The sequence below is a fragment of the Mytilus galloprovincialis genome, chromosome 1 (genome assembly GCF_965363235.1).
Source record: "Mytilus galloprovincialis chromosome 1, xbMytGall1.hap1.1, whole genome shotgun sequence".
In the NCBI taxonomy this organism is placed as follows: Eukaryota; Metazoa; Mollusca; class Bivalvia; order Mytilida; family Mytilidae; genus Mytilus; species Mytilus galloprovincialis.
The window spans coordinates 38,232,762-38,376,940 of record NC_134838.1 but is presented as its reverse complement, the minus strand read 5'-3'; the positions used below and the strand labels follow the sequence as shown (position 1 = coordinate 38,376,940).

At 31.8% G+C, this 144,179-nt stretch overlaps 3 protein-coding genes and 2 long non-coding RNA genes across 13 annotated transcripts; 2 read left to right on the top strand and 3 right to left on the bottom strand.

Annotated features, from left to right (window-relative positions):
- Nucleotides 1-11,417: 11,417 nt before the first annotated feature.
- On the bottom strand, nucleotides 11,418-17,079 carry LOC143073642 (small ribosomal subunit protein uS12). The gene is made up of 4 exons (XM_076249333.1): nucleotides 16,980-17,079; nucleotides 14,073-14,229; nucleotides 12,254-12,374; nucleotides 11,418-11,603 (listed from the first exon to the last, which is right to left on the bottom strand). Exons 1-4 carry the CDS (start codon nucleotides 16,981-16,983, stop codon nucleotides 11,457-11,459), a joined length of 429 nt encoding a protein of 142 aa, XP_076105448.1. The 5' UTR covers nucleotides 16,984-17,079; the 3' UTR covers nucleotides 11,418-11,456.
- A 1,459-nt stretch (nucleotides 17,080-18,538) lies between these two features.
- On the top strand, nucleotides 18,539-44,989 carry LOC143073635 (V-type proton ATPase subunit S1-like). Its single transcript, XM_076249321.1, has 9 exons — nucleotides 18,539-18,692; nucleotides 25,808-25,928; nucleotides 26,220-26,297; nucleotides 26,864-27,083; nucleotides 30,059-30,144; nucleotides 40,336-40,562; nucleotides 41,252-41,296; nucleotides 43,101-43,332; nucleotides 43,865-44,989. The coding sequence occupies exons 1-9, from the start codon at nucleotides 18,610-18,612 to the stop codon at nucleotides 44,072-44,074; spliced, it is 1,302 nt and encodes a 433-aa protein (XP_076105436.1). The 5' UTR covers nucleotides 18,539-18,609; the 3' UTR covers nucleotides 44,075-44,989.
- LOC143073629 (uncharacterized) lies at nucleotides 36,303-37,942 on the bottom strand. Its single transcript, XR_012977557.1, has 2 exons — nucleotides 36,993-37,942; nucleotides 36,303-36,456 (listed from the first exon to the last, which is right to left on the bottom strand). It is a non-coding gene; the product is annotated as an uncharacterized LOC143073629 (long non-coding RNA).
- A 15,981-nt stretch (nucleotides 44,990-60,970) lies between the features above and the next one.
- Nucleotides 60,971-136,512, top strand: LOC143073590 (cAMP-dependent protein kinase type II regulatory subunit-like). Of its 9 annotated transcripts, XM_076249293.1 has the most exons (16): nucleotides 60,971-61,374; nucleotides 71,979-72,014; nucleotides 73,865-73,914; nucleotides 89,632-89,715; nucleotides 95,035-95,076; nucleotides 99,854-99,918; nucleotides 102,531-102,672; nucleotides 109,646-109,747; nucleotides 118,627-118,701; nucleotides 124,450-124,515; nucleotides 128,094-128,154; nucleotides 129,078-129,146; nucleotides 130,530-130,621; nucleotides 131,317-131,343; nucleotides 132,085-132,124; nucleotides 133,905-136,512. In XM_076249293.1, the coding sequence occupies exons 1-14, from the start codon at nucleotides 61,140-61,142 to the stop codon at nucleotides 131,335-131,337; spliced, it is 1,140 nt and encodes a 379-aa protein (XP_076105408.1). In that variant the 5' UTR covers nucleotides 60,971-61,139; the 3' UTR covers nucleotides 131,338-131,343; nucleotides 132,085-132,124; nucleotides 133,905-136,512. The 9 variants fall into 9 exon arrangements, 6 of the variants coding, with proteins under 6 accessions (XP_076105408.1, XP_076105382.1, XP_076105391.1 ...); XR_012977550.1 differs by having other exon boundaries at nucleotides 130,530-131,343; XM_076249267.1 differs by lacking the exon at nucleotides 131,317-131,343.
- LOC143073623 (uncharacterized) lies at nucleotides 75,601-78,669 on the bottom strand. Its single transcript, XR_012977556.1, has 2 exons — nucleotides 78,462-78,669; nucleotides 75,601-78,190 (listed from the first exon to the last, which is right to left on the bottom strand). It is a non-coding gene; the product is annotated as an uncharacterized LOC143073623 (long non-coding RNA).
- Nucleotides 136,513-144,179: the final 7,667 nt, after the last annotated feature.

Below are 144,179 nucleotides of genomic sequence, written 5' to 3'. Positions count from 1 at the left end.
ACTATCCACAAAAGACCATAAACGACACAGACATTAACAACTATAGGTCACCGTACGGCCTTCACCAATGAGCAAAGCCCATACCGCATAGTCAGCTATAAAAGGCTTGGCTGTGCAGGTTGCTCGGCCGCCCCTTTCAGTATGAGACAATATTTTGTTTATTACTAGTATATACTAAATCACTGACGCAAGACTAAAGCGGGCCCCTTTTAGGCAGTTAGCGTGAATCAACCATTTAGGTTTCAACCATTACATGCTAAATCGGGGGAGGAGGAAGGTTTTTTCATAATAATAATACATTGAGATTTAACATATACTTTCATATATGTAGTGTTTCTTTCAAAGTATTGCCAACAAAATTCCTCAAATTTGGGATCATAATACTGTTTAAGAAAAACACCTTACCCCCTGTACTTCATAAAAGTGCAAAGTCTTCTTCAATACACGTGCATGGTTAATTCGGATCACATATTTTCTATTCCGATATTATAAGAATTCGAAGGTTCATATCATTTACAATATCAATCAACATTTTTCTGGGATTTTTTTTTACTACCAACGTTTAACCTCGAGGTTACATTGTAGTAAAAAAAAATCCAATAAAAACGTTGAATGCAAATGATATGAACCTTTAAAGTCTTATATTATAGGACTCATATTTTTCAAATATAATGTGTTGTTCAATTATGTTATGATGATTTTAATAAACTTCACATTAGGTTATTTGTCACGTATATTGATTACATTATATCGAGTTGTCCCAACGATACACTTGTCGGTGTGCTCGATCATACGAATTTACCGACATTCATATAGACAAAATGACCCAACTTTGAAAAATTCTTGTGACGAAACTACATTTCGGAACACGTTAAAAATTGGATACTCAGAAAGCGGCATTATTAAGGTTTGATATATATTTTTTTCAAAAAAAAAAGAAAAATATGCAGTCAAATCTGGCAGTTTTTTACACACCCCTATGTTGAACAATAAATTGTTCAATTAACAGTATGTTTGGCAATTAAAAATTCATATATTAACAAATTTAGCTTTAGCATATACTTTATTTATAGTGGTTGTATAAAAGTTATATAATGGTTTTGTGTTTTAAGAGATATTCAACCCTATGCATATCGGTTTTTATGCGTAAATTGTCTCTCCTTTTTTTCTACCTTTTCTATCTCTTTCATAAGAAGAGTGAATTTTCTATTGTTCTAGTGTCACTGGAAATCCCACTGTGTAATTCATTGCAACCAATGTAACAAGCATTAGCCTTTCAAAAAGGGCTAGTCGACTCTTAGCTGATGAAAATGGAAAGTGCTCTCGTTTTGTAGATTAATTCATTTACTAGAATAGCCACGTGCATCAATCAACAAATTTTACCACACACGTGAGGTCACACGTTATGAAGTAGTATATATCGTTTAACGTTTAACGTTGTTGTCTACGAAACTCCAGAAGATTCGACTATTTATAGATAAAAGTTACCTGTGTACCAATATCATGAATATGCATGATTAATGACCAGGCAAAATATAATTGCTAAAATAGAGAGGACAAATCCGATAGTCTACGGGATTGAAGGACATTTACTAGGTTTGGATTGTCCTAACCAATTAATAAACTTTGATTATTCACGTCTCGTAATATCTTCCAATCAGACAGCAAGAAAAATTCACGCACTCACTGTCCATCGTTCAATTATTAATATCGACTCCTAGGAGTCGATAATAAGACGTTTTAATTACATTTAGTACTGAGTAATTCTAATATGACGTGCTTCTTTCGCTTTGTAAACAACAATGTGTGAAAATTCTCGATGTATCTATACTTAGCGCAGACTCAGAGATATAATACATAATAATGGTGTTACAATATACCCCCACGTAAATCCACATGTATGTGAACCTATTTGCAAACGCTTTGCCAATTTAACTGTATCAGAAATTGTAATAAAACAAAAGACAAAAGAACTTTTATTCTTATTAATAAAAAGAATTAATAAACTGCAACTAGTTGTGTTTATTTCCTAAATATAGTAACACAGCTATTTTGTGCAATGTCAATTTCATCATGGAACACTTTCTCCACAATCAGGGGTTCATTAAGGCATGAAAATAAGCTTGATATTGATGTTACTATTCAGTCCGATATGCGGTTTAAATAGAACAAAAGAATTCGACCTCTTGTGTTTAGAAGGTAGAAAAGTGAAATGAACTTTGTATACGGTTGTCAAGATGTCACAAAAGTTACTTTCCGTAAGGTCATTATAAATATTTGCATTCACGTTGTTTAATTTTCATATTGTACAATTGTTGACAATGCAACTTGCAAACAATCGTTTTCAAAACGACCATAAGTCAAGCTGTTACGTCATTTAGGGGGTCTCCTTATAAACTGCTACTTTTTTTTGCTGGACATAGAAAAAATCTGGGAAAAATTACATAAATTGAGAAATGAATTGCCAATCGTTTAAGACCATTCCCAAAGTGGCACACCTAAATTTGACATTTGGACGCAATTTCAAAGTTGGATGTTATATGACGGGGTTTTGTTAATTATTTTTTGAATCGAACACACCCGTCCTATATATGTAACATCACATGACTTTTAAGTGATTAAAACTATTTTTTTTTTAATAATATTTGCATGTTTGACATGTTTTTTTCTTTAACAATTACAATTACACCGACAGTCATAATTTCTGTATTATTTAAAAAAGTTTTGTTACACATTTTGTTACACCTTAGTTATACAGTAACCCGGATTGGTTGACCATTGTGAAGTTGAGTTTTTGGGGTAGCATAAATTTATATCGTTGTACTCCTGTTGTTTGTGTTAACCAATTGTCGTTCGGAATTATTTTTTATACGTCATTTATTTATCTTGCAATTTCTTGTAATTTAGTTTGCGTCTTATTTCGTTGGTGTCATATTCACCGTACGGCCTTCAACAATGAGCAAAGCCCATACCGCATAGTCAGCTATAAAAGGCTCGGATATAACAAAGTAAAACAATTCAAACGAGAAAACTAACGGCCTTATTTATATAAAAAAAAATGAACGAAAAACAAATATGTAACACATAAACAAACAACAACCACTGAATTACAGGCTCCTGACTTGGGACAGGCACATACATAAATAATGTGGCGGGGTTAAACATGTTAGCGGGATCTATGTTAGTGTTCGATCATACAGTATAATAAGTCGGTAGTTGCCCGCGAATGGATTTTTTTTTTATTCTTTGCGTCTTATTTGTTGATTGCAGTTGGATTTTGTTTTGTGTCATATGGAGATAAGATGTGATTTTGTTTTTCTTTTGATGTGTTTGCATCTTAAATTGGGATTGCACCGAGTTATTTCATGATTTCTTTTGTGCTATATTTTCGATACATTTTAAGTCTATTTTATAGCATCTTACAATTGTCCGGCGACATAATGTGATACTTTTTTGTTCGCCAATATTATTCATACGATTTGAATTTACTATTTATATCTTTTTCTTTTCTTATTAGTTTACCTACAGTCGAAAATTTGCAAGACATTAAGAGTCTTTACTTATTTAACCGTTTTACATTAGACTCAATTTTCTCAAACACCTCTCCCTAGTTTTCAAGAATATCAAAGTTCCCTTATATTAATTTTTACCGTATACGGTGGCTCACTCTATTTTTCTCATACTTGCTCACTATAACAAGTCAAGTACTATAGTAGTACACCGGTGTCTTCATATTTCATGTACTGCACATGCGTATATATATTACTCGAGTGTGAAACATGCAGACAATACTCTACTAAAGCAAGCCAGGAAACAATCCATCAACAAGGAAATAAGACTGAGCTATGGGGAGCTCGCTCCAGTATTGCTCCAGTGATTCCCTATGTTTAATCAAACATATTTCCCCGACGAAAGCCACCCCCCCCCCCCCGCCTATATTCTTGAAAACGTTGTTCTTATACATACTTATCTCCATGTTATTGTCTCAAGTCTTCAGTCTCTGCACCGAACTCTTACAATCAACCAAGTCGTTGCTAAGACGGTGCTTAAAAGAGCAGAGGCTTGGGTTAAAATTGTACTTACTAGATAGTCTTTGATAATCTGTTACAGTTTTGTACAAGAGTAATGTTTGGCATGCTTAAACCTTTGGCATATTTTGTAAGTTGAAAAATGAATATACTAAAGACCTTTTTTGGTTGTTAACATTTGCGGTTGACTGGCATATTTTATGAAGAATGTACAACCTGTTTTATTTTAAAAAAAAAATGATTCTGAAAGATAACGAAAATTAAGCATATGCTCTTTTAACTGTTCTTGAACAGGGCTCCAATTTAAAAAAAAAGAAAGAGTTCAGATGATCAAGTTCTTTGAAGAAGGAGAAAGGGGAAACCAATAGCACTGCTACATGTATATCATCTCAGAAATTATATAAATTATTACCATTAGTATTACAAGACTATGAAGGATGCATTCACATCTCTTCTGTTATGGAGACGTTTGACAAATTCTGTATATAAAAAAAAAAACAAGTTCCTTTTGTGACATAACTTTATTCATATATTTCTCCTACATATCTTTATATATTGCTTTCTTTAGTTCAAATTGGAATCTCAGATAAGCATCTGGTACTTTAAAACCTCTACTCTCTTTTCCATGCCTCTGGTCGACATGTGTACTTCAGAATAATTACTGACTGTCAAATGTATAGCAGAACGTACATAACTTCTTGATAAAAACAAACTGCTGTCTATCTCCCTTTTCGACACTGCAAAAAAAAAATCGAACAGGCAATTAAAGAGGGGGTTGCAACCACATGTTCCCCGTACAAACGGATCGGAATTCAATTCTCATTCTGTAAACAAATATTGTAGGATGCGTTAGTGTCGAATCCTGAAATTTGTAAGGTATTTTGGTGTTTTAAAAGCCCCTCCCCCTTTTTTAATATACACCACAAAAAACAACATTTAGTTAGGATAAAGAACTAATAAACAATAGTCCTATAATGTAAGGCTTCAGAGTTTCATATCTTTAAGATTCAACATGTTTATCGGATTGTTTTTTACTATCAATAATGAACCGTTCATTTTTATCGGATTTTTTTAACTACCAATGTTGAACCGTTGAACCGTTGAACATTGATAGTTAATAACAAACATTCGATAAAAAATGTTGAATGTTAATGATATGAACCTCCGGTCTTATAGTAAAGGACAATATATAATACTTCTGAGGTTCATATCATTTACATTCAACGGTTTTATCGGATTTTTTTTTTACTATGAACCGTTCAACATCAATAGTAAAAAAAATCCGATATACAAACGTTGAATATAAGTGATATGAACCTCCGAAGTTTATATAATAGCATTACAGTAAATATAATAATTAAAATTCAGTTAATTTAGTGTGGGAGGCTATTTTAATCCACTTTCTGAGTGTGTATTAAATAATGTTACAATGTAACAAACCTATCAAACACACCGTGAAAAATAACATTATCTCCCCTGGAAATGCTTAACAACAAGACACAAAAAACTGCTACCTTTTTTTGCTCTATATCACATAATTCTGAAAACACATTACATAGATAGGGAATATTGTGCTTGTGTACACGTTTAAATGTGTAGGTGGCACACTCAGAACGATCGTCTCTAGATTTTTTTTTTTAATTCGTCCCGGCCTTTCCGGGTTCACGTAGCAACACGTTTCTTTCCTTTCCAGCTATTCCTGATTATCAATTAATCCAAAACATGCATTTATCACAAAGCAACAACTATTAAACAACTCACTTATACCAATGGTGATCGTCTAATTCCTAGCTGATTCCTTTAATCGTACCTTTCTTGACGACACCCATCGTTGTAGCGTCTACCATTGGAGGTAGCGAAATTACATGATTTGACAGGAGAGCGAAATAAACAAGGGGAGCAATTTTATCGAACCGCATTCCGGACTGTATTTGTTAAAAGCTATCAATATACTAATTTAAGTTGCAATATAAAAACAATATTTAGTCAATGTCACAAAAATATAAACTCTTTTGTAACCATCGACGTTCGTAATATAAATCTTTACATACATGAATTACAATAATATAAAGAACAATTACCAATACATATACAAATATTAATACTTATTCAGTTAAACTAGAATAATATAAATTAAGGCGGGCCACAAAAATTAAATATCCGCCACATAAGTTACCGATGCATAAAATGCAAAAATAAAATAAAATAAATAAACTAGAAATTTGACAAAAATAAAAAAAAGGAGAGGGCGGGTGGGTAAATTTCGATCTGATTACTCTAACGTATTCTAATGTAATGACTAGGAAAAAGAATTCACTTTAAAACTAAAGGTGGAGTGAACACAATTCGAAATCAGTTAAGCGAGAATATCAAATGATCGGCCAAAGGGGGGTAACTAGAACATATTTCGCATCGTAATTACTAGTTTTTTAGAAAAAACAAACCAATTACTTCTTGGCTTCATAAAAGACTGTAATAATAATATAAATTTATTTGGCCGAAAACATAAATCTTTACATACATGAATTACAATAATATAAAGAACAATTACCAATACATATACAAATATTAATACTTATTCAGTTAAACTAGAATAATATAAATTAAGGCGGGCCACAAAAATTAAATATCCGCCAAACTAGCCCGCCAAACAAAACCAAACAAGCTACAGATGTGGTTAAACCCAAGAGATGTAACACTCTCTTGAAAGTTCAACTCCAAGCAGGAAGAATAAAACACTTCTTCAGCTGCTAGATCTACTTAGGAGATACTCACGGAAATCTCTCCTAAAAGTAGAGTACCTTAAAGAGACATATATACACTAATGAATCCAAAGGATGAAACACTCCCTTGAAAATTCAAACACCTAAGGAATGAAACACTCCCTTTAGGCTAGCCTATAAAAACTAAATAATAATAATGACATACATGAAGACAAAATACAAAATACTAAATTATTTACATATGATTAATAGCATGCTGGAAACACTGGCGCAATTCATATTGCCCAGCTTCATTAAGGTGAAGCCCACCATCTTTAAAAGCAAATAATGACCTTACTGGAATGCCTTTATGAAAAAATCTTTTAAAAGACCTAATATAGCTTAAATTACTCTTAGAACACATCCTGCTCAATTCTAAATTAACACTTTTACACTTATTACCTGTATAAGAAAAATCAACAGGCCTTGGCAGAATAGAAGATATAAAAATTTTAATACTGGATGAATAAGATTTGATAGTAACAATAAGTTCCCTAAAATCAGCAATAATTTTGTCAACAGAGTTATTAACTATATCATTCGTACCTAAGTGAATAATAATATGAGAATAGTTAGCTAAACATATATCTCTACCCTTAATCATGTTTCTTAAAGAATGTATCCTGGCTCCTCTGACCGCGACCAAATCCATGCAAATTATGTCATCCAAATATTTCCCTATAGAATCTGTAAAAACCAAAACCTTCTTACTGGTCACAACTTCTGAAAGACAATCAAACAAATTTTGCCATATTTCTAACTACAGAAATTTTATCCTTCATAGAAAATTCTAAATATATTTTATAGGCATCGCTTGCCCAGTCCCCGTGTAATTGAATAAGATCACTAGGTACATGTGAACTAAATGCAAAAGTGGCACCACCTCTCCTAAAACTATGTGATGAATATAGATTAGGATCTCTCCCTGTCTTCAGAATAACAGATTTCAGCTTTCTCTGGAACTGACCATAAGTGACTGGTGTCAACTTCGAATTCTTACTTATAACAAAGGCAGGGGAATCATGAGATGCCGGAACTTTACTACACATATGATTATACGCAGAAACCGGACAAAGGACAGAGCCAGGGATTTTAACCAACGGAATCTTTAATCTTCTTTCTCCATGTTGAATAGTCTTAGTCCATTCAAAAACAACTATAGCAATATCGTTAACAACAAAGACTTTACCTCTGGTCAATTGCTTATTCTTGTCAAATTGAGAACAAGAATCTGGAACTAAGTTAGATCTAAATTTCGATCTGATTACTCTAACGTATTCTAATGTAATGACTAGGAAAAAGAATTCACTTTAAAACTAAAGGTGGAGTGAACACAATTCGAAATCAGTTAAGCGAGAATATCAAATGATCGGCCAAAGGGGGGTAACTAGAACATATTTCGCATCGTAATTACTAGTTTTTTAGAAAAAACAAACCAATTACATGATTTGACAGGAGAGCGAAATAAACAAGGGGAGCAATTTTATCGAACCGCATTCCGGACTGTATTTGTTAAAAGCTATCAATATACTAATTTAAGTTGCAATATAAAAACAATATTTAGTCAATGTCACAAAAATATAAACTCTTTTGTAACCATCGACGTTCGTAATATTGTATTAAAATGGAATTCTGAGGTAGGCTACATTTGTAGGTTTTATTTTGTTTTCTATTCTATTGCATTATTCGCATATTAACTGATTTCAGCGGTCAACATGGCAGCTCCTTCGTTACGAAATGTCAATTTTAATTTGACGGTAGTTTACGAGAAAAGATGTAAATTAAAAATCGCAAATATTGGGTTTGAGAATTAAACATATTTTTTCAAGCGGTTATTAACGAAAAAATCAATGCAAGCTATAGGTTTGTGAGAATGTTTGCGCTTTATCTAACAAGGAGTAAAAAAGAACAGCTACACACACGGCATACCCACCTTTGCTTTAGTATTTAAATGGACTTGGTTGTCCTATTAGAATCGAAATAATTAATGGAAGCCATAGATTTGTAACGCTCAGAATAAAATTCGAATATCACGGCCCAGGCCATGTGTAAATTTCCAACAAATCTATGGCTTCCATGAATTATTTTTTAAATAGAGTAGTTCTGGATATTTGATAAATAGCCTGCTGTTTATGTCTTATCGCGCAACTTTGATGCGCATCCTTTATCACACCCTTACTAAAAAAAATTATTTTATTTTTTTACATTAAAAGCTTCTTCAAAAAAATTTTTCCTCAAAATGAGTCCTAAATGAACGTTCATTCGGGCGTGACGCAATTTATTAAATGGCGTCATTGTTTGGAATGTGACGTCACAAACGTCGAGTTTTCATATTTCTGACACACGAAATGCAACTATTTAAAAAAAGAACTATGAAATACCATAAAAAAACACAAAAAAAAAAAATACAATAAACAAAATATTTTTAAAACAACAGCATCAGAAAGCAGTTCATATATATATATATATTGAAATATATATTAAAGCGTATAAAACATGGCAAAATCCGTATCACCCTCGACCAATATGATCCCTCGGGCCTAAAGGTCTTCTGGCTGATATTGGTACACACTTTAAATCACAACCAGGTGCTCCGCATGGCACAGCTTTATACGACCGCAGAAGTCGAACCCTGAACAGTTTGGGCAAGTATGGACACAGCATTCAAGCTTGATACAGCTCTGAATTTGGATTGTTATTTCTTTATACATAATTTACAAGCAGTGCAAGAGAGATAAATCCAAACATACTCAACATTTTATGTTAAATGTTTTAGAAGTACCTCCCTTACACTGCTTTTAAATTGTCTTGTCCATAGCCCATAAAAACCTAGTTTTCCGCCTTTTTTGCCCCCAATTCCAAAACAGTTTGAGCAATTACCTCCCCCCCCCCCCCATAATTCCTAACAGTTTGCCCAACAATCCTTAAAATAAATCCCAACCTTCTACTTAATGGTATGAACATTGTGGTACAGTTTTAGAGCAATTGAAATACTTATACACAACTTATTGTCCTGAAACTAGATAAATGTAGGTTTTGGGCCCCTGATTCCTAAACCGATGGGACCATAACCCCTAATATCAATCCCAAGCTTCCTTTTGTGGTTATAAACATTGTCTTAAAATTCTATTGATTTCCTTTTACTAATACTAAAGTTATTATCCGGAAACCATCCGTCTTCAGACGACGACGAGGTGATACCAATATACGACTGCAACAATTTTGGGGTCGTATAAAAATTAAGTAAAATTTAAGTACCAAACATGACCTTTCCCCGAATATGACTGTTTTGCTGAATTCATATTTCTACAAGACATGTCACGGTATCTGATAATCCCCAAACTCAATCCAAGCCTTCCTTGTGTGATGTGGAACCTTGTACAATGCAAGAGAGATCCATACACTTACACAATTTATTGTGAAGAAACTACAAAAATGCTAGTTTTTGGCCCTTAATACCTTCACTGTTGGCGTCATAACCTCCAAAATATATCCAAACCTTCTACTTGTGGTATTAAACATTGTGGTACAATTTAAGAGCAATTGAAATACTTATACACATGTTAACATACTGAAAGTGGAAATATGTTTGTTTCAGGACTCTTATTCCAAAATAGTTGGAACTTTAATCCCAACCTTTCTTTTGTGGGATTGAACCTTCTTATTTAATTTTTAAGAGATCCATTCACTTAAACTAAAGTTATTGTTCAGACACCAAATGTGTCTTCGAATGACAACATACAATTATACAATTCCAAAACACAAACTCGAACTATAACTACTGAACCATGAAAATGAGGTGAAAGTCAGATGACACCTGCCAGTTGGACATGTACACCTTAGTCCTTCTACACACCCGAATATACTAGACCTATTGCTTATAGTATCTGAGATATGGACTTGACCACCAAAACTTAACCTTGCTCACTGATCCATAAAATGAGGTTGAGGTCAAGTGAAACTGTCTGAAGGGCATGAGAACCTTGCAAGGTACGCACATACCAAATATAGTTATCCTATTAACTTATAAGAGAGAATTTAACATTACAAAAAATCTTTATTTTCTTTTCAAGTACCGGGTAGTCACTGAACCATGAAAAAGGACATTGGACATGTGACTGACAGAAACTTCATAACATGAGGCATCCATATATACTGTGGATTCATTTATTTTCGTGGGTACCAATTTTCGTGGATTGAGGAAAACTTGCATAATCGTGGATATATAAATTCGTGGTTTTGACAAAGTTTGCATAAATTCCCTTAGAAAATATGTATTTCGTTGTACCCACGAAATCCACGAAAATTAGTATCCAACGAATATTAATGAATCCACAGTAAAGGTTTTAAGAAGCTAGCTAACACTGCCATATCACTTTCCCTATGTTAAGCTTTCTGCAACAAAAGTCACAGGCTCAACAAAAAGCACTTTTACATCAATATTCCAATGGTCTCCAACAGTTGTAATTTTGACACATTCAAATGTAAACCATATGGATCAATATCAGAGTTTAACTCGAGGCCTTTTGTAGCATCAATGGCTCATTATGATTAAATCTGTACCTATAAGCATGTTGGAAATTCTGTAACCTAGCATATGGCAGCAATATTAAACTTTTAAAACATGTATTATAATTATTTTTTATTTCTCTAGCTCATAGTCTTCTTATGTCCTTGGCCTTTCTTTCTTTCCCTTGAAGAGAGCCCAGAGGGAAACATTAGCAACTTTGACGATCTTGAAACGGACACCGGGAATATCTCCAACAGCATGTCCTTTTCTACCAAATCCTGCTACCAAAACTTCGTCATTTTCCTAGGAAAAATACAATTAAACAATGAAGAAATGTAAATGCAATGTTTAATGACGTAAACTCTTAGATCAGTGCTTTGAATGTGAAAATTTTTGTTAAGTTATTAATTTTTTTGTGCTTTGTTTTTCTGGAATAGTAAATTAGTCTAGCCTGTTGACCTTTTTTGAGTGTTTGAGCTTATACACCATGTATGTGCTAGTCTCAAGTCAGTGTATTTGATTGAAATTTGTTGCTGTGTAATATTTTTGTTTTTTATTTTGTATTGTACATGGATCAGGCTGTTAAATTTTTTGTTTTGAATTGCTTAACATTTTTAATGTGGGGGACTTTTATACCTTGCTATGGTGGTCTGTGCCAAAATCTTTTTCATCTACTAGTCTGGAAATTTAACATCAACACTAGTCCCTACAGGACTATAAAATTGTGAAAAATTTTACTAGTCCGAATCAATATTTACTTGACTGGGGCATCAGATAAGAGGCGAACAGTACAGACTACTATGGTGTATGGGTTTTGATCATTGTTGAAGAATGTGCTGTGACTTTCTTGCAGTTGCTTTTTTTTTTAATTCTCTCAGTCTCTGGTGGAAATTTGTCTATTTGCAATCATACCCCATCTTCTTATTTCTATATTATTAGTGTTTCCTACTTACTTCAACGTAATTCAGACAACCATCATTAGGTACGAAGGCTGTGATCTTCTTGCCGTTTTTGATAAGTTGTACTCTGACACATTTTCTGATGGCAGAGTTAGGCTGCTTAGCTTCTACTCCACTGAAAAAGAAAATTGCAATTCATATAAAAACAAGAATGTGTCCATAGTACACAGATGCCCCACTCGCACTATCATTTTACATGTTCACTGGACCGTGAAATTGGGGTCAATACTTTATTTAATTTGGCATTAAAATTAGAAAGATCATATCATAGTTAACATGTATACTAAGTTTCAAGTTAATTGGACTTTCAACTTCATCAAAAACTACCTTGACCAAAAACTTTAACCTGAGCTTCACACTATCTTCTTCTTTGTTCAGTGGACCATGAAATTGGGGTCAATACTTTAATTTGACATTAAAATTAGAAAGATCATATCATAGGGAACATGTGTACTAAGTTTCAAATTGATTGGACTTCAACTTCATCAAAAACTACCTCGACCAAAAACTTTAACCTGAAGCGGGACGAACGAACGGAGGCACAGACCAGAAAACATAATGCCCCTCTACTATCGTAGGTGGGGCATAAAAATCAAAACCTACAAAGAAGCTTTCATTAAAACAAGCATCTATACAGGGACTTAGCTCTTTTTCTCCAGGGGCCAGCTGGGCCTTTGAAATATTTTTTTCCGGGGCCCAGTTGAAATTTAAGGGGCCCAACCGATTTCTAAATTAATAAAATAAAACTCAAATATACTATTCATATACTAATAAAGCAATTTTATGTAATCCTGTATGTAATGTTTGAGTCTGGAAAGGATAATGTATGATAAGTTCATATTTGAATTATTGCCATCAGAAATATATCATATATATAGATATAATATATCATATATATAGATTTGATAGTACTGATTCTTGAATATTTCATGCCAAAATTGTCTCCCTTCAATTAGAACTTCCTGTTGAAAATATGGCTGTTTCCATTAATCATTAAATTTCAATTCAAATCCAAGCCACCCTTTAATAAGTGTTGATCAAAAATATTATTCTATTACTTTTCTTCGAAGATTGGTTCCCATGCTAGATATTATGATATTTATTTATGGGAATTTGCTTTTCGTTTTTTCTTTGGAGAACATGTTGTGTTTGCAAGTTTTTTTGTCAAAAAAGAACTTTAACAACTCCCTAAACAACTGGGATGTATTTTTGAAGCAAATCAGATTCAAAAGCGCAACGAAAAGGAAAAATATGATTACATGTGTCAAATTGTGACTTCTCATCAAAAACTTAAGTTGTCCGACTGGATTTTGGGTGTCAGAATGGCCTAACTGGTTACAAGAATTCCGCCGTTTTATTTCCCTCCTTAATCAGACAATCGGGATTCCATTGGAAACAGTCTTTATACACCAGTTTTTTGTTTATTACATCACGAGGAAAAGGATAGACATGGGATAATTCAATGCAAATCATTATTTGTTGCCAGTTGGGCGATCAGAATGATAAATATATTCACCCAGCCGAAAATCTGCTCGCATTGGGCGACCATTAAGTTTAGTCCCTGCTATATATTCTATTCAACTATGCGGGAAACCATGTACAATAAGGTATGCACTAAAACAAACTTCTCATTCACACAATGCAAATGATAACCTTGGGTAAAACTTGCCTCATTAATTCTTATCAAAAAGAACCATGGTACCTTTGCTAACAGTTTTGCAACATTTTCCAATAAAGAATTTCTGATAATGTTCAAACATTGTATATTAAAATATTAAAACCATTATAACATTTGAATGTCTATTTAACTTACACTTTTTCCAACACAATTCCTTTTGCGTGGGAAGAACCTTGGAAAGGTTTACACCATCTTGAAGGCAAATGAGCCTTCTTGTAGTCTTTGTCATGCCATTTCTGTTCTCTTCTGTGATTTCTCTGCTTCCTAGCAGTTCTCAAACCTCTAGGTTTACCTATTTAAAAATAGCGAGAGTATTAAAAATATAGAAATTTCAATTTTACTAAGTGGCTAAATACATTTTATTAGAGGGTTAATGAATGGTTATGTTCTTATGTATTCAAGTTTGCCAAAAGGTTAGCTCCCCAGTCAATATGAATCGATTGAAATATTTAAGTTGATCATTACTGTTAGTTTCAGTAATTGTAAATGGGGATATATTATTAAAACTATATATCTATTGCATGATTCAGATTATATTAATGAAGAAATGATATTGGTATATGTTTTATATACTTCTTACAATATTAATTATGACTTGTTAAGTGAAGTTCATATTGATTTATTTTATTGCATTCTTATATTTGAGTACAAATGTACATTATAAATAAATGGCTTTTACTTTTTTTTTGTTGAAAATGAAAGATTTTAACTGTAAATTATTTTTTTAAGGCATTAATTTCAAAATCATTTGATATAAAATTATTCATGGAACGAGAAAATAAGGTAAGATTATAAATCAAAAATTCATGTGGATGAATGTGAATTTTGTGTTATTTTCATCTTGAATTTTAAAAGCAGATGTCTTCATTCTTTTTGGGCCAAATAAAAATATAAGTATACCCTACTTTTTAGTCTTAAAAACAGCCTACCCAAAAAAAAAATGTGATTTTTCATTAAACACTGTTAAAGTCAGAATGTTGCTCCCATTGACTCAATGTAAAAAAAATAACATAAAATATAAAAAAAATTTGTAAGGGTTCCGCTGAACCCAGTGTCTCACCTACTTTTGCTGTTAATCACAGCCTCAACAAAAATGAGGAAAAAAATCAATAAAAATATTCCTCTGGATACTAGCTTTTGATCATAAACAAGCTTCTGTCTCAGTTTGGTACAAATCCAAATTAGTATAAGAAAGTTATTAAAATTTTAAAAACTTTAACTACAGAGTGAAAGTGTTGTTTCCTGGCAGAAAATTTAAGTCCATTTAAAAGTAAAATACCGAAAAATGGATTTATTTTTTACAACATTTACTTCTGGATACTATCTTATGATCATAAACAAGCTTCTGTCCAAGTTTGGTATAAACCCAGGATAGTTTAAGAAAGTTATTAAAATTCTAAAAACCTTAACCACAGAGTGAATGTAATGTTTCTGGGCAGAAAAAACTAAGTCCATTTATAAGTAAAATAAGGAAAAAATGGAATTTTATTTTTACAAAATTTACTTTGATCATAAACAAGCTTCTGTCTAAGTTTGGTACAAACCCAGGATAGTTTAAGAAAGATGTTAAAATTTTAAAAACTTAAACCACAGAGTGAATGTTATGTTTCCGGGCAGAAAAACTAAGTCCATTTAAAAGTAAAATTCAGAAAAAATGGAATTTCATTTTTACAAAATTTACTACTGGATACTTTCTTATGATCATAAACAAGCTTCTGTCCAAGTTTGGTAGAAATGAAGTATAGTTAAGAAAGTTATTAAAAGGAGTAGGTCCGGTAAGGACAGATTTTGGCCTCAAATTTCAGGTTCATCTTACGAAAGATTTTGACCACTTTTTAAACACTTAAGTGTCTATTTCATTTGAATCAATTAATTTATGTGAAAGATTTTAACTGATTTAGTCAATAAAAACAACCCGGTTCAAGCTCAAATATGAAAAATCTACCAAATATGCAGAAAAATATCCCTTTTCAGATGATTTTAGTAAAAAATGAAAGTGGCCGCATGAAAAGTACAAGAAGGTTCAAGCAACTGCTATTTGTGAATCTTTTTCCAATCTTGCTTCTTTGTATATGGTTAAGCATGGTGTCCACTTTTCAACAAACGAAAAAGTACTGAACATCAGGTTTGTTTATTCATTTCCTCGACACTTGTCCAATTTATATGGGTCTTATTTGGGGTCTAAGCATGACACATGAAATACAAATTATTGTGCTGTGAAAACGGGAAATGAAGTCTAACTGGACAAGGGAAATTACAAAAATATGAGAATTGCTTACGTACATAGTGTAAGTGGGATACGGGAATCTGACAAAACAGTAAGCGGGATCTGGGATCAGAACTCCCAAATTCAGAGGCGGATTTAGGGCCCCCCCCCCCCTTTTTGGGAAAAAATTTGGTTGCTTATATAGGGAATCATTGAAGCGTGACTGGAGCGTGCCCCTCTTAGGTCAGTCAGTGGGCCCCCACTTATGTAAATTTCTGGATCCGCCACTGAAATTATAATGCCTTTTGTAGACGTATGAAAAAATTAAAAAGGCATTTTAACTGTAAGAGGTTTTCTATCATTTGGACTATTAAAGATATAATTATATGATCTATAATTGTTGGTATTCATATTAAAAAGATAAAGGACACATGGTGACAAGTGGCACTCATCATGTCAACGAGTCATGGTAGAAAATGAACATTGTGTTACTTTAGTCTTTACTGTAAAGTGTATTCATAGATTACTATATTGTTTTTAAAATAATGTGTCTGCAGTCATTTCTTTGACAGCCAGACACATTTTAATTCCATTGTCAAGTGTGTTAAACTAACACAGACTCCGAGTGGCAAGAAAGCATGCTTTTTAGCATGACGTTTTTTTGCACAGTATATATTAAGTATTGTGAGTTTAAAGAAAATAATAAAGCGGCGAAAATTGTTTCCAATAAGAAAATATTTTTTTGATATTTGCTGGGAGGTATTTTATATTGTCAAATTACTTTAATATGAACGCCAAAACCTTTTATTTGTTAACCACGTGCAAGATCAACTAACCCATGATGGCGACAAAATTAGAAAGGATGTTCTCGAGGTGATCTCGCGAGAAAAATAATTTGGATTTTGATCTGCTGCCCGGTCTATTCTGTCGCTTATTCCTCCAGATACGGATCCAGTTTATGAAATTTTAAAAAAGAAAAGCAATCATGAACTCTTAGATGTATTTTAAAAGAGTCATCATTCTCTGTAAGCACCAAAAATGACAAGGAAATGGTATGTCATGAAATCAGACAAAACTTGGCTTAAAATTATTTATACATATATTATATCAAATATTTTTGGATGCCGATTTTATACTGAGTGCCGATTTGACCAGGTGCCGATTTAACCAGGTGCCGATTTGACCTTTTCTATGGGTGCCGATTTGACCAGGTGCCGATTTGACTTGTACCCGGCATGATATAGGCATAAAAGAGGGACGAAAGATACCAAAGGGACAGTCAAACTCATAAATCGAAAAATAAACTGACAACGCCATGGCTAAAAATGAAAAAGACAAACAGTACTACACATGACACAACATAGAAAACTAAAGAATAAACACACCAAAAACTAGGGGTGTTGTTTATAACATTATTTATATAAAAAAATGTTTAAAAAATATGTGTTGCCATATTTAAAAAGACTGGGTTTTTTAATTTAAAAACTGAAAAAAAAACTGTATTTTTAAAACAATCTTAATATAACAAGGAAGTAATTGTCATATATTATTTAAAAATTTAAAAAGGGGCACTAACTACGAGATATCAAATCAGATATATACAAAATATTTTTTTTGTTTGTTCAATCATTAAAGGGAAAATTCGCGATTTTTTACTTATGGTTTAAATATGTTGATTGTCTGTCCGTATTTTATAGCCAGAATGGCAATATAGGTCCAGACATTATTGAAATGTTCAGTACTAACAGACAGACATAATACTAGACTAGTAATGGACGTCTGGTACCAGCTAAATACTGAGTAAAACTTATTTCACACCTACTTTTTGACGCAATTTTACAACCAAAAAATAAGACGAAAGACATTTGATTTTTATTTGATCTTTTGATAGATATATTTAAACAGTTTCAGAAAAGGTCATTCCAAAAGATTGAAATTCTTATTTTGGCTAAATTTGGGTAAAATATGTGAGAAAATGTCTGTACCAAGTCAGGAATATGACACTCAGTGACAGTTGTTGTCAATTCGTCTGATTTTTTTTCTTTCAATTTTTCCATTTGATTAGGGATTTTCCGTTTTGAATTTTCCTCGGAGTTCAGTATTTTTGTGATTTACTTTTTCAAGACCCTCCTATTTTGGCAATATTTTATTCGCGCAATAAATGCAGGTTTTTGCCATGGATACACAAAAAATATATTATATTTAACTATTTTAACTCCTGGATAGCTAGCTATACGATTGTAATAATTAGATCAAAGAATATATTATAGTTGGGAAAATAACGTTGATATCGACGAAGCAAGAGTACCAACTTTTCATCGTAGCTACCAAGATCTTTGATTTTACAAGTTTAAAAATTCCGTAAGAATAAGTCGGATCCGTATCCGATAATATTTTTAAGAAATTACAGTAGTTCCGATCATCATCCTTCAGTCACCTGACATTGATTTTTTAGAAGATTTTAAGATGCTTTACAAATTCTGTTTCTTTGCTGTAGTTGCAACATCCTTAGCATTGAAATCACCCGTATTAATATGGTCTCCATCAAGGTAAGATGTTGGCGTATCTGTGTAAACCATAATTTTAACATGGTGAAACAGGATGGACACATAAAAAAGGAAATTGTTTCTTACAAATGATAGGTACGGAAAGTGATTTTTTTTAAATCAACTGATCTAAGAAAACTTAATCTCATTTTAAGGGCATTGTGAAGACATTTTCAAAACAGTTTCACTTTTATCAATACACATAATAACAACGAAGAAATAGAAAATTTTCAAAATGGAATTTTTTTACTATTCTGGAAAAACTGTTTCCTCTCTTTAAAAAATAATAAAATATATTTTTTTAATCATTTGGGTTATAGTTTTGTTTATATTGCTTCTTTTACATCTTGTTAGTCAATTTCAATCCTCCATATTAAGTTTTTTGGTTAAAGTAGAAGCATAAAGCATGAAAATGTCAACCACTCTCATGAAATTCTATCGTCCAAAGTCACATACAATTGTAACATGACGATAACTTTATATATTCCTTTTTTCAGAGCATCAGTTGTTATATTGAAAATGTAAAGTAAAACTTTATAAACATTTGAATGTAAAGAAACAAAATATGAATATTACTCTTTATATACAAATGTATATGTTTGTGTGTCTGTATAAAAAAGAAGATGTGGTATGATTGCCAATGAGACAACTCTCCACAAGAGACCAAATGACACAGAAATTAATAACTATAGGTCACCATATGGCCTTCAACAATGAGCAAAGCCCATACCGCAAAGTCAGCTATAAAAGGCCCCGAAATGACAAATGTAAAACAATTCAAACGAGAAAACTAACGGCTTAATTTATGTACAAAAAATGAAAGAAAAACAAATATTTAACACATCAACAAACGACAACCACTGAATTACAGGCTCCTGACTTTGGACAGGCACATATATACAGAATATGGTGGGGTTAAACATGTTAGCGGGTGCCCAATTCTTCCCCAGACCTGTCACAGTACAACATAAGAACGAACTATAAAAATCAGTTGTACCATGAGAGACAAGAATTGTTTTGAAATATGTCATCTGTCTTTGTATAGTCATGATAGTTTTAGAATGTTCCCTTTTCATTAACATTCTATTTAATAAAATATTCTTATTTTTATATAGCATGTATAGTAAATGCTTATGAATAAAAATACACAAGCTTTTAACAATTATTCTACAGGACTAAAATACCTGTTGCACTGAAAAACAATGAAAATAATATAACATTATTTTTTATTCGAGAAATTTCAAACAAAATAATTATGTCAGATCACTGTAAATACTTGTACATGTATGTATAAAAGTAAAGTAAATTCATATCTGTATATCAGTTACAATATTTATACAGTGAAATCTGTAAACCAATCTCATTCAGGACTGAAGTTCAAAATGCATTGAATATGAATAGCATTCGAAGTGAACTGCCACTACTGCATGGATTTTATGTATGTTTTTAGTTGAACATGTTGAAAATACATATGTTTTAAACCACATTATTCAGTATCCTTACTATCTCGTGTGCAATGGCAAGTGGTTGAACTATCTTTAAATCGCAATAAACTGACTGTATAATGCAAAAAAAATCACTGCTGATTTCCAATCAAAACTATACCAAAAGTTGTCCATGCAAGGGAAATAACTCTGTATACACGAAAAGGAGGGTTATTTATAAAAATTAATTTTGATATGAACACAGCTATCTAGATTTATTTATTGGACCTAATTATTTAATTAATATATTAAACTTAATAAAAAAATACATTTTATGGCTGTATAAAGTTCCCTTGTATTTTTTTGAAATGAATGTAACTTTCAAACCCTTGTTTGTACGTCAAATATTTCATCATATTCCCGAAAATTATAATATACAAAATCATGTATATTCATATAATATCTATCAAAAGCAATCAGAACCTTCTGAGACTTAACAAGTTAATAAAAGGCTGTAATCAGAGGTCACCCAAAGATTTTATTTTTACACACATCTGGGAACAATTATTTAGGGTAATTTGGAGTTATCTCCCATTGGTTTGCCATACCTACAAATGAATCACAATCACATAATTCCCAAATGCAGTGGTGGATCCAGAACTTTTTGTAAGGGATAAGGGGGCCTACTGACTGAGGGGGTGGCTGCTCCAGTCATGCTTTAGTGATTTCCCATATGATGAACAAAAATTTTACCACAAACATGACAAAAGGAGGGCCCCTTGGATCCACCTATGAAATGCCATGGTCATCATAAATTATTAATGGGCAAACAATTTTTTCTATAAAGTAAAAGGTAACGATGTAAAGACTTTAATCCTTAGCAGTTTGTACTTTTCTATATATGCCATTGTGTTTTATTTAATTGTTGAACCAGTTATTTGTTTTTATAGAGATTTAGATTATAATATATATTTAATACTATGCTGACTGCTGTACCCCAATTTTTGACACTTTACCTATTAAATCTGTTTGTTTTTCTCACACTTTGTTGTAATTATAATGAGGCCCGTCTTCACTCAGTCTCTGACATCCAACTTCTGTTTTGTCAGACAAGCTAGGGCAGTTGGATGCCAGAGCTTCTCCCGGACTCATGAAAATCTGTGGACTCACCATTTTCAAAACTTGTGAGTCCAAAGATGGGTAAAGAATGAAAATATTTGAATAATGAACACAAATCATCATATAGCAAAAGTTTGAAAGTAATGTGATTACATTGCTCTACATTTTTGTATTTGGTCATGGAGATTAATATAATAAAGTATATTGCAATGAAATATCTTCTTCTTACTGTTGCCAGTGTTGGTTTCACCATATAGCCAATTGACTAAAAAATCCATAACGAGAATACTGTTGTCCCATATCAAAAAGTGGATATTTGCCCATTCAAAACAGATGCTGCTTCATTGCTTCTGGAGCCCACTGCTGGCAAAGGATCAATATAAATAAGTCATTATCAAGTCTCAATTTTTCTTTTATCAATTCATCAGGGTTCTCACTAAGGTGAGTCCATGAGTCTTGGACTCATGAAAATCTGTTTTGACTCACCATTGTCAAAACTTTTGAGTCCAAAGATCATCAAGATTGAAATATTTTGTATAAACTGAACACACACATCATCATTTTATAGCAAAAGTTTAAAAGTAATCTGAGTTTAATGTAATTTCATTGCTATATTATATAATTAGATCATAAAGAATAAAATGATAAATTATATTGCGATATTTTTTGTACTGATGGACTCTCCATGGGTGACGATAACGAGTCCCTGGAATCACCTTTAAAACTCCTTATTGAGAACCCTGCTTACTTAATGCAAGTTTCTTCATCATTTTCCTGCCAAGCTTTATTTCCTCATATCTATACAGTTGTTACAGTGAGTCTATGTAATATGACCCTTCGATTCTTGCATTTTAAATTTCACTTTGAAAGATTGTTATCAACTCTGAGGTCCCATAGCCCTAGCTTGTCTGGCAAAACAGTCCTTGGACCTCCGAGTAATCTCAGACTAGTCATGGCAGTGTCCAAGTAATCACACAATCATAAATATGCAATATGATCACATAATCAGAAATTACTTTTTAAACAAGCTAATCAAATTATCAAAAATACAGTCCTGGATTATCAAATAATCACATAAAAAACTGCCAAGTAATTATATAATCACAAAATCAAAAACCTCATGAAGAGGCTCTATAATGGAATTCTTATTTTTATAGTGACTGTCATATAATTAAGTGAGGTTTAGCTACATGAAGCTACAAATGTATAATACAAGGTTTAATCCACCTTTTTCTACATACATGTAGCTTTATAACTTCATGCATGTACATCTTAGGAAATGCCAGCTGTACCAAGTCAAGAATATAACCATGATAACAGTTTTTCAATTCGTTAGATGTGTTTCATCTTTTGATTTTGCCAGTTTATAAAGGACATTCTGATTTGAATTTCCCTTGGAGTTTGGTATTTACAAAAAATTAGGGATGTCAAAAGATCTGAAATTTAATACTCGGATACTCGGTCATGATACTCGAGTACTCGCAAGTACTCGGATGAATCTTAAACGTCTATTGAAAAGTTTAGATTTTAGGTGGGTTTTTGTTATCACCTTTCTTAAACATGTTAACGAAAGACAAACGTATTACAAACATAGCTTGCTCCTCTGGTTTTTGTTGTGTCAACTAAACAATGAATTAACGACCGCCGTTTTAATTATAACCTATCATAATAGCAATTTTTGTTTGTGTACGTGTTCAAGAACAAAATTCCAATTATAAGGCCGTAACTACCCTTGAGGCAAGTGAGGCAATTGCCTCACTAAAATTTCGACACTGAATTTTGTTATGCATATTTATAAATATAAAAGTCATTTGTTGTTCTGTCTCAACCTTAATTTCTATAACTTGTCATAATTCCTTTTAAACCATTCTTCCTGGATATAACTCAGCATCTCAACGGGTGATGTTTCTCGATTACATTTACCTAGTAACGATAATCATCATGGATCTCTAGTTAAAAACAGGCTCTTGCAGAAAAAAGAAAAGCGAAGTTGTTAAAAATTGAGTGTTAGCAAAAGTCTTTAAATATAAAAAAAAAAATATATAAAAAGTGTCCAAATTCAAAACATTATCAAACTAGTCTCTAAAAATGCCTAGAATGCAGGATTTTGCACCGTTCATTTCATACACTCCAAAAAAAATTTTCGCCTCACTTCGCTCGGCTCAATTATTTTGCCTCACTAAAATAAGATGCCTAGTTACGGCCTTGAATTAAATCAAGAATATTTGCATGAAAAGTCAGACAATTTAAAGTAGACAATAGATGTATCATCTGTTCCTGAGGAGTTGGTAATTGTTATGATACGACTTGTCCATAAATTTGTTAACAACAATATTGGACTTCAAATTACTTGTACCTGTACTTTTTCTGTGTTTTTTTTTTTGCACTATAGTTGTCCGATTTTTTAACCATGACGTTAACTGTTTGTCAGTTATTTTCAACTTTTGGGTTTGAATGTCACTCTCGTATTTTCGCCGATATTTAAATTGTAAATTAAACAATAATAGTTGAATTTCAAATACAGAGTAATTAAATTAATTTAAATGTACATCTCATACCAATTACGATTACATAAAAGTCTTGATTAACAAACAAAGGTAAGTTTTTACGGCGTGTGATAAGTTAATTATTAATCCCGGAAAATGTTAATCCGTGTACTAACACCGTTAGAAATGTCTTTAATCAGTTGTGTAGGGTTTACCGCAGGTCACTTTGTTCTTGTTTAGAAATATGATCTGGTCAACAATTTCAGACGAACGACTGTTTGCCTTTCTATTTTTTGTTACAAGTTGTGCACATGAAAACATTCCCATCGTAAGGAAAGGACGTTGCTGGTACTACTAGTCATCTCATGATAAAGTTAAACATATGTTTGTTGTTAATAGATCTTATTTAGTATTACGAAGGGGATATTTCAACAGAACTTAAGTGAGTGGAAATTTGAAGAGAACAACATGTATCTGAAGATGTGTAACAAGCAAACGAGTATCCGACAGGGCTTTCCATTGAAGCCGGTAGCCGGCGGAAATCCGCCGCTTACGGTGGCTTCAAGTGCCGGCTACTTCACTGACAAAAATATAAATTCATAAAGAAAAAAATATCTTTTTCAAATGTTTACAGGCAGCCGAGAGACGTATATTGTCGCAAAGTCGCGGTCACGATAAACAAGGATGAAAAGTCAGTGTTTACCTTGGGCTAAATATAGTTCACATGAATTCAGGTCTATTTAAAGTCAGAATGCATCGTTTCTTTTCAAAGATAACAAGAGAGACGTTCCGGTGGTCATATGACGATAACAATAGAGACGTTCCGATGGTCATTAACTCGTTGGCTTTTTATGGCTTTTAAAACGTGAAGACAATCAGATAGGATGACAATCTTATGTTATGGAATAATATTAGTCAAATTAAAGAAAGTGTAGTAGATCATTTTGTTCAGAATCTGGAAAACAGTATCTTTTGAAGTTCATTTTCAAAGCCCACGTGGTGTTCAGAGAATCAAGGTCAAAAACGAAAGTAGAATATTGTCGACTCGACCTCAAATTCTCAGATCTGCAGTGACATCACAACATGTAACTGACCAATCAATGATTAGCATTTTTGTTATGTAAACAATGTTGATAGGTGATGCGGATAAGATTCCTCTAGATTTTCCATAGACTTATTGCAAATTAATTTAATTGATATATATCATAACCAGTTGAATATAGTAATTTTACTCTTTGAATACTGTTAAAGACACTATATACTATCTCCATTTTGATTTTTAACATACTATAACCTCTGATTAAAAAATAATCGGCAATATAAATAATCAGTTATCCCCTTCAAATAGATGAAAAATCTAGAGGATTCCGGATTTCATCACCTCCTGACAAATGTAAATGCCAGGATGTCCGGATCTGAGAATAAATAACATTTCCAAATGATTTATAATGTATCCGACTTATTGAACAGTTTACAAAAAAAAAAAGAGAAATTCAGAGGATATATCAATTTTTCTGTCAATGCTTGAGAAATAATTGTATGATTTAAATACGCGTAACAGTCTTTAGAGAGAAAAGGGGGGTCATTTGTTTACAAATGCACGTAGTTATGCAAAATAAATCGATCAAGATTTCTAACAAACCGGATGATTATTTAAATAAAACTCTTTTAAAAGTAAATGAATTTTAAGCATAAGGTAATGAAAATAAAAAAATAAAAAAATAACATAAAAAAAAAATGAAATTTCTTTGAGTTTTTTTTTTCTTTCTTTAATTTCATACATAAAAAAATGGTCATTTGAAAGATTAAATAAGGTGCCAGGAGATTGCGAGAATGCAGGATATTGCTCTATTTATGCCAGAGCTTCTGGGGGCCTTGAGCGGCCCCCAGACCCCCTGCCGTAAGGCACCAAGCTTACAGCTTGGTGGGCGTCCGGCTTCGCCGAACGCATGTTATAGCCGCCTATAATTTTAATTGAGCCTTCTACTTCAATTTCAATGGAAAGCCCTGATCCGAGTACTAAAATGCCATCCCTACAAAAAATGTATGTTGTTTTACTTCTTTGAAGTTTATTTCAATTGTTTTGCAGGGGATTAAGTGACCTGCCACAGAGCTACACAGGACAGACTATCAACTCAGATGACTTTCAACAGTCTTATGTGAAACCTTTAACTAAAGATAGCAACTTAGTTGTTTTTCTCCAAGACAGAGTAAGTTACATGTAGATTCTTCTTTATCTGTTAAATACTGTCCAGAATATATATATAGGGGATATATGTATATATATATATATTTTTTAAATAAATGCAATCAAATATGTCAAATGGACTGTAGAAGATTATTTTAAGCCACATTTTCTGAACTAAATTTAATTTCTGTCATGGCATACATTTTCAGCCTGAATTTCTGTAGCTATTTATAAAAACTTCCACTATAAATAGTTCTTTGATTTATTTCTATTTATCTTATGAGTTTACCTTAATAGTTATCATCCATTTCAGTTGAGTCTACAGGATTTGAACCACCATGCAGATGTTTACAATCCATACAGTGATGGAGGGTCTTTTAAAAACATCAAGGTAGGGGATAATACAAAGAGGATTAGTATGATTTAAAGCATATATCAATATGATGAAAATCTGATAATTGGATGATTGGGTTATTTTAAGTGTGTATTTAATGATGGAACCCATTGTTAATTTTTTATACTGCTAAACTAGGCAAGGACTTGATAAGATCAAGTGAAACTTACATTGTATCAACATTGGTTCGAACACTATGAGGTCAGTGATATAATCAGGGTCAAAGTTATGTCAAAGACAGGTCCACATATTTGACATAACAATGCTGTGACATGAAATTTTATAAAATACTAAACATCATGATGCAGACAGAGAGAAGACTTACAATATTTGACGTGCTTATCAACAGAAATGTACTTAGTTTCAAGTAATTTACTTACAATTATATTTGTACATCGACTAATTAAAATACTACCAATGCCAATGTAGCAAACTTTATTGGGATTACCCTGTTATAAGTTTGCACAACCAATGTTCAAGTAGAAAAAAAAATAAAGGAAATTTGTTTAAACTTTTATACATTTGATAATGATTTCCAATTTTTTTATTTTTGTTTGTTTTAGTCCTTCATGGAAGACCAGTTTTCTGCACAGATTTCATCAGTAATGTCTCCATGGTCTGGTCTAGAGAACATAATGAAAGACATTGAGGGCAAGGTTCATAAAGTTATGGAATCTGCTGACCTCCACAAACTTGATCTTGGAGGGCAAGCCAACATAATCATTGTTAACTTGAAACCAGTTCAGGGATCTAGTAATGAAGGGAAAGTCTTTTCAGACAATGGTAAGATTAGCTCAAAAATAGATTACTTGGATAACTTTTATAGAAAAAAAGTATGACCCAAGGCTTAAATCTTCTGGTTAGACAACTTGCAACGTCTGTACATTAAACACTCATGCAGTTTAAGAATTGAGTCTCTTTCTGACCAGAGATTGGTAATCAAATTTTGAAGCCCAACTTTAATAGTGGCATTGTGTTTTCAGTCTGTGTATCCATTCCTTTGTTTGCTTGTCTATCTAACCAGCTTCATGTTAAAGTGCCGTATAGTGGGTTATTTTCACAGGGTGTAAATTTTCCCTTATTTTCGTGGATATATTAAAATCGCCAAAATAAATTCCGGCATCTTAAAAGTGCACATGTATACGTATTGATAACATTTTTGAATACACCAAAATAACAACCCCCAAAATATTTCGTATACCTTATTCAATGAAAATCGAGAAATTTTAAATCTGCGAAATTAACCCGTTATACGGTATAAGGTCATGGTAGTTTTTAAAGCAATTGCTTTTATGCCGTCGCGTATGGCCATCTTTGTGACCCAGATCAGAGACTCCGCCCAGATCAAGCCATAGTATTTTGTTAAACAGGCTCCTGGTCAGTCATTCTTTAACACCTATGTATGTTTTCTAATGCAATACATAGCTTGAAACTTTAAAAAAAAGTTAGTGGATTTAAGAAGTTTCAGAATATGTTCTTGTAGATGTATTTTTGTATTTAAAGGGTCAACCGTTTGACTATCAAATAACATAGAAGTCCGAGTGAAAAAAAGTACATTTTTATAAATGCGATTCCGTTTTCCGCCGTTCGTACGATGTTTCAACAAAATATGGATTCATTTCAGTTGTTGATTTAGTATTGAAAATTTAACTGAATTATCTCCTAATAAATACGGTTTTTTATGTTTAATTTGTGTTTCTTTAAGAGGTCAGGTGCTCTTGTTCATTCATTAAATTATCGTTCATTCATACATTTATCGTAAAATCAAAATCACTACACAGGTTAATGCGTAGTGTCAAATTATTACCTGTAATCTAAAAATAGACAAACTTTATTTGCGCAAATAATTTAGCGGAACGAAACCCTTGTTGAAAACACATAACAATAAGTTCGTTTTCCTTTTCTGTCAAAACTCCGTAATATTTATCGATCACCTTACTAATGAAATGGACCCGTCCAAACGTAGTAGATGCCAAGTCGGTCCAGATGAAGAGATATTTACAATTTGGAATTTTCTAGTTTATTAATACATAGATTGAAAAAAAGTACGTCTTTTTAAATATCATGATCAAAACTGGGTTTGCATAACAAATGTCAGATGAAACCATTATCCTCGTCTTTTCAGTGAACAAGTCTACTACGTTTGTTGACACTCGACGGTCCACCGTGTTAGCAATTTTATTTCACATGTTTTCGAAATATTGAAGATCATGTTTCGCAATGTATAAATATCAAAGCAACGTAGAGCTGTTTGTTCTTGTTCGTATAATAAAATTGAGAATGGAAATGGGGAATTTGTCAGAGACAACAACCCGACCATAGAAAAACATACAACAGCAGAATTAAGGTCACCAACAGGTCTTCAATGCAGCAAAAAATTCCCGCACCCGGAGGCGTCTTTCAGCTGGCCCCTATACAATATATATACTAGTTCAGTGATAACGATTTAATGTCATGTTTGTCTGTGATGACCCCCCTTTTCGGGATTGCATGAGAATTGTAGTTATCTCGTACCCACATGCACTTGTTTCTATCCATAGGAAGGTCGACTATCCATATAAAACTATTTATATGGATAATCGACCTTCCTATGGATAGAAACAAGTGCCTGTGCTCGTACCGCATCAGAAGGACACATATCAACTGAGCAATAATGTTTGGAACTTAGTTTTAACATGAAAATGATGACAAAGTAACATTATGAAAATATTTTTATTAAGCTGAAATATACATTTATTCTTTACATGTTTATGTCTTGTAAGATATTTTATTTCTTTCCCGTTTTTTAACATTTGCGTCTGGAAAGTTGAAATGTTTTAACTTAATCATTTGTGTTAATGGTTAAATATAAATTAATAATGAAAATTGTTAAAATTAAATCAATAAAGGAAATTATTGCCAAGGAAGTTACAAACACTACCAGGGGATAATCCATGATGATTTCTTTTTGAGTTATATGTTTCAGCACATGTATATTTGACCCCAACTTTAGCCTGGTAAACGTGTTGTCTCCTTGTGAAATATAAAACATATTAAAAATGACTTTCTGCTAAAGTCTTTTATTTATATAAAGTTAAAACCTTCTTACTTTTAACTAGACAACACTCATGTCAGGTTTAATTCTTGTATATATGTGGATGAAAAATAAAAGTCCCCAAACATTAACATGGCAGCAATTGCTTTTACAGCCTTTAAGGCTTTGATTGATGAAGTCGATGTCCAATCAACTTGACACTTAGTACACATGTTCCCTATAATATGATCTATCTAATTTTAATGCCAAATTTGAGTTTTGACCCTAATTTCACGTTCCACTGAACATAGAAAATGTTAGTGTGAGTGGGACATCTGTGTACTATGGACACATTTTTGTTTTATAGACACATGGTATACTTGGTATTTTTTATTTCACTATTCCAAATTTTAAATAGGGTAATAATTGATATGTAGCTGTTCCAAATTTTTATTTAGTCCCCCATTAGAGGCACTCAAATTGATTAAATATGGATGGTTGCATTTTCCAATAAAGAATTCTTGTGATAATTTGAAGTAAAATGAAAATTTGCCATTATCTTAATAAAGTGCCCCCTACAAATGTATGTCCCCATTTGTTGAGCTGCAACAGGCTTTACCTGCAATCAAGCTTTGAATTGAGGAAAAAATAGGAAATGTTGATTCATAGTGCTTGATTATCTTTTATTATGATGCTTGAACTTGAATTAATCATGTTAACTATATGAGTTTCTTTCTTCTTACAGATGAGAAAATGGCTGAAATAACTAAACAACTGACAAAACGAGGCATCAAATACACAGCTGTTTATACAGGAAAAACAGCAACAAAGGTATGCATTGAGCTTTATGTGTAGCATTGTGGTTCACAGCTGGCAGATTTAGGGGAGAGCCCCCTTTTGTAAGAAAGATTTGGTTGATTATATAGGGAATCATTGAAGCATGACTGGAGCGCCCCCATTTAAAAAAAATTCTGGATCTGCCACTGCTTCATCAATTACATACATGTTCTTGTAAAAGAGTCGAACTTGACTGTGTATGCTGAATATCACTATATTTTACACATTTGAATAGGACACTAAAGTTGTTTACATTTGAATAGAAAACTAAAGTTAATCATATATTGTGAAAAAGTATGAATTTTATATGGGCTTCAAATTTTATAACATTTCAACATTGTTCACAGGGTCCATCGGACTATCTAAGTATCTCCTGAATTTGTTGGTTTGTTTTGAGAATGATAATATTTATATATGACACATTTAATGAATATAAATATTTGACATGTATTTAAGTTTAAAACTTACTCTGGAGATTATACAAATTTTGTCAATATTAGAAGGCTATTGGTACTTTACGGAACGGAACGGAACGGAACGGAAAAGAATTTCATTTAAGGTATCCAAAGGGGGCATTTATCAAAATTTCGAAAAATCTTTAAAACAAAACAAACTTTAAAATTTCTGTGTTTTACGGTTTTCCATATACAAATAACACAAATGTATACTAAATCTCATCTTCACAGGTGAAATGTGTAATAATGTATAACATCGGGAAATACTCTGTAGATGAATATGTCGGATTGTCCTGATAAATTATCATGAAATTAACGCATTTGCAAGTCATGCATTATGATATCTAGACTGACCTCACGTCGTCCTTGATTAGAGACAGTGATCAAGTTGAATCTGATTTAAACTTATTAATTTATTTTTCCGTTCCGTTCCGTTCCGCAAAGTACCAATTGCTCTGAGGAATTGGTATTTAACGGAAAAAACGGAAACAGACATCTTTAATGTAATTAAAGCTGTATGATAACAAAAATTGTCTGACACCTCTTTTTGCATGAGTGGTATGTGTTTTAGATAGCATTTTCGACTTGATCAATAATAAAAAATTTAACACAAAGGCAGGTTACACAAAAAGTCTTTCGCCTTCCATCGGTAATTATATTTTAAAAAAGAGGCCTTCAACAGCCCGTTCCGACTATGATTAGAGACAGTGATCAAGTTGAATCTTTATTAAATCTTTTAATTTATTTTTCCGTTCCGTTCCGTTCCGCAAAGTACCAATTGCTCTGAGGAATTGGTATTTAACGGAAAAAACGGAAACAGACATCTTTAATGTAATAAAAGCAGTATGATAACAAAAAGTGTCTGACACTCTTTTTGCATGAGTGGTATGTGTTTTAGATAGCATTTTCGACTTGATCAATAATAAAAAATTTAACACAGAGGCAGGTTACACAAAAAGTCTTTCTCCTTCCATCGGTAATTATATTTTAAAAAAGAGGCCTTCAACAGCCCGTTCCGACGATGATTAGAGACAGTGATCAAGTTGAATCTGATTTAAACTTTTTAATTTATTTTTCCGTTCCGTTCCGTTCCGCAAAGTACCAATTGCTCTGAGGAATTGGTATTTAACGGAAAAAACGGAAACAGACATCTTTAATGTAATTAAAGCAGTATGATAACAAAAATTGTCTGACACCTCTTTTTGCATGAGTGGTATGTGTTTTAGATAGCATTTTCGACTTGATCAATAATACAAAATTTAACACAAAGGCAGGTTACACAAAAAGTCTTTCTCCTTCCATCGGTAATTATATTTTAAAAAAGAGGCCTTCAACAGCCCGTTCCGACGATGATTAGAGACAGTGATCAAGTTGAATCTGATTTGAACTTTTTAATTTATTTTTCCGTTCCGTTCCGTTCCGCAAAGTACCAATTGCTCTGAGGAATTGGTATTTAACGGAAAAAACGGAAACAGACATCTTTAATGTAATTAAAGCAGTATGATAAAAAAAAATGTCTGACACCTCTTTTTGCATGAGTGGTATGTGTTTTAGATAGCATTTTCGACTTGATCAATAATACAAAATTTAACACAAAGGCAGGTTACACAAAAAGTCTTTCTCCTTCCATCGGTAATCATATTTTAAAAAAGAGGCCTTCAACAGCCCGTTCCGACGATGATTAGAGACAGTGATCAAGTTGAATCTTTATTAAATCTTTTAATTTATTTTTCCGTTCCGTTCCGTTCCGTTCCGCAAAGTACCAATTGCTCTGAGGAATTGGTATTTAACGGAAAAAACGGAAACAGACATCTTTAATGTAATAAAAGCAGTATGATAACAAAAAGTGTCTGACACTCTTTTTGCATGAGTGGTATGTGTTTTAGATAGCATTTTCGACTTGATCAATAATAAAAAATTTAACACAGAGGCAGATTACACAAAAAGTCTTTCTCCTTCCATCGGTAATTATATTTTAAAAAAGAGGCCTTCAACAGCCCGTTCCGACGATGATTAGAGACAGTGATCAAGTTGAATCTGATTTAAACTTTTTAATTTATTTTTCCGTTCCGTTCCGTTCCGCAAAGTACCAATTGCTCTGAGGAATTGGTATTTAACGGAAAAAACGGAAACAGACATCTTTAATGTAATTAAAGCAGTATGATAACAAAAATTGTCTGACACCTCTTTTTGCATGAGTGGTATGTGTTTTAGATAGCATTTTCGACTTGATCAATAATACAAAATTTAACACAAAGGCAGGTTACACAAAAAGTCTTTCTCCTTCCATCGGTAATTATATTTTAAAAAAGAGGCCTTCAACAGCCCGTTCCGACGATGATTAGAGACAGTGATCAAGTTGAATCTGATTTAAACTTTTTAATTTATTTTTCCGTTCCGTTCCGTTCCGCAAAGTACCAATTGCTCTGAGGTATTGGTATTTAACGGAAAAAACGAAAACAGACATCTTTAATGTAATTAAAGCAGTATGATAAAAAAAAATGTCTGACACCTCTTTTTGCATGAGTGGTATGTGTTTTAGATAGCATTTTCGACTTGATCAATAATACAAAATTTAACACAAAGGCAGGTTACACAAAAAGTCTTTCTCCTTCCATCGGTAATTATATTTTAAAAAAGAGGCCTTCAACAGCCCGTTCCGACGATGATTAGAGACAGTGATCAAGTTGAATCTGATTTGAACTTTTTAATTTATTTTTCCGTTCCGTTCCGTTCCGCAAAGTACCAATTGCTCTGAGGAATTGGTATTTAACGGAAAAAACGGAAACAGACATCTTTAATGTAATTAAAGCAGTATGATAAAAAAAAATGTCTGACACCTCTTTTTGCATGAGTGGTATGTGTTTTAGATAGCATTTTCGACTTGATCAATAATACAAAATTTAACACAAAGGCAGGTTACACAAAAAGTCTTTCTCCTTCCATCGGTAATCATATTTTAAAAAAGAGGCCTTCAACAGCCCGTTCCGACGATGATTAGAGACAGTGATCAAGTTGAATCTTTATTAAATCTTTTAATTTATTTTTCCGTTCCGTTCCGTTCCGTTCCGCAAAGTACCAATTGCTCTGAGGAATTGGTATTTAACGGAAAAAACGGAAACAGACATCTTTAATGTAATTAAAGCAGTATGATAACAAAAATTGTCTGACACCTCTTTTTGCATGAGTGGTATGTGTTTTAGATAGCATTTTCGACTTGATCAATAATAAAAAATTTAACACAGAGGCAGGTTACACAAAAAGTCTTTCTCCTTCCATCGGTAATTATATTTTAAAAAAGAGGCCTTCAACAGCCCGTTCCGACGATGATTAGAGACAGTGATCAAGTTGAATCTGATTTAAACTTTTTAATTTATTTTTCCGTTCCGTTCCGTTCCGCAAAGTACCAATTGCTCTGAGGAATTGGTATTTAACGGAAAAAACGGAAACAGACATCTTTAATGTAATTAAAGCAGTATGATAAAAAAAAAAATGTCTGACACCTCTTTTTGCATGAGTGGTATGTGTTTTAGATAGCATTTTCGACTTGATCAATAATACAAAATTTAACACAAAGGCAGGTTACACAAAAAGTCTTTCTCCTTCCATCGGTAATCATATTTTAAAAAAGAGGCCTTCAACAGCCCGTTCCGACGATGATTAGAGACAGTGATCAAGTTGAATCTGATTTAAACTTTTAAATTTATTTTTCCGTTCCGTTCCGTTCCGCAAAGTACCAATTGCTCTGAGGAATTGGTATTTAACGGAATCAACGGAAACAGACATCTATAATGTAATAAAAGCAGTATGATAAAAACAAGTCAGACCCTTCTTTTTTGAATGAGTGGTAAGTGTTTTAGATAGCATTTCGACTGGATCAATATTTAAATAAACAGCTGCGCCATGAGCGCATGATACGCCCGTCGTCTTGTGAAAAAACATAAATCTTTTTTGAATATCACAGGGTTGTACAGGATGTCATGCTTAGTATATCCTGACTCATTCCTTATTCCCGCTCAATAGGAAGATTGTACAAGATGTATTTGGAAACCCGACGCAACATTAGCCTGTTAAGTTTTAAGCAATAGAGATACAGCGCAACATGTGAAAAAAAACCTCTTTTTTTACAAAATCTCAATAACTCGAAAATATAAAAATGAATCATCACCAAAAAGTATACAGATCTTTAGATTAATATAACAAAGGAGTGTGTAAAGTTTTAAGCAATAATCATAAATCGTTTTTGAGATATGGTGCGACATGTAAACCCCCCCTTTTTTTTTTTTACAAAATACTCAATAACTCAAAAATGACATTTTGAATCATCACCAAAAAGTATACAGATATATTAAGATTAATATAACTAAGAAGCCTTTGAAGTTTTAAGCCATAATCAAGAATCGTTTTTGAGATACGGTGCGACATGTGAAAAAAATTTTTAAACACACCCCTGTTTTAGTTACAAAGTGCCATAACTCAAAAAGTTGTAATCTTATTTTCACAAAAAAGTATACAGATCATTTGACCATCATAAGAAACAACTATGTTAAGTTTCAAAAAATTTGGATAAGTCGTTCTCAAGTTACGGTGCGACATGTTTACACCAGACAGACGGACGGACGGACGGACGGACACTGGACATTTGTATACCATAATACGTCCCGTCAAAATTGACGGACGTATAAAAAATAACACAAAGACAGGTTAGACAAAAGGTCTTTCTACTTCCATTGGTAATTATAAATTAAAAAAGGGGCCTTCCGAAGATGATAAGAAACAGTGATCCCCATTTCCATTCTCAATTTTATATTAGAAAATAGGTCTCATAAATATTAAAACATATGTTTAAAATATATCTTCATAAAAATATGAGCACTAAACACTGGTTTACACTATAATAAAAAAATGTTTGCAAATTGTTAAAACATTTTCGGATTTATCAAAGCACTATAAAAAATGGTAACTCCTTAAAAGTCATAAAACCACAATAATAACTGCTGTTAATCAAAGTATTTATAAAAACTAAAAGTCTGTTCTGTTACAAAACCTATAGGCAAAGGTCTTACTATAATATCAGCGGGAAATTTCGGTTCTAGAGGTGCATTCCGTATTTAATCTGCAGGGGCGGATGCAGGAATTTTCGAAAGAGGGGGTGCTAACCCAGGTAACCCAGGGCAAAGAGGGGGGGGGGGGGGGTGCAAAACATATGTCCCGATACAAATGCATTGATCGACAAAAATAAAGGGGGGGTGCACCCCCCCGGAACCCCCACCCCCCCTGGATCCGCCACTGAATCTGTTTTTTTTTCTTCTATCTCCTGATGACAGCTGGTGTGTCCGTAGATATTGTTTAAATTTTCTATATTTTCACTTTTTAATTAGTTTACCTGCACAATGGCGCAGAAGCAATATTTATTTTTTGGCGCAAATGAAAAACTACAACTTTTAAGAATTGGCGCAAAAGCAATGCGTACTTAAATATCAATCAAATTTGACCGTGCCCACAAAACGATTGTTCAAATTACGAATAGTTTCAGCTTAAAATCCATGGCACTCTAAAATGTAGATTTTTTAAATCACATAAATTCCATATCGATATACGTATATTTGGATCTATGCAATATGTTTATCTGAACATCAGCATGCTAGCTGTAATGACTCCCATCTATTCTTTGCGGGCATTAAATAATGGACTTCATTAAAGATAACCGTTTTATTTATTGTCATATAATCCACTCTATTAACACAATGTAGCATGAATAACAAAGGTATGCTGGTGTTCAATGAATGATTACAAATGATGACAGGTAAGTATAACTCCAAACTGAACGTGAACATCAAACGGTAAAAAGCTGAAAGAACAAATAAAAACTCAATATTAAACCTATCAATCAAAAAGATTTGCCAAAACATACAAAAATACAAAGTTGGCTTATGACACTAATTGTGTTCCATACATTCACATAAAAAATACAAGTATTAACAATATATCAAGTTTGTAACATAACTGTGAGTCAAAACTGGTGTGTTCAGCTTTTAATGTGTTGAAAACTCGACAAGTATCAAACATTATGTATGCAAATTATGACACGAATTGCTTTCCATACTTTAAAAATAACGAAATGAGGGGGGTGCTATGAATCATACAAAAATTACCAAAAAGGGTATTTGAATGTTTATAGAACATTTTTATAGTGTAAATGTTGTATCTGTGTGTTTACAAGTAATAACAAACGGTTGTGAAACAATAAAACAAATAATCTGGTGAAGTGGCATATTTGTCATCATTGTCATTTATCCAACGTTTTATACGTCATCAAAACACAATACATGTTATATATGTTTACAATAAACAGTTCTTCAAATTGTCAATATGCTATAAACGTACACTGTGCCGGAATCTGGCAGATATATCAATAAATGATGCTGAATCATCAACGTGAGCATGTAAATAAGGGGAAATTACAAAAGAGGGGAAAGTAACAAAGAAGATAGTAAATGTAAGTCAACTTTCGGAAACATCATGAAATAATTACGGACGAGTCAGTACACTAGCTTAGTTCCGTCATTTCAATAACATGGATGGCAATATGTTTGATTGATCTAACCATACGTTAACCAGTGTCCTTTGAATACAGTGATCATGCATGATGTGAACATTTTTTTCTATAGACATAGGTAGATTTGATTAATCCAAATAATATAGGTATAAAGCATACCGGTGTCCATGCAATTCATAATGCAATACAACAATATATAGAAATAAATTATGTTTTTTTATGAAATGTATGTGCTTATGCAACATTATCAAACTGCTGTAATGCATTAGTTATAAACTTTGAAAGAACCGATGACTTTTCATTCGTTTTTAAACTCAAATGTACTTAAATAGCACATTTTAAACCGTAAGAAATTGGTTTATCTCTCGAAAAAACCTGAACTGTTCTCGAAAAAACCCGAACTGCTCTCGAAAAAACTTGAACAGATGGAAATGAATATACCCTTAAAATTGCCTTTTAATTACAATAACTAAAACTTTTGTTATAGCATATGTAAATGTAAGGATATAAAGACATCATGTGTGCATGCTCTTTGAAATTTGCATTGGTATGTGTATAGAAATTGCTTTTTTCTATATTTTGGCATAAAAGCATTATTAGGCCAAATCAAACTTTTTTAACTGCAAAGTATGTATGGTTGGCAACATCCTTTCATCACAAATACTTACTTAACTTGTTTGATCTTGTAAATTTAGTTTAAGCATTTATTTTACGTGTTACAGGAAAACATGTCTGTTTGTTTACATTTTTAGTCATAATCTCTCGAAAAAAAACTGGACGCTCTCGAAAAAAAACGATCTCAACCGGACACTATACCTACGGTGGTAATACTGATACGTATTATTACATATCAGTAAAAAAAATCTACAAACAGTATGTTAATAAAGAGTTATGAAGTAAAATGTACATGGGACAAAATCACAAAAAATACATAGAATAATACAAATTATCAATGAACAGGTGTTATATGTCAGTTTGGTATGGTCAAGACGTTTGGTAAAGATAACATCCTTTTAAGAGAGTTATCTCGCCTTAACCAGTTATGGGGTTTTTCGTATTGCGGATTGCATTCCGTATTTGTATGATATGTTAGTTGATTTGTTCTCTTGATTTATTGTTACCATTCCATGTAGATGTGTTTTTGAAGAATAGAATTTATTAACTTGAATATTCGTTTATTATCTATGCCAGAAAGGAGCATTAAACAGGGCTTTACTTGACAGTGGATGTAGAGTCTGCAACAAAAAACGAATCATAGTATATTTTTAGCATTCTTTTAAACACATACAGTAGACGACTTTAGTTTTAATACCGATTTTGCCGCAAATACTAATATTCTCTTAGAAATCAAAGACGGTTACTTCGAAGTCGATAATAGGGCTATCTTAACTAGTTATCGTAAGTGTATACTAAGATAGCCGTTAAATTGTTAAGATAACCCACGAGGGGATTGCAGATACTCTCTTATCACCATCGTAATCAGGTTTTCATGATACAGGGGCCCGCGGTAACAAGAAACTTCTCTTAAAGTCTTCGTAAGTCATAGTTTACGATTACACAAAGAATGCATTAAGGGTCCTTTTAAGAGTGTATCAAAAAGCATTCTATTTTCGTTCTTTTCTTTCCCATAACTTCGTTTGATAAAACCCTTAAAACATTCTTAGTCTAAGCGCACTTTTAATTTTCGGACTTATCCGACAACGTTTTCTTTGAAATTCTTTGATTTACATGTTAGTTTGTCCCGAAAAAATCTAGTGAAATGTTTGTATCGTAGGGCTATCATGACTAGCAGTGACACGGACAGTGAATTAAATGTATGCAATTACTTTTGCAAATAATCTTACATGTTTTCAATTTGTTTCTTAATCCGTTATAAATCAAAAGGACTTGAGCGGCCAAGCAATACACGTACAGTTTCATTCCCTGACATTCCTCATGTGTAAAATAAAGGTCATTTTCATTCTAAGATAGGTTGATGTGTGGGTAGAACCGCACTTACATTAAAATGTTTTTTCACAAGACGACGGGCGTATCATGCGCTCATGGCGCAGCTGTTTATTTAAATATTGATCCAGTCGAAATGCTATCTAAAACACTTACCACTCATTCAAAAAAGAAAGGTCTGACTTGTTTTTATCATACTGCTTTTATTACATTATAGATGTCTGTTTCCGTTGATTCCGTTAAATACCAATTCCTCAGAGCAATTGGTACTTTGCGGAACGGAACGGAACGGAAAAATAAATTTAAAAGTTTAAATCAGATTCAACTTGATCACTGTCTCTAATCATCGTCGGAACGGGCTGTTGAATGCCTCTTTTTTAAAATATAATTACCGATGGAAGGAGAAAGACTTTTTGTGTAACCTGCCTTTGTGTTAATTTTTTTATTATTGATCAAGTCGAAAATGCTATCTAAAACACATACCACTCATGCAAAAAGAGGTGTCAGACATTTTTTTTTATCATACTGCTTTAATTACATTAAAGATGTCTGTTTCCGTTTTTTCCGTTAAATACCAATTCCTCAGAGCAATTGGTACTTTGCGGAACGGAACGGAACGGAAAAATAAATTAATAAGTTTAAATCAGATTCAACTTGATCACTGTCTCTAATCAAGGACGACGTGAGGTCAGTCTAGATATCATAATGCATGACTTGCAAATGCGTTAATTTCATGATAATTTATCAGGACAATCCGACATATTCATCTACAGAGTATTTCCCGATGTTATACATTATTACACATTTCACCTGTGAAGATGAGATTTAGTATACATTTGTGTTATTTGTATATGGAAAACCGTAAAACACAGAAATTTTAAAGTTTGTTTTGTTTTAAAGATTTTTCGAAATTTTGATAAATGCCCCCTTTGGATACCTTAAATGAAATTCTTTTCCGTTCCGTTCCGTTCCGTTCCGTTCCGTAAAGTACCAATAGCCATATTAGAATACACAATTAATAATTTAATTTGCTCTTTCAAAATTCTAAACTAGATGTTTTCCATGTTCAATGTAGGCATTTGCATGCTAGACATGGTGAAGGTAGCACCAATGAAGCCATGAAACATAAACCTGATAGAAGCTACCTGTGGGCTTTTTAATTCTTTTGTGTTAATCTTTATATCTATCATCATTACCATGCCATTCCATTTTATTATCTCTTTTTAGACTTCTAATGTTCAGGGTTCTGGTGTAAGCAGAAGACTTCAAGCCATAGATGATGTTGCTAACCCCAATGCCACGTTTATGAACATTAGCTGTCCTGGTAGGAGCTCACCTTTCTTCTTCTATCTGAGAGGTCTGGAAATAATGGCACAGAGTAATGAGTCGAACTACAATAACAAAAACATCACACTGGAAGATGATGGCACAACTTGTGATAATGATACAGCTCTGTAGGTTTTAGATACTCATTTATTTACATCTTTATGACTTTCTGAGATATAATAGCTAGGGAAAGGGTGGGATGGGTTAACTTACAGGAAAAAACTTGTAAGTACTTTTCTTTTTAATCATTACAGTTTAGTAGATTTTGATCTTCCATGCCATAGCTTGTTAAATTCAGTAGTAACAATTTTTAAAAGAAAAAATTTTGAGCAGGTGGAGTAGGTAGTTTAGATAATATGATTTTGTAATAGAGTTATGAATTAATTGTATTTTATGCCTTGTTTGGTGTATTTAATAATAAAATGTTGCACACAACTAGTATAATTTAAAAGACAACTAAGCTAAGACCCAGTTGTGTTTTTGTCTCTGTAAGTACCAATTATCTTCTAGATTGTGGTAATATATCAGTGTATTTTAAGAACACTTGCTATATCTGTACTAAACATATCAGATATAAACTATTTGTTTTGCTTTCACTTGAAATATAATTTGTCTTTAAAAATTTTGTTGCATTGATTCAATCTGTCGTATAGAAGTCATGATTCAATTTCTATAGGAAAAAAGTTTAAACACAATTGTTACATATGGGCTTTCATGGCAAAATATGGGTCAACTAGTTTTCTGAAGAGGTTTAATTTGTTGTTCCATAACTGGATGAATTACAACATGTAATACTAATAAATTTTCCTCTTTACAGGTTAAAGTTGAAAGCCACAGGAGATGATATGAAATTTAATTTGGAGTAAGTAAAATACACAAATATTGTGCTTTGTCTTTCAGGATTTTTATGATTCCCATGAAGGATAGTTTTGTGTAAAATCTGTGCTTGTAATGTTGAAATAATATAGAAATTAATATTAATTTGTCAGTTTATATGTTAGTAATATGTTATTTTGTCTTTGGACTGACAGTTCAAGTACGCAACATTCTTTTCAGTCAAACAACCAGAAAGGAGAAGAAGGTTCACGAAAGGTTAAAATTGGCCCCAAATTTTTAATGTCTTTTAAATCTGACCAAAATATTACAATTTTCACATATAGACATACTTTTGACAATACTATTAAGACAAAAACACATTTTTTTGACACCTTCCTTTATAACATATGAAGGAAGATATGACCCCTTAAATAAACATTATTAATTTTTTCCATTATTTTAATTGTTTGTGGCATAATTAAACGATACTTTGGAGAATATTATGTACTTTTATGAAAAGAACTGATTTATTTAGAATTAAGACTTTGAAATAACCCATGTACACACCAATTTGTGACAATTTTGGTGTTGTATGATAAAGTTGATATTTTAGGTCGTTTTGTGCCATACGTGAACTTTTATGTCTTTGGTATGACAGAAGTTGGAATGGAATTGTGGACCTTATTCACTTCAGAAATTTTTTTTACTACCATGGAAATTTGTCAATTTCTAGTGACTGCATGTATACACATTTACAGTTAACTCTCGTTGTCTCGAACTCGGTTGACTCGAAATGTCAGATGAGTCGAAGTTTTCACGTGGTCCCGAACTTTTTTCCATACAAAAGTATGTACATTGTAATTTGACTCCTGATGAGTCGAAATTGGATAAGTCAAAATTTCGGTTGAGTCGAACTAAATTTACGGTCCCAAGGTTAACAAAAGCATTCAAAATTTAATTTTTATCTCTAACTAATACACATATGTCAAAACATGACCTCCGAGATTTAAATAGATTGAAGAGTTAATCTGACAATACACGTGTAATTTCGGTCACTGACCGCTGTATTGATTTATGACATGCTATTTCCATGAGTGTTTACCTAAGATTATCTTTTATAGAATTTTGATAAATAATTAGTGATACATTGGTAATGGTCATGAAAAAGTATTTAAAATGTTTACAAAACAATTAATTTGTGATTTACACTAATGAGCTTGGGTGTGTATAAAGTGAGGATTATGGCTTCCGTTGATGATCACCTAAAAACTACTCAAACGGCGTCTTTAATCTTGTTATATTTTCTTTTGAAAAGAAAGAGTGAAAACAAAATGAATAGAAATCAAAATTTTCTTAAATCTCTTGTATCTGAGAATACACAATTTTGTCAACTATAACCGACCTGAATAACGAAACTATCTATTGGAAATTACTCTCTTGGGAAAGCCATAGGATTTTTTTTTCATTAAAACAATTGAATAAGTAAAATTAATGTCATTATAATAATAAAAGACTGTGACATACAAAAATACATCGATCTGATACTAGAATATCGATCCCCATGCAATATTCACCCGGATTTATTTTAGTTGTACCAAGCTAAGCAAGAGTTGTGTCCCTCAGATTGTCGAACTTCCGGTGTTCGTTTGAGTCGAACTACGTGTATCTCGAAATATTTCTCTGGTCCGGCTGACTTCGACATAACGAGAGTCGACTGTAATTTAATACAATATTTAATGGCTTTTTATCACTCCAGACATTCAGAAACTAGCTATCAGATAGTCTGCATTGCCATTGAGGGTATTCTGTAATGTGTTTTATTTTATATAAATTTTTTGTTGTTGTTACAGATGGTCCATGTTGATTGACAACATCTCAGAATACTGGACTATTAAAGAGAATATGGTATTCCTAGAGTGGAAAAACGGTTCTAAGACTGTCACTGCTAACGAGACCCTAGTCATCAACCCAGGAGACCTAATGGCACCAAAACACTTCTCTTACCATTGTTCAATGCATAAGATTACCACTCTACGTGTCAATGCAACTGCTAATATCACTTTGATGTTTGATGGTCTACAGGTATATTATAATTCTACCAAACTTAGACAGAAGCTTGTTTTTTATCATAAAATAATATCCAGAAGTAAATTTGGTAAAAAATCCCTTTTTTTCCCCTGTAATTTACTTGTAAATGGACTTTTTTTTTGTCAGTTAACGTTGCATCCACTCTGTGGTGGTTAATATTTTTTTTTTTAATTTTAATAACTTTCTTAAACTATTCTGGATTCCTACTAAACTTGAAAGGAGCTTGTTTATGAACAAAAGCTAGTCTCTTAGAAGAAAATTTTGTAAAAATATATTTCCTGTTTTTCCATGTACGTTACTTATGTAAGGACTTAGTCTTTTTCCCAGTTGACATAACAAACAGTGTGCAGTTAATGTTCTTAAAACATTTATTTGATTCATAAAAAAGCTGAGACGTTCGCGAAACCCTTACAAATTAATTTTTCAAGGTAACAACATGTTCCTTCATCAACTAATTTTAAATTTTCTTTAATTTTAAAGATTTTACAAAATTTAAATTAATTTTATTTTTGATTTTGTATTTCAGTTCCAGCCGTTCATGATAATGGATAACCAGTTCTCTGATGGTTGGGACTGTGTGGTATTCTTCACCCCAGGGATATGGATGGCTCTCATCAGTGTCTCCATCATGATACTGATTGTTCTGTATGGATTAGGGATGATAGCTTCATTGCAAACCATGGACAGATATGATGATCCTAAAGGAAAAACAATTACAGTCAATGTTAATGAATAATCATAACAAAATAGGAGAGATCTTTGTTTCCATTAATCTAAAAGTTTAACAAAAATTGAAGTAAAAGCATATTTAGAATAAGTTGCATTGTTATGATAATGAAATCAAAAGAGTAAACAAAACTAAATGCTTAACTGGTTAGAACTTCACATGTTTTGGATTAAGAGTTTATTTAAAAGTAATAATTTTTGTTAAATTTAAAATGTTCTCATACGTAAGGCTAAGGCAAAATGTGAATTGGTAAACTTTAATATTTGGCTGTCAGGTAATTCATATGTTGATGGGGCCTCACAAGTGATCAAGTACAGATAAAAACTATCATAACTATATTATTATGACTTATGTATTGCCAAATAAACTATTAAGTTCCAAATACTTTAGCACTAGTAATTCACAAGAACTTAAATTAAAATCAAGATTAATTAACAAAGAATTTACATGATATACATCTTTATACTTTTTAGTTCTTTGAAAGTTCTGGTTTTGTCATATTCTATAACATGACTGGAATAGTTTATTTAAGAAACTAGATTTGGTTCTACAAAGATTAATGGAAACTTAATCTCTTGTTTTGAATTGTGAACATTAGTTCTCTCAGATTTAAGGAAAACATTTTCTTTAATTTCTTTCACACTTTAAATGTCTTAATTTTCTTGTTTGATAGATTCTTCCTAATATTGCAAAAAAAAAAAACAACAAAAAGTTCAAATTTCTGTTGCTTTTGAAATTTAGTTAAGGTTATAATATTGCAAATGTTCCAAACTTGTTTCTTTTCTTATCAAAGTACATTGATAAAGTTAAAAATGTAAACTCTGTTTTTTTAAATGATATGCTCTGTTAAATTGTGCATCTTGCATTTCTATAGTTATTCACTTTCAATATTTTTTTGTAGCAAAGTAATAAATATAGAAGAAATTTGTCTTCTGTTTTGTTCTTTAATAAATTTTTGACATTTTGATTACTTTTTGCTGTGTTGTAGGACAGTGCCTTTCTTAGAAAGAAGGAATAAACTCTCATTTTCTTGTCAATTTAAAAAAAATTGAGGTATGATAGCCAATTTGACAATAAACAAAAAAAACATTTGATAGACAGGAACAAACCAGAACCACTGAATTACAGGCTTCTGACCTTGGACAGGCAAATTATTAATCCAAATATGCATAATTTGTTAAGGCCTGATAGAGATTACAATATATATGTTTTATATAGAATGGAAATGGTGAATGTGTCAGACAACCTGAAAACAGCTTGAGGCCACCATTGGGTCTTCAACACAGCAAGAAAATCCTGAACCCAGAAGCATGCCCAAGCTGGCATCTAAACAGAATGTTCTAACATTGTTTAAACATTGTGCTTTTGTTCTGCACGAATATAAAATAATTTGTATAAAAAATGATTATTTCTTGCTCAACATCCAATCTCAAGTATTTAGTGCATATTCAGGACAAGAACAAATTTACAAATGATACAATACAGAGCCCTGTTATCAGACAGAGGGCAAAGGCACTGTCCATATTTTTATGTGCAAATTATTTATTTGCCTCAAATTTTGGCAAAGACTTCAAAAATTCATATGACCTTGCATTCTTGACTCAAAGAAGAAAATAATGATATGGCTTAGAATGAATTATATCTCTTAGCAGTCCTTGCTTGAAAGTAGATTTGTGGTTTTGACTTTTTCTGTATTTGATATAATTGGTTATTCAATCAATCAAATCCAGAAACAAAAATTAAACATTATCAATAATCCGTATAAATCAGGTCCATGTCTGATAAACCCTGCCAGACGGATATGTATACCAGACAATCATTTCATACACCAAATGTAGTTGACTGTCAGCTTAAAGTAAAAAAAAAACAGATCTATTTGTGAAAACTTAACATTGACCTTGAAAGTGAGGTCAAGTTCAGAGTACACCTGCCAGATAGACATGCACACCTTACAATCATACCATACACCGAATATAGTTGGACTTCCAGCTTATAGTATCTGAGAAACAGACCAAAAAGAACGAAAACTTAACATTGACCATTACCATTAAAATGAGGTCAAGGTCAGAGTAAATCTGCCAGATAGACTTAACCATCATACCATACACCAAATATAGTTTATCTGCTCTTATAAGATCTGAGAAACGGATTTGACCTCTAAATTTTAAGAAATTTCACTTATAAACAAAATGAGGTCAAGGCCTAATGAACCCTGCCAGACAGATATGTACACCTTACAATCATTATATGCACACCATGTATTAGACTTATTACTTATACAAATGAATCTGAGAAAATGGACCAAACTACGACTACTCAGACTACTGAATATTGACCAGTAAATCATGCAAATGAGGTCAAATTGAGAAGAAATTGAACCTTACCAGATAGATTAGACATATGCCAGATAGATTAGACATATGCACCTACAACCAGTATTGCGTAACAAATTGTTGACCTACTTCTAATACATAGTAGTCTCGGCCTACTGTTAAGGCCAGAAATCGCCTTAAAATTGTAGCCAACAAAAGACACAAATCAATAATAAAATTTAACAATATTTATTATACAAAAGTTTACAAGAAGTATTACACAAATATTACTGTCAACTTAACTGTCAAAATATGAGTCCAATCTTTTATCTTTATCTGTATCCGGATATCTTTCGGAATCCAATCTGAATATTACGGTCACAATCCAGTATGATGTTGTTTGTAGAATAAAAATGTCAATCCAAATGCTATGAATATTAATGTCTATCGATATCTAAGTCCAAATCCAAGAGTAAGTACTAGAGTGAGTTTAACTTTAGTGTCTGTATATATATATATATTTGTCATGGAAGATTCTAGAACAGTCTATAATGGAACATCCTAGAAAGTTACAACAGAAGTTTCTAGTAAAATGTAGAAGTTTATATAATGCATCTTTTATTAGGATCATTCTGGAAAGTTCCAATCATTCTGTAATTGTTCCAGAGATTTCTAAACTGCACAATTCTAAAATTATTCTGTAAACAACTATCAGGCCACACAATACAAATCAGGCCAACATAAATAAATACAATAATTACAATATCATTTATATAACATAATTACAATATCATAACACCTCCCCCCTTAAAAGAAGTTTTAGTGTAACAAAAACTTATCATGAATAAAATGAACAAAAATACATAGTATATACAAAGTGTTTTAATAAGCTCTAGATAAAGCATCTGCTATTACATTATCTTTACCCTTAATATGTTTTACAATAACATCATATTCCTGTAACAATAAACTCCACCTAGTCAACCTCTGATTCTTGTTTCTCATTTTATATATGAAGGTGAGAGGATTATGATCAGTACAAACAAGAAATTAGGATATACAGTGGGATTCAAATATACATCAAAATGTTGAAGTGCTGACAACATTGCAAAACACTCTTTTTCAATAGTTGAATAATTTTTCTGATGTTTAACTAATTTCTTAGAAAAATATGATATAGGTTTCTCAACATTATCATCTGTCTCTTGATATAAAACAGCTCCAATTCCTACATCGCTTGCATCAACGGCAAGTTTAAATTGTTTTTCAAAGTCTGGAGTAATCAGAACTGGACTATTAATTAAAAGTGATTTGCTATTTTCAAAAGCGTTTTGACAATTTTCACTCCAGATAAATTTAGAATCTTTTCGTAAAAGATGAGTCAATGGTTGAACCACAGTAGCAAAATTTGAACAAAATTTTCTGTAAAATCCAATCATGCCTAAATATCTCATAAGTTGTTTTCTATTTGTAGGAGGAGGAAATTTGGAAATGGCTTCCACTTTAGCCATAATAGGTTTCACTTGACCTTGGCCAACTGTATGCCCTAAATAATCAACAGTGGCCTGACAAAATTCACTTTTACCAAGATTAACAGTCAAATTTGATTGTGACAATCTATCAAAAGTATCATACAAATGTGTTAAATGCTGTTCCCAGCTATCACTACATACAATTAGATCATCAATATAAGCATAACAACAGTTTAAATCTTTTATAACATTATTGATCATTCTTTGAAATGTAGCTGGTGCACTTTTCATGCCAAATGGCATTACTGTATATTGAAATAAGCCATCTGGTGTAACAAAAGCTGATATTTCACGAGCTCTCTGTGTCAATGGAACTTGCCAATAACCTTTCAACAAATCAAATTTGCTCACAAATTTTGCTTGACCAATGTTGTCAATACAATCGTCTATCCTTGGAATCGGATAGAATTCAGATTTTGAGACTGAATTTACTTTTCTGAAATCAGTCACGAAGCGAAAGGTTTTATCTGGTTTTGGTACAAGGAGACAAGGAGAGCTCCATTCACTGTTACTCGGCTCAATAATATCATTGTCAAACATATATTTAATTTCTTTTCTCATAGCTTCAAGTTTGAGTGGATTGAGCCGGTAAGGATGTTGCTTAATTGGACAAGCATCTCCTACATCAACATCATGACAAACAGCAGCGGTTTTGTTTGGCACATCTGGAAAAAGATTTTTAAAAGAAAATACCAAAGTTTTTATTTCTTCTCTACGATCAAAAGATAGATGTGCAAGTTTTGAGTCTAAATTTGACAAAATTTCTGAATTTTTCAATCTAACTGTCTCTTCCAAAGTTTTAGAACTAAAAGGTGGTTCAATTACATCTGGTTTGTCATGATTGTTCTCAAATTTAACCATGCCTAAAGTGGCAGCTGGTTTACTCTCACATGCATTAGTACGCTCAAAATATGGTTTTAACATATTATATGACACACTCTGTTTTGTTTGCGCCGACCTGGAGTTTTTACAATATAATTCAGATCATTGATTTTACTCTCTATTGTATAAGGACCACAATATTTAGCCTGTAAAGGATGTCCAGGGACTGGCAAAAATACAAGTACCTTATCACCAGGCTCAAAAACTCTATCCCTGGCATCTTTATCATACCATATTTTCATCTTGTTCTGTACATTTTTAAAGTTTTTCTGAGCAATTTGACAAGCAGTATACAATTTTGCTTTAAATCTAGATACATAGTCTAAAAGATTAAAGTCAGTATGTTCAGTAAGCCACTTTTCCTTAATCAATTTTAACGGTCCCCTTACAGTATGGCCAAATACCAACTCAAAGGGACTAAATCCAAGGGATTCTTGAACAGCCTCTCGAACTGCAAAAAGTAGAAAGTGAACTCCATCATCCCAGTCTCTGTCAAATTGAAGACAAAAAGTTCTAATCATGTTCTTCAATGTTTGATGAAAACGTTCTAAGGCACCTTGAGATTCTGGATGGTACGCACTTGATCTATACTGAGCAATCCCTAACTGGTACACGACTTGCTGAAATAGACCTGACATGAAATTTGATCCCTGGTCGGACTGTATAGACTTAGGAAGTCCTACTAGCGTGAAAAATTTGATAAGAGCTTTGACAATAGTAGGTGTCTTGATATTTCTTAGCGGAATAGCCTCAGGAAAACGAGTGGATGTACACATGATTGTCAATAAATACGCATTTCCAGTTTTGGTTTTTGGTAAAGGTCCAACGCAGTCAATTAGAACTCTGCTGAAAGGTTCGTCAAAGGCTGGAATAGGCAGAAGTGGTGCTGGTGGTATTTTCTGGTTAGGCTTACCAACAACCTGGCATATATGGCATGATTTGCAGTATTCTGCGACATCATTTCGAAGTCTGGGCCAGTAGAAATGCTGCAAGATCTTAAGGCAAGTCTTCCTTATACCTAAGTGTCCAGCCAAGGGGGTGTCATGGGCAAGACCAATAATTTCTTGCCTATAAACTTTAGGCACCACCACTTGGTATACCACTCTCCATTCCTCCTCTGGGGTAGCATCAGGAGGCCTCCACTTCCTCATTAAAATGCCGTCCTGATGGTAATAGCATTCGGCCACTTTGTCTGCTTCCTCCTGTGGTTGAGCCCGCTGGTTGAGCTGAAGAACCTCAGGGTCTTTATTTTGTTCTTCGAATAAATTCTTTCGGTCTAATGAATGGCTGTTTACGTTTGGCCATGGCATAATAACATTCTTGTTAACACTAGGTGGTCTTATTGTGGCCTTTTCTGAGCTACCAGGACCTTCAATGTCAGCTAGGAAAGTGTCAGAAAGGTCCATGTAATCAAACTGGTTTTCTTGCAAATCCTCATCTTGTTGTTTTCTAGCCATCGCCCTAGTGACAACACAAGCTGGATACAATTCAGTATCATCTTCAGGTAATTTAACATCCACCACCGGTTCACTGGTAACAATTGGTTCAGCAACCACTTTGTTCCTAGCTAGATCATTTCCTAGCAATAACGTAACACCCTCTACAGGGAGATAAGGACGAACACCTACAATAACTGGTCCAGTTATCAAATCTGACTTCAGATAAATACGATGTAGAGGAACATCTATACAACCTAACTCTACACCTTGTAACAAAACGGAGGCACCAACAGAAGTCTTCTCGGACAAAGGCAACACACCTTCTAACAATAAAGACTGAGAAGCTCCAGTGTCCCGTAAAATCTTAATAGGCTGAAGAGTGGTATCATCAACAATAGAAATAAACCCATCAGAAATAAAGGGTTTATATTCCTCCATGTAATCTCAAAAACTGGACTTAAAAGCCTGACTATCAGGACATTCCAACGTACTGGTAATATAAGGTGTCGTACACGCACTGGACTTCGGCTTATTATCTCGTTCATTCTTCTTCTGGAGTCTAAAACAATCAGCCATCAGGTGACCATTCTTCTTACAATAAGCACAAATCAGTGACTTCTTCTCAAAAGTATCAAATTTTGGACTAGACATATTAAAACTGGACTGTCTTTTCTGTGCAACAGGCTTACTATCAGTACGCTCAGTGCTTTGATTTTTGTAATTTCCACTTGAAGTATTAACATTTTGACCCTTGAAACTTCTTTTATGTGAAAGGGTATAATTATCTGAAATTACAGCTGCATCATGTATTGTCCCAACAGTTTTGTCGTCTAAATGTGTTTTTAAGTCTAAATGAACACATTGTTTGAACTCTTCTAATAACATCAATTGTCTTAGGTTATCAAAATTGTTATCTGTTTTCTTTGAAGTAAGCCATTTATCAAATAGATCTTCTTTTTCCCGAGCAAATTCCACATAGGTTTGCGAATCAAACTTTTTATAAGATCTAAATTTCTGTCTATATGCTTCTGGTACTAGCTCACAAGCTTTCAAAACTTCCTGTTTTACCGTGTCATAATCAGAACTTTTTTCTGATGGAAGTGCAGAGTATATTTCTGCGGCCTTACCCTCAAAAACACTTTGTAGCATCGTAGTCCAATACGGCATTGGCCAATTCAAATTATTAGCAATTTTCTCAAACTGTGGAAAATATTTATCGACTGTTTTTTCACAAAATTTGGGAACCAAACGTATATTTTTGCTGCATCAAAATAATCTGATTTCGACTGGACTTTAATGTTATTTTCTTCTTTGCCAATTTCAATTTTTATTTTTTCCATCTCTAGCCTTTCCCTCATTTCAAGTTCTACCTGTTTTAATTTAAGTTCATCTTGTTTTATTTTAAGTTCATCTTGTTTTTTCTCCATCTCCAACCTTTCCTTCATTTCCAATTCTTTTAATTTAAATTCATCTTCTTTTTCTTTCTTTTCCATTTCTAACCTTTCCTTCATTTCCAGTTCTGCTTGTTTTAATTTAAATTCATGTTCTAATTCAAGCTGTTTTAATTTAAAGGCATCAACATTTTCGACCTTAAGTTCAAGAGCCTCTTCACCTAAAATTTCTGCGTCAACTAATTTGTCTATAACCAAATTTTTTATAATTTGTTTTCTCATAGATACTTTAAAAACTAAATTGAGATGTTTAGCAAGCACCACTAATTCCTCTTTCTTTAAATTATCAAAACTCTCCAGGTCTGGCGTTTTCAAAAATTTACCGGCATCAAATGACATTTTGTAGAATTTTGTTGGCTAGTTCTTATAAAAATACTGAATAAATTTTGAAAAATATATTTTCAGTCTCCCGGACGAGCCCCCAATTTCTGTTACGGCCAGAAATCGCCTTTAAATTGTAGCCAACAAAAGACACAAATCAATAATAAAATTTAACAATATTTATTATACAAAAGTTTACAAGAAGTATTATACAAATATTACTGTCAACTTAACTGTCAAAATATGAGTCCAATCTTTCATCTTTATCTGTATCCGGATATCTGTCGGAATCCAATCTGAATATTACGGTCACAATCCAGTATGATGTTGTTTGTAGAATAAAAATGTCAATCCAAATGCTATGAATATTAATGTCTATCGATATCTAAGTCCAAATCCAAGAGTAAGTACTAGAGTGAGTTTAACTTTAGTGTCTGTATATATATATATATTTGTCATGGAAGATTCTAGAACAGTCTATAATGGAACATCCTAGAAAGTTACAACAGAAGTTTCTAGTAAAATGTAGAAGTTTATATAATGCATCTTTTATTAGGATCATTCTGGAAAGTTCCAATCATTCTGTAATTGTTCCAGAGATTTCTAAACTGCACAATTCTAAAATTATTCTGTAAACAACTATCAGGCCACACAATACAAATCAGGCCAACATAAATAAATACAATAATTACAATATCATTTATATAACATAATTACAATATCATAACACTACTCTTATAGTATCTGAAAAACCGACACAATCGCGTAACTTTATCCTCGATCACTGATGCAAGAAATCAGGTCGACATCTATTACACCCTGCCTGACGGGCATTTAGACCTTTTAAGGTTGATAAAGGATCTTGTATATAAAAAACATTTATCCATATTAATCATAATGAAACTTTGAAGAGCAAGATGCAGAACTAGAGAGACAACTATACACATTAAACGGAAGAATATGTGAAATAAACAAACGTTTAGGTAGCCACTCACCTGAATTTTCCTCAGATATAAGCAACACCAGTAAATATCACTGTGGAAACTCAAAACCAACGAGAAACTACGAGTTTGGACTGTATCAAGACGGAATTCACCCAGGCGAGCTGCTAGTAAAAAAATGGCTAAAAAAGATCTCAGAACAGACCAAGAGAGACTGTTGGGAAGTTGTACACAAAAAACCTTTAAAATAAGCTCACTGCAGGCAGATTTAGTCAGTGTGGGTTTTTCCACACTACACTAAATCACTATGTTTGCAGTGACACTTATTTTATTATATGTACTACTCACCATACCAACACAACACAGTAAATCATGGACACACCAACAACTAGTTCAACAATTACTAAACGCTAAATTACACCCAGCCGGTAGAAGACCAATCTGCCTACCTATCTGTAACACCAAAAGCAAACATTTGCTCCTATTATTGATAACTCTAAGTGGAGACATTGAAGTAAACCCAGGACCGCCGAAAAAAGAAAGTGTATATCCCTGTGGTCTATGCGAGCATCCAGTCACATGGAACTGTCGAGGAGTGTGCTGCGATGGGTGCAACATCTGGCACCACAGCTCTGGTATAGAACTATGTTCAAAAGATTATGAACTCCTAGAAAAATCCAATGTACAGTGGATCTGCTGTAAATGTGAAAGCATGACCATAAGCTAATTCACCTTTAAAAGCTATAATTTAGATACATCAAACTTATACGAACAAATAACAGGATTGGACTCCGCCATGGAGTCGATATCATCAGTCTTCAGTCCACTGAAGTCAAGTAGCCCAAAAGAGTGGAAATACGTCATTACACAGCAAGACACGATCATCCATAAACCAAAGGAAATCACGTCTGAGTAGTTATCCTTACGAGATACCAGCAAAATCAAACCTCCACATCATGACAATAAAACTGCAGGAGTATAAAAGATAAAAAAAAACAGGAATTTGAAACAGCACTCCACTACTTAAACCAAACATAGTGTGCACCACCGAATCATGGTTAAAAGGAATAAAACCAGGATCAAACCCAACAAAAGACGCCATAATGCCATGCGAAATATTTCCATCAAATTACAATGTATACAGAAACGACAGACTGAGAGGGACCCTTGGAGAGGGCATATTTGTACTCGTTGAGAAAGCCATCACATCAGTCGAACAAACATCCTTAATCACTGACGTAGAAATTGAATGGGTAAATATCAAAATAAAAAACAACAAAGACTTGCTAGTTGGATCTTTTTACATGCCTTATAGAGATCAAAAACACCTAACGAACTGCAAAAGTCACTCGAGAAGGCCAGGACTAATGGGAACACCAAAATCATTTTATCAGATTTCAACTGCCCTGACATCATATGGGAGACAGCAACAGCCCTTGGACCAGACAGAGAAATCCAACAAGGACTAGTTGATATAGCGGAAACATATAACCTGACACAAATACACACTATACCAACTCGTGAAGGAAACCTCCTAGATCTTGTATTTGTCAGGAACCCAACTCTAGTAAAATCCTCAAATAACGTACCAGGTATATCAGACCATGGTATTATCATCACTGACCTGGAAACAAAAGAACACCATAAAAAAAAAGCATACCAACAAAATGTTATATATACAAGAAGGCTAAATGGGATCAAATTAGCATTTACCTTAAACACACCATAAAAGAGGTCAAAGAAAAAAACACTATCAAGGAGCTGAGGTACATCAAATTTGGGACACCTTCAAAAGTCAGCTAAAAGAATCAATGATTACAAACATTCCAAATAAAGAAAATAGATTAGAAAACAACATCCCATGGATCAAACACAAACAGAGGAAAATGCTAAAGAAAAAACAGAGGCTATACAAACAAGCCAGAAAAAACAAACAAATGGTCAAATTATAGGTCTTTTCAAAAGGAATGTAAGAAACAACTGATGTTAGCAGAATATGAATACGTCAACCAAAATATCTTTGAGGGACTAAACAACAATGACACAAAGCCGCTTTGGAAGTACATGAAATCCAAATGACAGGACTCAGGAGGAATAGCACCATTAAAAAAGGGGACTAATCTTGTCAGTGACAGTAAGGGGAAAGCTACTAGAACAATTCAAGTCCGTATTCACAATAACAAGAGACACAAACCTACCAACAACAAGAATACGAGCTAAAATCAACATAACACCATTAACGATCGACCAAAAGGGACTGGAAAAACTATTAAAAAAAAAACACCAACCAAAACAAAGCCTCTGGACCAGACAACATCCCATACCGCATACTTAAGGATTGTGCTGAACAACTAGCACTCATCCTGCAAATAATAATGCAATGATCGCTAGACACAGGTGAACTTCCAAAAGACTGGAGAGACGCGAACATATCCAGTATCTTCAAAAAAGGAGACAAACATCTAGCAGAAAACTACAGACCTGTATCATTAACACCTGTCGTCAGCAAAATTTTAGAACAAATCGTATGCATGCACATCCTAAAACATCTGGAAAAAAACAAAATCCTAACCATTTTAAACCACGGCTTCAGGTCAGGATACTCATGTGAAACCCAACCCATAACCACCATCAACGACTTCCTACAAGAACATGACAAGGGACACCAAATCGACGTAGGCATATTAAATTTCTCTAAAGCTTACGACACAGTACCACACAACAAATTATTACATAAGTTAGATCAATATGGAATTAAAAGAAACACACACAAATGGCTTAAGAACTTCCTAACTGCAAGATCAATGCGAACCATCGTAGAAGGCGAATCATCTGAGGAAACAACAGTTGACTCTGGAGTCCCCCAGGGCACCAATCCTGTTCCTGTGCCTCATCAGTGACCTACCAGACAGCGTAACATCATCAGTAAGAATATTTATCGACGATTGCCTACTATACAGCACAATTAAAAGTAGCCAAGAACAACAAAAACTACAGATTTGGAACAACTAGAAATATGGGCCGACAAATGGGGAATGCGTTTCAATGCCAAAAAGTGCTATGTTCTATCCATAAACAAAAAAGCAGACAACTTCTACACGCTTAACAAACACATCCTACAAGAGGTACAAGTGAATAAAATTAACGGTACCAATTTTCTTGCACCAGATGCGCATTTCGACAATACATGTCTCTTCAGTGATGCTCGTGGCCAAAATATTTGAAATCCAAAGCTTATATAAAAGATGAAGAGCTATAATCTAAAAGGTCCAAAAAGTATAGCCTAATCCGTGAAAGGAATCAGAGCTTTGCATGAGGGAGATACATTCTTTAATTTATAATAATAATATAATAATATTGACAGTGGCGGATCCAGAAATTTTCATAAGTGGGGGCCCACTGACTGCCTAGAGGGGCCCGCTCCAGTCACGCTTCAGTGATTCCGTATAGTTGTATAAGCAACCATTTTTTCCCCAAAAAGCCCCCCCCCCCCTAAATCCGCCTCTGATTGACAAATTAGAACGTATCCAAAACAGAGGCATACGATTCATTAAGAAAAAATACATGAGTCGAGAAACAGGGTCCATAACAAACATGAGACGCCAGCTTTAAATTGAGACGCTGGAGGAAAGAAGACACAGTCTCCGTCTTATTCTGATTTACAATGTGGTTGAGGGTCTGGTGCCGGCTCTACCAGCCGACAATTTTGTCATACCAGCACGACCTAAACGAACGATAAAAGCCAAAACGTATTCAAATTGTGAAACTGACAATATCATCGAACGTCAAGTCATCAATAACACCAGAGGATTAAAAGTACCAAATAGCAACAAACCACAGTATAAACATTCATTTTTTTGTGGAAACAACTATTCTCTGGAACCAACTACCAGATAAAGTTGTGCATGCAGGTTCTGTAGAGGCATTTAAGACCGCTCTACAAGAACAGCAGCCATAACAATGGCGCTCTTCTCCACCGTGTATAAAAGCCTAAACAGGATTCTACACGTACCACTACAGATACAGATAAATAGTGAGCAACTCACCGTGCGACAAAAATCGGTTCAAGTAAAATAAAGAAGTGATGAGATGGCAGCAAGCAAGTTAGAATTTGGCACAACAACTTACCATCATTGACTAGCAGATATTATTGACTTTAATATGAATTTCTAAAGTAAGCCCATAATTTGAGGTCTAGCTTCTGGTAATGTCGAAAGTCTCTTTAGAGGATGGGGCTGTGGCACATATCCATGGTAATCAGTGACACAGATATTTTGCACCCTCAAAATTGCGAATGGATATGACTTTGAATATATTTTGGAACCCTTGGTTCAATAAATTACTTTTTAACAACATACCATTATACCAGGGAATCGTGATAGTAAACGCAAACCAGAAATAAATACACACCATATGTAGGTGCAGCTGGAATGTTGCAACACAAAAAAAAATTCTTATAGGTCGCAACCAATACTTATTGTCAATTACACTAGGTGTGGGTCAGGATATGTCTTAACTGTAATTAGTATCTTAAATTTGAAGTTCATTGGGATAAATATAACAGTCTACGAACTCTGAATTATTCAGTCGAAAAGGACGCCGTCGATATAGCGAAACGTGAAGTTTAAGGTAAATGCCATCTTTTCCATTTTCTTGTGATGCTCCTGTATGACCTGTAAGAAGCGGGACACAAAGTTGAGCTCGTAATAATTCATATTGTTTGTTTCATTCAAAGAATACTCCTTCTTAACAAATGTATGATGTCAATAACAGCAAGCATGTTGATGTAAGTGTCAGAAAATACGTTTGAATGAGGGGGTTGTTTTTTTTTTTTTATTTTATATCACACATGTTGTCTATTTACAAAGCAACATTGATCATTCTATTACATGTAGATCAAATAGCTCTAGTAGTCATGTTGGATATTGTCATCACTTGTCATTCGTCGTGGTTTCTGGCATTGTTGTCCTAAACTTATTCTTAAAATTCTTCTCCTTTTCATCTACCAGACCAATTTTGACCAAACTTTGGCTGGTTTATCCTTCTGGTATCTAGCTTAAATTCTGTTTATTCTTATTTCTTCCTGTCAACAAACGTGGCTGCCATGTTTGAAATAGATAGATATAGGAAGATGTGGTGTGAGTGCCAATGAGACAACTCTCCATCGAAATAACAATCTGTAAAAGTAAACCATTATAGGTCGATGTACGGCCTTCAACACGGAGCCTTGGCTCACACCTAACAACAAGCTATAAAGGGCCCCAAAATTACTAGTATAAAACCATTCAAACGTGAAAAGCAATATTGAAATAGATAGCATTTATTGTCTTATGTCACACTATTACAATTGAAACATATCCGTTATCACCTGTGAAAACGTTATTCCATTACGGTCAACAAACTCGTGGCAACGTCGATTAAATCAACGAAAGGATGAATTTAACTTCACCAATTAGAAATCTTGGTTTAAGTGCTTCTTTTTGAGCAGCAACCCTCTATCAATGTAATCATGATAGGAAATACAAGCTCTAGAATATCCCTATTCCCTCATCGATTTATCCATCTGGCATTTATATTCTTGTTCTTTCTTTTTCATTTCTTCCCTTCTTGCTTCTGATCTATTACTGTTATAATTTCTCTTTGCTCCCCTGTAAATCTTTCTCTTATTCCAACATTGCTTATCCGTGAAACCATGGTTTGTTCCCCTTTTTGCCAATTTTTTTGTCAATACGACTTCCTTGTCTTGCATTATACGTACCTAGAACATTACTCTGCAGCATCCAATAATATGCTGTTAATTTTGTCGACTACTTCGTTAATTTTACCTTGAGATAAAAGGTTACTGTCAACTGATTCTAATTCGGCGACCAAATCTGAAATTTTGTCCTTATCAATAAATTCTACGAATTCATTCTTTTTCTCAACATCCCATTTTTGTACCCCGGTTTAGACCCCGTTCACATTAGCATTTGTTTTTAATCGATCTAATTTGAATCGATCTAAATAAAACCAGTTAGCGTTCACATTATCTTTAATCATAACGATCTCTATCGGTCTAAGGGAGCTACCATTTGATTTTTATGGGGGGGGGGGGGGCTAGGATGAAAAATTTTGTCCTGCATTTTTTTTTAGCTGTAATCTCTGTCCTGTCTTTTTATTTTTCACTCTGTTCGGTCCTGCCTTTTTTTTTCAGTTTATCCTGACTTTTTTTACCTAAATTGTCGTCCTGACTTTTTTTTTTGCAAGTGTCTCATCCTGCCTTTTTTTTTTACTCAAAACTCCTGTCCTGCCTATTTTTTTCAAATTTCATCCTAGCCCCCCCATAAAAATCAAATGGTAGCTCCCTAAACCGATCCACTGCGTTCACACTACAATTAAAAACGCAATCGATCTAACCTTTTTACACGTAAAACTGTAAACATTGTGTATAAATAGAACTAATTTATTAAATTCATCTTTTGATACTCTGACACACTCACTTGAAAAAAAATGGATAAAGTTATTGTTTCTCCTGAATCAGAAGTTAACATTTTGGTACAGGTGTTATTGCCGTTTTCTTTAATTTTGAAAAAAATATCTGTAGTAACGAAGTTACAACCGACGACGAAGTATTGCGGTTCCTGAAAAGAAAAAAAATCATCATAAGAAAAGAAGACACAGATTTCGCAAATCTATGCGATGGCGAGGATAAAATGTTTTCAGTTTGTTTTCAATGTCTGTAAACAGAGAAATATGGGTTAAACAACGAACCTCTGAGATAGTTTTGGCGCTGTATTTGCGCATACGTTATTTTCGATTCAATCGTACTAGTTTAAACCGATCTCTGCGTTCGCATTTAAAGTAAGATCGGTTTACTTTATATCGATTCAAAACTAAACTACCTCTTTTGGTGTTTTAGCTTAGACCGATTGAAGATCATTGGCCCTTAAATCAATCTAAAGTGAACCGGTCTAGTTTAAATCGATAAAAATGTCCTAGTGTGAACGGGGTCTAACTTCTCTTGCATTTTCCACGCTGTTCTCAGTAATATGCACATCTTTCAATACCATCTTTAAAATTTAAAGATAATATTAACGGAGAGTGGACATCTGAGGACAGCTTGGAAAAGTCTTGAACAACGAAACATAGAAAATATTAAGTACAAATTAAATAACCAACAACACAGGCCTGACAGTTAATACATTTGCTATTAGATTTATCAAAAACTATTTAATTAGATAGGAAAACATTTGTTTGAGAAAAGAATAAAAAGTGTAGAGTCAAAACTGAATAACTTAACCGAATCAAAGGCACGTCATTAGTTCATTCAACAGATGGATAAGCTTGCATCACCTCGTATCTAGATTTAAAAAAAATCACTGTAAAAATTAGGATGTGATATCACGTATTTAAGTGATATATAAGTTTTAGTTTACTGAGTGACAGTGATTCTAATTGATATTTTTTTTTATCTATAAAAAAAATTCAGTAAATGTGCTCAGTAGGGTATGGTAAAGAAATCCTTGACATTTTTACAACGAAGTAAAACAACAACTTACTAAAGTAACTGGTATAACAACAAAAGTGTACACCAGATACAATCCGTATAAGTGCAGTTGCTAGTTGTTATTGTCTCTATTTAATTGTAGGTTTTCAGATGTATTAATGGTTATGCGCATTGATTTAGCAGACGACGCACGTTTTGCTTAAGATATATTTTCAGAAAATAAATAAAACTATCAACTTTTAATTGTATTAGTTAAGAAGAGATCGATATAAAATTGTGTTTAATGTGAGGATTTTATCAGTTACACTCATTTACGTGACTAAAACGTGCATAATCTATGGCGCTTCCGCCCAAAATGGTCGTGAAGCAAAATAGTGCAACAGATTAAAATATATTATATATATAAAAAATAATTGCCTTGTTTCAACTTTTTTTTTAATTTCAAAGCAGTTAATAAAATTAAAAACCAAAATAAATCAATTGATTATTATAATTTTGATAATTAAAAGCAATGCAATTATTAGGTACGAAACAGTGGTGACGTAAATTATTGGCAATCGGATAGAAACAGTGTGGCGAATAGTTCAACAGAGATGGGCGACTAAGACCTTTGACAGCTATTGATGTTTTACATCGTGTTATTAGATGTTTTGATTAATTTGCATTCATTATCAATTGTATTTCTGTAGGATTATACTTTCTTTTTAACCATGAATTTTGAAATACCAACAGGACTTACGGATCTTTTACAAGACTTCACTGTTGCTGTTTTAAAAGAGCGACCACCTAATTTAAAACAGTTTGCTGCTGATTATTTTGCAAAACTAAATGAACAGAACAATGAAGAAGAAGAGGATGACAAACCAAGGGGTGTTAGATTTGGTGGTTCGCCAAACCCCGAACCAATGCAGACTGAAGATGATGAGGATTCTGATGAACCAATGGGTAATTACAAATCCACATGATTTTAATTTAAAGACAAATCAGAACCTATAACTTACTTTGTACTAAATCTAGGATGAGTTGTTTTGGGGGGCTGAATAAACCTCAGTTTAATGGGTCATCTCTGATTGAATACACTTTATAAGTTATAATCGCTATTCCAGGCTGACCCGAGAATCTGTCCTGCTTGAACTATTGACGTCATACATTGTACAACGATCACTTTATGTCAGATATTTTGTATTATTATGTAAAAAAATTTACGGGAACCTGTGTGATGGCAGGCAAGTAGCAATAAGGTGTATTCTCAGGTGACCTTAGAATCTGTCCCGCTTGAACTATAATTAACGTCATACATGTACAACAATCACTTTTCCATTGTGGCATCAGATGTTTTGTATTACGATGTTAAAATTTTACAGGAACCTTTCTAGTTTGTGATGTCCAGTACTGGCGTACAAATAGCGATAAAATGTATACACTTTAGGCTAGATGTGTTTGTCCCCTTTACTAGTCTTTAGTACAATGTACATGTATGTGTATTGAAAATATTTTTAAGGTGCTGGGCTTTCGAGTCCTTCTTAAAAAAAAAGAAATAGACTAGTACTACTGAATTTTCCTGTATCACAACGCTAGTTATGTTGACCTTTCTATGATGAATGACATCTTGTCAACTGTAAAACTTATTATGAATTAATTAAAAGACCTGGAAATTAGTCTATGGTTTGCATGCAATTTATAAAAGATGACAGAGTTGAGAAATTTAAGAAAGCGAATTGTTAGTATTTTCACATGTCCACATGTATCTGTTTATTTAACGAATGCCAGACATTAAATTGTAAATACAATGTATAAATTAAACTGTATACATTTTTAGGAAAACTTAATGTAACATCACTATTCACTACTATATTTGGCATTCAGTGTTCTATGATCAAGTACCCTGCTTAATACAGTGCTTATAAATGTAACTGTGAATGTATAAAGTAGATTGGGACAGGGGTGGTATACAAAATGTATTAGACACTATTTGAAAATACGCACACATTTAACAAGTGACATCTTATTACAATGATATACAGTAAATGTACAATTCATGAATTGTAATAATACACACATCTACAAATTCATTACATACATGTTGTACTTGTATCTTTCTAGACATGCTAAAAAGTGTAGGAAGATTATTATAATAATGATCAGTGGCATATTTTCATTAAAAAACAGTGTTTGACTACTTTCATCATGCATTTTACATGTTTTAAAATAAATTTAATTTGTGCCATACAATCATCATTTGCATAATATCAAACATTTCCTTTACAAATTCAGATAAGAAACCAGGTATTTACATTATTTATTGAACACATTATTTGTTTACATTTCATTTGTTGGTTTTAATTATTTTGTTGAACATTGTTTTAGGCAAAGTAACATTTTTTGTAAATATATCATAATATAAATACAAAAATGTATGTGTGTTTGTTTCCTGACCTACAACATTGTACAGTATGTACCCTGATAATTGTGCAAGTCACATTTATTTTCAAAGTTATTTTTATTGCGATTTTTTTTGTTAAAATGATTTACCCCTACATGTGTAGCTACAATGTGCATGTAGCTTGACACACAAAAGAAAAAAGCGGATCAGATTTCTAAGTCAGTTAAAGACTGTTTCCAGGTTTGCCTTTAGTATCAATGAAAAAAAAAAGGAAAAGAGAAAAAAATTTGCTCAACTATATATATCCATCCAGTGATATTGTTTGCCTTGAATTACTGCAAAATTAAGGTAGATCATAAGTAAATATTTTTTGAGACAGAATTTTCTTATACTTAGCCAAAATGAAGATTTTACTATGCTCTTTTCAAAAATATAATAAAAAGTATGTGTCACCGTGCTATTTTTCAAGCTATATATATGTCGTTGAAAATTGCCTAAATTTGGTTAGATTGTTCATGGAAAAACACATTTGTGTGCATAAAAAAATCTATGAGATGGAATTTTGAAATAAATTGTGAAAAGATAGGTTTTGTAATATATTTTAAGAAAATAAAAAGAAAAAAATGGTGTCACCGACCTTGTTTTCTTGCTATAAGTAAAAAGGAAAAATTTCCCTATCAGTCCAGTATAATGTTTTTACTAAAAGAGTTATCTTCCCTTAAATGGCTCATTTGAAGAAAATGATTCTAAAAGCAAAAACAATTATATTTGTGTAAATATTTTGAATTATACAATAAATTACCAAGTTTTCTTTATATTATTAAACAGTCTAACTTTAAATTGCAAATCTGTCTTCAAATTTGCAGATTTAGTCAAATAACTGGACCGATTTTTTACTGTGATTGTACAATCCAAGATGGCGGTATACCATGTATCTACCTTAAGGCTTTTTCGACTGGAAAGGTAGTTTTGACAAATGCTAACCATATCACTGCCATCTTGTATTTTATTTAGAAGGTGGCATTAAACGTTCATATTTTTTTTTGTAAGGTCCAAATGTTTAATTTGTTATTGTCAAGATGTAGAAGCTAGTTAGGGAGACTTGTATTATCAATAACAATCCTACATTCTGGCATTCGTAGCTTCAACATTTAATATAATATATAGGAATGATCAAACTGTCTGTTTTATAAGTTTATTAAAAAATCTATATATTTGTCAAACCTACATTGTACATGAAATTTTGGACAGAAGCTTTTTTATGATCTGACAAAAGACTGTATATTCAAATCAAAAGTCTGTGCTTTTAGCCCATACCAAGCCTATGCTCATGATGCTAGAATCAAGTAAAAGTTAATTTCGGCTTGTGATATTTTGTTTACTCATGTTGAAAAAATTTGAAATTTCTGATCCTGGCAAGGAGCTAGAAATTTTTGACAAAAAATTTAAAATAAACTGTATAAAAATTTTGAATACACTTAGTTTTTTTGGAAGTCTGCATTACACTGTAACAGTGACAGCAGTGATTGCAGGCGAGATTTTTTGAATTTTGTTTATTTTGTTCAAAATTCTATATATACTGTAAATTCAGAAATTATTGTGAGGTTTTTATTAATGTGAATAATGCAACTGAACTGGATCAGTTACAGAATATTGCAATAATAAGAACTGGCATTCTGAAAACTGACAATATAAACCCTGTTAACTGGTATGCACTTCTTTTTTGAAATTGCAATAATAAAACTCAAATATTTTGATCCATTCTTGAAAAATCTCAATAATTTCTGAACTTACAGTATTGTTTATTGTTTTACATTTATAATTAGTAATTACATTTTACATGTACAGATACATGATGCACAATGGGGTTATATCGTAATTACCAAAATGCAAAGTCTATATAAACTCAGTGGCGGATCCAGAAATTTTCATAAGTGGGGGCCCACTGACTGACCCTAGAGGGGGCCCGCTCCAGTCACGCTTCAGTGATTCCCTATATAAGCAACCAAATTTTTTCCCAAAAAGGGGGGCCCGGGCCCCCTGGGCCCCCCTAAATCCGCCTCTGAAACTATGGGTATACGTTACATCAATACATGATACAACACATACATAAACACAAACTATGTGACAGAATAGCAGAAGCGTTGTAGTAATACACAAAAATTATTTTAACATTTCAGTTCGAATTCTAAGCTTAAAAGATCTAAATAGAAATTTATCTAAATTACACAGCTCTTTTACAATGTATACTGGTCATTCTGCAACATTGTGGATTTTGTGCCGATGATGTCACATCATCATTAGTATTGACCTTCTAGTTTTTAGTGAACTATTTCCTGTTTTCTTTCGTTGAGTAGGGGCCTTTGTTGGTGAGTGGTCTACATGTAGATCTAAGAAGTTGAACTACTGAACGTGTATCACTAGCCTGTAACCACTGAGGTTGTGAGTTCAAATGTGCATGGTGCAGGTGCACTGGATTTAATCCTAATTAATTAGGATAATCAGTTTTCCAACCGACTGGACACTCAGACTTCCTCCGCCAATAAAAACAGACTACCACTTGCTGGAAATAGCAAAATAGAGTTGAAAAAACATTTAAACACCAATCAATCGATCTTCAGTTAAAAAGTTTAAGCAAAACACTGTTAATTGTTCATTTATTTGCAATTTTTCATATACATACATAAAACATTAAATACTCAAATACCATTTGTAAATGAATTTAAATTACAAATTTGAGAATGAGACTGGAAAAGTGTCATTATTCAATATTTACATCTGTTGCAAAGTATATCTCCTCAGTCTGAGAATACTGATTTTCAGATAAATGTTTATAAGTGACCTACATTATAGTTGCTATAAACCTTCTTCATGTACAATGTAGGTCAGAGGGTCCCTTGTGGTTGTGGAGTGTACATGTTGTCTCATTGGCAATCATACCACATCTTCTAATTTAATATTTATTATCCAACCTATCAAACAAGGAAAGTAATATTAATTTTGAAGGCTCTTTAAATATGATGATCAGCTAGGAGTAAAGTTGGGAATCAAAATCATAAATTTATTGATGTAAAATCAATATGTCTACCATTTGAGAAACAATGCTTCAATGAACATAGATTTGTGAAGGTAGTAATTGCTATGATTAAAACCTACACAGGTATTGCACATGTTACAATTAAATCAAGTAGATGTATCTTTATTCAGCTTTGAAGACATCTAGTTAATGAATGATGATTATTTTAATTAGCCAATAGGGGTTACAGAACATAGTTAAAACTCTAAATCTTTTTTAGCTCACCTGGCCTAAAAGGCCATGTGAGCTTTTCTCATCACTTGGCGTCCGTCGTCGTCGTCGGTCGTCGTTAACAATTTTTCAAACATCTTCTCCTCTGAAACTACTGAATGGATTTGAATGAAACTTAAAATGATTGTTCCTTAGATTATCCTGCACTAAGTGTGTGCTTCGATTTTTGATCCGTCAAAAACATGGCAGCCGTTACTTAAAATAGAACATAGGGGTCAAATGCAGTTTTTGGCTTATATCTCATTAGGTCAAGATCTATCAGCCCAGAAATTTTCAGATGAATCAAACAAACCATTGTTGGGTTGCTGCCACTTAATTGGTAATTTTAAGGAAATTTTGCAGTTTTTAACCGGATTTTTGTGACAAAAATGTCGGTTATTGATTTTGGGATGTACGGCGGGCGGGCGGGCGGCAATCAAATGTTGTCCGTGCATTAACTCATGAACCATTCAACCAAAGCTTTTAAAATTTTAATATGTTGTTGCTGACAACTAAATGAAGGTCAAGTTCAATAATGGCGATTTTGACTTTTACCGTTCAGGAGTTATGGTTCTTGAAAGATTGAAAAATGGAGTTTCCAGTTGTGTCCGTGCATTTACGCATGAACTGTTCTACCTAAGCTTCCCAAATTTTAATATGTTGTTACTGATGACAAAATGGAGGTCAAGTTCAATAATGGCGATTTTGACTTTTACCGTTCAGGAATTATGGTTCTTGAAAGATTGAAAAATGGAGTTTCCAGTCATGTCCGTGCATTTATGCATGAACTGTTCTATCTAAGCTTCCCAAATTTTAATATGTTGTTACTGATGACAAAATGGAGGTCAAGTTCAATAATGACGATTTTGACTTTTACTGTTCAGGAGTTATGGTTCTTGAAAGATTGAAAAATGGTGTTTCCAGTCGTGTCCGTGCGTTTCGCATGAACTGTTTTACCAAAGCTTCCCAAATTTTAATATGTTGTTACTGATGACAAAATAGAGGTCAAGTTCAATAATGACAATTTTGACTTTTACCGTTCAGGAGTTATGGTTCTTGAAAGATTGAAAAATGGTGTTTCCAGTCGTGTCCGTGCATTTTCTCATGAACCATTCAACCAAAGCTCTTGAAATTTTTATATGTTGTTACTGATGGCAAATTAGAGGTCAAGTTCAATAATGACGATTTTGACTTTTACCGTTCAGGAGTTATGGTTCTTGAAAGATTGTGAAATGGCGTTTCCATTCACGTTGTTGCATTTACTCGTGAACCATTCAATCTAAGCTTTTCAAATTTTAAGATGTTGATACTGATGACAAAATGGAGGTCAAATTTGATATTGACGATTTTCACTTTCACCATTCATCAGTAATGGTTCTTGTGATATTGCCAGGACACAAATAAATATTAATAAATCCGGTTTGCTGTCGTTGTGACAACCTCTTGTTGGTCATTATCTTGAATATTATTATAGATGAAGATAAACTGTAAACAGCAAAAATGATCAGCAAAGTAAGATCTACAAATAGGTTAATATGACCAAAATTGTCAATTGACCCCTTAAGGGGTAAATGTCCTTTAATGACAATTTTTCACAATTTGTTCATCATATTTGCTAACTTTAAAAAATCTTCTCCTCTGAAACTACTGAATGGATTTGGATGAAACTTAGCATGATAGTTCCTTAGATTATCCTGCACAAAGTGTGTGCTTCGATTTTTGATCCGTCAAAAAACATGGCCGCCCTTACTTTAAATAGAACATAGGGGTCAAATGCAGTTTTTGGCTTATATCTCAAAAACGAAAGCATTTAGAGCAAATCTGATATGGGGTAAAAATGTTCATAAGGTCAAGATCTATCAGCCCTGAAATTTTCAGACGAATCAAACAAACCATTGTTGGGTTGCTGCCACTTAATTGGTAATTTTAAGGAAATTTTGCAGTTTTTGGTCATTATCTTGAATATCATTATAGATAAAGATAAACTGTAAACAGCAAAAATGATCAGCAAAGTAAGATCTACAAATAGGTTAATATGACCAAAATTGTCAATTGACCCCTTAAGGGGTAAATGTCCTTTAATGACAATTTTTCACAATTTGTTCATCATATTTGCTAACTTTAAAAAATCTTCTCCTCTGAAACTACTGAATGGATTTGGATGAAACTTTGCATGATAGTTCCTTAGATTATCCTGCACGAAGTGTGTGCTTCGATTTTTGATCCGTCAAAAAACATGGCCGCCCTTACTTTAAATAGAACATAGGGGTCAAATGCAGTTTTTGGCTTATATCTCAAAAACGAAAGCATTTAGAGCAAATCTGACATGGGGTAAAAATGTTCATTAGGTCAAGATCTATCAGCCCTGAAATTTTCAGACGAATCAAACAAACCATTGTTGGGTTGCTGCCACTTAATTGGTAATTTTAAGGAAATTTTGCAGTTTTTGGTCATTATCTTGAATATCATTATAGATAAAGATAAATTGTAAACAGCAAAAATGATCAGCAAAGTAAGATCTTCAAATAAGTTAAATATGACCAAAATTGTCAATTGACCCCTTAAGGGGTTATTGTCCTTTAATGACAATTTTTTCACAATTTGTTCATCATATTTGCTAACTTTAAAAAATCTTCTCCTCTAAAACTACTCAACCAAATTCAACCAAACTTCAACTGAATGATCAGTAGGGTGTATAAAATAAAGTTTGTGTTTTATTTTCTATTTTGGTCTATTTTTTTAATACTTTATGCATTAGGTCAACTATATTTGGTGTATGAAAATATTTTATGATCTATATGTCGGTTACGCAGGTTTTATTTGAACTTGACCTCATTTTCACAGTCCATTGCTAAGTTTTAAGTGTTTGTGTTTTGGTCTCATTTTCTTTATTTATAAACAGTAAGTCATATATATTTGTAATATTGAAGAATTGTTAGCTGTACATGTTTGCCTGGCATGGTTCAATATGTTCAATAAGGCATTGTTTACCAGTTGAGCGATTCAGGCTCTTGAGAGCCTCTTGTTATACTTGAAAAAAGGCCCAGAGGCACAACTTTTCAGGAGCTATCAGAGGGGGACATCTTTCTAGATATCCCTCCCTTAGACACTGATCAAGTAGAGGTCAATGAGTCAGCATCTCAAACCAAAAAATACCCTACTTTTAGGTTATACTGAATCTAAGTGGCCTAGTCCTACATTGTAACTAAGTACAACATGTCATTGCAAGAACATATTCCAAAAAAATGCATCTGTCAGCAGTTATTTTCTAACTCTTTAGATCAAATATCATGTGACAGTGGTATAAATTAAAAAATCTAAATGAATTCCTTGACCACATATTTTCTTTTGTTGACCATGTTAACCGTGTCACATATGTGTACTTTTGGTAGGTCTAGTAACTGCCCAATCCTCTTCACCATTCTGTCTGCTTTTATGAAAGGGAATGATTTTATATTCATGATAATTTGTCTGCAGATAATCAGTAGTAGATTGAAAGCAATTTTTGCATCTGTAGAACTAGTACTGCCATTTCCTGTTTGTACTATTGGTAACCCTTCAAAAATGTTTCAAAAGAATTAAAAAACATTTTGTCATAGAATTCATTTGGCCCCAGCTGTTTCTGTGAGAATAAGTGGTATTGGCATACATACATGTATGTGCTACAAATGTATCTACTATAGATTTAGGCTATTTCTTATTTCATTATTAGGAAGTTGATTATTCGATTGTAATGTGATATTGAGCTGAATTTACTGCAAGACCTTGTCACATTGTCGTACATATCATGTTAATGAATGACGAAAAAAACTTATTGCTCATCAAGAATTGTATAGGGTTTCATTCTGAGTTATATTACATCAAAACTCTTAGCAGACATTGGAAGACAAATCATTAATGGAAAATATAATGGATTTCTTGTATCGAAGCACAGGAAAATACCAAGCAAAGATGTGAAAGATTTATTCCTTCTAAATAATATGGCATTTTGTACGAAATTCTCTCCAGTAAATGTTGTGATCAGTAATTTGATTTCCTGGAGCATCAGTATTGTGTTGTTCAATATACTCTCTGTCACAGCAGTCTTCATTAAATTGCATTGATTAAGTTGGTCAATATTATACTTTTCCTATGGAGTATTGTAAACAGCGGAGGAGAGGTGTTAGTGGTCACAGTACAGGTATTTGTCACCATTTTACTAATTGGCTCAATGTCTGATCTATAATTTGCATAAACTAAATGTTCATTTATTTGTTTCTTGTTGTGTAACAGATTTTAAAAACATTTCTCATTCAAAATTGGCTAGTATTTAGTTCATAGTTGCAAAAAGAAAGTAAAACAACTACAAATCCTTAACATTCTTTTTGTAATATTGCATTATTGGCAAATTTGCTGGTACAGAAAGTTGTACATTTTGTATCTTGTGAAGTAAGGTTACAAAAAGGCTTACATGTATTTGCAGTGTCGTCTTACAGTATCTCTGCAGCACACATCAGTGTTCTCTATGCAAATTTGATACAAATTTTATATATTGGGGAGTGGGGGTTAATTTCATTTCCTGGTTTTCAGGTATTGGTATTTTTGTACATATATACATATATGTTTTGTTGGATTTTCCAAAGTTTGATAAAAAAAAGTAATACTTTCAGTTTGTTGAATGTTCAAATTTATTGTTTACTAACGCCTACAAATTCAGTTGGTATCCCATGGTAATAAACATGATAGCAAATCCACAGAAGAATGGGGTAAAAATGGTATTTTGATATATCATCTCATTTCTCATGTCTTCAGAATATGTAGCATTGCATCCTGGTCACCCGGTTGCAAAATCTATAAGAATAGAAATCTTATAGCATCATATTCAAACAATATATCATCACATTACCATGTTGCTTTAGGGTCCTTGGGAGAACACTGCATATAAGAATATCTTTTCATCATTGTCCTTGGGTAATTCCATCTCTTTGTAATGTTAATTGTCTTCTGCTAAATCCTTAATAAATATTGAAATAGTAGATATGTAACTCAAAAGGGCAATGATCCATGTGTTATTTTCTATAATCAGATAATGTTTCATGTGTACAACATCTGATCTAATTAACGTGGTCATTGAGCATATTAACTTATATTTCTTTTCAAACAAATGCATAAACAGCTTTGACTTGTAATAGGAAAGTACATCAAGTTTTCTTGTTTGCAAGAAACGGTCATCCGGAAGTGATTTGCATTTTTTTTTTTTTTTTACCTGTAAAATTTGTTATACCGGCTGTATATTATTTTGTCATTGGGTTGCTATCTCATTGTGGTCTACAGACCTAGGTCTCTAATAAGTTATAATCTTAGTACAGATGTGTATATATCTGAAAACAGTTGAACCAAGTGACAGCCTGTGGTCTACTTACACCTCAATAAAAGGAAAATAACTGGTATAAATTACTTTTTATTATTATTAATTGAGATTAAGTTTGAATTAAACCACATTTTTTATCAATAGTCACAAAATGTTAGTTTTATAACAATACTTAAAGTTCTAACCTAAAATACTACATGGATTTACATTGTATCACACTAAAATAATATTCTCGTTTGAAATTTTGATATTAAAAGAGTCAGTTATGAATTAAAAGATGTAGACCATTATCAGGATGTATTGATAATTTTGAAAGTTAAAAAACTTGATGAAATTTGTATCTTAACTTGGAATCTTTGAAGTTATACATGTAAATGAGTTGGTCATTAACTATGTGATCAAGCTAAAAGTAATTAAAAGTGCACATTTTATGTAATTAATCATAATACAATTTATTCTTATTTTTAGTCAAATACAGAACTGAAATATTTTGAAATGTAATTCTACTATAGCTTATATTTGTTTTTCAGAACCACCAACCAGAGGGTTTACAAGAAGACAATCTGGTAAGGTTAAGTACATGTATAATCTGTAAACATGTATTATACAGTATATATGTCGATTGTTTATTGGAATTAAAACACAGTGAAATGGGATTAATATTTAATTCTCAATTTATAAAGACATGATCGTTGCAAGGAATGAGTTATTGATTAAACTTGAACTCACTATTTCTGAACTGGAAAAAAGTCTGGTTCCTTTTTCCAATCAACACACAGATTGTGCAGGAAATCTGTGCAGGATAGACTAAGGAACCGTATTGATTGTATTTTTCTATTTATGTCAGCATACAAAAGATTATTAATACCACTAGTGATGACCACTCTATCGGACTCAAATATCCGGTCCCTTTTTTATTAGAATTTTTCAATTGTATGACAGTAGAAAATGTTTTGACAGTTTTGATAGGTCTATCTTTAGATTAATATTACAATAGCTTTGCTCTAATAATTTTAGAGCTTTAAATGATTGCATGAAAAATTGTATTGTCACCAGATCGACCATAAATGCACAGTTTTCTTTCACACATGTTTAAGTTGAATTATATATATAAGTTATTAGAAAAATCCTAAATTTTTGATGGTTTCACTAGCTTTAAATTACAAGCTTGGGTAGTTTATGTAAAAAAATCAGGGTTGGGCATGATTTGGATGAGATTTTGCATATTTGATCGTATCAGGTTTCGATATGTATGAATAAGGAATAAGGGATATAATAAGTTTTGATTAAATTTAACCTCCATCTTCAAAGGTTTCCCTGTGTTATTGTTGCAGAAAGAAAATCATTATATTACACCAATGTAACTTTGTTACGGCATCCATACAAAATAATCTTTCTTAGTAACTTATCGATGAAAAGGACCTGGGGATTCAAATGAAAAATATCCTAATGATATTGCAGAATAGATTGACTTTATTTCCCTACAAAGTTGGACATGAAATAAAACAGGAAATTGGCAGAACATCTGATTTTCTTGATTGGCAAGTAAATGGAAAGACATAAATGCTGAAAAATGGCGATTCAACAATATATTAAAGTACAAACATGTTGGACAAAGATGTATATCATAGAAAACACAATTTCTAGATTAACTTGGTACTGTAGAGACCATAGAAATTTAAAATGCCAAATACAGAAAATGTATTAGAGCATAAGTGATTTTGATTGTCTTTAATTTCCAAGTAATGTACATGCATGGAATACATGTTCATGTGGTTAGATTTAGAATCCTCATTTTTAGTGATGTCAAATCAATAGATACCAGTATATATATTGAAATCCTTGGTTAAAGTACAAATTTATTTCAAAAGCTGAAAGTCTACTTACAAATTCAATTAACTCAATACACAATGTACATGTTCATTTGTATAAAAAAAATGAGTTTAAAGATATTTTTGGAGTTTTTAAAAACAATTACTTGTGGCAAGTTGTGCTCAATTAAAGCTGTAGTACTGTGTCATAGAAAAAAAAAATGTTTTAGAAAACTTCCATTACTGACCTTATGGTTTGTATATAATAAAAAAGTATAACAAAACAGTGAAAACTAATGAACTCCAAGGTTAATTCCAAAAGGTGAAGGTCCATAAAAATTTGCAAAATCAACAGTTATCAACCAACAGAACAATTGAAAAACAACTGTCCTATACCTGAAATTTACAGGCATTTTTTTTAAGAAAAATATTAATTTTGTTATTACATAACATACTCTGTACTTCAGCTTTAATACAAAACTTGTGTTCCCCTTTTTGTCGTTTTACCTTAGATTTTAATGTTTGACATTTTTTCTCAGCTATTGTAATTGTTTTGCATTTCTGACATTTTCATACAAGTTTTAAATGTTTATTATTATTTTCAGTATCTGCTGAACGATATGATCCTGCTGATGATGAAGACTTAGACGAAAAAGTAAGTTGACTGGAGTAAATTTTGCATCTCTCAAAACATGCATCTTGCATTTAGAATATGACTGACTTTTTAGCTCATCACTCATCACTTGGCGTCCTCCGTCGTCTGCCATCCGTTGTCGTTAACTTTTACAAAAATCTTCTCCTCTGAAACTACTGGGCCAAATTTATCCAAACTTAGCCACAATCATCATTTGGGTATCTAGTTTAAAAATGTGTCCGGTGACCCAGCCAACCAACCAAGATGGCCACCATGGCTAAAAATAGAACATTGGGGTAAAATGCAGGTTTTTGCTTATAACTCAAAAACCAAAGCATTTAGCAGTCAGGGGTGCTACTTAAACAAGTGATTTCAAAATCACCTAATTCAGTGATTTCAGTTTCAGGAAAGAGTTGTCTCTCTTTAATAATAACAGAACTAAATCACTCAAATAAGTGATTATAATTATTAGTGCATTTTACTCAATGATCAACTTTTTGAACTATATTTTGATATGGATTGTTCCCCTTTGACATTTATCAAATCACCTGTTATAGTGATCTAGCCTTTTTTAAGTATCAGGAACTGACAATTAAAAATGAACTTAATAATGTCTTTTTTCAACCCTTTGCCTTTAACTCTTATTATAAAAATTACATAACTGTTATTTTCCTAAATACTTTTTTCATCTATGCTTTGTAATATTCTTCAATTTCAAGTTGCATTACAGGTCTTGTGATATTAAAAGAGAAGATACAGAATTCAATAAAATGTTTTTGAGAACAAGTCTTTTGTTTTTAAAGTATTTGAAGATTGAAGGTTGATAACTATTAGACTGGTTGGTTTTAATTTGTCTGTCATATTTGTTTTTTTAATAAACTTTTCAGTTATAAATTATGTTTCTAGTTTGCTCCATGAAAATTAGTTTATATTGTTCATAGTGGGAGGGGCCTTTTAAAGGCAACTATATGGAATGGGTTTTTCTCATTGTTGAAGACGGCATAGTTGTCTATAATTGATAACACACCTTCTTTGAATTTGTTGTCTCATTTGCGGTTTTACCACATCTCCTAATTTTTGTAACTAATTTGTGCATATTAATATTTTGTCTTTTTGACCAGCTTTAGGCCAAAGATGACATTGCATAATTTTTTATTAAAAAGTCTGTGTAATTAGACCCTGTTTTGCTCCAAGTGTTGAGAGTTTTCCAAATCACATATCCAAGGTATTTGGGAGAAATTTTCAACGACTCTTTTTAAATCACCGAAACAGATAACTTGAGAAGCAAAAATGTTGTCACTTTAATAAGTGATTATAACATTTTCTTTCAACAGATCAAAGACCCACCTGCAAAAGTGGGATCTAACAGCAAAAACTTGAACCAATAATTGGGCATGATGTGGAGCAAGAATTCATCTTAGGTTTTTATGCATACAGTGTAGTCCAGGCCTTATGTTTAATTCATTGCTAAATTTTTTGAATTCATAATTCAGTTTTGATTCTTAATAACTCTACAAAAGAATAACTGCCAAGAGTATACCATGACAAATGAAGTCAGTAATGTGTTTAGATGATTGTTTTTTTATGACAAATATGTTAGTTTATAATAACATAAATGTAGCAGTTGCATGTTGGTAATTTAACATAACGAAATCTGAAACTAGCTTATAGGCTTATTATTTGCTCAAAATGAATTTAAAATAAATCTTTAATTTTTCAAAATTTAATTTTCACTACAGCATTTTAACAGTCATGACATTATAAAGCAGTTACATAACCACATTTAGTAACCAAAAATGATAACTTTGACCATAATCATAAGGTTTCCCAACCTCACCACACACCTTTCAAGCAACACATTTCTAAAGTGTAATCCAAAAACAAATTAAATAACAGTTTATATGTTAACCAATTTTTGGTCAGCATAAGAATTGACCTCATTTAAGATTAAAAAAAAATACTGAAGTCAAAATGAACTCATCATGCTCATTTCAACAAGTAAAGAGTGCATTTGTTTCTAACCGGAAATTTTGTCATCGATGACTATTGTTTAGTAAACGTTAAGCTGCTAGAAACAGATACATCACTTAATAAACTTTATCAACCCTGCGTAGTCAGACAGAAATAGATTACATTCACACACTGTAAACAAACAGGTAAAAGTGCGGTAAATAAATAACCAGGACTTTGCGAAAACAACACATGCTCGTAATTATTTAAACGACAGATGCAGAAACAAATTTATCGTTTACACGTCTCAATGATAAACGATCAACGACTATGCGACTATTTTGCGCGTACATTGTTTATGTGAACGATGTCAACGTTGACCAAAAAATGTAAGAAACAAATGGATTAAACGACTACGCGCGTAATCATTTACATCGTATGATCGTTTATGTTAGAAACAAATGCGCTCTAAATTACATGTTTCATCTTCAGTATGTGTTCGGTACCAAAAAAAAAATAAACAAAAACAATATGTAAATACATCAGGTATATATCATCATGATCATAAAAGCAAATATCAATTTAATATATCATCATCAAAACCAAAACAAATGCTTAAACATGTTCAAGATAAAAAGCTAGCATAAACATGATAAATCAAGATAATAAAACAATACAATTCAAAGACTAATGTTCATTGATATATCTCAGATATATTAAATGAAAATCAACATTATAAAATTTGTCATTGCTCATGTTGCTAAAAACAAAGCACATAATAAAAAGGTGCATCATTTTTAAAACAAAAACTTTTTTTTTATCAAAACATTACAGTATTTTCTGTGTAAGCTTGGTAAAAACCAGCATAAAACTAATAGCACAACCACACAAAATATACATAAAAATACAATTCTAAGACTGTCAGTGGATAGGTTCATATCAAAACAATACAAAGTGTTATTTTGTAAACATCAGCCTATCATTTGCATCATAACCAAAAAATTGCAATTTGTATTGTTTTAAGTGTTCCTTGTTTGATATTAATGTCTATATGAATATCAGGTATTATTCTATATTGGAATTATTTTAGTAGGTTTCTCTATATGAATTGGATTTTGAATAAAAAAGCATATTCACCTGAGAAAGTGTTATTGACCGCGCTAAACGTCACGCGCTTTTACATGCAACGTTATGGTAAAATGTTTCGTGTAAAAATTTGTTTTGGTATATGTTTGTCATTAAGGATGTACTTAGGTGAGGTTAGGTAAAAATTCGGAAATTAATAAAATTAAAATTAATACTATAAGCTGGTAGAGCATCAATTAAGGATAAAGATAAGCTAAAAATATTGATAGGTCATGGACCTCCTTTTCGAGATATTTGAGATTTAAAATATGGCGGGAAAAGGCTGACTCGGACTTTTACCTTATAATTGCATTGGTATTATTTGGGTCTCAAAACAAAAGAAAGAAAATAAAGAATCTTCTAAAATTTTGGTAAATAACCTTTCATGCGCTATTAAGTCTTATATGAAAAAATAAATTGGTGTTATGGGGTAAAATATTTTACATTGTATTGGATGGAAAAACACCAAGGAGTCCGAACATTTGACACAAATTCCAAAACCTCACCTAAGTACATCCTTAAATACATTTTCTTTTCTCGGAATATGGAATAAAACAATTACTGTCTTTTGTTTCGGTAAATATGGGGTTTTATTGACTTTTGAAAAACTGATATTCACTTCGGCCATCGGCCTCAGTGAATATCATTTTTTCAAAAGTCAATAAAACCGCATATTTACCTCATCAAAAGACAGTAATTGTATATTATTCCATATTGATTAAAGTTTAGTAGGTTTTTCTATATGAGTGGGATTTTGAATAAATAAGCATATTCACCTGCGAAAAAAGGATATTCACCGCGCAAAACGTCGCATGCTTTTACGTGCATAATTTTTGTAAAAATCGTTTGATGTGCAATTGGTTTTGGTAAATAATGCCATTATATACATTCTCTCGGAATATGGAATAAAACAATTACTGTCTTTTGTTTTTGGTAAATATGTGGTTTTATTGACTTTTGACCGTTGGCCTCAGTGAATATCAGTTTTTCAAAAGTCATGGAAAGGCATACATGTATGAACCAGACACTTGAATTAGAAATATCAAAGATCTTTAAAAACAAATCCAAATCTAGACCCTCCCTGTGGCAGTAAGTCCGGAGGGTCTAACACCTTCACGAATTCACTCTTCAAAGTCAAATACACTTCATTTTCCAGGAACCACAGGTGTTTCTTTTTTTTATAATATTTTACCCAATTTACTCCATTCTCTATTTTCGCTATCTGCAAAATTAAACACAAAATATTTATTTATTGACATGGAATGTCACCAATCATACTACAGACCAACTCACTAAACTATCATTATTTTACCACTTTTTGTAACTATTGACATTGGAATATTCGATTGTGTGAGACTATCTTTTTTTACATAAAACAATTCGTATTTTTTATAGAGTATAAACTAAAGTTTTCAGCTTGGTATTATTTGAAGTATAATTGATCATAATTAGAACAAGCAAATTGATTAACTTTAAAAATATTAATCACTTACGACTGCTGGTAGCAATTGTTTGCCATTCAAAATAGACACATGTGTCCCAATAGCTGGTGATGGGGTCGACTCCATCTGCCTTGGTGACTCTGGCTGTGGTGCTATTGCATCATTCTGAAATAATTTTAAAAAGAAATGCTCAGTAGAAAGTCCATGTGTTGTACTGCATATTCAATTTCCCTATACAATTGTACAGGCATTATGTAATTTATGATAACTAGCAAACACCAAGGAGTTTAATCAGAATATTCCAGTCTTCATGACTACTTACGAATATTTAACATTGCATAAATTATAGATTGGAAAATGAAAGACAGTTTGAATAAAGTTGATAAAATAAATTTAAAATCACTCGAACGGGTTTGAATAAAGTTGATAAAATAAATTTAAAATCACTCGAACGGGTGATCTTAAAATAATTGAAATACAAAATAAGGAATTAAATCTGTTTTCAGACAACTTTTTTTTCCAGTGATTCGTTAAGTTGTTATCTGTCATTTTTTAAGTGATGACATCTATTTCTTGTATGACTAGCAAACACCACGGGGTTTAATCAGAATATTCCAGTCTTCATGACTACTTACGAAGAGTATTTAATATTGTATAAATTATAGGATGGAAAATGAAAGACAGTTTGAATAAAGTTTATAAAATAAATTTTAGATCACTTGAACGGGTGATTTTAAAATAATTTCAATTATAATAAAGCCTTAAATCTGTTTTAACATGACTGATTAATGTTCTTTCTGCTTTAAATAATCAGAATAATGGTAATAAAAAAATCACCATTTGAAGTAAACTGTGTAATGGAAGTTCACCTTATGACATACACTATATGCAATTCAGTGAAGAAATATCATCAAAAGGCATGTTCAAGCAAAAAGAAACTGATATCATTGGTTTAAGTGATTCTGTTAATTGTTATCTCTCATTTTTGGAAGTGATGACATCTATTTCTTATATGACTAGCAAACACCAAGGGGTTTAATCAGAATATTCCAGTCTTCATGACTACTTACGAAGATTAATAAATATTGTATAAATTGTAGGATGGAAAATGAAAGACAGTTTGAATAAAGTTGATAAAATAAATTCAAAATCACTTGAACGGGTGATCTTAAAATAATTTCAATTATAATAAAGCCTTAAATCTGTTTTAACATGACTGATTAATGTGCTTTCTGCTATAAATAATCAGAATAATAGTAATTAAAAAATCACCATTTGATGTAAACTGTGTAATGGAAGTTCACCTTATGACATACATTATATGCAATTCAGTGAAGAAATATCATCAAAAGGCATGTTCAAGCAAAAAGAAACTGATATCATTGGTTTAAGTGATTCTGTTAATTGTTATCTCTCATTTTTGGAAGTGATGACATCTATTTCTTATATAACTAGCAAACACCAAGGAGTTTAATCAGAATATTCCAGTCTTCATGACTACTTACGAATATTTAACATTGCATAAATTATAGATTGGAAAATGAAAGACAGTTTGAATAAAGTTGATAAAATAAATTTAAAATCACTCGAACGGGTTTGAATAAAGTTGATAAAATAAATTTAAAATCACTCGAACGGGTGATCTTAAAATAATTGAAATACAAAATAAGGAATTAAATCTGTTTTCAGACAACTTTTTTTTCCAGTGATTCGTTAAGTTGTTATCTGTCATTTTTTAAGTGATGACATCTATTTCTTGTATGACTAGCAAACACCACGGGGTTTAATCAGAATATTCCAGTCTTCATGACTACTTACGAAGAGTATTTAATATTGTATAAATTATAGGATGGAAAATGAAAGACAGTTTGAATAAAGTTTATAAAATAAATTTTAGATCACTTGAACGGGTGATTTTAAAATAATTTCAATTATAATAAAGCCTTAAATCTGTTTTAACATGACTGATTAATGTTCTTTCTGCTTTAAATAATCAGAATAATGGTAATAAAAAAATCACCATTTGAAGTAAACTGTGTAATGGAAGTTCACCTTATGACATACACTATATGCAATTCAGTGAAGAAATATCATCAAAAGGCATGTTCAAGCAAAAAGAAACTGATATCATTGGTTTAAGTGATTCTGTTAATTGTTATCTCTCATTTTTGGAAGTGATGACATCTATTTCTTATATAACTAGCAAACACCAAGGAGTTTAATCAGAATATTCCAGTCTTCATGACTACTTACGAATATTTAACATTGCATAAATTATAGATTGGAAAATGAAAGACAGTTTGAATAAAGTTGATAAAATAAATTTAAAATCACTCGAACGGGTTTGAATAAAGTTGATAAAATAAATTTAAAATCACTCGAACGGGTGATCTTAAAATAATTGAAATACAAAATAAGGAATTAAATCTGTTTTCAGACAACTTTTTTTTCCAGTGATTCGTTAAGTTGTTATCTGTCATTTTTTAAGTGATGACATCTATTTCTTGTATGACTAGCAAACACCACGGGGTTTAATCAGAATATTCCAGTCTTCATGACTACTTACGAAGAGTATTTAATATTGTATAAATTATAGGATGGAAAATGAAAGACAGTTTGAATAAAGTTTATAAAATAAATTTTAGATCACTTGAACGGGTGATTTTAAAATAATTTCAATTATAATAAAGCCTTAAATCTGTTTTAACATGACTGATTAATGTTCTTTCTGCTTTAAATAATCAGAATAATGGTAATAAAAAAATCACCATTTGAAGTAAACTGTGTAATGGAAGTTCACCTTATGACATACACTATATGCAATTCAGTGAAGAAATATCATCAAAAGGCATGTTCAAGCAAAAAGAACCTGACATCATTGTTTTAAGTGATTCTGTTAATTGTTATCTCTCATTTTTGGAAGTGATGACATCTATCTCTTATATGACTAGCAAACACCAAGGAGTTTAATCAGAATATTCCAGTCTTCATGACTACTTACGAAGATTAATAAATATTGTATAAATTGTAGGATGGAAAATGAAAGACAGTTTGAATAAAGTTGATAAAATAAATTCAAAATCACTTGAACGGGTGATCTTAAAATAATTTCAATTATAATAAAGCCTTAAATCTGTTTTAACATGACTGATTAATGTGCTTTCTGCTATAAATAATTAGAATAATGGTAATTAAAAAATCACCATTTGATGTAAACTGTGTAATGGAAGTTCACCGTATGACATACATTATATGCAATTCAGTGAAGAAATATCATCAAAAGGCATGTTCAAGCAAAAAGAAACTGATATCATTGTTTTAAGTGATTCTGTTAATTGTTATCTCTCATTTTTGGAAGTGATGACATCTATCTCTTATATGACTAGCAAACACCAAGGGGTTCAATCAGAATATTCCAGTCTTCATGACTACTTACGAAGATTATTTAATATTTTATAAATTATAGGATGGAAAATGAAAGACAGTTTGAATAAAGTTGATAAAATAAATTCAAAATCACTTGAAAGGGTGATCTTAAAATAATTTCAATTAAAATAAAGCCTTAAATCTGTTTTAACATGACTGATTAATGCGCTTTCTGCTTTAAATAATCAGAATAATGGTAATTAAAAAATCACCATTTGATGTAAACTGTGTAATGGAAGTTCACCTTATGACATACACTATATGCAATTCAGTGAAGAAATATCATCAAAAGGCATGTTCGAGCAAAAAGAATCTGATATCATTGGTTTAAGTGATTCTGTTAATTGTTATCTGTCATTTTTGTAAGTGATGACATCTATCTCTTATATGACTAGCAAACACCAAGGGGTTTAATCAGAATATTCCAGTCTTCATGACTACTTACGAAGATTATTTAACATTGTATAAATTAAGGATGGAAAATGAAGGATAGTTTGAATAGTCGATAAAAAAAAATTAAAATCACTCGACCGAGTGATCTTAAAATAATTGAATACAAAAAGAATTAAATCTGTTTTCACACAACTTTTTTTTCCAGCGATTCGTTAAGTTGTTATTTTATCAGTCATTTTGGAAGTGATGACATCCATTTCTTATATGACTAGCAAACACCAAGGGGTTTAATCAGAATATTCCAGTCTTCATGACTACTTACGAAGAATATTTAACATTGTATAAATTATAGGATGGAAAATGAAAGACAGTTTGAATAAAGTTTATAAAATAAATTTAAAATCACTCAAACGAGTGATCTTAAAATAATTGAAATACAAAATAAAGAATTAAATCTGTTTTCACACAACTTTTTTTTCCAGTGATTCATTAAGTTGTTATCTGTCATTTTTGTAAGTGATGACATCTATTTCTTTTATGACTAGCAAACACCAAGGGGTTTAATCAGAATATTCCAGTCTTCATGACTACTTTTGAAGAATATTTAACATTATATAAATTATAGGATGGAAAATGAAAGACTGTTTGAATAAAGTTGATAAAATAAATTTAAAATCACTCAAACGAGTGATCTTAAAATAATTGAAATACAAAATAAAGAATTAAATCTGTTTTCACACAACTTTTTTTCCAGTGATTCGTTAAGTTGTTATCTATCATTTTGTAAGTGTAACATCTATTTCTTATATGACTAGCAAACACCAAGGGGTTTAATCAGAATATTCCAGTCTTCATGACTACTTACGAAGATTATTTAATATTTTATAAATTATAGGAAGGAAAATGAAAGACAGTTTGAATAAAGTTGATAAAATTAATTCAAAATCACTTGAACGGGTGATCTTAAAATAATTTCAATTATAATAAAGCCTTAAATCTGTTTTAACATGACTGATTAATGTGCTTTCTGCTTTAAATAATCAGAATAATGGTAATAAAAAAATCACCATTTGATGTAAACTGTGTAATGGAAGTTCACCGTATGACATACACTATATGCAATTCAGTGAAGAAATATCATCAAAAGGCATGTTCAAGCAAAAAGAACCTGACATCATTGTTTTAAGTGATTCTGTTAATTGTTATCTCTCATTTTTGTAAGTGATGACATCTATCTCTTATATGACTAGCAAACACCAAGGGGTTTAATCAGAATATTCCAGTCTTCATGACTACTTACGAAGAATATTTAATATTGTATAAATTATAGGATGGAAAATGAAAGACAGTTTGAATAAAGTTGATAAAATAAATTTTAGATCACTTGAACGGGTGATTTTAAAATAATTTCAATTATAATAAAGCCTTAAATCTTTTTTAACATGACTGATTAATGTTCTTTCTGCTTTAAATAATCAGAATAATGGTAATAAAAAAATCACCATTTGAAGTAAACTGTGTAATGGAAGTTCACCTTATGACATACACTATATGCAATTCAGTGAAGAAATATCATCAAAAGGTATGTTCAAGCAAAAAGAAACTGATATCATTGTTTTAAGTGATTCTGTTAATTGTTATCTCTCATTTTTGTAAGTGATGACATCTATCTCTTATATGACTAGCAAACACCAAGGGGTTTAATCAGAATATTCCAGTCTTCATGACTACTTACGAAGATTATTTAATATTTTATAAATTATAGGATGGAAAATGAAAGACAGTTTGAATAAAGTTGATAAAATAAATTCAAAATCACTCGAACGGGTGATCTTAAAATAATTTCAATTATAATAAAGCCTTAAATCTGTTTTAACATGACTGATTAATGTGCTTTCTGCTTTAAATAATCAGAATAATGGTAATAAAAAATCACCATTTGATGTAAACTGTGATGTAATAGAAGTTTACCACTTAAACAGTGTTAAAATGTTCATAGTCAGTAGTGTCTTATAATCACCTAAACTGGTGATAATGGAAGTAACTTTTCTTTATAAATCAATCACGACTATAATTTTTTCGGCCCTTGACAATTACAATTAAATAAAGAATTTTATTATTATTATTATTATAATCAAAATCAACTTCAGGTTTAAGACATCAATTGAATGAATCCTTCACACTTTGTTCAAAGTTTTTTTTTAAATCGCTCAAACGGGTGATCTCAAATTCTAAAACTACATTTGGTAGTCTGAACTTTAATTTCCAAGATGTTTCAAGGTTTTACAGAGTATTAACTTAAAAGTCGTCTTTTACATGTTTAAGAAATAATATTAGAGGCTTCCATCAAAACTATTAAATAAGATGCATTGTAAATTCTAAAATAACACAGGAACAATAATTTATCAAAACAAAACATATGCTCAATTTATTTGTTGTCATAATTTCTTTGAATCATTAAGTTCTAAATCCCCTTGACAAATAAATGTTATTTTCTCTCAAAGAATTAAAAATAAATAAATTCACCCAAACCCCCTTTATGCCAGATCAAGAAGCCGTTCGTGCATTTGAAACACCATGCACACGCTTCCTAATAAATAAGGTTATAAGGATTATTTCCTCATAATTATCATTAAATTTAAGCCATGTTATTCAGTTAGTAGGATATTCAATTTTAATGTAAACATGGTAAAATCACGTCTTTTTTTATTTTCAATGTTACGACAAGTTTCGATTTATATTCATGGGACTTTATATTCAATATCGACCTGATGCACAAGACAGGATGAGTTATCTGTCCGTTTACAAATGAAATGTAAAAATAAAATAATAATCACTATTTTAAGTGATCGAAAGAAAAAATGGGGATGCTGTAAAACGGGTCAGCGCACTGACAAGACGATCAAGCGCACTCACAAACTGAAAAGAATAAACAACCTCGATAATATCGAAACAACAATAAAATATACGAAACTTTCCTAAAAACCGGATAAGGCATGAAAAAAAATGTTAAAGTGTTGACATTTTCTCAATTTTTATGCAAAAACTCACCAATTTTTCTTTCCTGCGACTTTTCCTGGATGCTGAATCAAATGCACGTGGTTTTATGTTATGAAATGTAATCTCGCGATGTAACGTACGTTCACGTTTTTGTTGTAGAAGCGGGAAATTCAAAAGTATTGAATATTTTTCTCAACTATATACGCATCATGAAAAATCACGCATATACGTGATTTTGAAATCACTTGTTTAAGTAGCACCCCTGACTGTTTAGAGCAAATCTGACAGGAGTAAAATTGTTTATCAGGTCAAGATTTATCTGCCCTAAAATTTTCAGATGAAGGGGACAACCCGTTGTAAGGTTGCTGCCCCTGAATAGGTAATTTTAAGGAAATTTTGCTGTTTTTGGTTATTATCTTGAATATTACGGTATTATAGATAGAGATAAACTGTAAACAACAATAATGTTCAGCAAAGTAAGATTTACAAATAAGTTAACATGACCAAAATGGTCAAATGACCCCTTTAGGAGTTATTGCCCTTTATAGTCAATTTTTATACGACCGCAAAATTTGAAAAATTTTTCGTCGTATATTGCTATCACGTTGGCGTCGGCGTCGGCGTCGTCATCGTCGTCGTCGTCGTCCGGCGTCCGAATACTTTTAGTTTTCGCACTCTAACTTTAGTAAAAGTGAATGGAAATCTATGAAATTTTAACACAAGGTTTATGACCACAAAAGGAAGGTTGGTATTGATTTTGGGAGTTTTGGTCCCAACATTTTAGGAATTAGGGGCCAAAAAGGGCCCAAATAAGCATTTTCTTGGTTTTCGCACTATAACTTTAGTTTAAGTGAATAGAAATCTATGAAATTTTGACACAAGGTTTATGACCACAAAAGGAAGGTTGGGATTGATTTTGGGGGTTTTGGTTATAACAGTTTAGGAATTAAGGGCCAAAAAAGGGCCCAAATAAGCATTATTCTTGGTTTTCGCACAATAACTTTAGTATAAGTAAATAGAAATCAATGAAATTTTAGCACAAGGTTTATGACCACAAAAGGAAGGTTGGGATTGATTTTTGGAGTTGAGGTCACAACAGTTTATGAATTAGGGGCCAAAAAGGTGCCCTATTAAGCATTATTTTTGGTTTTTGCACCATAACTTTAGTATAAGTAAATAGAAATCTATGAAATTTAAACACAAGGTTTATGACCATAAAAGAAAGGTTGGGTTTGATTTTGGGAGTTTTGGTCCTAACAGTTTAGGAATAAGGGGCCCAAAGGGTCCAAAATTGAACTTTGTGTGATTTCATCAAAAATTGAATAATTGGGGTTCTTTGATATGCCGAATCTAACTATGTATGTAGATTCTTAATATTTGGTCCCGTTTTCAAATTGGTCTACATTAAGGTCCAAAGGGTCCAAAATTAAACTTAGTTTGATTTTAACAAAAATTGAATCCTTGGGGTTCTTTGATATGCTGAATTTAAAAATGTACTTAGATTTTTAATTATTGGCCTAGTTTTCAAGTTGGTCCAAATGGGGGTCCAAAATTAAACTTTGTTTGATTTCTTCAAAAATTGAATAAATGGGTTCTTTGATATGCCAAATCTAACTGTGTATGTAGATTCTTAATTTTTGGTCCAGTTTTCAAATTGGTCTACATTAAGGTCCAAAGGGTCCAAATTAAACTAAGTTTGATTTTAACAAAAATTAAATTCTTGGGCTTATTTGATATGCTTTATCTAAATATGTACTTTGATTTTTGATTATGGGCCCAGTTTTCAAGTTGGTCCAAATCAGGATTCCATATCAAGTATTGTGCAATAGCAAGAAATTTTCAATTGCACAGTATTGCACAATAGCAAGAAATATCTAATTGCACAATATTTTGCAATAGCAATTAATTTTCAATTGGAGTTATCTTTCTTTGTATAGAATAGTAGTTGATAATATATGTTGGAAATTTGCCAGACATGACTATGATGTCATTTTCTATTTTTATTTGCCAATAACTTTATGTAAATAACTTCATTGGAAATTTGCCAATATAAAATGTTGCTGATGAAGCTTTTTTTCCTTATCTTATCTAAAATGTTTTAGATAATGTATGTTGGAAATTTGCCAGACATGACTATGATGTCATTTTCTATTTTTATTTGCCAATAACTTTATGTAAATAACTTCATTGGAAATTTGCCAATATAAAATGTTGCTGATGAAGTTTTTTTTATTGTTTTATACAATAAACAATGTATATTCACTTTTACTACCAACCAATCTTTACCATTCAGTGATAACAAGCACTTTATTTTACATTTTAATATTTTATGATGTATTTAAAAGAGTAGTTATTGTTGCAAACTCCATTAGAAATTTGAATTGATATCAGTTTTGGAAAAAGGGAAACGGGGATGTGAAAAAAGGGGGGGGGGGGGGTTAAATTTTTCTCATTTCAGATTTCATAAATAAAAAGAAAATTTCTTCAAACATTTTTTTGAGAGGATTAATATTCAACAGCATAGTGAATTGCTCAAAGGCAAAAAAAACTTTTAAGTTCATTAGACCACATTCATTCTGTGTCAGAAACCTATGCTGTGTCAACTATTTAATTTTAGATTTAAATAAGAAGAAATCTTTAATTGATTTGTAAAATCTTGACATTTGTTTTGTGTAAAAAAACCCATGTAATGTCAAAAATTTGATCACAATCCAAATTCAGAGCTGTATCACGCTTGAATGTTTTGTCCATACTTGCCCCAACTGTTCAGGGTTCGACCTCTGCGGTCGTATAAAGCTGCGCCCTGCGGAGCACCTGGTTAACCATTTTTCGTAAATCTTTGTAATCTTTTACAAAAATCTTCTCCTCTGAAACTACTGGGCCAATTTAAACCAAACTTGGCCGCAATCATCATTTGATATTTAGTTAAAAAATGTGTGCGGTGACCTGGCCAACCAACCAAGATGGCCGCCATGGCTAAAACTAGAACATCGGGTAAAATGCAGTTTTTGGCTTATAACACAAAAACCAAAGCATTTAGAGCAAATCTGACAGAGGTCAAAGTGTTGATCAGGTCTACCTGCCCTGGAATTTTCAGATGAATTTGATAATTGGTTGTTAGATTGCTGCCCCTGAATTGGTAATTTTAAGGAAATTTTGCCGTTTTTTGTTATTATCTTGAATATTATTATATATAGAGATAAACTGTAAACAGCAATAATGTACAGCAAAGTAAGACCTAAAAGCAAGTTAACATGACCAAAATGGTCAATTGACCCCGTAAGGAGTAATTGCCCTTTATAGTCAATTTTTAACAATTTTCATAAAATTTGTAAATTTTCACTAACATTTTCCACTGAAACTACTGGGTCAAGTTCATTATAGATAGAGATAATTGTAAGCAGCAAGAATGTTTAGTAAAGTAAGATCTACAAACACATCACCATCACCAAAACACAATTTTGTATTGAATCCATCTGTGTCCTTTGTTTAATATTCACATACAGAACAAGGTTGTTAGCATTTGAGATATAAAGATAGTATCATTCTGCCATTGCTTTACGTTTAAAAAGTTAAATTTAGCCTTAAAATGCTTTTATTCCAAAATACCGAATAAAGCCATTTTCTTACACATACCAATGCAAATGTCGCCGGAAATGCATATACATATTCAGATATCGCAGATCAAATTGCGACACAGGCTCTTTAGAGCCTCTAGTTTAAAATGTTTTTATTTGTTTAAATTTCTTAGACGTGATTATAAAAGAACTTTTACCCGAAGACGAAGACGTGCATGTTTCCACATCTGTTCTCTAGCTTTTATAGTTCTTTAGTGTTTGTGTACTGTAGATCATCTGTCCTTGCATCGTCAATTTGTAGTCTTATATAAATTATTTGTAATAGGGTACTTCTTGAGTACTGGAAGACTTAAACATAGAATTAATGTAAATGAAAGTAAATCAGATAATACCTGCCCACTACATCCTGTATATAAGCTTAATTATTTTTTTTTATCAAGAATGTGCAGATTTGGTAAATTATCATTCAAGCATGTGCGCACATTTACCTATATAATTGAGTAAATAAATAGAATATCAAATGTCATATGAAGTAAATGAATTCATAATTCTATAGTTATGTGCTGATCATTATCTTTAGGGAATCAATGTATTTCATTATACCTTAGAAATCAGTGGGATTCTAGCTAGAAAAGAATGTTTTATTAATAAAATTATATGGTAAATAATAAATACTTACAAAATGTAAAAAAAAATGATATACATAATATAAAGCAAAATTTAGCTTTGCATATTTTTTTCTAAAGTTTTACATATTTAAAAAAGATTATTTCAAATATCAGTGTATAAATATTTTGTAATATTCATGATTTTTTTTATTGCAGGTTGTATATCCAAAAACAGACGAACAGAGACAAAGATTGAATGAAGCCGTCAAACACATTTTATTATTTAGATCATTAGAACCAGTAAGTTGTCATTTGTGATTTTTGAAGTAAATAATGAGGTTTTCCATTGCATTGTTCCCACGATTTCAAGAGCAATCTGAGGAGAAATAACATCATAGACATTGATTTAAGGGTATAATTGATTCATCAAATTTCATGATTATTACCAAATTTTTGTGGTTTGACAGAAAGTATTTGTTTGAATGATACTTTATTGTCTTTTTGGTTGTATCCTCTGGGTAATCTGTCCTATACAAGTAGAATGTGTACCATAATTAACCATATGAATGTAATAGAATTGTATAAGTATTAAAGTTACGTCATAACTTCAGTCATGTTTAGATTTTGCACCAGTTTACATTAAAAACATGTTCTATCTGCATAGGATGAATTACATTTGCCAATAGATAACTTGCTTTTTAAGTTCATTATTGATTCACCATGTTATTGATTGAAAAATAATGGTCATCAATATACATAAATAGGTCATTAAAGACTGGTACAGTTAACTCCACACATAATTCTTTGTATTTTACAATTTAATGAGGCCCAGTCAAGAGCAGCCATTGTCCTGTTAGATTAATAACTGATATTATGGCTGTTCCTTATGGAAATTTATCTTTTGATGAAGACCTAATGGTTTTGTGATTATCAATTTTACTCAGTTAACTATGTATGGAAAACACATTAATTCTCTCTCTGTGTTTATGCATGGCAGTAAAATAAAGGAAGCTCTTCTGATGTGTTTCAGATAGATAGATGTCAGCAGTTCGGTTTTCTTGTCCTATATCATGCAATTTGTTGAGAAAAATGATTGTTATAGCTTGCAGGCATGTTTTTGAAGGTTAAATGTGGGTGGTTATATTCTCAGTTACAGAACATTAGATGGGGTTTATTGAATAGTTCTTAACAAATAGATGTGCAGAATGCAGAATCTGTTGATAGGTTTATACCAATTGTTATTTTGAATGGAGTGACATTTGATTCAAGCATGATATGTGGAAATGATATGGAAACAGATATAAACTGCAATCTATTTCAGTTGTTTGATTTATAAATGATTTTAATGTTTTTTCATCCTGTCAAAAAAAAACTTGTTCATCTATGTAGTGGAAAAATGGAATTTTCTAACTGTTGTTTTGACATAGATGTTTTTCATAAACAATGACTCACATAGTTGAAGTTTTAATAATTCCATTAAAAATGATTTGGTTGGTTGGAAGGGAATTTTTGGACATGGGTTGTGGGTCGCTTATGGTAGTACATCTAAGTAATGTGTTCAAAATTACTTTCAGATAGAATGTTGGTTAGTGGAGATACAGGGTATAAAAATGTGGCACATTGAGCCAATTCCAAATAATCAAATAGACAAAATTAGAAGGCGTTCCAAAAGTTATATCTGCACAACTGACCATGAACATAAGTAAACTTAAACATCTGCAACATTGACCATTATAGAATTTTTGGTTATTTTCTGTTTTCTATAACTGAATTAAAAAGCAAGTTGCATTAACCCTTTAACCCCCAATCCCGCCTGTAGGCGTGATGGCGACAACCATTCTTTGATGGCCCGTATGACCCTCCATACTTTTTTTGAACTGCCCCAGCTGAACTGTCATGATAGCAGGGACTTCAACCAAGCAGTTCATGGTCCATCAACTCTTCTCAGATGTCTGTTCATGAAAATATGGCACTTTGAAAGCCGTTTAAGAGTTTAAAATCGGAAAAACATGAAAAGTAGCCAAAATCCGGTGGGGGTGGGCATCTTTTGATGGCCACTACGTAACTGGAAGTGACTGTTGGTAAAAACTATTATCATATATGCATGCATAGGTGGTATAGGAACACAACGAGGTATAATATGGCCAATAGGAATCTAGTCTGTAAAATCTAGGTCACCGTTTTGTCCAAAATCCATAAAAACAGACATTTAGGCAGACCTGACTTGACAATAATAATTCCCAAGCAAGACACTGAAGTCCAATATACTCCCAGCTAGCATGAATGGACTACTGTAACTATAGGGTAATACTTGAATGACAAAAAAACACAGTCGTGTCAGTGTTGACCTCTCAAGGTCGTTTTGAAATCGGAAAATAGACGGAAAATTACCATTTTTCACTGGGGGTGGGTTCAAACCCACGAGAAAATATTCCACCTCCCACCCCACCCCCCAGCCATGCCATCCGCCCCCAAATCCCAATAAGTAGTTTAATAGATGAACATCAGTTACAGCATCAGCAGGGCTTTCCATCGAAATTGAAGTAGAAGGCTCAAATAAAATTATAGGCGGCTGTAACACGCGTTCGGCGAAGCCGGACGCCCACCAAGCTGTAAGCTTGGTGCCTTACGGCAGGGGGTCTGGGGGCCGCTCAAGGCCCCCAGAAGCTCTGGCATAAATAGAGCAAAATCCTGCATTCTCGCAATTTCCTGGCACCTAATTTCATCTTTCAAATGACCATTTTTTATGTATGAAATTAAAGAAAGAAAAAAAAAAAAAAAACTCACAAGAAATTTCATTTTTTTTTATGTTAGTTTTTTTATTTTCATTACCTTATGCTTAAAATTCATTTACTTTTAAAGGAGTTTTATTTAAATAATCATCCGGACTGTTAGAAATCTTGATCACTTTCAAGACCTACATGCATTTGTAAACAAATGACCCCCCTTTTCTCTCTAAAGACTGTTACGCGTATTTAAATCATACAATTATTTCTCAAGTATTGACAGAAAATTAATATATCCTCTGATTTTCTCTTTTTTTTTGTAAACTGTTCAATAAGTCGGATACATAAATCATTTGGAAATGTTATTTATTTGAGGTCGAGTCGTCAATATTCTACTTTCGTTTTTGACCTTGATTCTCTGAACACCACGTGGGCTTTGAAAAATGAACTTCAAAAGATACTGTTTTCCAGATTCTGAACAATATGATATACTACACTTTCTTTAATTTGACTAATATTATTCCATAACTTTATTACATAAGATTGTCATCCTATCTGATTGTCTTCACGTTTTAAAAGCCAAAAAAAGCCAACGAGTTAATGACCATCGGAACGTCTCTATTGTTATCGTTCAATGACCACCGAAACGTCTCTCTTGTTATCTTTGAAAAGAAACGATGCATTTTGACTTTAAATAGACAACCAATCAGTGACCTGAATTCATTCATGTGAACTATATTTAGCCCAAGGTAAACACTGACTTTTCATCCTTGTTTATCGTGACCGCGACTTTGCGACAATACGTCTCTCGGCTGCCTGTAAACATTTGAAAAAGATATTTTTTTCTTTTTGAATTTATATTTTTGTCAGTGAAGTAGCCGGCACTTGAAGCCACCGTAAGCGGCGGATTTCCGCCGGCTACCGGCTTCAATGGAAAGCCCTGCATCAGGAGTTTGCTCATTTGCATATAATTTGCATATGTTTGCAAATTTTCGAAAATGCCTGATTTTCCAAAAATGTCTTGGGGGCGAATGAGTTAAAAAGAAACCACTGAACATGCATGACACAAATTGTAATTGACTGACTTAAGTCTATAGAAATTCACCTTTCGAATAGATACAACTTTCTTAAATGACAGTACATGTATCAGTAATGAGTATATTCACAACATTTATACCATGAAATGAGCTTCAATTTCACTAATTACTTAATAAGTCTGGTACAAGTTGTTTATATTTTTATTTAATCTGTATGTCGCCTTGTTTCTTATTAAATGTATGAGGTGGATTTTGGTTAAATGGGATTATGTGGGGTATAAACTGTATAGGTTTTTAAGACCACTTAAGAATGGTATTCCAATCAATTTGTAATTTTCATTTTATTTTATTTCGTTGATGCAGCTCATCAAAGTTCAGTTTGATAAAAAAAATAATTTCGATATGAAATGTACATGTAGGTGACTAAGGTCATTAACATGATTTCATGGATTATAAGATAATCCTCATAAGGATTTGTTTATAAGAATAGTAGTTAATTAAATATATATAGTTTCCAAAATTAATTCTAAATAAGAAATTCAGGGTTTTCTAAAGTTTAGTTAAAGTCATTGATATTGTATCCTGCTTTTTTCAAATAAAGTATTTAGAATCTTACAAGTCATTGATATGAAGTTTTCCTTATAAATAGCTTTTGTTTAAACTTGTTGTGAGTAGTATGGATGCTTATCTTATGGTAGAAAAAACTTGACCTTGGCATTAGTATAATATTAAAAGATTTATGTTTCAGAAGGGACTTAAACTTAACATGCTTAATATGTAAAGCTTTTCTAAAAGAGCCATAATAATCATTATGTACTTGAGTGCAATAGTACCTGACACTCATAATCTCTGAGATTGTAATTCTATTTAATATTGTGCAAGAAAAATTTGAAATCCAAGACTTTTTGGTAGATCTAAATTCTCAAAGAACTTTTAATTAGAATGTAATTTAAAATTCAAATAGCAATACCTAGTTTCAGTAAAATATGACAGTAATTAAAAGAGTTAATTGAATAAGTTTAGGCATATTTAGAAGATCAGCGGGGAAAAAAAATTGTGCTTAGTATTTGCCTGTACTGTATTGCATGTATTTGAAAAAAAATATATTAAGGAATACTTTTTTTATTTGATTAACATATATTGAAAAAAATGTCATATTTGCTTTAGAAAGTTACATGGCTGCTTGGCCATATATATTCAATTCAGTATAACCAGTACACTGTATGCACACAAACCTTCCATTTGCCAATTACATCTATAAGTGGGTTAGTAATAACAGTTTGTTATACCATCCATCCATGAACCCATTTTCATACTCTTTGCAATCACAACAATCTGTCAGAATATATATATAATTAAGTCTGATTGCATACATAAACATGATAAAGAGATGATCAATTATATGTAGTGATACAGCTGGTCACGACTGGGTATTTGTCTTGTGATTTAGGAAGAATTTAAGAATTTTTAAATATCTTAATATTTGATGATACTGTTGATTCATTATTATTTGTTGTATACTAATTTTTGTGGGTTTCATGGGAACAGGTGAACCACACATTTAGATATTCAACAAAATACAAGTTTTCTATAGGCTTTGTATGGAAGATGGCCAAACTACTAAATTAGATATCCACAAAAATGCAACTTTTACTCAATCCAAGAAAATTGATAGCCACGAAATAGTTGAATCCACAGTAGTCTAGCTAATTATATGTAGTGATATGTAGTCAAGGCTGGCATATGGTTTGGGGTTTAGGGGAAATAACCTACAGATTTTTTATTTATTTTTTTTGAACATTAGAATATCTAATGATATCCTTGTGTAAAAAGTAACTTTTTGTTTTGTTTTGTAGGAACAGATGCAAGAGGTGTTAGATGCCATGTTTGAAAAGAAGGTGTGTATTTATTTTATGTTGTTACTGAAAGATTGTTTTTTTTGTGATTTTGAAAGTAAGGAATAACGCTACTTAAGATATATCATAATATATTATTTAATTCTATTTTCAGACTTTTTTACCTTCTATGTTTTCGATTTGTTTTCAAGAAAAGGCCAAAAAATACTTAGATGTTCTGCCTCCTAATGGTCTTTAGACAAGTTCTGTTTTTAATTCCAAAGAAAGAAGTGTAGTTTAACGAATTAATAATTGTATTATAATGAATAACTTTAGTATCATAGTGATGTTTCTATAGAAACCGTTAATTATCAAGTTCTATTGAAAGTCACGATTGAAGATTCAATTATTTTTTTAGTTTCATTAGAAATACCAATAATTCAATACATATATATGGTAATATATTAGGTATAGAATAAAGAAAAGGGGTTTTTCATATTACATTTTAAGATCGAGTTATGAGATTATAATTGTCTAAATACAGACATTTTTTTATGATTTTGATTGGTGGATTTCTTATTGTGAGTAAGATAATCATGCTACGAATTTTTATAAGTATTAGGCCTGGAGTTACAGGAATTGGACTTCAAAATAAGTCGGCCTTCAAGGCACAAATGTTTTGTCACACATCTCTTCAAAACTTGTTTGAAACATTAGAGCTTTATGGACTTATTCAAAATTGACAAGTTTGTCTTTGCAGAGTTATGCAACTTCAAACAAGACATCTATATTATATATAATTGACAAATTTTCTTGGTTCAATGTAAAATCGCTTCAAGTAAAACTGAAATCATACTGGTTCTCAAGAAGCATTTTTGGTGTAATTTCTTTGTCTGACCATGGCCAGCAGTCATTTTGACTATACCTTGTTTTCATTTACATTTACTAGTGCTCATTAATTTTTAAGTAGTTATATAAATTCTAAATAAGGTTTTTTGTTAAAATTTCTAGATTGCAATAACCTTGCAAGTTTGAAGCGTATGATTTGACCTTGATCTCATTACTTTTAACACCTTGTTTTATCACAATCAATCAACTATTCAGGTGAAGCACAATTTCCTTTTACTCTTTTTTGTTTGTTTTATATATGTAATATAAAAAATTCTAACCGATTTTCTTCAATGACTAAAATGATCTATATCAAAATAATGCTCTCACAGTAATGAACATAGGTTTGACAAATATCAACTTTCCTTTTAATCTCATAAGTATAAAGTATTAGTCCTGAAAATGTATAATAAAACATAATCTACACAAATTTTAGCTAAAGGGTAGGATGAATAAAGGTACCTGTATATATGTTGATTTTAGGGTCAAATAAAAGTAATAGGAATAAAAACACACCTGAACTAATTAGGACATGAAAAACCTTTATAACAACTGTGTAGCTTGTTACAGCTTTTGATTTTGATCTAATTTGTTTGTATTTCACGTATCTAGAATCGAGCAATGAACTGCATTGCCAAATCAATTTTTCTCTTTAGTAATGCTCTAGATCTTAAGGAAATTGAATTGTATGTTTATCTCATAGTCATATTGATGACAAAGGCTTAGAAAGGTATTCAACTTTATCATTTTACTTCTGACTTTTAATCTGCTTTGAATAGAACAGGTAGAACTGGAGTATTAAATGCATTCTTACTGTAAGAATGTATCCAAGGGTCCTGTTATTGGCCTAATACTATGTATGATAAACATTGATTCAAGTGATAAATTGTAAATTACATGTGAACAACCTTACAATTTAAACCTGTTCACCTTAATTTATTTCTCATTTCCTATTTTCCCTTTTTAAAGTCGTAAACAAACAACGGTTAAGAAATCCCTAAATAATACAAAGCTTAATAAATATTTATGTTCAACTGTTTCATTCTTTATGAATTTTTATGTACCGTTTACCATTTATGTATAAGTAAATTTATATTGCTGTAATTCAAAAATTATTCTGTTGCTTTTTTATTGTGATTTATTGTGACCAAATAAAAAGTTGAGATTTATTAAAAGCAGTTTCTATATGGAGTAAATAATGCATTAAAAATTTGTTTATGCATGCTCATCTTTATTTTTCTCATGATAAAATAGGGGTCTTGATGATTTTCACTTAAATTACCTTAATGTTTATGCCCTTTAGAAATAAAATATCTTCTTCTTCTTCCTTATTTTCTAATTGACTAATAATAAAAATTGATGCCAGTAAATAAGGTTTAATGGACCTGATCCTATTCAATCTGTTTTTTTAAATACACTTTATGTAATTATGGATGGATTTATCTATTTTTCATAGCATTTCTAACATTAGCTCATATTTTCCTTTAAAGCTTCAACATATTTTACACAATATAGGTTTCCTTCAGGGTCAAATTACTAGTAAATTTTATCAATCATAATAATACCCAACTATTAAATAAGGAAGACCTGATAAACAAACAGAACAAATCCTAAATAATCCTGTATATTGCCATATGATCCCCTTAAAGTGTAATAGCTGATGACCTTAATTACTGTCAATTCAAGTCTGAATAATTACTTATGCAGAACTGCAGTTTATGACCTAGACCTGGTTTTATTTACAAGTACATTAGGTTTTACTTTAACAACTGAAAAAAAAAAGTAATTGATCATTATTGAGTGATTTGAAATGTTGAAGAATATGTCCTTTTAAATGCATCGTATGAAATCATACAGTTTATAGACTTGATGAATGGACTTAGGCGTTAATGAACTAATTATGGCGTCATGAATTGCCTTCACTTGTAATAACTGCATTGATTATTGTATTGAGTTATACAAAATGTTATAAATGATGATATAATTATTTCCTTTCAAACATAAAGCTGAAATCGCCTGGATTGGAATCTTTAAATGTTAATTCCTTGTAGCTATTTTGTTCATAACATAACAAAGTTTCCAAGTAGAAATTTAATCAGAGGATGATTATGCCTATTAATGAAAATTTTCTCTTTTTTTCTGTTGATTCATTTAATGTACATTTCAAAAATGAGATTAGAGGATATTAATAAACAGTAGAACTGTTGAAGTGTTCTGAATAGATATGAAAATAACTGTCACAGTTGTCAGATTAATATTAAAATTTTAACGTTTTACATTAACACTCCTCAGATATGATTGTCAAAATAAAATGCTCCTGTCAATTTATTTTGCCATATTTATTTCAGAAATAAAAATACTTAGGCTGAATTTAGATTCTGTTTATGTTTACCCAGTTGTTGAAAAAATTCCTGATAATTTTTAGTCACTTTTGTAAATTCATAAACTATGGCGATTTTGCCACTAAAATGTGATTTTTGCAATACATGTATTGAGAAAATTCCTGTTTGATTCATAGAAAAAATATCAAAATGCCACTTTAAATTATTGCGATTATAGCCATGTTGCATTTTTTCGCAATAATTTCTCTATTTGAAAAATTGAATTCTTAAGATGTAAAGGTACATGTATCTTTAAATAAACAAAAAAAATTTCAGTAAAAATACCATGATAAATAAAAAGTCATTTAAAGGGACCTTATTTATCCTCACCATGTAGGGTCATTGACTTGAAACAGTAGACACAATGTCCACCTCCACTCAAAACCATCATATTATCAAACTGTTATGATATATGGAATCTGAATGTATTTTACTCTTGACTGCAAATTATTTTTCCATTCTGCCTTTATTTGTTCATTTAGTGATAAGTCAGACTTCTTAGTTCTGAGTGGTATGATTAATGCAAGTTTGATTTCTATTTGATATAGTCTGGAGGTTATCCAAGTGATGTATGAGGTTGACTCTCTTTTCCTGATTAGCTATTTTCTTATTAGCGGAACAGTGATAGAATTTTGTTATACACAAATCAGATAGTGATAAATTTTTTTCTTACACAATTCACTTGCTGTAATTGATTTCCTGGGGCGCTAGCGTGGTAAATTACCTTATAAAGGAGTTTTCAGTTATCATTACTAAATAAAATGATTCAAGTAATTGGTTGTTAATAAGTGTGACTGATTTCGTTTGGTCTTAATCTACCTACAGGACAGTTCGACAGGCTGTCAGTGTGACTCTATAGTTGATGTTTATTGGGTGTATTTATTAGACATGATAGATAAATAGATTGTATCAGGCCTGAAAATGAAAACAAAGAGATGTATCTATAGAAAGTAGTGATTGAACATGAACTAGACTATGGTAAAACTGTATGCACTAATTAAAGATGATAGTTTTATGTAAATCACACAAGATAAGAATGCCCTGAAAACGCATGAATGAATGTAACATCACAATTAAATATAGTTATTGGTATATTCCTGTTATAGACGGCCAGTACATCTAGTAAGAAGAAAATCTATGGGATGATTAATGAGGATTTGCCCATGCAGTGTTAGATACAATTGTTCTAGTGGCAAAGTCTGACAGATGATCTTACAGAACTCCAATAAGAAATAATCATTGTTTGTTTCGAAAACTGACCAGCCAAAAGTAGTAATAAATTGTTCAGAAATTTCTTCATGGTCTGGTCATCAAACCTTCCTCCATTTCCTCCATTTCAATGTCTTTCTACTCATTAAGATAATTTCTGGTTGATACGATATTAAACAAATTATGTTTTAATATTGTTGGTGGACCTCGGCTGTTTTCTGCTCTTTTGTCCGGTTGTTTTCTCTTTGACACATTCCCCATTTCCATTTTCGATTTTATGATAAATTTTAATTTGCCGGAACTGTGATGTTATTTGATTAGAGATATTTAAACTAATTGTTTATTTACTTATGTACTTACAGGTACTACCAGATGAGCATGTAATTGACCAAGGTGATGATGGAGATAACTTTTATGTAATAGACAGGTAAGTTACTTCCCTTAGTTTTCACGGAAATCAGTTGTTTCTTAAATTGATGATGTGGAAATGAAATTATCAATTCTTTACTTCTAAAGAGAAATAATATCTGTGTTTAAATCCGTCCTTCCTATTATGTTTATCAGTTTTACAAAATATTTCACTTAAGGGGGTAGACCTTTGTTCAGGGAGATAACTCTTTAAATCAGTTATGCGTTTGTAAAAGTCAAGTTTGGTCAATGAATTTTAAGCATTTACCTAAAACAGATTGGAAATAATCTATGTGTCCAAGAAGCTTAGAACATATTTATGAAAATGGCTGACACAAACGTACTGATGATTTTAAGAGTTATTTCCCTTAACTTAGGTCTACCTCCTTAAGTAAATAAATATCTAATTCATGGTCTTATAAAAGTAGGGAAATGTGAAACTGATACAGTTGCTTAACTTTGACAAAAATAGAAGATGTGATGTGAGTGTCGATGAGACAACTACCTACCAAGAGCAAAGGATACAGATATCTTTCTTGGTCATTTGAATCTTTGGCCTGTGTCATCTGAATCTCTTGACAAATCCGAAAAAAAATTTAAGAGGGCAATACATTTTGTAAAAAATTATGAAAGCCTTAAACACATCACAGTATGTCTTCAGCAATGTACGCAGTGAATAATATGCATGTTTACCCATTAATTATAAAATTTCATTGTTTATGCTACAGCTGGAGGTCAAAAGTGTTACGACACTTAAAAAATAGGCTGAATATTTCATTTAAAAAAAGAACATATTTAAAAGAATTGCCCTGAAGGTATTTCTTATCTGATTTTTTTACTGTTAAATACAGAAAAATCTGCCAGTACATGTACTTGAAATCGTTTCAAAATATTTGTATGAAATAAACTTTTAAATATAAAGAATTCACTGTATAAAGGCAAATCCGAATTTCTGCTCGAAAAAATATATTTAGATGTATAGCATGTGAAGTGAATCTGTGTTAAATAATGATTTCCCACCCAGTAATGAGATGTCATAGCAATATTTCTTTATCACCAAAAAGAAGAAGGTTCACAAAGGGTTAAAATAGGCCCTGAATTTTTTATGTTTTTTAAATTGGGCCAAAAAATTACAAATTTCATATAGAAATACTTGTGATAATACTTTTAAGACAAAATTAATTTTTCTGGCACTTTCCTTTACAATTTATTGAGCCATGACCCCTTAAATAAACATAATTTGTATTAAAAGGTCAATTTTGGTACTTTTTTCCCATAATTCTAATTGTTTTTGGCATAATTAACTTTGGCCGCAATCTCTGATCCAAAAAGTTTTTATATTGATGAATTCTATATCAAAATTGAAATCTTTTACAACACATTTTAGATCGATGGTGGCGGCCAAAGTGTTTCTAAAGCTTTTAGGTCTGAAAAATGCGCAAAATCATCATATCTTGACAAAATGTCCAAAATGGGCTTACTTTGGAGAATCTTATGTACTTTTATGAAAAGAACTGATATATTCAGCATTTAAACTTTTGAAATAGACCCATTTTCGAACCAAATTGAGACCTTTTTGGTGTTTTATGATAAAGTTGATATTTTAGGCCATTTTGTGCCATCAGTGAACCTTGTCCTTTAAAAAAATCAGGTCAACAGGAATAATTTCAGTAAGTTCTGAATTGAAATAACTTTTAAGACATATACAAATTTGAATTTGTGTTTATATGAAATATGTTACTTCATTTTGGAGGTGTAATACAGTTGTTTAATTTTGGAGGTGTGAAACACCAATATAAACTTCTGACTGTAGAATAGTGATGAATTTTCAGTTTGCTTTTCATCTGAATGTTTTTGGTTTTGCTAGTTTACTTCTACATATAACAATATTGATATCACGAACATGGGTCATTACATATTTGATAAGATTTAAATATTCCTAACCTATTTAGGCTCATTACGTCTCAGTTTTCCATACGATATGGTGGTTCAGCAACAATAGAATGTCATTAGAATGTCAGATTTAAATCTTATTATCTTGTGGGAGTTTACAATTGTAATTTACGGACTAAAGTCAATTGTGTGACAATAATTACAACAAAGATAAATCATTACAACTTTTCAAATCTGATTGATAAAATATCCCACTCAATTTTATACAGTGATATGGTAATTTTGTCAAAATACCTTGACAATTGTTCCAATGCAGCTGATAATACATAATTTCTCTTCATTCTAAGTTATTAATCCATTATCAATAAAGAATCTTGCAAAAGACGCTGGTAGAGTAATGAAGTCTTTTGTGACTAATACTTAATACATACCATATTAGGTATCTTGAGACGTAAATATCTGATATCTGAAGTCTGTTCTTATTATCTTGACAATATCATTTCCATTTTAATCAGAATTAGTTGGTTTAGATGGGCAGTCCGTACTATCATCGATATATTGCTATGATGGTATACATAAGAGAATTCCACCAGGATGAAAGAATTTCCTGTTCAGTATCATGTAGTTTGATCTGACTGACATGTTGTTTTGATTTTCTTTGTAAAAGAAAATAATTGTATTTCCTGTCTATTAGTATATATTTTAGTCTAAATGACACATTTATATCTTTTCTTTCAGTGGAAAATACGATATATTTGTAAATGGCAATCTGGTAGGAAATTATGACACGAACGGAAGCTTTGGTGAATTAGCATTAATGTACAATATGCCACGAGCAGCCACAATAGTTGCCACAACAGAAGGAACATTATGGGCAATGGTAGGTTTTGTTGGTCCCTTAATTAATTTTAGTTAAAATCAGATTTTTTTTGTCTGTTTCTTTGGGCCAGTGTGAGCTTTTCTCATCACTCAGTTTCTGTTGTATTCTAGTGTCTGTTATTTGTTAACTTTTACAAAAATCTTCTGAAATTACTGGGCCAAATATAATCAAACTTTGAGTATCTTGTTTGTTATTACAATAATCTAACCTACCAGCATGGCCACCAAGGGATTAGACAGATTATAAGGGTAAAGATTGAAATAAACAATTAATTTCCCCATAGGCGACAATGGTAGCCTTTTTCGAGATACAGACTTTAGAAAGTTGATTTTCTTAACGAAACCTTGCTAGAATCAAAGAAAAGTTATTATGACAGTATTTTTTGGTCCAAAAAATATAGGTTCGCGTTGCTTTTCTTAGCGTATTTTGTACTTATCTCCCATGCCTATCAATTTTGCCCTTAAAAATACGTGTCTTGTCCTAGCGTTGAAAAGTCATCTCAGTGCCTTTAGGGCTACGGAATAATTTTTATTTTGCCTTTTGTATAAAGCAGAGTGCACGAAGTCTCTAATAATAAAAAACAACGGGCGCACATATCGACCAATCAGGATAAGTCATACTCTTAATTCTGAATACCATGTTATGCTCATAAAATGGCTGCGCCCATAAAATCTAATGGTGTATTGTAACCTATACGGCATTTAATACTTTCTTGTATCGTGCAATTCATAGTGCGTTAGATGCACAAATATATATGCCACAAATAAATCATCTTTAAAACGTTCTGGCAATCCTCTCTGAATTTTTACAATTTTTTATCGGAGGTGACCCCAGTCGAAAAATGTGAAGAAAAAAAATCTGTTTTTTTTGAGTAAATGCGGTACTGCTAAAAAGGGCCTGAAGATAATGCCCACTTTCTCCAATGATTCTTTATATATCATCAAGTACTGATTATATTGATACCAAAACCAATCCAATATGTAACTACTACGGTGAATTTCGAAAAACAGTTTTAAATGAAACCATTTTCGTAAAAAAGTACATTTTTGAAACAGACTATAGCATTTCAAAATATGAAATATGTGTAAAAATTTGTGTTTTAACATCGATAACTGTTTGTTAACTACAAAATGGCATGCCTATTCTTATTCTTTTATTTGTAATTCGTGTGAACATTTCAATGTTCGAAGGGGATCATTTTCGTACATTTTCGCTGAATTTGATAATTTCGATAACAGCATTTGGGTCGAGATTGTTATGTTTAAAAATCGATTTATATTCACAAACTCTAGATGTGTACTTGCTCTTTTCGAACAAATCAACAGAACTTCAGAAAATGACATATTCGCTCCACAGTAAGTCAAAAATCGAGCCCACCCTTGTTTCTAAGGTAAAACGCAATACAAATATGAAACAGACTATAGCTTAAAAACTAGATAATCAATATTTCATTTGTCACCAAAAAATACGGTTTCACATCAAATCTCAAGTAAAATGGCTGTTTTTGACACTTTTTGAGCACTATGATAAAGAAATGTCGATGCTGTATAGATTGAAATAAACAATTAATTTCCCCATAGGCGACAATAGTAGCCTTTTTCGAGATACAGACTTTAGAAAGTTGATTTTCTTAACGAAACCTTGCTAGAATCAAAGAAAAGTTATTATGACAGTATTTTTTGGTCCAAAAAATATAGGTTCGCGTTGCTTTTCTTAGCGTATTTTGTACTTATCTCCCATGCCTATCAATTTTGCCCTTAAAAATACGTGTCTTGTCCTAGCGTTGAAAAGTCATCTCAGTGCCTTTAGGGCTACGGAATAATTTTTATTTTGCCTTTTGTATAAAGCAGAGTGCACGAAGTCTCTAATAATAAAAAACAACGGGCGCACATATCGACCAATCAGGATAAGTCATACTCTTAATTCTGAATACCATGTTATGCTCATAAAATGGCTGCGCCCATAAAATCTAATGGTGTATTGTAACCTATAAACAAGTATTGCATATTATCTTGCAACCATTATAGATAAAGAAAGTTTGGCATAGGGAGGAATAACTTTTCAGTAACCTTTATTAGGGGTCACTTACACACACAAAAAAAAACAAGTAAAGATGCGCAATAGCATTCTGTTTTAATGTTTCTAAAATTGAGTTGCACCTAAACATTGTTGTTTTTATATGACCGCAAAAATTGAAAATTTTTTGGTCGTATATTGGTATCACGTCGGCGTCGTCGTCATCGTCTAAAGACATTTGGTTTTCGCACTCTAACTTTTGTAAAAGTAAATAATAATCTATGAAATTTAAACACAAGGTTTATGACCACAAAAGGAAGGTTTGGATTGATTTTGGAAGTTTTTGTCCAAACGAATTAGGGGCCAAAAGGGGCCAAAATTAAACTTAGCTTGATTTTAACAAAAATTAAATTCTTGGGGTTCTTTGATATGCTGAATCTAAACATGTACTTAGATTTTTATACAACCGCAAAAATTGAAAATGTTTTGGTCGTATATTGGTATCACATTGGCGTCGTTGTCTGCGTCGTCGTCGTCCGAATACTTTTAGTTTTTCGCACTCTAACTTTAGTAAAAGTGAATAGAAATCTATGAAATTTTAACACAAGGTTTATGACCACAAAAGAAAGGTTGGGATTGATTTTGGGAGTTTTGGTCCCAACATTTTAGGAATTAGGGGCCAAAAAGGGCCCAAATAAGCATTTTCTTGGTTTTCGCATTATAACTTTAGTTTATGTAAATAGAAATCTATGAAATTTTGACACAAGGTTTATGACCACAAAAGAAAGGTTGGGATTGATTTTGGGAGTTTTGGTCCCAACTGTTTAGGAATTAGGGGCCAAAAAAGGGCCCAAATAAGAATTATTCTTGGTTTTTGCACAATAACTTTAGTATAAGTAAATAGAAATCAATGAAATTTAAACACAAGGTTTATGACCACAAAAGGAAGGTTGGTATTGATTTTGGGAGTTGAGGTCCCAACAGTTTAGGAATTAAGGGCCAAAAAGAGGCCCAAATAAGCATTATTCTTGGTTTTCGCACCATAACTTTAGTATAAGTAAATAGAAATCTATGAAATTTAAACACAAGGTTTATGACCATAAAAGGAAGGTTGGGTTTAATTTTGGGAGTTTTGGTCCCAACAGTTTAGGAATAAGGGGCCCAAAGGGTCCAAAATTGAACTTTGTTTGATTTCATCAAAAATTGAACAATTGGGGTTCTTTGATATGCCAAATCTAACTGTGTATGTAGATTCTTAATTTTTGGTCCTGTTTTCAAATTGGCCTACATTAAGGTCCAAAGGGTCCAAAATTAAACTTTGTTTGAATTTAACAAAAATTGAATCCTTGGGGTTCTTTGATATGCTGAATCTAAAAATGTACTTAGATTTTTGATTATTGGCCCAGTTTTCAAGTTGGTCCAAATCGAGGTCCAAAATTAAACTTTGTTTGATTTCATCAAAAATTGAATAATTGGGGTTCTTTGATATGCCAAATCTAACTGTGTATGTAGATTCTTAATTTTTGGTCCCGTTTTCAAATTGGTCTACATTAAAGTCCAAAAGGTCTAAAATTAAAGTAAGTTTGATTTTAACAAAAATTGAATTCTTGGGCTTTTTTGATATGCTGAATCTAAACATGTACTTAGATTTTTGATTATGGGCCCAGTTTTCAAGTTGGTTCAAATCAGGATCCTAAATTATTATATTAAGTATTGTGCAATAGCAAGAAATTTTCAATTGCACAGTATTCAGCAATAGCAAGAAATCTTCAATTGCACAGTATTGTGCAATAGCAAGAAATTTTCAATTGCACAGTATTGCACAATAGCAAGAAATCCTCAATTGCACAGTATTGTGCAATAGCAAATATTTTCAATTGCACAGTATTGCACAATAGCAAGACATTTTCAATTGGAGTTATCTTTCTTTGTCCAGAATAGTAGTTGAATCAACTTAAATCATTGTTTACATTTGTATATTCACGTTTACTACCAACCAATCTTTACCATTCAGTGATAACAAGCACTTTATTTTAAATTTTATTATTTTATGATGTATTTAAATGAGTAGTTATTGTTGCAAACTCCATTAGAAATTTGAATTGAGATCAGTTTTGGAAAAAGGGAAAGGGGGATGTGAAAAAAAAATGGGGGTGGGGGGTTAAATTTTTCTCATTTCAGATTTCATAAATAGAAAGAAAATTTCTTCAAACATTTTTTTGAGAGGATTAATATTCAACAGCATAGTGAATTGCTCAAAGGCATAAAAAAATATTTTAAGTTCATTAGACCACATTCATTCTGTGTCAGAAACCTATGCTGTGTCAACTATTTAATCACAATCCAACTTTAGAGCTGAATCCAGCTTGAATGTTGTGTCCATAGTTGCCCCAACCGTCCAGGGTTCAACCTCTGCAGTCGTATAAAGCTGCACCCTGTGGAGCATCTGGTTGATTATGGGCCCAGTTTTCAAGTTGGTCTAAATTGGGGTAAAAAATTATGATATTAAGTATTGTGCAATAGCAAGAAATTTTCAATTGCACAGTATTGCGCAATAGCAAGATATCTTCAATTGCACAGTATTGTGCAAAAGTAAGAAATTTTCAATTGCACAGTATTGCGCACTAGTAAGAAATCTTCATTTGCACAGTATTGCACAATAGCAAGAAATATCTAATTGCACAATATTGTGCAATAGCAAGAAATTTTTAATTGCACAGTTTTGCGCAATAGCAAGAAATATTCAATTACACAGTATTATCCCGTTTTCAAATTGGTCTACATGAAGGTCCAAAGGGTCTAAAATTGAACATTATTTGATTTCATCAAAAATTGAGTTCTTGGGGTTCTATGCTATGCTGAATCTAACCATGTATTTAGATTTTGTATATATTGGACCATAATAGGTAAATGTCCAATTTAAATTTTTTAAGTTTTTAAGTTTTTAAGTTTAAGTTATTAGAGCACATTCATTCTGTGTCAGAAACCTATTTTGGGTCAACTTTTTAATCACAATCCAAATTCAGAGCTATATCAAGCTTAAATGTTGTGTCCATACTTGCCCCAACTATTCAGGGTTCGACCTCTGCCGTTTTATAAAGCTGCACCCTGCGGAGCATCTGGTTAAAATTTTTAATGAAAAGTTTGTGGAAAAAATTCAAATTTATGGCACCATGAAGTGAAACTACATCTAAGGTTATAGCTATAAATATCCTTTGAAGTGATTGAAGATGACATAATTTTTAGAATATTAAATTTATGACATGAAATGCAAAAAGTAAATAGGTTCTGTTTAGTAGAAAGATAATTTAACATAATAAATATATCAAATACACTTGATATTGACTAACACTTGTGTTCATGCTAAAACTTTGTCTCATTTAAAAAAGATTAAGTGTGCCGTACAAATGGATTCCCTTTTCTATAGTTTGTAATGACATTCAGATTGAATTCTACTTTATAACCTCCTGTGTAATAAAGCAGCAGGTGCACTGGCTTGCCTTTCTGTTTGTCCATTATCTTAGCTAAAGGATGTTTTTGTTTTTATATAATATGGAAATTAAGTTAATTTGATTGAATGGTCTGTAGTCATTATATTTAAATGGATTGAACTAAAAGGGTAGTGTTCCACTAAATGACAGGCTAATTGTCATGTGAAATGTAACTCCAATGAATTAACAAAATACTGCTAGCTGTGTTAATTTAGACTTATACCTCTTTCTTAAAATGTTGAATGTGTACCATTTGTTATTTCTTCAATTGAAATACAGTTATTTGCAATTGCCAAAATATAGTACTGTTAATTTAGAAATTATTGCAAGGTTTTTATGAATGGGAACAATATGGCTTGGTGAGGATTGCAATCATAAGAACTTGCATTCTTAGATCTGATAAATTGCAATAATAAATCTTGCATTTTTGTTCTTTAGAAACCACAAGGATATACACATGCAATAATTTCTGAATTTGTAGCATTTAAGATATTTTAGACCAATTTAAGAGTCTGTTAATTCTTTTTTTAGATTAATTTCATAGAACACAGTTAAAATGTTTGTTTTTTTCTTAAGACAAAAGTAGAATGATATTAGATTTAAAAACTGCTGTCACAAAGAAATGATCCTTGCATTACCAGGAAAAGTTGTTATTAAGTAGAATAATACTCTAGGTGGGCTGTTATATTGACTGGCTGTTGGATGTCATTGACATTTCACTGATCAAGTGGCGTGTATGTGATATATTTCATTCTGATCAATGACTTCATTGGAAACTCAAAACAATAGTATTTTCATGCATCAGAAATGTTGGCATTAATATTGTATAAATAGGTAATTTAAGACTTTGTCTACAGAATGTTTCCTTATACATAATTAGTAATAATGCTTTAGGAAAATAGAAATATACCTTGTAGACTGCTATTAATGTGAAGAAAAATGGAAATGGCAGTCTGAATATTTCCCTAGTGAATAACATGACTGACTATAATCCTATGAAGTTAAGATTTGGTGAAAATTGATTATTATAGATGGGAAACCATAATATAAGGTGTCAGTAGGTCTACTGAAAAACTTCTGTACTTTAGTGTAGCTACTCTGATTAACCTCTGGGAAAAGATCTAATTGTAAAATTAAAACATATTAGGGTCAATGAGGGTAGTTTTTTGGGGGAAATAATAGGGGGTTTGACAACTTTTTTAGTACCCCATCATTTATAATCTTCATTTTCATTTGCAGCGGAATCATATTTGTTTTAACTACTATTACACACAGATAAAATATCATGTGGCCCCAAACCCTCACACACACTTTTGGGGAAATAGCTCTTAGATAAATGCAGTACAATACTACCATGTCTACATTATTAAGGCATGTCATATGTTTTAACTTATTTTAGGATTAACAGTAAAGTATATGTGTCTTCAGAGTAAAACAGTTAATAGATTTTATATTTTCCCTTTTAGGATAGGCAGACATTTAGGAGAATAGTTTTGAAAACTGCATTCAACAAAAGGAAGATGTACGAGCAACTTATTGAAGGTGTACCAGTATTAAAAGCATTAGAGGTTTGTTTTGTTTCTATTACCTTTAATCTTTATGTGATTTAAGATTTTAACGGCACGAAGAATGGGCAGTGTAGGTGAAATTTCCTCTCATGTTTACCTGTAAGACATTATTAGAGTGCATTTTGTTACCTGTCACTTCTAATTTAGTTAACTGATGAGTGCAGTTGGAATCACTCCATAAAGTTAGGTAAAATGAAAACCCCTTTAAATGTATCTCTTATATTTATGTAAAAGAATTTCAAGGGCATAAACTACTGTTGAAATTTTGAGTGTGATTACAGAGTTAATAATGTTCTAGTCTAAGAATTTCAAAGGCTTAAACTGCTGTTAAAATTTTGAGTGTGATTTTACAGTTAATGTTCTAGTCTAAGAATTTCAAAGGCTTAAAATGCTGTTAAAATTTTGAGAGTGATTTTACAGTTAATGTTCTAGTCTAAGAATTTCAAAGGCTTAAACTGCTGTTAAAATTTTGAGTGTGATTTTACAGTTAATGTTCTAGTCTAAGAATTTCAAAGGCTTAAACTGCTGTTAAAATTTTTAGTGTGATTATACAGTTAATGTTCTAGTCTAAGAATTTCAAAGGCTTAAACTGCTGTTAAAATTTTAAGTGTGATTATACAGTTAATGTTCTAGTCTAAGAATTTCAAAGGCTTAAACTGCTGTTAAAATTTTGAGAGTGATTTTACAGTTAATGTTCTAGTCTAAGAATTTCAAAGGCTTAAAATGCTGTTAAAATTTTGAGTGTGATTTTACAGTTAATGTTCTAGTCTAAGAATTTCAAAGGCTTAAACTGCTGTTAAAATTTTTAGTGTGATTATACAGTTAATGTTCTAGTCTAAGAATTTCAAAGGCTTAAACTGCTGTTAAAATTTTGAGAGTGATTTTACAGCTAATGTTCTATTCTTAAGAATTTTAAGGGTTTAAACTACTGTTAAAATTTTGAGTGTGATTTTACAGTTAATGTTCTAGTCTAAGAATTTCAAAGGCTTAAACTGCTGTTAAAATTTTGAGTGTGATTTTACAGTTAATGTTCTAGTCTAAGAATTTCAAAGGCTTAAACTGCTGTTAAAATATTGAGTGTGATTTTACAGTTAATGTTCTAGTCTAAGAATTTCAAAGGCTTAAACTGCTGTTAAAATTTTGAGTGTGATTTTACAGTTAATGTTCTAGTCAAAGAATTTCAAAGGCTTAAACTGCTGTTAAAATTTTGAGAGTGATTTTACAGTTAATGTTCTAGTCTAAGAATTTCAAAGGCTTAAACTGCTGTTAGAATTTTGAGTGTGATTTTACAGTTAATGTTCTAGTCAAAGAATTTCAAAGGCTTAAACTGCTGTTAGAATTTTGTGTGTGATTTTACAGTTAATGTTCTAGTCTAAGAATTTCAAAGGCTTAAACTGCTGTTAAAATTTTGAGTGTGATTTTACAGTTAATGTTCTAGTCTAAGAATTTCAAAGGCTTAAACTGCTGTTAAAATATTGAGTGTGATTTTACAGTTAATGTTCTAGTCTAAGAATTTCGAAGGCTTAAACTGCTGTTAAAATTTTGAGTGTGATTTTACAGTTAATGTTCTAGTCAAAGAATTTCAAAGGCTTAAACTGCTGTTAAAATTTTGAGAGTGATTTTACAGTTAATGTTCTAGTCTAAGAATTTCAAAGGCTTAAACTGCTGTTAAAATTTTGAGTGTGATTTTACAGTTAATGTTCTAGTCAAAGAATTTCAAAGGCTTAAACTGCTGTTAAAATTTTGAGAGTGATTTTACAGTTAATGTTCTAGTCTAAGAATTTCAAAGGCTTAAACTGCTGTTAAAATTTTGAGTGTGATTTTACAGTTAATGTTCTAGTCAAAGAATTTCAAAGGCTTAAACTGCTGTTAAAATTTTGAGAGTGATTTTACAGTTAATGTTCTAGTCTAAGAATTTCAAAGGCTTAAACTGCTGTTAAAATTTTGAGTGTGATTTTACAGTTAATGTTCTAGTCAAAGAATTTCAAAGGCTTAAACTGCTGTTAAAATTTTGAGAGTGATTTTACAGTTAATGTTCTAGTCTAAGAATTTCAAAGGCTTAAACTGCTGTTAGAATTTTGAGTGTGATTTTACAGTTGATGTTCTAGTCAAAGAATTTCAAAGGCTTAAACTGCTGTTAGAATTTTGTGTGTGATTTTACAGTTAATGTTCTAGTCTAAGAATTTCAAAGGCTTAAACTGCTGTTAAAATTTTGAGTGTGATTTTACAGTTAATGTTCTAGTCAAAGAATTTCAAAGGCTTAAACTGCTGTTAAAATTTTGAGAGTGATTTTACAGTTAATGTTCTAGTCTAAGAATTTCAAAGGCTTAAACTGCTATTAAAATTTTGAGTGTGATTTTACAGTTATTGTTCTAGTCAAAGAATTTCAAAGGCTTAAACTGCTGTTAAAATTTTGAGAGTGATTTTACAGTTAATGTTCTAGTCTAAGAATTTCAAAGGCTTAAACTGCTGTTAAAATTTTGAGTGTGATTTTACAGTTAATGTTCTAGTCAAAGAATTTCAAAGGCTTAAACTGCTGTTAGAATTTTGTGTGTGATTTTACAGTTAATGTTCTAGTCTAAGAATTTCAAAGGCTTAAACTGCTGTTAAAATTTTGAGTGTGATTTTACAGTTAATGTTCTAGTCAAAGAATTTCAAAGGCTTAAACTGCTGTTAAAATTTTGAGTGTGATTTTACAGTTAATGTTCTAGTCAAAGAATTTCAAAGGCTTAAACTGCTGTTAAAATTTTGAGAGTGATTTTACAGTTAATGTTCTAGTCTAAGAATTTCAAAGGCTTAAACTGCTGTTAAAATTTTGAGTGTGATTTTACAGTTAATGTTCTAGTCTAAGAATTTCAAAGGCTTAAACTGCTGTTAAAATTTTGAGTGTGATTTTACAGTTAATGTTCTAGTCTAAGAATTTCAAAGGCTTAAACTGCTGTTAAAATTTTGTGTGTGATTTTACAGTTAATGTTCTAGTCTAAAAATTTCAAAGGATTAAACTGCTGTTAAAATTTTGAGTGTGATTTTACAGTTAATGATCTAGTCAAAGAATTTCAAAGGCTTAAACTACTGTTGAAATTTTGAGTGTGATTTTACAGTTAATGTTCTAGTCTAAGAATTTCAAAGGCTTAAACTGCTGTTAAAATTTTGAGTGTGATTTTACAGTTAATGATCTAGTCAAAGAATTTCAAAGGCTTAAACTACTGTTGAAATTTTGAGTGTGATTTTACAGTTAATGTTCTAGTCTAAGAATTTCAAAGGCTTAAACTGCTGTTAAAATTTTGAGTGTGATTTTACAGTTAATGATCTAGTCAAAGAATTTCAAAGGCTTAAACTGCTGTTAAAATTTTGAGTGTGATTTTACAGTTAATGTTCTAGTCTAAGAATTTCAAAGGCTTAAACTGCTGTTAAAATTTTGAGTGTGATTTTACAGTTAATGTTCCAGTCTAAGAATTTCAAAGGCTTAAACTGCTGTTAAAATTTTGAGTGTGATTTTACAGTTAATGTTCTAGTCTAAGAATTTCAAAGGCTTAAACTGCTGTTAAAATTTTGAGTGTGATTATACAGTTAATGTTCTAGTCTAAGAATTTCAAAGGCTTAAATTGCTGTTAAAATTTTGAGAGTGATTTTACAGTTAATGTTCTATTTTTAACAATTTTAAGGGTTTAAACTACTGTTAAAATTTTGAGTGTGATTTTACAGTTAATGTTCTAGTCTAAGAATTTCAAAGGCTTAAACTGCTGTTAAAATTTTGAGTGTGATTTTACAGTTAATGTTCTAGTCTAAGAATTTCAAAGGCTTAAACTGCTGTTAAAATTTTTAGTGTGATTATACAGTTAATGTTCTAGTCTAAGAATTTCAAAGGCTTAAACTGCTGTTAAAATTTTGAGAGTGATTTTACAGTTAATGTTCTATTCTTAAGAATTTTAAGGGTTTAAACTACTGTAAAAATTTTGAGTGTGATTTTACAGTAAATGTTCTAGTCTAAGAATTTCAAAGGCTTAAACTGCTGTTAAAATTTTGAGTGTGATTTTACAGTTAATGTTCTAGTCTAAGAATTTCAAAGGCTTAAACTGCTGTTAAAATTTTTAGTGTGATTATACAGTTAATGTTCTAGTCTAAGAATTTCAAAGGCTTAAACTGCTGTTAAAATTTTGAGAGTGATTTTACAGTTAATGTTCTATTCTTAAGAATTTTAAGGGTTTAAACTACTGTTAAAATTTTGAGTGTGATTTTACAGTTAATGTTCTAGTCTAAGAATTTCAAAGGCTTAAACTGCTGTTAAAATTTTGAGTGTGATTTTACAGTTACTGTTCTAGTCTAAGAATTTCAAAGGCTTAAACTGCTGTTAAAATTTTAGGTGTGATTTTACAGTTAATGTTCTAGTCTAAGATTTTCAAGGGCTTAAACTACTGTTAAAATTTTTAGTGTGATTATACAGTTAATGTTCTAGTCTAAGAATTTCAAAGGCTTAAACTGCTGTTAAAATTTTTAGTGTGATTATACAGTTAATGTTCTAGTCTAAGAATTTCAAAGGCTTAAACTGCTGTTAAAATTTTGAGAGTGATTTTACAGTTAATGTTCTATTCTTAAGAATTTTAAGGGTTTAAACTACTGTTAAAATTTTGAGTGTGATTTTACAGTTAATGTTCTATTCTTAAGAATTTCAAAGGCTTAAACTGCTGTTAAAATTTTGAGTGTGATTTTACAGTTAATGTTCTAGTCTAAGAATTTCAAAGTCTTAAACTGCTGTTAAAATTTTGAGTGTGATTTTACAGTTAATGTTCTATTCTTAAGAATTTCAAAGGCTTAAACTGCTGTTAAATTTTGAGTGTGATTTTACAGTTAATGTTCTAGTCTAAGAATTTCAAAGTCTTAAACTACTGTTAAAATTTTGAGTGTGATTTTACAGTTAATGTTCTATTCTTAAGAATTTCAAAGGCTTAAACTGCTGTTAAAATTTTGAGTGTGATTTTACAGTTAATGTTCTAGTCTAAGAATTTCAAAGTCTTAAACTGCTGTTAAAATTTTGCGTGTGATTTTACAGTTAATGTTCTAGTCTAAGAATTTCAAGGGCTTAAACTACTGTTAAAATTTTGAGAGTGATTTTACAGTTAATGTTCTATTCTCAAGAATTTTAAGGGTTTAAACTACTGTTAAAATTTTAAGCAAACAACAAACTATCTAGTTGCCCACGATACTTGCAGTTTTGTTTTATGAAAAAATAAAAAAAATTCAAAGATAGAATATCTTCAAATGGGAATTTTTGTCCTGTTTTAGATAATTTTTAGTATAAAAAAGAGATTGAAACCTTGTACTTACTAACAAGAGTAGCAATGACAAAATGAGCTGATTGGGGAATCCAAGAAAGTGTAAAGAAATGTCACTTGTCATTTGTGAATATCAGATTTCTCCACACTTCTATGTTGTTAGTTGGAATTAATTTGATAAAAGCAGCTGCAACTGAAATATAATCATAAAGAAAGGAAATTGACATATCAATTTGAAATTTGTCAACTGCAGTCTCCTGTGATGAAAATTTTAAGATGTATATGAAGGAAAATCAAAAATGCTCCCTGAAAAATCTCCATTATGATATTCAGGAAGTTAACATAAATGTAGTTCAACATGAAAGTCCATCATTTTGCTGAAATTGAGTGATTAAGTATTGGTGTCATTGAAATTATTGATTTTAGCTCATTTCACCCTTTAGAGTTAATGACCTTTAATGATGACTTTTATGAGCTTTTAGTGTGTTTGGATTTTTTTTTAAATATATAGGGAGAAAGTGTATACAGCAAAATTTATAAGGAAGCAAATGAAGATCTACAAATCTTTTTATTAGTCGTTAAGATTTTGAGGGGGTATTTTTGGAGAATCTTGGAGAATGATTTTGTAAACAAATTTATTTGATTCAGATTTTTCTGTAAACAAAAGTATGATACATTTTTGCATGATGAGCAATTTATAAATAATAAGAAGATGTGGTATGATTGCCATTGAGACAACTCAATCTCCTCACCAGAGGTCAAACAATGTAGAAGCAACTATAGGGTACTGTACAACCTTCAGATTGAATCTTTTAACCAGTATACTGTGGCATCCTTTTGATATTGGCTTTTATCAGTTTCTAAACAAAAGAAGGATTTTATAAAAAAAAATCAGAAAAAAATATCAGTGGCGGATCCAGAAATTTTCATAAGTGGGGGCCCACTGACTGACCTAAGAGGGGGCCCGCTCCAGTCACGCTTCAGTGATTCCCTATATAAGCAACCAAATTTTTTCCCAAAAAGGGGGGGCCGGGCCCCCTGCCCCCCCCCTAAATCCGCCTCTGAATATAACTTGCCGCTTATTTGTAACTTGTTTAAGAGGTTGATATTTCATTTCAATATTCCAATCACTGAAGATTATATGTAGTTATTTAGCAAATGACAAGTTAAGAAATAGTTAGTTGACATAAAAAGTATAACTGTATTCTTTAGCCTTTCCTCTCTAATTCAACCAAAGCCTGAAATCATTTGTTATTCAAATTAGAATGTAAATAAGCAATCCCTGTACTGTAATTATTGAATAACATTCAAACAAGATTATAAAATAATCTATTATAAAATGTAACTTTGCATCTATGAAATGATATGAAAAGGCTTACTGAATAATGAATAATTAATGTTGACCCACTTAGTAATTTATAAAGTACCTCACTCTAGATTGACTGTTCAGTTTAAAAACCAAACAGATTAATTTCTTGCTGTTCTCTTATTGAACAAGATGTATATGTATTTAAACTCAATCAAATTGGATTTAAATATATAATGAATGTAACTCTATAACATGAAGTAATGCATACCCATTTAAATATGTATTGGAACTCAAGGATTTAAGCTTTTTGTTCAATCTTGAATATGTTAGTAAAGTATGTCTTTTAGACTAAGTTTTCCAGTGGGAGTACCTATAAATTGGATTAACGAAGAAATGCCAATATTATTATTTGTATGATGACGGCATAGCATGTTGCATAGGATTTTGACAAAACTTAATAAATGTAAAAAGTACATTGTCAATCTCTGGAGGCATCCAGGCTCTCTCAACCAATAAATGCTGTCTGCCACAAAATAGCCAATTAAAAATTATATATTAGTAAAAAAGAAAAGATGTCAGTGCTTTTGGTTAAGAATTTTGAGTTGCTTGTAAACATCCTTGGTCTTGATTGGTAACTGTATCTCATTGGCAATCAAATTACATCTTCTTTATATTCATTTAAATTTAATTTCCTCTATCAAATGTTTTACAATAAGACAAGCTTATTTGACACGTAGATGAATTGCTTGGAAGAATTTTTTATTTAAGATCTATGTTATAATGATAATTTTTGGTGTAATGACAAATGTCCAGGGGATTGGTATTTACAAATTTGGTTGTTTAATCCTGCAACAACTTATGTTTCTTAAATGTTTCATGTAAATGTCTGAGACATGTTTACTTAAATGTTTTGATTAAAGATCAATACAGCATTAACTTGGTCTTTAAGTTGTCGTCTATATTAGGTTTCCATTATAATCACATTTTATTGGCATCTCTCCCTTAACCTTTTACTTCATAATTTTATGTGCTTTAGATCACTCTTCCTGTGTAATGTCAAGACATCAATTTATCTTTACCCGGGAAATATTACAGTTTAGTTAATGTTGAAAAACAGGGTAGTAATTCTTGCTGCCACAGGTTCAGTCAGCGTTAAATTTGTAGCATAATAAGTTCAGTGTCCTTGGAGTCCTGAATTGATTTTTCTCTTCATCTGTCTGATATTCATCTGGTAGTTCTACGTAATCATCTTGGTAATGGCTTCACGACATTGTTGAATCTGTTGAAGCAGAAGTTTACAACTATTTGAGCGTATGGATGAAGAGTTTTACATTAAGTGGTATTGAAATCAGACTGAAGTTGCACTCTCAGAGTCTTAGATTCTGAGATAAAAAAGCTTTCATGCGGAAAGATTTTGCATACTGAATTGACACACATTTGTTTGCATGTAAATTTCTGATAGATAGTAAATAAATTGTTGATCTTTGGACTTCACTCTTTACAATATTTTTTTTGTAAAATTGCTATAACTTTTTGTTTTGCCTGCAAGAGAACATGAGACAAAAATGTGATGTTTATTGTGGCAGCGTCAACAATTTTGTTAAGTTTATGAGTAGGTCAGTTGTAGGGAAACCACAAACTTTACTTTAAAAATTCAGTAATAAAATTCAAAATCACATTTTTCTACATTGAATATTTAAATACAGAATGTATAAATGATCCAAATTCTGAAAACAAAACTCAAATAGGTAAATAATGCAGGCATTTCAAAACTTTAAAGTTCTGGCAGGAAAAGTATGTATGAACAACTTTTTATGGCCAATTGCGATGATAGGGAACATATAAATTTTTCAACTGGTCTGTTTGTCAATCCATCTTTAGTCCTTTTGATCAGTACTTAAGTTGATGGATTTCCAGATTAATGCCATATATGTGAAAATAATAAATAATTAAGTTGAATTACAATTTGATGGGGATATTGGGAAATCTTATTTAATAAATTCTTATGTCAGATATAAAGGCTGTATGGGTACCTGTAATTGTTAATTTCTTTGTCATTTCATCTGTTGTGGAGAGTTGTCTCATTGGCAATCATACCACATCTTCTTTTTTATATATATATTCAACATTTTGACACACTTATCAAAAAAAAATTCGACCCTTTTTTCTAATAATTAATGAAGTGCGAACCGCAATCCATTTGTATACTTAGCTTTGTAAACCTTAAAGGTAAGTAAAACTTAGTATAGGAAATGATTAGGAGCAATTAATGTATATGGTCAAATTATATTTTTCAGATTTATGAAAGACAGAATGTTGCAGATGCCTTATTTTCTAAAACATTTGAAGAAGGTTCTTGTATTATAAAACAGGTAGGTATAATAAAGTTGGTACTGTATTTTGAAATACACCAAATTGACAATTCTGTGGGAGTGCAGACAGAAACTAACCAAACAAAAAATGATCAGCTATACAACTTCTGTTAAAATTACAATATGTGTAAATTGATAAAGTTACCTTTCAAAGGAATTAGCTCTTAAATGAATATTTGTATGGAATATTACTTACTTGGTCCATTATCCTAAAAACTATAATAGATAGGCAGAAACTGTATCCTTTTCTCCTATGAAATATTGGTAACATTTGATCAGTAATAACAAATCCATGAACTTTTATAAATTGGTATAAATCTTCATGTGAGCATGTTGTACTGTGACATGCTCTTGCCCATCATTCCTTATCAAATTTCAGATAGTTTACCTAATACATACTTATATATTCTTGCACATAATGGCCATGTATGAAATTTTTAAGCCTTTTTCTCAGAAAATACCAATCATTTCTTACTGAAATTTGGTATTAAACTTCATGTGAGGGCTATTCCAGAAAAAAATGTATGGGGGGGTTGGAAGGCACTTTATTTTTATACCCATCACCCACTAAATTACATTTCATCATGGGACAACTACCCATACAATTCATTTTCAGTTTGACCCCACTACCCATGTAATTTTAAAAAGTATAAGCTAGCTTTTTCAAGTTCACAAATTAGCAACCAAAATTATATGCATTTTGATACCAGAAAGTGGCTATATTGATGACAGTATAAATGTTAATAAGTTTTCAAATTCTGAAGTTTTTTTTGCACTTTTGACAATATCAGATGTTTGATATAAATTCTTGGTGACTAGGTGTTTTTGCGCCTGTCCCAAGTCAGGAGCCTTTGGTCTTTGTTAGTCTTGTATTATTTTAATTTTAATTTCTTGTGTACAATTTGAATATTAGTATGCCGGCGTTCATTATCACTGAACTAGTATAATGTATATTTGTTTAGGGGCCAGCTGAAGGACGCCTCCGGGTGCGCGATTTTCTCGTTACATTGAAGACCTGTTGGTGACCTTCTGCTGTTGTTTTTTCTATGGTCGGGTTGTTGTCTCTTTGATACATTCCCCATTTCCATTCTCAATTTTATTTCAAGCTTAACATTTTATATTTTGTCCTGATACTCTTGGCATTAAAAATAACTTTTATAGCAGATGTCAGTGCCATGAAAATAAACAACTATATATAAAACTATCATATTGCATTTATTATTTAAAACAGTGTTTGAGTAACCTCTAAATGTTTTTTTGTATTGCTGTTGTCTGATGTGATTTCTTTAAAAGCTGTGGTATAATTTCAAATGATTTAAGTGGTGTGGACCTTCTGCTCAAGGATTTGAGAAATATTCAATTCAACTTTTATAACTTATTCTACTTGTGTTTTTAAATATTAAAATAGTCCTTTGAAGCATCTGTGAGTGCAGAAATATTTTCAACTACATGTACAGGTGGAACACTGTAACAGAATATAACCCATCATAAAGAGAGGCAGACAATAAATTCCAAAAGGGTCAATCAAACTCAAATGTGGAAAAAAATAGCTGTGCCAAGCCATTGCAAATAAAGAAAACAAAATGTGAAAAGATATGAACAGAAATCCACATATAACACAAATAGAAAATGGAAACAGAGCAACATGTACCTATTGCATATGTTATTGTTTATAATAATATTGTCTGTATCATATGCCCTCCTGGGGCCCTAATTTGGTAAATAAAATATTCTATTCTATTCTATTCTATTCTGTACCCCAAAAACATTGTTATCTCAAGTGCTCTGGAAGGGTAAGATCCTGCCCAACAAGTGGCATCTGTCATATTGTTCAACATATGTATAAATTCAGTTACAAGTCTCATATGGAGGAGTTGGGTTTGTACACTATAAGTTATCTCCCCTTGGATGCATTGGACCAGGATTAGTTTGACAGATGCACATCTTCAGGTGGTATAAGACAAATGCAAAGTTTTATTGATCATATATGGTTAAGGAATGGTACTTAAAAGCTTACATTCACAAACAGACCAAAGCACTGGGTGATTACTACATGTATATACATTCAAATATAAAAAAGAAGTGGTACGATTGCCAATGAGACAACTATCCAAAAAAGTACAAAATGACACAGACATTAACACTTACAGGTCACCGTAGGGCCTTCAACAATGAGAAAATAGTCAGCTATAAAAGGCCCAGATAAGACAATGTAAAACAATTCAAACCAGAAAACTAACAGCCTCATTTATGTAAAAAAATGAAAGAAAAACAACTTTGTCTGTAGGAAGTAATATGTTGACAATTAAAGTTTGGTTTTAACAGTTTATTTTGTGAAATTGTGAAAGCCATCAAGATGAAAAACAGCAATAAAACAATTCCCTTTTTCATCTGGTAAACATGTGTATTGTAAACCCATGTAAATAAACCCATGAAACCTTATCTTCTGCTGTCAGATGTTAAATAATGTTGGATATTGTGTTAAACAAATTTATTCAAATAAGTCATCTTCTTTTAGATTTCTGTTTTCTAGCTCCTTGTCTACTAATTATACGACCGCAAAATTTGAAAAATTTTTCGTCGTATATTGCTATCACGTTGGCGTCGGCGTCGTCGTCGTCGTCGTCGTCCGGCGTCCGAATACTTTTAGTTTTCGCACTCTAACTTTAGTAAAAGTGAATGGAAATCTATGAAATTTTAACACAAGGTTTATGACCACAAAAGGAAGGTTGGTATTGATTTTGGGAGTTTTGGTCCCAACATTTTAGGAATTAGGGGCCAAAAAGGGCCCAAATAAGCATTTTCTTGGTTTTCGCACTATAACTTTAGTTTAAGTTAATAGAAATCTATGAAATTTTGACACAAGGTTTATGACCACAAAAGAACGGTTGGGATTGATTTTGGGAGTGTAGGTTTTAACAGTTTAGGAATTAGGGGCCAAAAAAGGGCCCAAATAAGCATTATTCTTGGTTTTCGCACAATAACTTTAGTTTAAGTAAATAGAAATCAATGAAATTTAAACACAATGTTAATGACTACAAAAGGAAGGTTGGTATTGATTTTGGGAGTTTAGGTCCCAACAGTTTAGGAATAAGGGGCCAAAAAGGGACCCAAATAAGCATTTTTCTTGGTTTTCGCACCATAACGTTAGTATAAGTAAATAGAAATCTATGAAATTTAAACACAAGGTTTATGACCATAAAAGGAAGGTTGGTATTGATTTTGGGAGTTTTGGTCCCAACAGAATAAGGGGCCCAAAGGGTCCAAAATTAAACTTTGTTTGATTTCATCAAAATTGAATAATTGGGGTTCTTTGATATGCCGAATCTAACTGTCATGACTGTGTATGTAGATTCTTAACTTTTGGTCCCGTTTTGGTCTACATTAAGGTCCAAAGGGTCCAAAATTAAACTTAGTTTGATTTTGACAAAAAATGAACCAGTTAGGTTCTTTGATATGCTGAATCTAAAAATGTACTTAGATTCTTGATTATTGGCCCAGTTTTCAAGTTGGTCCAAATCGGGGTCCAAAATTAAACTTTGTTTGATTTCATCAAAAATTGAATAAATGGGGTTCTTTGATATACCAAATCTAACTGTGTATGTAGATTCTTCATTTTTGGTCCTGTTTTCAAATTGGTCTACACTAAAGTCCAAAGGGTCCAAAATTAAACTTAGTCTGATTTCAACAAAAATTGAAATCTTGGGGTTCTTTGATATGCTGAATCCAAAAATGTACTTAGATTTTTTATTATGGGCCCAGTTTTCAAGTTGGTCCAAATCAGGATCTAAAATTATTATATTAAGTATTGTGCAATAGCAAGTCTTTTCAATTGCACAGTATTGCGCAATGGCAAGAAATATCTAATTGCACAATATTGTGAAATAGCAAATTTTTTTTTAATTAGAGTTATCTTTCTTTGTCCAGAATAGTAAGCAAGAAATATCTAATTGCAAAATATTGTGCAATAGCAAGATTTTTTTTTAATTGGAGTTATCTTTCTTTGTCCAGAATCACCTTAAATCTTTGTTATATACAATATACAATGTATATTCACTTTTTACTACCAACTAATAAATTATAATAAATAACATTCAGTGATAACAAGCAGGTTTTTTTACATCTTAATATTTTATGATGTATTTAAATGAGTAGTTATTGTTGCAAACTCCATTAGAAATTTTAATTGAGATTAGTTTTGGAATAAGGGAAAGGGGGATGTGATTAAAAAAATTGGGTTCAATTTTTCTCATTTGGAATTTCATAAATAAAAAAGAAAATTTCTTCAAACATTTTTATGCCCCACCTACGATAGTAGAGGGGCATTATGTTTTCTGGTCTGTGCGTCCGTCCGTTCGTCCGTCCGTCTGTCCCGCTTCAGGTTAAAGTTTTTGGTCAAGGTAGTTTTTGATGAAGTTTAAGTCCAATCGACTTCAAACTTGGTACACATGTCCCCTATGATATGATCTTTCTAATTTTAATGCCAAATTAGAGTTTTTACCCCAATTTCACGGTCCACTGAACATGGAAAATGATAGTGCGAGTGGGGCATTCGTGTACTGAGGACACATTCTTGTTTTGAGAGGATTAATATTCAACAGCATAGTGAATTGCTCTAAGAGAAAACAAAAAATTTTAAGTTCATTAGAACACATTCATTCTGTGTCAGAAACCTATGCTGTGTCAACTATTTAATCACAATCCAAATTTAGAGTTGAATCCAGCTTGAATGTTGTGTCCATACTTGCCCCAACCGTTCAGGGTTCAACCTCTGCGGTCGTATAAAGCTACGCCCTGCGGAGCATCTGGTTTAAGAATGTCAGCTCAATTGTTCTGTTGTCGTGTGTATGAAACATTGAACTTCTCAAGTACTTTTTAAAGTTCTATAACTGTCAGCTTTCCTAACAAACGATGTGAGAATGCTTTCTTAATTTCAGTCTTTTTCACTGAATCCTCCTTTTTATCTTCCCTTTTCCTAATGTATGCCCTTATTTCATCAGAGCTGACCCCAATCAAATTCTAAACATTGGTGAAATCTCTTTCATTTAAGAATAAAAGTCCACAAATTTCCCGAATCCATTGGATTGTAGCCAGGAACAAACAGCGATAACATCCCACTGTTCTGCCATACTGTTTCCATGCAGTAAACAATCTGGTAACCGAACATGTCATATCAGGGAGAACAGTTGAAAAAGAAATTCTGGAAACCAGTTACTACTCTGACACTTCGTATCTCTCTCCCTTTTAGGAGCACCGAAATGCATATATAGTTCCATTCGAAACGCTCGGGCATTATCCAACGGATTTAACATGCGCAAAAAGTAAACAAAATTGCAGAATAAAACATGTTTTATATCGATATTTAAAGGTTCTATCAACTGAAAAAGAGATTTTCTTCTCTTTAGATACAACCACCCATCTAATTAAGTTATATAAGAGAACAACTACCCACACAATTCCAATTCCTCCTCCCCCCATCACCCATGCAAAAAAAGATCAACTGCCGTCCAACACCCCCATACATTTTTTTCTGGAATAGCCCTGAGCATACTTTACCACTAGAAGCTTTAACAAAACCTAAATTGAATAAAATGTTTGAAGAAACAAACATAGAGGTTTTTTAGGTTTTATGCTTAAGTAAATAGTAAAACACATATTCATAGCTGCATGTACATTTCTTGTTTGTTTGGTGTCATCTTATTTTTCACCATTAAAGAAATATTATAATTGTATATTTTTTCATTGTAGGGTGATGATGCTGATTGTATGTACTTTATAGAAGATGGAGAATGTCGAGTTACAGTTACTAATAAGGTTGTATTGATAAGTAATTATAGCTCGTACTGTGGATTCACTTATTTTCGTGGGTACCAATTTTGGTGGATTAAGGAAAACTTACATGTTCCTGGATATTTAAGGTGGTACCCAACACTTTAACTAAAATTAATTTGGCTCGTTTAATTTTCTTAAAATTTTGACAAAGTATTTACTTTGACCCTTTGACAAAAATATAAAAATTTTAAAAATTTTGAACCAACTGTTTTATTAGAAAAATTACACTGGTTATATAGCAGTTTGACAAACACTCATTTTGATCATTGAGAAGCTTAATATCCCTTTAACAACACAACGTAATTAAAACGTTTAGCTGATTTTACAGAGTTTTCTCCCTGTAGTGTTAGGTACCACCTTAATTTCGTGGTTTTGCAGAAGTTTGCATACAAGCCTATAGAAAATTTACTCTTTGTTGAACATTTAATTTTGTTGTTCACCTTTACCCATGAAATCCATGAAAATTGTTATCCAACGAATAATAATGAATCCACAGTACTTTGAATATGATAAGAAGTGTTAATTTGCTGCTAAAGATTTCGCTATTTTGGCCTTATTTTTATGAACAAAAATATCTGGTTAAAGTAATTTGTCAATTGAAATAACAATAAGTTGTTATTAAACTGATGAAGAAGTCATGTTACAGGTTTAATTACAAATATCAACCTTTAAAGAGTAGTGATTTGTTAGAAGCCATGCATTTTATTAATGTTGTGTGAAATGTTTATTTCCAACATGAAAGGATTCAGATTTAATGAAGTGGAAGGAAAAGTTTATTGTATTCAGTTATTTTAATGTTCTTAGTATAGCTCTGCAATACAAAAAGTAAAAGACTTTGAATTAGAAATATTCATGGAAAATGATCCTCAAAAGACAAAAGAAATATTTTAAAATCAAAAATAAAACATAAAGTCAAAAGTGAACAAAAAATAAGTTCAAAAGACCTTATTTATGATTGACATAAGTTAACAACAAACTAACATAATTATTCAGATGGAAAAGAAATGAAGTTAAAGTACACGTTATATGTCTTAAATGACCTTGTAACACAATTACATATAGAATATGTTATACACGTGTATTGATATATTGTATGAAAGTGATACTACCACCATACGTCACGTTTAAATTCTATTTTGTTATTATAATTACTCTTTTGTATCGATACTAAGTACTTCTGAATTAAAATTTAAATGTTTACAACTTGGATTAAAGTTTCATTATAATTCATGTTATTTGTATCTACTAAGGATTAACACATTTTCAAAGGAATTACAGCACATACATGTAAATAAAATGTCACTTAAATATAAATAAGTGTAGAGACCAAAGATACTTGTATATACGTGCATGTATGCAGTATTACAAATGTGAATTTTCAGATAACTAACTCAGTTGTATAGGAAAATCATATTGAGAATAAGAGACGGAGAATGTTCTCTGTGTAGGAAATCTTTTTGTGCTGTAAAGATATACACATTTATTTAATTATTTTTCAGAATGAATATTGAAATCCAAGAACCTTGGCGATTTTTTTCCTCAAAAACTATCAAATTCTTTGAATAACATATTTCTTGAGGGAATTGGAGAACAGTAATCCTTTTGTTTTATCATCCTCCCACCTGAAAATAATACTGTACACTATATCCCTGAAGGATAAATGACAAAACCAGACAATCTCTATTAATGATTTATCAGGTCGTGTAAAAATCACATTGTAATTAGAGCCCTGCATCAAATAAATTGTGGTAAAAAAAGTCACAATTATAGTTTTGGCCCTGCATCAAATAATTTGTGGTGAAAAAAGTGACGAATTATAGTTTTGTGCTAGGCTGTGAACAACAATTGAAATACATGTATAGATATAATACCTTCCAAAATGATATTTGATGAATTGGAATCTGTAAATTAATTTACATTTCTTCTCAAATTTTTGAGAAACATAGTATTGTAAGAATATCAAAATATTTGATACAAAGATAGTACATGCTATTTCAAATTGATTCACAGTGTCAAATTTCCAGTAAAAATTGAAATTTTGACCCAAAAAAATCACTTTTAAAATCATACAGCTTTTTGCATTTGACTTTCAATAGAAATTTATTATGTTTAATATGCTATTCCAGATTGATTATAGGTTTAACTGCCAAAATACCATAAAATCAATCCTAGCTACCTCTGGTGTTAAAGAAACTTTATATTAACATGGAACATATATATCTATAATGTTTTGAAAGTTGATACCTTATTAAATGTATTGCTTTGTTGTAAACCGTATCAATTATTTGTTTTTGCAGCTGACACAAAAAATTGAAGTCAGTTCCTGATATTGTCGGTTTTGATCGATGGTCAAGTTTCTATAAAAAGATACTTGATTTTTTGTCGAGCCTGCAACTTTTGTTGCAGAAAGCTCGACATGGGGAAAGTGATCCAGCGGCGGCGTTAGCTAACTTCATAAAAGCTTTATATTTTAGAAAGTGGAAGTCCTGGATGCTTCATACTTTGTATATAAGATGCCTCATGTTATGAACCTTCCGTCAGTCACATGTCCAATGTCCTTGCCCTCATTTTCATGGTTCAGTGACTACTTGAAAAATTTTCATGGTTCAGTGACTACTTGAAAAAAGTTAACATTTTTTATAATGTTAAATTCTCTCTTATTATAAGTAATAGGATAACTATATTTGGTATGTGCGTACCTTGCAAGGTCCTCATGCCTGTCAGACAGTTTTCACTTGACCTCTACTTCATTTCATGGATCAGTGAACAAGGTTAAGTTTTGGTTGTCAAGTCCATATCTCAGATACTATATGCAATAGGTCTTGTATATTTGGTGTATAGAAGGATGGTAAGGTGTACATGTCCAACTGGCAGGTGTCATCTGACCTTGACCTCATTTTCATGGTTCAGTGGTTATAGTTAAGTTTTTGTGTTTTTGGTCTATTTTTCTTATACTATATGCAATAGGTCTACTATATTTGTTGTATGGAATGATTGTAAGGTGTACATGTCTAGCTGAGAGGTGTCATCTGACTTTGACCTCATTTTCATGTATCAGTGGTTAAAGTTAAATTTTGCGTTTTAGTCTATTTTTTTCTTATAGGTCAACTATATTTGGTGTATGGAAACATTTTATGATCTATATGTCATTTGACCTTGACCTCATTTTCACGGTTCATTACACAGTGTTAAGTATTTGTGTTTTGGTCTAGTTTTTCTTAATTTATAAGCAAACGGTCAATTATATTTGTTGTATGGAAAAATTGTTAGCTGTACATGTCTGCCTGGTATGGTTCACCTGTTTAGTTTGCTTGGTTAATGTTGAGTTTATGTGACAGTTGTAATAAAGCTTTCTATTTAGGACTATCAGCATAATATCAATGACTAGTAAAGAAGGCTAGACATTTCAGCATGGGCACTCTTGTTTTTTTTTGTAAGCTGCCCAGCTTCCATTACAGTAGCCTATAAGATTAGTTTATCATGTTAATTCTGTGAATGATTGTATACTATACTCTAGCAATAAAGAAGTTCTTATATCAAGAATGATTATTTTTTTACAGGCTGATCCCAGTGGAGAAGAAGTTGAAGTAAAGAGATATAACAAAGGAGGCTATTTTGGAGGTTGGTCTACAATTCTACTTTAGCAATACATATTTATGGAAGACATTGATGTGTAAAGGTTGGGCCAATAGAATTACAAATGTTTGGACTTTTGTTAAAAGTTTATGAGTCAGTGGCCCAGTTTACACATCAATAACCTCTCAGAAAAATTTAATTAATCTATCATTCTCAACCAAAACATATGATGTTGATTTCATTCAACTACAAGTTTATTGGTAAAAAAGAATTTAATTCATTTGTATTGCATAGGAATATATCACAGAGTGATTGACATAGTGTGTACATAGGCTCTCAGTGTTGTTTCTGTACAATATGTTATGTTCTCTTTCAAAGATATTGTTTCTGATGACAAAATAGAGGTCAACTATGATATTGATGATTTTCACTTTTGTTGTTCAAGAGTTATGGTCCTTGGTTGCTTTAGGAATGACACAAATAAATGTGATGGTTTTGCTGTTATTTTGATTGCCTCTTGTTAATTATAACCAACAAAATGCACAGTTCATCTATAATACAGTACAGTTTTCACACATCCTCTGTTGATACTGGTATGAATTATTGGACATCAACAATTGACATGTATTTGCATGATTGAAATGATACATTTTTTGTATCAATGTCTGTTCTTTAATGTCTGTTAATATTATTTTGCTCAAGCTTAGGTTGCATATCCTTTCACACAAAGTCGACCTTAATAGGTTTTTGTATTCACTTAGGCTGACTGCAAGACTGTACGAGTAGTATTCACTCAGTACATTTAAATATGTTTATTGATCTATTGAATTTATAATTTATTTTTTTTCTAAAATTTGCTCTTACATATTGTAGAAAAATGTCCTTCAGATTGTTGCTTTTTAAAAGATGCACATGCACTTTTCCTCAAAGTCTGGGCAAATATTTAACAACAAATATTGTGATTTTAGAACTTGCCTTAGTAACACATAAACCAAGAGCTGCTAGTGTATATGCTGTAGGTAGAGTAAAGGTAGCTGGTAAGTAGACAATGTAATTTGTATGCACTGGCAACATTTTCCTTGCCATAATGTTGCCCGCACCATGGAACATAGTTATGTCCCAAAAAAATTATACAAATTTTGAAAAGACAACCAAGTTACAGTAATCCATTATAGGATATTTTTAAACAGTGTTTTACATAGTGACTACTTGTTACAGTCATATATGGCTTCTATATCTAAATAGAAATCCTGTCCAGACTAATTGGGAGACCAGAAACCTGTTATAGAGATTCTTTCTCCCTTTATTTACTTCCCAAGGCTACATTGAAGACACTGACCTATTTTGATGTTAAAAAATAACTATAATTCACCTCACAGACCTTGAGAAGTGTAAATTTTTCTCTGTAATCAATTATTTCATAACAAAAAAGTGGTCGTTATAAATGCACTAGTAATTGTGTGTTAAGGTTGATGATACACATCAATATAATGATATTATTATACAGTTAATGTCGGCAAATTAGCTAAAAGTACAACTGCATTTAATTCATTGTATTGGTTTTAATTCAGCCTAAATGCTAGACAAAACATGATCTTTGTTCTAAAATAATCTGTTTCCATTATAGGCATAGCATGAAAACCATATATTGGAAATTGAAAAATGTAATAAATATCTTGAGCCTATAGAATGATTTCACAGACAACTTATCAACATTATTTTTATAATTATATTTGACTTAAAATTGACATCAGGGACAAATCAGGATATTTTTCTGTAGTTTTTTCTATTGATTATTGTGTATAGCTGTCTGATATAGAAATGGTTTATTTTTCAATATATATTGTTGTTTAAGATTTCTGATTGTGATCCCTTCACAGGAAAGGTGAAACTTTCTATTCTGCCGGAGTGAGAATTGGTTGAATTAAAAACAGTTCATTTATTTCAATATTTGAAAACAGACTGTGTATAAGTTTTTTCATTTTGATTATATTTAGGTACTATGAAAGTACTTTTATTATGATGATTTGTGGGACATTACAAAAATAAGGCATTACATATTTCAATAACGACAACATTCATCAAATTTTAAATAAAATGATTGCTTTGGGTACTAAGTTGATTCTTTTGTTCTACAAATTATCTCGATTGAAGGAAATTGCAACATAAACATTTAAATTGTTGCACGTGCATGTAAATCAGATGAGGTGACACAAATTAACCTGAGATCTATTAATCAACAGATTGACGATCATCAAAGGTGTTAATTAGGCAATAAACATGTCACTTGAAAAAAAGTAACATAAAAAAAACTTAAATGTACTTTGACTTTCAACTTGATGACTCTTGCAGCTTACTTATAGATTTGTAAAGAATTAAGCAAAGACTATTCTATTTACACAGTAAAATTCTTTTTTCAGTGCTAGATGTACAGGCATTTGAACGACTTTTAGGACCATGTATGGAAATAATGAAGAGAAATATAGATGAATATGAGGAGCAGTTAGTTCAGGTATTTGGTTCCAAAGCCAATGTACATGACCTGAGATGAACTAAAAGGGTGGAGGACCCTCGGTTATTTCACTTTTAAGTTCCATAAAAGGGAATATTCCCACTTTATGAATTTTCTTGATTAGGTGTTATGATGGTTTTTGGTGGTGCTGACATTTTCATTAAGATTCAGAGATAATGTGGGATTGTTTTTGGTATTTTACATGTACATGTATTTGAACTCCACATTTTTTTTTTCATAAGCAATATTATCATTGTAATTTTATTATTTGATAAATGTGTTCCAAATTTAGTCTCTCACTATGGAAACTGTTCTAACTCAATGTATTTGTCATATTTTTTCTGTTGCATAGAATTTTAACCTGTTCATTGTGCAAGTCTGTCAGAATATATAATTGTCAAGTAAAGCAGTACAGCTATGTAAAATAACACACTTTCTTTCCAAATAATATGACTTGATAGCATATACAATGTTGTACCAGGTTGTACTGTCAATATTTTAAATAATAGTCAAAGTTTCCAAACCTTACTGCAGAAGATTCGAAGATAGAAAACATACTCTATCAGAAAATGCATTTGACATTATAGTGCACAATGCATCTGGATTACAGACCTACACTGTGTTTTATAGTTATGACTATATACTTAGAAAATAAAGCCTTTATTATAATGTTTTCTGTATAAATATAATTTTAGCTTGATGCCCAACATTTATAGAATGAGGTAAAACTGAGTTGATACTTTTACCCCCTCCACTCTTACTTCACTACCTCTTTTAATATTGATATATTCTACCTCATAGAAAAATTAACATCACTTTTATTATCAAGAAAACTCCACAATATATTTAGGTCTTAAATTATATGACAGACAGAAGATTTTTTTTCCTTAGATATTGTAGAGATTTTTTTCATTTTATTTTATTTTTAGGCTTTTAGTATATTGTGTTCCCTATTGTACATATTTCTCAGTGAAGTATTTGTTTTAGCCAATTCTTGCTTATTATGAAAATTGAAGGGACAAACTAGATATTATCCATTTAATTTAATGTCACCAAATAATTGTTATGAGTTTTGATTTGGCGATCTCAGGGTATTAAAAAAAATTCAAACACAGACATTCCAAAATTTGGGTATGCCATTTTTGATCAATCTATGAAATCATTGCCCATTTTTGAATAACATATTCTGAAATTCCAAATTTTTGAATTTTAACGAATAAGATTTCATTTGAAATTTGAAAGACAAACTTCAATGTTAAATTAATAACTGTATTAAGCATACATGATTTTGGTACCGTATGATGTACACATGTATGTCTCATTTAGTCACTTATGTGTGAATCTCACTTCTTACATTTCACTGTGTGTTTGTCTGGTTTGTGTCTTTACTAGTGTTATACACTCTTAATTGATAATGTGTGCAAATGTTAGTGTAGATGTATAAATCTAAATTTATTTTGCAGCTTGACTTGGTTGATGCCAAGCCTCGATAGTATCATACATGTAAGAAATTCTAATTTCTTGGTGTAGTCTTTCTTATAACACAATTTGATATGAAGGTCAATGGGCATTGGTTAAGGATTAATGCTAACATTTTATATTAACACGTTTTATTGGTTTCTATTGTGGTGTAATAACTAAATAACCATGCTTTTGGCTGATGGGGATTTTTGTCCAATTCTTTTATTAAAGTGAATTTCAACCCAAATTTTTAGAATCAATGTAATTGATTATTTTGAATTTTATTGTTTTACTTTCCCCCTTTTTGTTTAACGACTTTGTATGGAAATTATCTAAATTGGTTCTTAATGTAAGGGAAGAAAAAAGGAAAATTTATTGAATATAAGTTCAAATTTCTAGCTCATTGAGTTGAAATTGTTATCATTATGTATGATTTATAAAGTTTGACCTGATTATCAAATAACTTAATATTGTTTCGTAGAATAGCTTTGATACTGTCTTCGGTTCTAGTTGTTAACCTGATAATACCTTGAACAGTGATTTAAGTTCATCATACTTGCTAAATCTTCCACCAATGTATTGCTATATTACTGCAATTATTTTTTTTATCTAGAAATTCATAAATAATATGAAAAAAAAAGCATGACAGCTTGTATGTTACGCTTTATAGATACATGTATATTTCACCTGTTATCTAGACCATGACTTGTAATTCAATGACTTTTATTTAATTTCCTTAAAAAATTTATACAATTTATTTAAGAAAATAAACCAATAAGGAAGTAAATGTTTGAATTAAATAATACATCACAGAAAACGTCATGTCCCATTGCTTTTGTGCTGTTCTGTCTTGATGCAGATTGATGAATGAAGATCACTGTAGATTGTTGTTTATTGATAGTGAATGAATGTAGTAGATAATAAACTTATATGATGCTATAGCTTTTAATCTTACTTCAAAGTTATGGCTCTGTAGCACTTTTAGAATGGCCTAATGTTCTCCTTTATTGCATTGTTAGGTATTGTCATAACCTTTTTTGTTTTTTTTTCTGTTGACTTGAAAACAATTAAGATAAGTTGACCTTTCAAAAGCACAAATTTTGATCCTTTAAAGTTTTGTCGTATTTTATTTAACCCTTTTCCATTCATTATCAAAACTACAAAACAATATGACCGTCTGCAACTTGCTTCATTATAAGCTAAATTATCTATCTTAATACAGTTATCAGATTTGTCTCATTTCTGCTGTTCAGAAACATAGCTTTGTACTCTCTTATTAGCGCAAACAATGGTGCATTAAGAATATGTCTTATTAAAGCATTATTAGAAATATAGTAAGTATACTTGCCAATAGTTTTGTAACAAAATTATCTTTGTAAAGCAATTTTTGTCAGGAAAAGTAAGTGAAATTCTTTTAAGTTCTGACCATACCAAAAGCATTTCCAAATACATGAAGATTTGTGCATCTGAACGATTGCTTACACCTTTAAAGACTCAAAGTGTGAAATAGCCTTTACATACAATTGTTAATTACAACCAAATAAGTCAATAAAAGAATGTAAAATGTTGGTATGGCTGTACTATGGCATTGTATATGTATTGTTGCAGTAAATATATACTTGTACCTTATATATTTGTTGTAACCTGTAAAATTGTAGCATGATTCAAGTACTTTTTGTGTCTAGTTAAAATTTAGATTTAATAAAACTGAATAACAAAATAACTGCTGAAAATCAAACACATAAGTGAATGAAAAACAAAGAACGAAATATAATTGTAAAGTTTTATTTACAATTTTAAAGTGTAAGTTTCCTTTTTACAGATTGAGATTTATAGGCAATATTCATCGAAAACTTGGGATCGTATAAAGGGAGGCAAATCTGTCATGTCAGTGGAGTATGAACTGTGTGAAGTACATATATATTTACTTGTGATCTCTTTCCAATTGTATTTTTGCTCACCAGAATGGATTGGTCAAAGTTCATACCAAAGGTGCTGTTAACAGATCAGGAATAATTTGTATTAGTGGCACTTAAAACCAAATTGTATTATAGTACCATTAATTTAAACCTAAAATGTAAATCTAACCAGTGTGTTTATTCAAATATGGTTGAACTATATGAATCTTTATTAAAAAACCAAATCCATTTGTAACCATTTGTCAAATCTGTTCAATCTTTTTTTTTCCAAAACACATTTGGTTATCTTCGAAGATCATCTATCAGATAAGCTTAATGAGGTCCATATTATGTCATGTGTACTTTTAAAACACTAAGGACGTCATTGTTTATTCTATCTGGTACCTTACAATGATGTCTGGTTCCTGGTAAAAGGTGTGGAGAAAAGTGATGGTTAATGGTCTGACACAGAATTATACTGATGACATAATCTAATAATAACTAGCTTTATCATTGATTTTATTCAGCCCATGTCGAACATTAGTATCATTATCTTCAGATTTTAAAGAAGATTGATTCTTTCACGTCTCCTGAGAGGAATCAGGAAAATACTTTGTTATACCTTATAATTGAATTCTTCTTGACTTTTCAGTTGTATGAGATGGTTACAATTATATTTGTCTTTTAAAACTATTAAATTCTTCTGTACAGTTTTACGGGTTATTATTATTTATGTTATTTTTGTCTTTGCTTGGAAAGTTCCTTGAAACTTGATTACTCTACTCTTAAGATAGGTTTTCTTATATATGCCTGCTTTGATTTTGGAACAGTCATTAGGAGTGGACAGAAGTATGTTTAATGTTAAATTTATTCTTCCAAAAAAAATCTTCCTGTTTAAAGTACATGTATATGTAAAATATAAGGATAGTATGAAGACCTTAAGAGGATGATACTGATAGATTGTATAAGCATGAAATAAGTTCAGGAATATACCATGTTTTTACTAATTTGATTTCATGATATATTGTAATATAATGTACTTGGTAAATAAACTTGTTATTTTTATTGAATATTATTAAGTTTATTACAGTTTTGTATATTTTTGTGTGACAGTATACATAAATTGTAAGACATTCCATACCACATGATATCTTTAGATGATTTTCAGATTCAATCATCTTTGAGACTGCCCCCTGATAACTAATTGGATGTGTTCTAGTCATAATTCAGTACATTCAGATATTTTTTTTAATTTTTTTTTACAGTTTCTTTAACCTGTGAAAACGAAGGAAAATGACTGCCTTTATTTGTAGAAATGACCTGAAAAACCAAATTGAAGCTTGCCATAAAATATTTGTTTCATGTGATGACTTCCGTTTCTAGTGAATGTGTGTGTTTGGTTTTCCTATACAACATGTTTTTACAATCTGTTATGATTTTAATGTAAAAGTTCAGATAAGAATATTTTCTATAATGCCAAATTGTTCAATTACTTAGTATAGATAAAATTGGTTCAGACTAGTAGAAAATTTTATAAAATTTAGTGTAATGCAAATAGTGATCTTGCAAATGAAAATTTCCATTGTCCAATTAACAGAAAGGAGGAGGGATATAAAGAGCAGTTATTTGGCCCTGAAATTTTAAAAGTAGTGAAATTCTTCAAGACTTTCAAAATTTGTTTATTCTAATGATAAATAAAAAGCTTGGTATGATCTTGACATTCCAGTTTTAGGCAAAATATCTGTAATAATGAGTCAAGACGTTCACAAAAAATGTTTAATCTTCTTTAAGACCATTGAAGAATTTTTTGGCAAGTATCTTTTTGATGAGTTAACTAAATCTTATTGCTTTGCCATTTGGATTAAAAAAAAAAAACATTTTATTCTGTAAGCAAAGCTTAAACTTAAAGGGAAGTTTTACTTTGTTAGCAAAATTATTTTTATATATTCTTTTCTTATAGGGAAGAAAAATATTAATAACAGATTGTCCCTCAGAATTTGTAACCATAGTGATATTCAAGGAAGGATTTTTTATTTATATTATTTTTAGAGTCTGCCATTAGGGTACTGACTCTCCAAGCCTAAGAAAGTGCTGTAGAGTTAAATATTTACTATAAATATGTTGAGTATAAATTATTACTTTGTAGTGTAGATTGTTAGTGCTGTATTTATATTTCCCTCGTGCAAGGAATTACCAATAGAACTAAAAATGATATACATGATTGTTAATTTTTACATTCATGTACAGATAATTCATCATGCAGCATGATAGATAGACACATTCTCATACATGTACTTCTGTCTTTTATACTTGATCTGGTTTTTACTAAAGAAAAAAATATTTGATTGGACCATTAAATGAAAAAAAATGATGTCATACCGTAAAAATTAGTCATATTTTGGACTGAGTATGAAAATATCACAATGTTTTATTTAATTCATGCATGTCATTTAATGGTTTTGTAAAAACAGAGTTGTGTGTTGGGAAATATGAAGAAATGTTCCTTAATTGATTAAAGATTTAAAATACTCACGACTAGTTGTGCTTATACTGCCATAGTTGGTTATCAGATAAACACAAAATTAAAAAAAAAGTTGGGTAATAATTCAAATGCACATTTTTGCTTGGATTTATTGATTCCATTGTTAAAGGAAGGGTAAAATATGCATAGAAAAAAAATCAATGTAGGTGTGAACTTTTCAATGCAGCTATGTCTCATTCTCTTATTATTATCAATACTAGAACAATTAATTTGTACTAGTTCTTTTAAAATTTTGTTTCAAGTTCAAATATTTGCTATCAGTTTCATTGCATTTTGTATTTCCTCAGAAAAATTAATAGCTTACAAAACAATGTTGGTTTACAGTAGAAAATAACCATTCAATAGTTATAGCTATATTTATTTGCTAATGACAAATAACTGGTTGTCATGCCCTGACCTTATAACATTTCCTTTTTGTCTGGTCTTATATTGCAGAAAGTGAAATATAGATATAAAGATATGATTTTACCAATACAGTGACAGTGAATCAAATGTATGGTTTCTATTAAGCTCAATATTTCAGAAGGGAGAAGAGCTATTGTGTGAAGATGGCAAACAGTATGAATTGTATGTCTTCAAGTCGATGTAAATATGTGGGAAAGTTAAGTTATATTCAAGTGTGTATGTCGCTAGTTTCGTTAATTTGCGTTAATCTAGTTGTTGAGTATATGAACAAGATTCAATACAATTAAGAATGATATCTGTGATGATAAAACCATTTATGTCTTGGGCAAAGTTTCAATATGAAATTCCTTTTTCATATCAAAAGTAAAATAACAAAAAAAACGGAACTGCCAAGCAAAATTCAAATCAGAAAGTGCCTAAAAAAATGGCAAACTCAAAAACACATAACCAATGGAAAACAACTGTTATATTCCTGACTTGGTACAGGCATTAAAATATGTAGAAAATGGTTGATTAAATCTGGCTTATTTGTTAGCTAAGCCACTCACTTGCATTACTGTTGCATAAATTCCACTTATCCAATTCTGCAATGGTAAGATTATACTCCAATAATTGTGTTTCGTCAACATATTTATTTGTTTCTCTATTAAAACCAGTTAAAAATGGGGAGTTTTTATTGATGGAGGAATCTGAAGTACCAATCGATTTATCTCTTTCATTCAGCGGTATACTTAGTACTGTCACTACTGTTGCCTCTATTTGCTTTTCTGACAAAGTTCCCCTTCTTCACAAAATTGATCTTGATAGCTCCCCTCTTTCATAAATGGATCTTGATTGTTCCCCTCCTTCACAAAATGCATCTTGATAGTTGCCCTCCTTCAGAAAATGGATCTTGATACTTCCCCTCCTTAACAAAATGAATATAGACAGTTCCCCTCCTTCACAAAACGAATCTTGATACTTCCCCTCCTTAACAAAATGAATATAGACAGTTCCCCTCCTTCACAAAACGAATCTTGATAGGTTGTTTCTAATGTGTTTTGCAACTTTCCTCTGTTTCTCTATCACTTCAGCCAGTTCCCGTATCACTTGGTTATGTCCTCGTGTATATCTCCCCTGCATAAGAGCGATATTACATCCTAAAGTACATGTTGTAGAGGGTTCCTCTGTGTCCACATAAGGCGCAATTTAGTGTTTCTGAAAGTTTCCAACGGTGCAGAGGTTTTGATAACATATCATACACTGATCTAAGAAGGAACTATAGTTGAATATATCTCCATATTTCTGACCAGTCAAGGGATTGTGTTCTTATTCCCATTTCGACCAAGCACCCTGGCTCCCTACTGTCTTTGACTGTCGATTTTCTAGCTAAGTTGATCTCTTTTAAAACTAAGACTTCATCTCTCTTTGGTGGAATCGTCTTTCCAGTATCAATTGTTCGATGTACCAAGGCCTAGTCTTCCTACTGCCATTGTTCCTTCGATACCTTTATACATCAATATATTATCTGCCTCTGAAACTGATTTGGAGGCTGTTCAATTTCGTCTTTTTCTTACTAGTACTTGGAGACCTGCTGTTCTTACTTTGTCATCTCTTAGATTCTTTCAATGTCATTACAAGGTGAGCTTTGAATTTTTGCACTTTAGATGTTTACAGTAGCTGTCACTTGTCACGGTTGTAACACTTGAAGGAACACCTAACCATTTCCCAAGATGTCTGTTGATGGTTCGTCGAAGCATCTCAACTTTTGGCAATGTAATTTCGTACAACATAAGTGTCCATGTTGGTATATCCAGGCCTTTAATTTTCCTTGGAGACCTGTCTTGTCGATGTTCCTCATTCCCTCTGAAACCTGGTGTTCTATTCTCCTGATATTGATCTTGCCAGAGTCATCAAACCACTTTCCTAAGCACTTGGTGGGATTGTCAATTATTGATGGAATGACTTCTACTTGCACCTTCAGTCAAACTTTGTGTGTGCTTTATAATTTTTGGCTTGAAAGCCATCCTTGCTAATATTACTGTCTCTTCCAAGGTCTTTAACAACAATCTAGCCTGGACATGGGTATATGTAGTGATAGTTAAATCGTCCATGAACCCTCTTTTTGTTGGTTGTCTAATATGTTAGTTGATATTTTTGGACCTCTAGTTTCTCTATCTCAAGATTTGATTATCTGTATAACTCCCATAACAAACAAGATAACTAATATGGTACAACCAATAACATACTAGTATTCCATTTTGTAGTTTGTCATGTTGATGTAAATATGCTTATTGTAAAGTCCAGGCCAATCCCACTGAGATAACTTCTTATTACTCTCTAGAAGTAGTCTGGGACATAGTTATGATCTAGTGACTCCTGTATCAGCATGTGTGGAATTGTGCCATAGACGTTGGTCAAATAAAACAATACTACTTTACGATCTTACTTGCCGCTTGAATTAGTTGTGGAATGTTGCTTGTGTGTTCAATGCATCCTGAGAATTCTGGTACTCCACCATTCTGTTCTGAAGTGTCTTCACAGTTGTTGTTATCTGTCATATATGATTTCATCCTTCTAGCAATGATAGAGAAAAGGGTCATAAGACCGTCCGTCCGTCAGTCCTGTTCTTGTCATCTCAACTCATCTGAAACCACACAACAAAATTTCATGAAACCTTTTTAGATATTAAGGACAGACTATACAGATGTGCATATCGACAGGAAATCATGATTCAATTTTTTTTCTAAGAGTTACGCCTCTTTGGAATTATTTGCTTCAATAAACTACTGCACCAGTTTGTCATCGCAACTCCTCTGAAACCACACAACAGAATTTCTTGAAACTTGGTAGATAATAAATAAGGACATACTATGTAGATGTGCATATCGACAGGAAATTATGATTCAATATTTTTCTAGGAGTTGCTTACTTTGAACTTATTTGCTTCAATATACTACACTGTGTCTAAACCACACCGGCAAAATTTGTTCGGACTCGATGGTATCTAACAACGGGCACAATGACGGAACATCAATAGACAGAAGAAAGATAGATTTCTCCTTATTTTCTTATTTTGTTCATGATATCAAAGAATATATATATACATATACAACTATTTTCTATTGTGATATGCAATATTTTCTACAACTGTTCTATATTAACGGAGAAATAAGTAAAAATGCATGTCAAAATGACGAATTGAGTGAACCTTGCCTCGAAATTGTTTAATTTCTCGTTAAATTGTTTACATTGTACGAAAAGAAAGGTACGGGAAGATAGATACTGACACGGAGATTGCAACACTAGTCATTATGAGCATCTCAATACTGGTATCTCTGTGTATGGAACGAAAGAAATTGGTCATGTCAAAATGGAACTGGCCGGTTTCGTCAATGTTTACCACCCGGTTTCGTCATAGATTTCACAATGCATAACCCGGTTTGGTCAAATAAAAAAAATCATAATCGCATTACATTATAATTGATTATTTAACTTCAGCGTTGAAAAGGAGTTTTGTGGGTCGTTGGAAAACAACTTCTTTCACCGGACAACGGCTTATTATTTATATGAGTCTCAGATTCAAATAAATATTAAGCAAACACTTGAATTCCTACTCTTATAGAACACAAATATTTTAATTTTACTTTACATTCCGAAATTTTTAACAGGAGATTGAGATTAAAGCTCTCTAAATATGCGTTTTCTATATGAGTAATGGGAAAATATGTTGAACAAGTTTAAACTTGAAATTAAAGTTTACGGTCTTAAAAATCGAAACACACAATTGATATGTGATTTTCTCGCACAAAAGGATGGGAACCTTTATAAGTAATCTAATCATTCTATGTACTATGTAATCTTTTCTATCATCGTTAAAAATAAATCTTCTAAAGGATAAAAGTTGATATAAAGACAAATGTATATGCATGCATAAACGACATAGAAAATGAATGTAGGATTACAACTACCATGCATTAAAATAAAATGTATTTATCACTAATTGTAACTGTACTGCTATGTACAAATTAGTATAATAGTCTCAGGTCATCGAAAAAATTCAATAATAATTATTTTGTTAACATTACTAAAAAGAAAAAAAACGGGTCTGTACTGTCGCCATTGTGTTATGATGATCGCACACTGACGTTGGTCAATATATTTTGACAATATATACGGACAGACGGATTCAGTTCATTTCAAAGTGGACGTTATTCGAACAGCTTTTACATACCGCCGAGTTGAACAATATTTTGATTATTTTTTGCTTTACAAAATCGTTAAATGCATGAATCAATATAGCTTTGGCAACCAAAGATGGGGTCGGGGGCGTGCAACCTATACGTCTTCCAGATTCGCCACTTATCTTATAAAGTGCATACCGAATTAAAATATTGTAAGAAATGAGAAAACAGGGACCTCCCGGAAATCGGATTATGTGAGTTGGATTATGTTTATTATAAACATTCTCCTTGATATTTTTAAACAAGCGAGACATAGTGATTCGAATTCATAGCGTTTTGAACTCATAGGCGGATCCAGGGGGAGGGGGGGGCCTGGGGACCACCCCCCCTTTTCGTGGGAAAAATTTGGTTGATTATATAGGGAATCACTGATGCATGACTGGAGTGCCCCCCCCCTTAGTTCAGTCAGCGCCCCCCCCCCTTTTAGGAAAAGTTCTGGATCCGCCACTGGAACTATTTGTATAAAGCTGCATATGTCAAAAGTTAGAAGGTTTGACTGGAACATATACAAGTATGGTACACAGATCTAACGATTTCTTTCTTGTTTAAAATAAACATAATCCAACTCACATAATCCGATTTCGCAGATGTCCCTGTTTACTTATTTCTTACAATATTTTAATTCGGTATACACTTTATGAGATAAGTGACGAATTTCAAGTTCTTTTTATCGATTTCTATACATTTTTTTTTTCAAGTATATATAAAAGTTATATAGCAAAAATGATAAGGAAGACCAAAATACACAAATAAGTCGACTTGACCGACATCCTAATAAAACTTATTGACCTTTAATTACGAGTTTTTTTTTTTCATTTCTTTGCGTTTTTTTACTCCCGTCACAATTTTGACAGGACTTATAATTGTATACACCAGTCTGTCCGTCCATCCGTCCGTTCCTCCATCTATCAGTCATTCTGTCCGTCTATCTATCCGTATATCCGTCTGTCCAGCATACACATGTCGCACCGTAACTTGAGGATAGCTTATCTTATTTCTTAAAATTTAACATAGTGATTTCTTATAATGGTCAAACGATCTGTAAACCTTTTAGTGAAAATCAAATTAAATCTTTTTGAGTTACAGGAAAGGTAAGTGAAACAGGAATGTGGGTTTTTTAACATGTCGCGCCATATCTCAAAAACGAAGTATTATAACTACATCAAACTTTACATACTTCTTAGTTATATAAATCTTTTAAACTTCTGTTTACTTTTTGGTGATGTTTAAAATTTTGGTTTAATAGAGTGATTGATTTTTTTTTTTTTTTTTGGTAAAACAAAAGGGGGGTCACTTATTGCGATGTATCTCAAAACCTATTTATGATTATTGTTTAAATTTTACTCACTTCTTATTCATATTAATCTTAAGATCTCTATACTTTTTGGTGATGATTCAAACTTTTATTTTAGAGTTATTGAGTTTTTTGTAAAAACGAATAGATGTTAATTTTCACATGGTGCGCCCTATCTCAGAAACTATTTCTGATTATTGCATACAACTTCACTCATAAAACGACGGGCGTATCATGCGGTCATGGAGCAGCTGTTTATTGCCAATTATGGTACAAAATTCCCCTCTTTGACAAATTTAAATTAGTTTGAAGTTAAGTGAAATAAGGGATACACCTTTCATTAGGAAATGTGTACTATTACCATAATTACCTATGTCCAAACGTGCCCGTTTAAAATAGATTTTAACACGCCAAGTTTACTTTACAATAAATATAATTATATTTAAATTCTCGAAAGACAATGTTAAGATCCGTGTCAACGTTGCTTTTTATTAATTTGTTTGTTCAAAAAAAAAAACCAAAAAAAACGGGTGATATATATATAGACGAAACCGGGTGATTGTGTAGTAAACAACATTGACTAAACCGGTTTATTTTAATTTGACATGACCCTTTTCTTTCGTTCCATACACAGAAATACAAGTATTGAGATGCTCATAATAACTAAATTTGCAATCTTCGGGTCAGTATCTATCTTCCCGTACCTTTCTTTCCGTACAATGTGAACAATTTAACGAAAAATTAAACAATTTCGAGGCAAGGTTCACTCAATTCGTTATTTTGACATGCATTTTTACTTATTTCTCCGTTAATATAGAACAGTTGTAGAAAATATTGCATATCACAATAGAAAATAGTTGTATATGTATATATATTCTTTGATATCATGAAAAAAATAAGAAAATAAGGAGAAATCTATCTTTCTTCTGTCTATTGATGTTCCGTCATTGTGCCCGATGTTAGATACCATCGAGTCCGAACAAATTTTGCCGGTGTGGTTTAGACGCAGTGTACTACTGCGCAGTTTGTAATCAAAACTTTTTTGAAACCACTCAACGGAATTTCATGAAACCATTTAGATGATAAGGACATACTATGTAGATGTGCATATCGACAGGACATTATCATTCATTTTCAGCTCACCTGGCCCGAAGGGCCAAGTGAGCTTTTCTCATCACTTGGCGTCCGTCGTCTGTCGTCGTCGTCGTCGTTAACAATTTACATTATGAAAATTTTCTAGAGAACCACTGAATGGAATGAAACCAAACATGACATGAATGTTCCTTATGAGGTGCTGACCAAGTGTTGTTACTTTGTAGCCGATCCATCATCCAATATGGCCGCCAGCGGGGGACTTAGTTTAACATAGGACCCTATGGGAAATGCATACAAATGACTTCTTTTAGAAAACCACTTAATGGAATGAAACCAAACAGCATGAATGTTCCTTTCCTTTATGAGGTGCTGGCCAAGTGTTGTTTCTTTGTAGCCAAATTTTATCTTTTTTATATGATTTCAAAAACAAAAATTGAGTCAGGTGAGAGATACAGGCTCTTGAGAGCCTCTAGTTTTTCTTAGAGTTATTTTATTTGTCCAGTGACAATGTGAGGACGTGGGGTATGTGAGCGCGCTCTCAATGTTCTTAAATTGATGGAAAAGCAGATAAGTATGGACGAAAGCGTGTGTTGAAGTATTCGACTAGCTGGTTGTAAATTGCTCGTTCGAAAATGTTTGA

Coding starts and splice junctions, on each gene's coding strand:
- LOC143073642 (XM_076249333.1), bottom strand. Junction 12,375..14,072: donor GGAATTGTGTTGGAAAAAGT/GTAAGTTAAATA, acceptor TTTCTTTTTCAG/TGGAGTAGAAGCTAAGCAGC. Junction 11,604..12,253: donor GTTGTCTGAATTACGTTGAA/GTAAGTAGGAAA, acceptor TATTTTTCCTAG/GAAAATGACGAAGTTTTGGT.
- LOC143073635 (XM_076249321.1), top strand. CDS start 18,610: ATGCTTTACAAATTCTGTTTCTTTGCTGTAGTTGCAACATCCTTAGCA. Junction 25,929..26,219: donor TTGTTTTTCTCCAAGACAGA/GTAAGTTACATG, acceptor CATCCATTTCAG/TTGAGTCTACAGGATTTGAA. Junction 30,145..40,335: donor CAGGAAAAACAGCAACAAAG/GTATGCATTGAG, acceptor ATCTCTTTTTAG/ACTTCTAATGTTCAGGGTTC.
- LOC143073590 (XM_076249244.1), top strand. CDS start 61,140: ATGAATTTTGAAATACCAACAGGACTTACGGATCTTTTACAAGACTTC. Junction 102,673..109,645: donor AAGGAACATTATGGGCAATG/GTAGGTTTTGTT, acceptor TTTCCCTTTTAG/GATAGGCAGACATTTAGGAG. Junction 128,155..129,077: donor CAAAGGAGGCTATTTTGGAG/GTTGGTCTACAA, acceptor TTGTGATTTTAG/AACTTGCCTTAGTAACACAT.